Here is a 142,645-nt window from a genome sequence, read left to right as displayed (position 1 = left end):
GATGTTGTAAAGGGGTTGTGTCTGGTGGACAACAATGCTACAGGTGGGACACCTGTTGCTGTGGAAAAAGTGCTTCACGATGCAGCTTTTGCAAACTGGTAAAAGAACAAACACACTGCAATGTTAGAAACAGTCAGGACCGTATGTGTGATGCATAGACAAACTAATATGGACTTTAAGGCTGTAAACAGATTAATATTTCAGAACAAATTACTTATTTTTTCAAACAGTTTGAGTGAGAATCCTTCAATTCAAACATGTTTGGTAAAATATTGTTATAGTATGCTTGAGATATTTAGTGAGTAGTATGTTTTGTCAACTTGGAAAACAATGGAGACATTGTCATTCTCTTGTCACTGCACATCCCGATAAAGACATCAGGGAGAAATAAATATTGGCTGATAAACTGCACGGGTTATCTTTGTGTATGGTGTTATTTATACAATGATGTCTCATGTGTCAGATTAAATGTGTGTATAGGCTTTGCTGCATACTGTAAAACCACTGCGTCCTTTGGAGGGATCTTTTTTTTGCAGGTCAATCCCCTTTATTGTACCCAACAAAGTTTGACTCCCACAGAAGAAACCCAAGCAATCGATATGCACTTGTGGGGAACTCCTTGTTGTCTTCTGATAACTCTGACAGCCAACGATGGGAACTCACATGTGTGCAGGCACTCCGTGATGGTGGTGGCGTCGATGAAGAAGCCACAGCAAAGGGCACAGCGAATATACGGATAGAATTGATTGAGGGGGAGCTTGGGCTGCGGGAAAGAAAAGTAACTTACCGTTAAAAGTATACAGCTTTTAAAAGAAAGGAAATGCAGCCATATTTGCGACCCACGAAGCATCATCGGCTTCAAGGACTCACTAGTTTCTGAAGAAATACAACGTGTGAGTTAGCTTACTGCACGACAGATATAACAAATTGTCAGTTGTCAGAAAGGCAAGGAAATAAAAAACAGTCAAGAGACTTTTTAGTAGAATGAACAGTCAGTGTGAGTAACATTTAAACACAACGGTAAGTAAATTTACCTCTTCCTCTGAATCGCTGTCTGATATGTTCGTTGACCTTTCATGATTCCTGCGACCGTATAACGATAGATATAGAGGAGGCGACATTCCCAACAGCCGCCAACGACACTGCAACAGACGTCCCTTTTTCTCTTTCAGTCTCAGGAGAAAATGAAAAGGTTTATTTTAAATTACAACGTGTCTCCTAAACGTCGACGGTAGTTGCAATCGTCAGTGAGGTTAGCTATGCTTGGCTAGCAGGCTAACAAACGTATACAATATGTGCTTACAGATTGAAGTTACTTAGCTAGCTTAGTTGCTAATGAGACCTCAGTTGATTGGTCAAACGCTACGGTGCGTGCTATTACAGCAGCAACAACAAAATTAACACGAATTTAAGGACTTCCTAACTTTATCTAAGTTACTTTGTTGCCTTTTTCGCACTCACGTTAACAACTCAATTTCCCTCGCGCGTGTTCCGCAAGCGGCAATAACAACACGTTTTCCGGTTTGAATCCTTCAGAATAAATGTGATCTGACCAAAAAAGCAATGTTCCGCCAAATTCCAAACAGAATTAACAAACATTTTCCGTCTAAATGCTACTCCTTGACATGTACTTGATTCTCGCAATGTTATTGAATCTGTAGCTATGCAGAAAAACAACACAAGTCCTCAACGCCTTCAAAAACAAAATTTCACAACATATAAGAATACCCTCATATGTGGACTCCATTAAACAGAAGTGTGTGAATTAAAAAATGGTGGAACTGAACTGGAATTAAACATGCAGAATGAATTACAAGAAAGCCCATTCGATTACTTTCATAATAATTCAAAACACGACTGGCTAATCAAGAACATTTATTTTGAAGATACAATTACGTATTTTCCGGTGATTTCAATACAGGAGGAAGAACTGTCTAAACAAATAAAACAGGAATAACAATAATTTCAATTATACAAATCATTAATTACGAAAAATAAAAAATAAAATAAATATAAAATAAATAAGTGTAAAAATAAAACGATAGTATAAAAATTAAAACGGAAGCAGCGTCTGCTCTGATGTTGCCAGCAGGGGGCGCTCGAAGCACATCATTACGGTCTATGCAAGCTTTACAAAATAGGTTCGTTCGAGTTGAGCCGGTTATGCGCAGAATCAGAGGCGATTATTGTCTTGATGTAGTTGCCCAACATAATGACATTTAAAAAAAAGTAAAAAAGAAAATATATCAAATCATTTCCATTTTTTAGCATTTAACAATTTAACACAATAATAATGTGGAACATGTTTATAAATACAAGATAACAAACATATTCATATGTACACACATATATATATATATATATATATATACACACACACATATATATATATATATATATATATATATATATATATATATATATATATATATATATGTATGTATGTATGTATGTATGTATGTATGTATGTATGTATGTATGTATATATATATATATATATATATAGATATATATATAGATATAGATATAGATATATATAGATATAGATATAGTTTTCAACAAAGTGTTCAACAACTTAAAAAAACATAATCCCACTAAATCTAAGCATTAGAGTTTCAAAACCCTCTTTCTTTCTCTGGTAACAGTACAAGAAGAGTCCCAGTGAATATAGTGTTAATTGTTGCAGTGACATGCCCCACAGAGTAAGAAGATCCCCTAATACAAAACTCCAGCGACATGTCGAAGCAGCACAGACATTCTTTCAGGACACAATTTACATCCTGTTGCTTATGTGAGATGGGAAACCCTCCACCATATCAGGGTTTATTGTGGATTTCATGATTCAGCTTCTGAAACTTATTCTCCTAGATATTGCAGGTGATTGGCTCCAAAAAGTACATTTGCTGCTGCGTTTATTGACCATGAAATCTGCAGTTGAAATCGTCTGTAACCAAATGCATGGGTTGCAATGTAGGTGCTGTAAGTTGATATGGTTGATCTGGTTTATTGTTATGAGAATGACCATATATTTCATGTTTGAGGCTACATTTTGTTAATTTACATCAGATAGATGAATGGAATTTTCATTTTGAACAAACCTCTACCCTAATATTAGTCGGGGGAAACCACCTCCACCAAATGTGTTTGAATGCATTATGATGGACCGACAAGAATAATGAAGACACTCCAAATGACAGCTTTACAAACTACTTTTTATTGTGAAGTCTTCATGTGGCTAATGTGTAATTTGTGATATTTGGCCATGTAAATTAAATTGACTCGACTTGTAATTCTAAGAGGTTTGGTGAGAGATGTTTGCTGTGGTGGATCAGTCATCTTCATTCACGATAATATACTCTGCATGCTCACAACATTCCCTCCACTAGGTTTAATCAGGCAGTTTATGTGCAGAAATGCTCACTCATTATTGGGACTCCTTGTGGGTAAATATTTACTTTTTAAAAGACTTCTTTGTGCGTACTGGTTTTTATCTGCCAACTAATATCTTTGTGAATACAGAACTCACCACATTTACAGTGCATTGTTTTGGGGGGACTGAAACGAGTTTCCGCCTCTTAATCGTCTCGGCAAGTCTTGTGGTTAGTCAATGTCAATAATGGAAGATCAGCACCCTCAAAAAACTTTCATGACTGTGCAAATACCCCTATGTCATGACTGAGGACTGGCAGGGGATTTCCAGACATCTGCTCACCGCATAATAGCTTTATATTGACTGTATGTGTGTGGTGCACATTTTCTGCAGTCATGTGCATCTCCATACCTGCATGTTAACTTTGTGTTTACTCCTTGTGGTGACAACATGAAGAACCCCACCGTAGATTAGGTAAGGGTTCTCCACACTTCATTTTGTTGTTCTTTTGGAAAGCCCCATTGATAATTAGGTTGGATGAATTGGGAATACGGCTCTGCGGCCGAGTGTCTTGTGCAGCATTACGAGTAATTTACAAGAAAGGGAGAATAAATCCGCCTCATGAAACAACTTGATCTCTGGTCTTCGAACGACATGACTTTGTTGCGTCGTCTCAAGTATTCCTCTGCTTCCCCTCAAAACCTCTACTAGATATATCATCAGGAATAATTTATTGTCACATATGGGTCCAAGGATCCAGTCTCTGGTAAAACATAATTTAGGACGGTGGATCATTTAAGCAGTGGCACCTTATTGGTAAAAAAAACAACTTCCATCACATATACACACACGGGAAGTAAGATGGATCAAAACCACCTAAAACAAAGGTAGGGCACCAACAGCACAATATCATGACCTTTCCATATATATTACAACAACAGCTTACAAATAAACATTATTAAGTCTTGACATGTAGCAAAACTAGTAAAAAAGACTTGGATCCAAATGACCATATCAAAACACTGGTTACAATATATATATATTTTTTCTAACTTCAGAAAATGGAAAAGCATTTTACAATTTACACAGTACTCATAATAGTATATTACACAGTACATACAGATTTGGATGGCGTGTATGATGCACCTCACTCCGACAGGAAACCAGCTCAAACATGCTCTCCATATCAGTGCAGTGTATCTACTTATATTATTATAATACAGAGCTCACCTGTCCCACCGGCAACAATGACATTCAGCTATTTGACAAATGAATGTGTTTAGCATCACTGACACACAATACCTTTTTAATGAAAGCCAGTTATGATGGAAAACTGTTCCTCAGAAATAACTTAAAAATCATGTATGTATATGTTGTATAGTTTCTATTTCTATATACCATTTGACGCAACTGTCTTGCCATTTAGGGCTTTGCTACCATATATTGAAATTTACCTTTTTTGTTGGTGTATTTGTTGAAATTCTCATGACATCCCGACAGCGATCAATACATTTAAATGCTCTGACAAAGTATTTTTACTATAAGGAATCGACTATTCAAGTGTTCCCATGGCTAATTTCCACACATGTAAGTCAATGGGATCTAAAGTTAGTCTTTTTGGGCCCCAATGGCATCACTTAAATACTAAGAAGTTGAAATTCCACCGTTTGGCCAATATTTAAAAAAATGGCTTCAAAGCCGCTGTCTTCCTGGAGGCTTGGCTCGACAGCTGTGAGTGCTCACAACGGCCATGTTCATGTGATTGTGATCATTTTGGGGCAGTGGCTTTGACGGGAGGCCTGACTTTCTCTCTAGATTTAGCAACTTCAATGGCTAGCACTATTATGTTATTGGAGAGGAGTTGGCAATACTGGGCTTTGTTTTTTTATTTTTATAGTTGGCTCTTTTTAAAAATCAAATCCAGCTAACTCATGCTCATTCCTCCAATGATACCTACCCAAACTTTAAGTGGAGCCAGACACTCAGGGCTATTGACCACAATTCTTCAGCCATTAGTTCCTGCATAACAGATTTATAATGAGGAGTAAACTGGGATTAAATACACACATGTATCCTCACCGTTGTGTGCCAATGCTGACGGGTGTAGTCTATCATCTATCAGCTGCTCCAAGGCACTTAGCTTTAGTATCCGGCTATGTGCTGAAAATAGCAGCATTTAGGCTGGGTAGTTAGCCATAATATACCAACTCCCTATTTAATTTACCAGGTATAGGCTCTTTGGCTCTGCACTTACGGTTTAACACAACAATCATATTTTCTACTTCCAGAGTAGCCTTGCCTGCATTACTAAAACTACAAACTGTTGGGCGGTGAGACAGGGTCTATAGTGACAGGTATAAGGTAAGATATTGCTGTTCCCATTTCAGACCTCCAGGAGACTCTGGGGCTGCTCAGGTGCTGGAGGCGGGTCAGGCTGAAGGCGGCAAATGGGCTTGTTACACATGGGACAGACACTGCGGATCTCCAACCACTTCATCAGACACCTGGGAAAATAGACGGAGAGACACATTAGCACGTTTTGTCAAAGTACCTAAATAAAATATCAAATTGCGTAAAGTTACATAGGTGAACTCTGGACAAGAAAAAAGAGTTCAAACAGCTTCACTGTGAGGTGTAAAAAAGGACTGGAAAGACAGCCATCCAAGGATATATACACAGTTTTAAGGCACTGGTGATGTAGGTAGAAGTATCAGTCAGAGAGACAAGTTAAGTCAATATCAAGCGCTCTAGCTCAAACATCGTCATTCTCTGCAGGGCATCCTAAAAAAAGTAATTCCTTCGAAACCGGCTAGTCCAGATTTTTTAAGTCTCTTCCACAATGTTAAGAAAACCAAGGCTAGAAAAATGTGTTGTTTTTGTAACGCGAGGCCATGGACATTTGTAGATAGATACAATTGCTGCTCCGAAAGTGCTATTCCACACACATTGTTGAAATAACTGAAACAGAAGTCAAATTGGCATCAGTCAGTACGTTTCGCTGCACCAATTTGTGAAACAGCCAACAACAAATGCTTCAAGTATTGTATCATTTCACTGTAACTTTGCAGAATGACAAATACAGAGACATCGAAGTCTGATTATCACCAAGCAAGGTTGGAGGACTTACTTCTTGTGAAAAGCATGGGAGCACGGGCACACGCCAAGCTCGTCCCTGCTGCGAAACTCCTCTAAGCACACCGCACATGTTTGCTGAACAAGGGAAAAAAAAGTTTCAAAAATAATTTTATAATCGACACGTGACCTGTGTTCAGTTCATACAAAGTATCCAGAATATACAGTATTTAAAAAGTCAGAAAGATAATGCATCTATTCCGCAGCTATACTGTGAAGTTTTTTTGCCAAAATAATCACCAATAACATTTGTCATGACTGCACTGCTATAATATTACTGCCATAACCCCTTATTCATGTTAATATTGTACATTATGTACTACAAAATACTTTTTTTGTCTTTTTGCATGCAAGATATAAACATTAAATATATTTACTATCTCGGTAACGAGAGGAAATGTACACCAAGCTAGCCTTCAACCCTCCAATTTAAAGTGTGCTGCAAGCTGTGACGAGCACTTAATTCTGTTGTGTGAATTTTTCTCTGACGACACCACTGTCTAATATCAGGTTAATATGCTATAGACTCATTTAACATATACTTTTTCAAAACTTGACAAGATAAACATTTTATTTTCATTCTATTTCCTGTTCAAGTGGTTATTAACACAGAATTCCAACAGGAAGTAAACTTATAATGAAGCTGTTACCCTCAGAACAAAATGGTAATTAAATAATAGACAATGTAGCTCAATACAGCTGTAAATGTGTTGCAAAAAAAAGTGTAACCATCGCTTTTCCCCTGCCTACATTACAAACACACTTACAGCATGTTTTCCACATTCATTCCATCCCATTAGATAGTTGCATTGAGCTCAATGACTCCCAAATTATTATTATTATTATTAGTAGGAGTAGTAGTAGTTTGCAATCGGGACAGCCAGAATAATTGTAACGTGACTGCAACAGTGTACTAGGGATTATAGAAACTGGCTAAACAAACATTTTTCAGAAAATTACAAATAATATAGATCATTACAGTAGTAAGTTTGTTGCTGAAAATTGTAGCAGTAGCATAATTTTCCTGCATTTGAAACACACATTCCGTCCCATTAGTCAGTCAGCATTGAGCTCATTGATTCCTATTCACTCTATATTCAACTTACGCCAATTAGACTCAGCTTCTTCCCCGCTCCTTTCAAAACAACCTGTTGAGGAGAATTGAGTTGTGACGTAGTTCAACAGAGAAACACTAGCAAATGAACATAGTCTGAGCTACAATTTGACACTAGTCAAACTGGATACAGTAGTAAGAACACATTACCTCGTTGTAACCGTACTGTTCTCTTGCACCTTGTCGCCTGAGTCTGTGAAGCAGAAAGAACAAGAAATTCTACAAATTGTATCATGTTCCTGGTGCTCCATATCTGTCTTCTTCAGGACATGTCTTGTCATGCCATATGAATCAGCTGAGACACTGCGTCAAGCAGCCCTGGAATTCAGACAATGACCATTTCAAGTCACAGCATGTGCACCTATACGCTGAAAGAACATTTCCCTTTCTGATGAAAATGATCTTTTATTTAAGTAATCATATGTTTTTGACAGAATGAATGTGTCACCATTATCCTAGGCTCAGTGAACAATTTAAAAAATGCATTCAAGATGCAGACTATTTTCACGTAGGAAACCCTCTTGTATGTGACTTCTTTTACAGGCGGCTTCTGGCTTTGTCAATGCTAAATACATTTACATCAACTAACATAATCACAACCGTCTTTTTAATGTGTTTTGTCAGATATCTCTCTGACAGCCTAAATAATCAATAAAGATTAACTTCCTTAGTAAAAGTAAATCTTTGAGCAGATTCTTCTAGAAATCCTGGAAGTCGACACCATCCCATTCCAACCTGTCTGTAATTGTGTTAAGCAGCTTTCGCTTGAACCTTTGTCTTTGCCAAATATTAGACAATACACCATGTAACACAATGAGAGGCTTGTGCGTTCAAGTATTGAAACCCAATCTGTAACAAGTATCAAAATGTGTCAAAAAAGTATAAAGTATGAAAAAGAATGTCACCAACTGAAGTAGTTGAGGGAAACTGCCGAAGATCAGAAAATAATATCTGGTATGCATCGAAGGTTCAAGGTTACTTACTGATCTCCGACAGTCTAAGAAAGGGCTGCCGGATATTGAGAAAAAAAGGCCAAGGGCCCACAAATATTGAATGTGTAGTTTTCAGCCAGTTTTACTGCAAGATAATCTGAGTTTAATATTTTGAAACTCAAACTCAGTGCATGGCCTTTGTAAAATGTTAAAACAGGCAGAATTTGTTTTTACCCCAGCAATTTTAATAGCGAAAATTGTAAAAGGCTTGCATTCAACTAAAAACTGATTATCTCCTCCCCCCCAAGGGCTATTTGAGCTTGAATTTTACAGTCTATAATATACAGAAGACCCGTGTGAACATAGATGATAAGTTCATATGTGTGTTTGTAGTACATTAGTTTTTGATAGTACACAGAAAAATACAAATATATTTATATATACTTTTTTTAAAACTATAATAATGAATGCTGAATGAATTTAATATATAACATAGATGTATATCTATATATTATAATATATATTTATATATATATATATGTTAGGAGTATATGTGCAACGTTTAGCTTTGATTGAGTGAAGTTGAGTATTTTTATTAATTATTAATTCAGTAGGCTGTAAGGATTCCAAAACAGTGGTAACCCTGTGTAGCTTCATGCTTTCTATATGAAAAGTCATATTTTTAAAAATGAGGGTGCTCTCCTAAGTCACTCTCGAGTCCCTTCGAGTCATACTTATGGTTTACGCTAATATTTATTTTGGAACAATGTCATAAACATGGACAATGGACATTGACTTGTAAGGCCAGGATGTGTCTTTTTTTTTTTTTTTTGCTGTATCACACCAGAGGCCCTATTTGGACTGGTAGGGCTTAAGAGATCGATGAAGGGCTGAGCCCCCAAAAAAGGCTCTGGAGTTCAGAAGTTAAGATGGAACAAACACAACAGGCAGACATGGTAAAATATTGGTTTTCAAGGTTCAAACAGAGCTAATCGTACAGAATGTTCTCCCACATTTAAACACGGATATATATGTATGAGAAATATGCTAAACCCACATTCTAGATTTCTGTTCGTTTGACAGACTATTTGGTGTTAATGCAGGATGACGACTGTGACCGTGTGAATTCTGTCCCGGGAGTCATAACCCAGCCGTGTTGGTTGCGTCGTACCTGAACATGTAGCAGCAGAAGATGAGGGTGAGCATGAGGATGAAGAGGCCAATGCCCAGGATGATGATGTAGACATTGAGCGGCAGGTGGAAGAGCTCCTCAGATGTCATCTTGCAGTAGCGGTCGGAGTTCTGCAATCCAAGGTCACACAGACACCCTGGGGGGACAAGAGAGGCAAAGAAATGTATGGAAACAGAATAATAATAACATGAGAACATTTGTTTTATAGCTACACCCGCACCAGCACCGTACATCAAATGCGATGTTCTGAATGACAAAATGCAATATTTTCTCAGATTTGTAGTCTCCTCAGGGTGAAACTCTTCTGAAAATGATTCTGAACTGTCCACTGAACATGCATTCATACCAGTTCAAATATTTATGCATACTTGAAGCAACCTTCCTACACATGGCAAAGTATCATGACAATAAATACAACTACTTATCAAACTGCATCATATCAATATTATTAACATAAACTATTAGGTTGGCATGAATGCAAGTCCAAACCAACTCAACACAAAGAACAAGGCACTCACTCACAAATGTGTTGGTCATAATGCAGACACATGCATGTTTTAGAAAATGTATGAAAATGTCTGTTTTTTTTTGTTTTTTTTACATGAAAACCAACAGTAACAAGCTACAGTCAGATGTCAGGTATGCAGCCTACAGCATGTGGCATTAAAAAACTCAGCTGAAATGACAATGAAAAGAATGTATGACTTTTAACACAAAGTGCTTTACACATGGCATTTAAAGACTCACAATCTATTTGGAAGGAAATCAATGAGAGAATTAGACGCGTTGTTCATCTCTTTGAATGGTTTTATCATAAATGGCTTGGAGTAGTGTGGGTCAGCTATCATTAAAGATACTAAACTGTTTACTGTTTATTTATATTTATATTACTTGTTGTTTTTTTATTTTACTATGTATCTATCGGGTGCACTTTACCTTTTTATCTGCTACTGTAATCCTGCCATTTCCTCACTGCGGGACTAATGAAGAATTATCTTATCACTCATTGGTTTGAGGACTTGTGGCATTTTGATCATTGCCCTATTGGACTTTGGCCGTTGCCATTCTATATTTTCCAAAAAGTGTACGGAAGTGAACAGAATCAGACTGTGGAGCCGTGGCGGCGTGGTAGAGACACTGTACGGCTTAATCACAAGATTACTACGCCCTAAAACAGGGTTGGGCAAACTACAACCAGTGGAATTTTATTTTTGATTATCAATATTAAGCCTAGTGCTACAGGCAGACCTGGCAGATATACCGACATTCCAGTGACACATTGCCATAACTGTCAGCAGGCAGTACCATTACATTTTCACAACTACAACCCAAAACCTACTTAGCGGAGCTACTTAGCTGTCAGGTATAGGAACTTCAGTCAAGGTTTCACATTTATAAAATTATACCACAGAGCTGCATGCTGGGAAGTCCTGTCAAACTCCGTCGCGGAGAGTATATAAATGAGTTCAGGCTATTGGCCCGGCCCTCCACAATATTTTCTGTTCCTCATGTAGCCCCCTGGGAAAAATAATTGCCCACCCCTGCCCTAAAGCACGCCTTGTTTTTTTTTGTCTAATTCACTCTAAATGGACCATAATTTACAAAATAAAAAAGACTTGAAACCTTGCCTGGCGACAATTCTTCTCTGCATTTGACCCATCATGATTAAGAAGCAGTGGGCTGCCCAGTGAGGCGCCCGGGGAGCAGCTGGTGGTTGAGTGTTTTGCTCAGAGACACTTTGACATGTAAACTATGGAGGGACTGGGGATCAAACTGGCTACCTTGTGGTAACAGGACAGCCACTCATCCCCCTGAGCTACAGCCGCCCCAAAATTTGCAATGTATGTAGCCGCCCCAATATTTGCAATGTTTGCTTACATGGTAGGTATTCTTGACTATGCACCCAAGAGCTCAGCGAGAACGAACAGTTTTTTGCCTGTGGGGCATTGAACATGGCACTTTTCATTCTCCAGATTGCACATCAGCCTTTAACTGCAGTAGTTACCTTCTTAAGGTCAAGTGGCACATTTTCTACAGTGGTGGCGGTGACCTCCCGGTCCATATTATCCAATTGAGTTCAAGGCCAGAGGCTGCAGTCTTTGGTTGGGTTGTACATGTACAATGTGGGATTTTAGTGGGACTTTGACGGGAGATCTTGGTGAAGGAGGAATTAGCTGTAATCTTAGCATGACGTTAGTAAATCATTGATGGTGGAGCTCTAAGAGGTAGGCCACTGTGCAAATGTATGCACTGTGGATACCACTGTACCTGTACACTGTTAAACTGAAGCACTAGCTTTTTGTTCGACATGTTTTGATTGGAAAATTATAGAAACTGATTAAATCAAAACTTCCTTTGTAGGCCTTAGTTGTTTTTAGGGAATATATATATTTGAGGTCATGTCAGTGCTGAAACACAATGTGATCATGGTTCGTTATTGGTCACGCCATGACTTTGTAAACTATGTGACATTGGGCTTGGGCCGTGGTAAGCTATACATGAATCTTGTGGTAAATACTTCCAAAGCTCTTAACTTCTAGTGCTTAACTACTAGCACATTTCAAATTAGTCATACTAAATAACACAATTAAGAAATGTCTGAGCTAGTTAAGACTGACTGTGTATATCGTTTTCTAGGAGACATGCGATTTAAAATATCTCAGTTTTTACCTATTTTAAACACCATAAATATCAGCAAGCTACCTTTAGCTCCGTCAGCTAGTTGACAGTTACACCTTGCAGTTACTAGTCTTGGCAACTGTGGCTCAGTGGTAAGCAGGGTCATCCTTCAATTGGAGGATCGGCGGTTCGATCCCGGGCTCTGCTAGCCCATGTTCACGCCTACGGTGTATCAAAGGTTAATAAGACTGATGTAGCACCTTGCATGGAAGCTCCTCTCATCAGGGTGTGACTGGGTGAATAGTGTCATGTAGTGTTAAAGCGCTTTGAGTGGTCGGAAGACTAGAAAAGCGCTATACAAGTACGGGTCCATTTACTAGGTGTACATAAGTAGTAACAACAAATCTCCACGAAAAATAAATAGTAGAAACCTAGATTTAACTCCAGTTACATCTATCTACAGCTGGCCAGCGAGTGGTAGCTAGTGACACAGCCTGAGTGTCACTCACCTAACAGTTAGCAGTAGTTAGGTTTCCAACCTGTTTCAGAAACAATTTAACTAAGCAGGCAGTGGATATCAACCAATGTATAATACATTGACTGTCAATAAGGTAACTCAGTCAAATTAGGAAATGCTGGCAGGTCATAGTAAAGCTAGAGCTGGTCATCTTTCTGGTGTGTCACCAGAGGTTGTAGAAGATAAGCTGGTCATCTTCCTTGTGATACTAGTGATACTAGTACCAGGGGTAATTAGTGGCCAATGACATACTCCCTAGCTTATAACAAGATACTTGAACGTTACGTTTCTTAGAGGGGCATCATAGCCACACAGTAGTGGGAAATTCTCTGTCTCAAGGTGGCTGCGTGAAAAAGAGCATTGCTCCCTGTGTGCTGGTCTTTTATATGACTTATACCACTTGATTGGGCAATGAGTGCAAACATGGCTCCAGAGCCTGTTAGCTTCAATTTTCAATGAACACTTTTCATTATTTCGAGGCTAAGTTTGAGTTTATGGAGGAAAAAAAAACTACAGCACACTTACCGTTACACCATTGGATAGGATGCATCAAATATGCGAATGTTGGTTGACGGACCCAGGAAATATTTGGGGTTGTGACCTCCCCGATATCACACAGTCTGGTCTTCACAAAAGCTCAATCTTTGACCTATGTGTCCGGTACGTTTATAGGTCAAGACTAGCAAATCCTTAATGGTATAGCAGACGTGCAGTGAGTTCAATTCTTTTGGTCTGGAGTAAGCAGATCTGATTAGAGACTCGCAGAATCTCAAGAAGCCATTACCAAGATAACCAGCGGCTCATTCAAACCGCAGTCTGCAGTGATAAATTGGCCACTAAAGAACAACGACTAAAGCCTTGGAAATGAGCCTTTTGAAAAAAAAAAAAAGAAACACATCAATGTCACTGGCAGTATGAAAATACACTCCAAATACCATCCAGCGCTCTGGATATGTACCTTTATCCCAGCGCAGTCCCTGCTTTTCTTGTTTTGAATCCCCTTCAAAACATTGTCACGAGGCTTTTCCTCCCTTCCTTTCTCCCGTCCTTTCCTTTCCTCTTTCTCCTCTGTCCTCTCCTTTTTAGATCTCCACGTCGCGTCCCCGCTTCTCCTGCTGTAAAAACCTGCCGCGGACGATTATGGAGAGACAAAAGGAAAGGACATGGATGGGTTTCCTCGGCAGCACAGCCAGCCAGCCAGGCGCACGGCCTCAGTGTCCCTGTGGAAAGCAGCGTCTCATCTCGTCCCCTGCCTCCGCACTCTGAACAAAGGACACGGGTAGGTATATGACACAAGAAGACAATGCTGCTAATGCAAATGCAGATCTTCTCCTCTCCTGTGTTCGCGTCTTCTCATATTCACTCTCCTTCCTCGTCTCCCTACCCCACTTCTCGTCTACAGTTTGTAAACAGATCCCTGCTCATGTGATTCGCTGTCTGCATCACAGCTCTGTTTTCAACGCCCCCGTCCTTCCTTCCTCCTTCTTCCCTCACTCCTCCCTCCATACCCACCCGCCTGCCCTCCCTCTACCTCGAGCCCCTCTGGGTTTTTTCTTCCAATGGCCTCCCCCCCGCCCCCCCCCCCCATCCCTCTCCCTTCCCAGCCCTCTACTTCCTTTGCAGCTGCAAGCTATTATTGAAGTAGCTGCCGAGCAGATGGCACTCAGGCAGATGTGGAAACAGGCCATGGTGAGAGGCGATGTGATTGTCATAAGGTAGCTCGATTGATTACAGAAACATACTGAGACATTTGTCAAATTGGCTGATGCCAACTCCAGTTTAAAGAAACTCTCTCGTTGTTGATCGAGATCATAGAATGGATATGGATAGAGAACTAAGCACTTCCATCACAGCAGCACCATAACGTGGGAAAAGCGGGCAACCAACTGGGTCTTCAGACCAGGTGACGACTGCTTCCAACTACAGCATCTGTGGTCATGTCCAGATCGTCAAATACCAAGACAGACTCTCAAAGGTTTGATTTCACTGAGTTTTAAAATGCAGCTGTTGAAAACACAAACAGAATCTACGTATCCCCGAAAAAGCCTTTAACTTTAAAAAAATAAAAAAAAAAGAAAGAAAATGACGCCGTTTACAGCATACTCGGCTTTTTGGTCCATTTCACTCTAAATGAACCATCATTTACTGAATTAACATCATGTTGTATTGAAGAGGACTAGAAACAAGAGATTCAGACCATAAACTCATGTTTAGAATGCACTGAGGTAATAAATCAGGTGAGAAGTAGGGTCATTTTCTCATAAACTTCTATCAAGTCAGACTTCTTTTTGCCATTAGAGGAGTCGCCCCCTGCGCCTGGTATAAACGAACAGCCACGACGCATTCCTCTTAAAATCAACAATTAACTCGGTCACTCATTAAACCGAAATATCTGTCGCTGCAAAGCGATCGTGATCCAGTCGCAATACTGTACAACTTCCGCTGTTAGAATATCAATATTGACTACTGGACGTGCAACAATCATCAGACTCATCAGAATTTTGATTCTGGTAACAGTTCAAGACTTTTTCCTGATTCGTAATGTACTGTCACAAAAAGGTATGAGCCAACAAATCAATAAACCGTAGGGGGATTTGTTTGAGATTGAAATTTGACTGCATGTTTATGATGGGCTGATATAACAGGCAGGACACAAACCTTTTGCAGTTTTTCCTAAATTTGTATACAGTATATTGATCTATTGATTGATTTTGAACTATACAATGTCTTTGTTCCAAGAAGTACTCTGCCCAGAATTTAGCCTGATGTTGTGTAACACCTGTACCAATAGCAGTGCACATAGGTAATTAATGAATATGAATACCAACATATTCAAAGTAATTTCACAAAATGTGTCATCAATCGTATTGTCATCTGTGGTCTCCATAACAATGTTTTTGCAATTTGGAGCAGAACAGTTGTCCTATTTACAGGGACATTTTCCCAGTTTTACATATCAAAATCAATGACATTTATTTTGAATAGCCCAAAATCACAAATTTGTCTCATAGCTTTTTTACAATCTCTCTTTTTTACAATCTGTACACATACGATCAGAGAGTGTGCCCATAGTTGTATAATGTCATCTTGTGGCTCAAAAGGGATCTTACTGAGGAATAATGAAAATGCCATAGCGTTGCTTTGTGGGAAATGTAGGCTCCAGGTTTTGGAGTTTGGAATAAAAAATGAAATAAATGGATATTGTATCTTCTACTCCCTTGATTTGGTCCATTCTTTTCTCTTTTTTTATCTGTCTCTCACAAGTCACCCAACCTGGTGAGAGTCATATATTAAATTGATGTAGTGCCCCTCTATAACTGGATGAACAATACTTGGCTATTCAGTAAGTATTGTGAAGATAAATAAGTCAACAACAGATGAAAGGGGAAGGCAGAGAAACACAAAGTAGGTAGACACGAGAAGAACACGAGATAAACATGACAGCACAGGCACAATGTATAGCGGCTGTAAATGAAGGAATCATTAGTCTGGTGAGATATGAAAGGAAAACATGGACAAAACATGATGCCCTGAGTTTGTTCCCATGTAGATTGTTTCGTTTCGTTCCCACCCTTATAATATGCAGTTCTCAGGGAGCAGAATTGAGACTGACATTTTCTGTTGTCTCAATAAGTTTGTTATTTGCTGCCTCCTTATTTCTAATGTTCTCACCTAACAGAATAAGTTGTGCCAACGGCATAAACACTCCAGAGTTTAAATAAGCCATGGCACACACACACATTTCCTTCATCCAGCTGCTTTACTGACCAAATTCAAGATTACAAGAAAGCATGCATTTTGTTTAAGTAATAGCTAAATATTAATAAGTTAATGTTGAACCAACTGGATTCCTTTCTTCTTCTTTCTTTTTAATGGAATATCAGTACACACATAGTGTGTGTTTGTGTGTGAGTGTCCATACCTTGGGCATACCGGACGGGTCAAAGTGGAGAACCCTCTGGTTGCAGCAGGGGTAAATTCCTGCACCATGCCAGCCTTTCTCAGTACCCATCACAGAGTACAGCACACTCTCTGGGTGGGACTTGCAATGGGTCAGCTCTGCACACTGACACAGACACAGACACACACGTGCGCGCACACACACACACACACACACACACACACACACACACACACACACACACACACACACACACACACACACACAGACAAACACATTTTTTGTGGTGAATGTGCCCTGAGGTCATTGCCAAAGTGGCGTTAATGCAACCAGTGAGTTTTTGCTTTGAAATATTTGTAGAACTAAAACTACAACCTGGTACATGATTTACATTTTCTCAAAAGATAATTATGTGTGTTCGCACCTGAGGAGCACAAAGAAACAAAAAAGGAAGGCATTTTAGAAAGCGATGAAAATACTAAGGCATATAAGGAAGTTCTAGCTAAACCACTTTTTGGTTCTCATTACATTCTTAATAACTATTCAAGGAAAAGCTCTTCATGCAGAAAGTGACTTGACTTCCATTCATCTGAAAGTTAGAAAGACCAGAAAGGTAAGACCTCAGAATGAAGTTCGAGCCAACGGTCTGTATGGTTGCAAAGCAATGTAAAAAGTCAATCACATAGCATGTGAAGCTTACTTCAGAGTGACCAAAGGTCCATCTTGTGGCTGGTGTGTAGTTGTGCAGCACATGGCTGACTAAAACACCAGGAAGTGATGTGTTGTATCCCAAAATCCTTTTTATTGGACAAGAAAATAGAAACTCCCTAACTTCATTTCTACAAAATAATTAAATGTGTTTTGCAAAAACAAGATTGTGCATCATGAGAAAGTCCCGTACACAACATTTACGAATCGAGCTTAAATACTATTGAGATTTGGATGTGAAAGTAATGATCCTATAGTATCCCTATATGACTTTAAAGGTTATGTGGTAGGGTCAGTAAATACAAACTTAATCCAACTTTCTTAATCCACTGATCCTAACAACTACTGAACATATAGGATTTTTCCATAAATGGTATATTAGCGTTATAATACATTTTACTTCCTTAAGTGTAATTGCAAATGTGTATTTAAATGTGTACATGTTACATTCAAGTCCTTTATAAAATCGGTCTGAAAGAGGTATCTAACACCATCAGATCTCGTAAAAAACACGTTGCTCTAACAAGTCTTCAGGCTACTCTAATAAGACTCCTAAATCTCTCCAGTTGATCCAGAATGCTGCAACCAGGAAAATACATATTATTACTCCTGTAGTAGCTTCTCTGCAATGGCTTCCCGTAAGATCCAGAGTCTAATTTTAAATCCTTCTCCTCACCGAAAGCCTTGATTGGCAACGCACCGTCATATTTTAAGGAGCTTATAGTCCCATATTACCCCACTAGAGAGCTTATCGTACCATATTACCGCTAGAGAGCTCAGTGAATGTAGGGCTACTTGTGTTTCAGAGTTTTAAAAAGTAGGATAGGAGCCAGAGCCTTCAGTTATCAAGCTCCATTTCTATGGAACCAGCTTCCACTCTCAGTCCAGGAGACACCGTCAACACATTTAAGGGAGACTTAAGACTTTCCTCTTTGACAGCGCTTACAGTTAGAGCTGGCTCAGGTTTGCCCTGCTCCAGCCCCTAGATATGCTGCTAGAGGCTTAGACTGCTGAAGGACATTTTAGGATACACTGAGCTCCTCTCTCCTCTGTTCTCTCTCCTTTGGGATGAATTTATGTGCCATTAATGCACATCACTAACTCTACTTCTTCCCTGGGATCTTTGTGCTGTCTGGCCTCGCATTTTCCCCATGGATTATGGTGTTATTTAGACCCTGGTCCTACCTGACACCTACTGCTATTATTATTTTTATTATTAGTAGTAGTAGTTGCATTGTAATTAGCATTGCCAATACCATTGCTGAATTTATTGTCATTATGATTCTACTATATAAGGGGTGTTAAACTTATTTTATTGAAGGGGCCACATGCTGCCCATTTTGATCTCAAGTGGGCCAGACCAGTAAAATCACAACATAATAATGCATAAATAACGACAATATTTCTCTGTTTAAATCATTGGTGAAGGTTTTTGGACCTTAATAAACCCTATTTTAAGGTCTTTCAACAATTTACTAGAAACATAAAGACCAAAAATTCAGACATCAGCCCCCTGTTTATCTGCCTGCGCTCTCCTCCGCAGATTCCCTTGCTTTGTGCCACTTTCATGACGTAATCCATTTTTAACGACTTCCAACACAATAATACCAATGCTCATATCAATTGCGACTGTGGATCAATGGTTTGCATGTCCGCCTTACAAACAGAGGGCCAGAGATTTGACTCCCAGCACTGCTGATTTTGATCTGAAAAAAAAAAAAAAAAAAAAAATGTCTTCTGTTGGATTGGACACCCTGGCGGGCCGGATTCGGCCCGTGGGCTGTATGTTCGACACCCCTGTACTATATCCACTGTTGCTGTTATTTTTGGTAGTTTGTAACTTTTTGATCATGCCTACTACTCATTATTTGAGGCATGTCATATTCATCAAATGTGTAGTAACTCTGTTACATTGTCCATTCTGTACACATGTCATCTGTTGTACATCTGTCCATCCTGGGAGAGTGGTCTCCTCTGTTGCTCGCCTCGGGGAAGTTTTTCTTGAACTGATGTAAGGTCCTGGGAAAGAGGATGTCGTAGGTGTACAGATTGTAAAGCCATTTAAGGCAAATTGGTAATTTGCTTTAATGTTTACAAAATGTTTTCTTTTAGAAACAGCTATATTCACCATCCGTCTGAAACGCTCCACTTTTATTATCAGAGTTTATTGGTAAATGATATTTTTTTCAAACCGGGAAATAAATCTAGCTCCAGATTCCTATGTGGATAAGAATCAGCAACATATCCCATAGAAGCCCTCAAAATCTCTGCCTAAATTTGGTGAATAAGGCTCACTTAACAATATATCTAATCCCAGTTTATTTTAATGTACAATATGCATAACTGCGATTAGAGCTTAAATTCTAAAATATATTGTCATAGTGCGTGCGTTTCCCCAGCAGAGGGCCCTGCAGGATCACATGTCAAGTGTGGTAACATCAAACACAACAGAAGGTGGCGCTGTTATCTGTTTATATAATGTCCTGATTGCGAACAGACAGGAGTAGCAGCCTCAACGTTTTTCTTATATTCTTCTTCTGTGCTGCACAGTATCCTGCACTCTCCATAGTATCAAGGAGCTAACACGTGGACTCATTCGGCAGATTTGAACTGTCTCGGTGACCTCAAACACAACTGATGTGTTCACTTGTTGCTGTCCCTCTTGTCCTATCCTCTGAACAAGAGTTTTCTGGTAGTGTTTTTTCTTTTTTCATTTCACCTTTTCTACTGTCGAAATGGGCAACGAGCTAGAACGTTGGGGGCACATAATGGTAAACACCAGCATTGGCCGGCACAATATATCACAACGTTTTTAGTTTATATTTTGCAGCCCATAGGAGGTCACCCCACCTAGTGCGGTGCGACGATCATATGTAAATAAGGCCTAGCGTGCTTTGACCAGACAGAACAAGATTTAACCAGCCTTCGCCCGACTCTGCTTCGACCTACCTCCAAACCTCACACGTGTGTGTGTGGAACAATAAATTCCAGCAGCGCGCTAAGGGAGCAGCTCGGGTGTGTTGACGCAGAGGGCGCCAGAGGGGCGGTCGACTCTCGCTGAATCTCTGAATGAAATCATGTTGGATTCTCATAGTTGCTCCATCTATTTTTAATTATAACTGATGTGAACTTCATGGAGCATGGCCTACTTAAAACAAATAATACTATTACTACGATTACTCTAAAAACTGAGCTGAGGGGATTTTTGAGAAGATTTTTTTGTTATAAATTGTGTGACTTTACTGCTGGTGACTTTACCCTACATACTTGTTTTACATCATATCACAGGCGAGATCATAAGAAATGTGAATAATAAACCAGGACAGTTCAAGCAGCAATTTCTAATCTCACGTGTTTCGGAAATTAAAATCCTGACGCTGACTGACTCCGCACTCCCTTAAAAAAAGGTGGGCTGACCTGTTTGTCCCAAATGTTAGTGAGCTTTCTAGGAATGTGACGGCGCAAGGGTATGGAGATTATACACACAGATAATAGGCTTTGAAATCTTGTTTGTTCATAAAAACAAAACAAAAGGGGCCTCTGATTTAAGCCAAGTGTCTGGAGTGCGAGATTGACCCGAGGACCCTCGATAGGGTGCTATAAATGCTAGTGAGATAACGGATCACTTTCGTTTTCAGGTGGCACATTGAACTTGTTTACTTCACTGAAAAAAAAGGATTTTAGATTTAGATTAAAATTAGATTTCTCTCGCGAGGGCACGATGATGCTCATCCACTTGTCATGCAATGTATTATGGGCGTGCACTGAGGGCATGACATGATAATGCACTTGTTATAATAATACATAGGCAACTATGAAACAACGCAACAAAGCCGATAACTTGGACTCACGCCCTTCCACAAACCCGATGCATCCAATGCATTAATATATATATTTTTTAATCAATTATATTTTACTGAACTGATTTTCAACTGATTTTAACATGCAACATAACAACTCAAAACGAGATGACTTCGCACAAACTGCAAATCCGCACCACGGTTACTTTCATCAACGTAAATGGTGTGCGCGTGTCCCCGTCGCTTTGCAGAGCCATAAAGACACAAGAGGTAGACAGTGTTGCTGGGTAAAGACTCAAACGCCCTTCGGAAAAAAAGAAAAGCCTCCTCTGACTGACTTTACGGGTTTGTGTACTGTCTTCACTACACACCAAATCCAGTATTTTTCCATCAAGTAGCGCGCTGGACCACGTGACCATAAAGGAGGAAAAAAACGCTGTCATGTTTGCATCCTACAATTGACAGCGGCGCGTGCCGTATATGGTTCTCAATTAGCGACATTTAGCCGGCACCACAACACTTTTCGTCCTCAGCTACTTTAATGACAAGGTTTATTTATCATGTCCACTCGTCTACTTTCGTATTGTTGCCCAGGAGGGAAGCAAATTTCTCCTCCGGGTCGCTTTTTCTAACCCCGTGCGTTCATGATCGTGTAACCACTCCCACTCGTGGCTGGTGGAAAATTACCAGCTTACAAGCAACAGGCAAATGAATGGTACTTGCGGTTTTCGTCACATCGTTCTACCTAACAGTGTATCTGCACGAGACACTTTCCCTTTTCAGCATGTGTGGCATTTAAAAGTGGTGGAGCCTTGACATAGTCTTAAGTGGATGAAAAAAAGCATTAAATGAAAATAATTTACACGCACGTGTAGTAATGCAGTATGATGTTTTACAGGAATGGATGTGCTATTTAACTTGGCGATAAACAGCGGCCGCTGATTTATTCGCTATTCTCATAAACAGAGTCATGTACAAGTCCATTCTGCATGAGAGTCTGCCCTCTTTTTCTCTTCGGGCGGAGTAGTCGCGTGGGCGCTTAAGCGAATTGAAATAAACTGGCAGGTCCGCCGCGCAATGGGACGCCGACTGAGAAGACTCGGCCAAAGCCGCGGCCAATCACGGCGCGTTGTGGGCGTCACCCCAGTCCAAACTTTACGCGGCGCCATCGGCTGAAAACTAAACCGAGATGGAATCTCCCAGTCTGAACCGGTTTCAACCGGTTGCGAGTTAGTTGCTTGAGAGAGGAGAGGAGGCGCAGGCACACAACCTCTACACCGCCCCACTGGAACATTATTAAGAGTAACGAATTAATTCGTGAATCAAGGTTTACTTTGTTTCGTAAAATGTTTCGGAGTAAGATATTGCTGGGTTCGCCGCGATAGTAGTTTTGGAAGCCACACCAGTGGTCCTTACCAGCCAGACATCACTCACTGCTGGAGCTGGAGATAGTCAACGCTGCAGAAATAGGAAATCTGTTCTAATCAACAGTGATACTGAAGTACTCACTAGACCTTGTAGCTTCTTTGGCAAACGCCACTCTTTTCAGTCAGAGCCTCGGACTTTAGGTAGGTAACTGGGGTGAAGTGGAAAAAACCCTGCCATGCCGTGATTAACGCGTCTTTGCTTTACCTGTACAATGAATAAAATGCATTTTTGGTTTTGGTATTAAGTTGTGCTATATTATAGTTTAACGTAACCCGTCATAATATGATCCCAACGATGCGTGCTAATTCAGAATGCAATGGCATCAGTAGGTATAGCCGAATGGCCACTGACTGTCCTGCTAGCTAGCATTCAACGTTACCACTTCACAAGGATTAGCTAACGTTGGCTGTCACGGAAAGTGCCGTAACTTAACCCAACTAATAGCACAACTGGCCGAGGTTGCCTCGTTATGTTACGCGCGACACCGCAGGTGAACAAGTTACTAAAAGCTGTCAGATTTAAATCTGTGCCTCTCCCACCACGGCAGCATCACTGGTGTGAGCGGATGACAAGTTGATGTTGCTAGGTTTTTGGCACTTAGCGGTAGCTGGCGTTAACTTCGGCTCTGCGTGATGCAAAGCGTCCGAAAAACGGAACTGTCGGGACGAACCGCTGCCAGTCCTCCCGGAGTGTAGCCGTGACACTAAGCGTCAACCTCTCTCGGCCGTGTTGTTGCATGTCGCCGGGTAACATTAATGTATGGACGCCCTCCATCCCGGGCATCCTTGGTGGGAGTGGTTGTAGTTGGCGGCGAAGGGGACCACATGTGATCTGTTTTGTGCGACACACTGCTAGAGGCTAGCTAGGGATATAGCGTAAATGCTAACTCTAGCGCACTGTGTGGAGTGCGCCAGTGTCGCGTGCACGTTGTTTACGTCGCGCCTGTATTATGGGAAAATGCTATGCGTTATGTGAACATAGTTTCGAGCAACATTTGTTGTTTGTTATTTGTGGCCACATGATCTGCTGCTTGTGTTTTGGAGGAGTGAACTCCCGTCACTTACAGATGTAAACAACGTGACGTCGCCCCAGTATATCCGGCACGTGGCCTGGTTAACCTTCTTAATATGGTCTGAGAAAGAAGCGTTTGAGTTGAAGCGCTGCGCATTAACTGCCTGCTTATTTAGACGTTTAATTCCTAAGTTAAGCTGTTCGTTAAACCAACGTGGAAATTTAATTGACTTTAGCTTTTTTTTAGCATGTTGTGATCAATCGTTTTTAAATCAATATAAACTCATTTTTTTTGCAAATCTGTGTCTCCTAAAACCCCTCCAATCACTAATTAAATTAAGTCTACCTGCTTTTTACATGTATATGGTAATAGTTTATCGTTACCAGTCACTGTATGCGATTATTGTGTTGTCTTTGCTGCCCTAGTACTTTGTCCATAAATTCATACTCAATAAATCCATATTCTGCAGGTTAGAGCATGTCCCAAAATATTTGCCAAATTTAAGTTTTTGGAAACTCAGTTGACTGAGTGAGTCACAAAGCTTTTCTTCCCTTTGCATACTATTTGAGCACTGACAGACTTACAACAGCTGAAGCTTACATTCTTAACAGGACCACTGGTGGGTCCAGGGGGATGTTGGTAAATGCACCATTCACATGACTTTGCCTGTTGAATGTTTTCTGTGCACTCATGACCACTCCCTCCGCTGTCCTTGTTTCAGAGCTCTATGCCAGCAATTATGACAATGTTAGCAGACCATGCAGCACAGCAGCTGCTGGACTTCAACCAGAAATTGGATATCAACCTGCTGGATAATGTGGTGAACTGTCTATATCATGGGGTGGGACCACAGGTATGTGTGAAGCATTGACAAGTGCCTTATAATCCATTTTATATAACATCTGCTGTGTTGTCTCAAATATATAATTATGCCTGGAATTAGAAGATCATTCTTTGATTTTAACAGCAGCGGTTATTCTATGTTAATGTTTAAACTTAAAACACACAGCATGTTAAATGTTCCTCTCTTGTTGCATTTACATGACTGCAGCACAGACAAATCAAGAGATTACTGTTATCCATTTGCAAGTGTCTTAGTATTGCATCTCAAGTTTGGTTTAAAATTTGTATTGCAGCAAAGAATGGCACAAGAAGTGTTGACACACTTAAAAGAGCACCCGGATGCCTGGACAAGAGTGGACACCATCCTCGAGTTTTCCCAGAACATGAACACCAAAGTAAGCAATCTCCAGTGTAGAAAGCATTGGTGGACAGACACTTACCTGTGCTTTGAGGAAGTGTATGCTAATGCAAATACAATTTTTAATATAAAAAAGTCAAACAAACATTAAAACACTAGGTCACAGTGGTTTGCTGACAGCATGCTTTGAAATATATAAAATCAGTTTTTTAAAGCAGTTTTATGCGCTGAGAGTGAATATTGTTAGGCGCACATGGCCCTAGCAAAGGTCGAATAAATATTCCTGGCTGTGTTTCCATCGTGCCCTATCACTTAAGTCGTACAGGACCTCTTGTCCCTCTTATAAAAAGAATGCTGTTCTCAACCTACCAGATGATCAATTGACTATCCCATCAACTCCTGGTCATAATGTAATGCAATACAAAATAAGTCTTATAATATTCTGGCCAGTAGAATGGGGACGTGCCTCATCTTTCTCAATCATACCAGCTATTCCAATCAGCTATATTTACTTTGGTACCAGTTAGGTTGGCTTATATGGTGCAGGAGTAATGCCTGGTCAGTATTTCCCTGCAACATCTTGGAATGCGAATTCGGAAATACAATTCTTGATTAATCATTAAGAAACGTTGCAAAAAATAGACATGCATGTATTCAAACATGCTTCTGTATAACTTGCATGCTTTATGGCACATGGATTGGATGAGACTTAAATTCAGAGTAAGTCTGACCCATTTCTGAAAAGGGCTGGCTATAACATTTAGTTTGAGTGAACTCTTACTTCCAGCACGTCACCACACGACACCCTTTACCCCCACAGTACAAAAACACTGGGGTTGTGCCCACACAACATGTGCTCTGTTCAGCTGTGGCGATCCCAATATCAATTATGTCAAATCCAGAAAAAAGTACTAGGATGTCCAACTGTATCTGTCTGATTTACGCGGTATGCAAATCAGCATGCTTTCCTGGCAATTCCAATGTTCTGTATAGTGGATATATGAGCAAGAGGTTCAAAGCTCAAAGGTGCAAAGTAGTATGTCCCTATTGAGTGCACACTGCACGCAACAGTATGTAACGAAAGTAGAAAATATGCGATATGGAACTCAGCCCGTGTGTCTTACTGCTTCGAACATTCAGACAGATATTGACCAGATCCAGTGTTGTCGGTTCGTTTGTTCTCTCTTTTTTTTTTATTACAATTTTTTAATAAAATGAATAACTACATCAAATCGATCAATAACACCCCTGGCTACTCATCTTTATTTTAAAATGGCCGATTCATTTTGTTCCGCGCAATGTGTCCACAAATAAGTGCACAAATACAGCTGATTAAGAAACTGCCTGTGAATAGTGAACCCAGTGATTCACTCAACACATTCAGAGATTCACAATTATACTTACAAAAATGAATTTGACTTTTTTATTTAAAACAATCAAGTCCAACCCATAAATGTAATGTCCGTGATGGGGAAATAAATCCACGCACTAGTATGAAGTGCAATGCATCCGCAGCTTCCTCAAAGTACACATCGTGACATTTGCTCTTTTTTTTTCTTCATTTTTTGCTTGCCTGTAAGAGTGCTTTTAACACTTGACGTTCATTACTAATGTCTAAGTCTTAGGTTTAAATTTGTCATTTACTAAGAAATTGGAGCATTAGAGGAAAAGAGGAAATACAAGATAAACACCTCTGCATTTGTTTTATTAGTAAAAGAAAGTGCATCATTTTGAAGCACATTTGAACATCTTTCTTGGTGCAGTAGCAGTTACAATATTTGCACATTTTTTTAAAATCATTTTCCTGAATTCAAGCTGTGACTATTTGATATTAATCCCAATGTTCCATTATGTTTATGGCTTGTGATAGGAAGAAAAGGGGTGTGTCATCCTGTGCATCATGACACAGCTAGGCTTTGACGGCAGGCCTCCACAAGGTCTACCCTTTTTTGAATTCCCTTTGACTGAATTCTGTTCATCCGTTTCTATTGCATCTGTTTCATTGGACAGAGGGAGTGTGCAGGCTGCAGTCAGTAGGCGCCATTGTAGAGAGAGACACAGATCTGTTGACTGCTAAATTTCACCTGTAGGGATCATGGCTCTGTTGCAGCCCCACCCTTTGCTCCTCTTTACAGTGCATCCTCTTCCTCTTTAAACCCTCTGTTCAGCTGAGACTCTTTAATCTAAACGTGCTTTTGCTCGTCTTAAATTTTTTTTTTTTAAAGTTACAAAGCTTGCAGTGCAGTTCGCTGCAGATAATTTGTCCCTTCTTGCAACTTGTGGTGGTTTTGTGCTAATTGTGGCAGTTAAAGGTGAAACAACTGTCAACACTGTACAGTCACTGCGCCTGTAAGGAGATTTTCCCTTTAATCTTCCAGCATCCATCGTCTTTAGCACGCTGTGTTAATCCTGCTTTAATAACATCCTGTTCTACATGTCATTTTTTCTTTGTTTTTTTATTTTGGAATCATTGTGAATCTTGAAATGATGATCCCTACAGTTGAAACAGTCAGTTGAAGTAACACTAGTTTAAAAACTAACTGATAAATATAATGTTGTTTTCTATTTTTTCTTTTTTTCTTTCATGCTTCACTATTAAGTAGAAATTAATACAGGGCATAATCTGTGGTTGGTCTTGCTGTTCCTTTATGACACACCAGTTAAAGAGATCTTATTTAGGCTTACTTTTAGACTTTAATTAATAATCTATATTTTAATGCTGTGAAAATTGACTTGCTTGCATTGGTTTAGGGTTGGTAATCGACTAGATTTTCTTAGTCGGATTCGTTTGATCGTTTTTGGTATGCTATCTTAATAAATAAAAGTTACCAAATTGTGAATGCAAAAAAATCCACCTTTTTATTTAGGCTTCAATAAAAAGTAATTTGTCATAAACAGGATATTTTCCAAAACGAATAAAATATAGTAAGAACAAATTTGATGAATAATTGGATAATATTATCCCAGTTAGATTTATAAAACACTTGTATTTAGGCTACATATAAAGTTAAATTGGCATAAACAACGATATTTTGTTTAAAAATGTTAATATAATATCTGTTTTATACTTTATTTCATTGTATTTGTCCAGTGTTAGTTGACTCTGGGGCGTTACTACAAAACGGAGATGTTAAAAAAGATGCATTTTAAGTGGGTGTTCAGACCCAAAACCTTGTATGTGAAAAAAACAAACAATTAATCTACAAGGAATGTGTGCTTAAAAGTGCGATGTCAAAAACCAATTAGGGATTTTTTTTCTACTGTCTTTTGCTGTCTGGTGTGGTGCTGGGAGAAACAGCAGGACTTATGCAGTGTTTCAGCTTAATGCTGCTTTTAGACATATAAAAAAAAAAAACTCGGGGGAAAACTTCATCAAAGATGTGGTTCGGCCCAGTTCAATTTAGAGTAAAAGTTATTACAGGCTTGTCCACTGTTACAATGTCTGTCATGATGTAATAATAATGTCTCGTCATAATAACATCGTCCTAATGCTTCTCCTCTCCTTGCATGTTCCAGTACTATGCTCTTCAGATTCTGGAAACGGTTATCAAAACAAGATGGAAGATTCTCCCCAGGAATCAGTGTGAAGGTAAAAAAAAAATCAAGAAAAAAATAATACTTTTGTGGTACAATTCACAAAATGTCTTTAACTCTGTCAGTGCCTTTTGCAATGCTGTGACGTGCGGTTGCCAAGTTGAAGAGTGTTCCCCCGCTAAGCATGCTCGTTTGTTTTCTGCTCTATTAGCCCTGCACTGGCAGCTGTAAGCCCGGTTGGATTCTGCACTGGTTGCTTTAGAGGGGAAACAACAACAATAACAAAAGAAAAACACTTAGTACTGGGTTTTAAAGCTTTGTGAAATGTGATGGGCATCTTTTAAAGAAGAAGGTCAAATTATTACTGTGCTTGCTTACGTTGCTTCTGAGATGTTAAAGATCTTTTATATCTTCGAAATGATTCTGATGTTATATGTCTTTCTAGGAAGATAAGACATTCACATTTGTTTTTATTTAATCAGCACATTGACTTTATTGTCCCGGTAAAAGAAAGGACAGCTTTTAATGGACACAGATTAATCCCGTACACTGTGTCTTTTATTAAAACTACTGCTAGGAGTTACTCATGTGAGGAATTTCCAAATCTTAAGTCTTTGAAAAAAAATTCTAGATTTTCATTAAGAATTATTATAAACAGGAAGTAGTTTACCAGATTATACTTTTAAGAAATGTTTAGACTTTAAAGGCAGTGTTGATAATCTTTAGGTTCTAGCACACTAGATTTTAAAAAAAAGAAGAAGAAAAATCCAACAAAAAAAAACAACAGTCTAGTCTTGCCAACTCCTTTCTAATCAAAGTAGCTAGCAGCACTTGTTTCAAAACAAGGCTAATTGCAGCAAGAAAGTCTGAGAAACACTGGCAGCTCGTCCCTTTAAGGCCTATCTCCAAAGCCACTCCCCCAAAATTATCACCATAAACGACGAACATGGCTATTGCTAGCACTCACAGCGGTCAAGCTAGCAGCTTGTGGAAAACTGATGACGAGTAAGCCAATTTCTTCTCTTTGTCAGAGCATTTGATTCGTTAAATGTTGTCAGGATGAGAATTTCAACGTTAAAATGAAATAAACATGTTTTTTCAAGACATTTAATTGTTGCTTTTAAGTTATTAATTCCCTGTTTTATCACTTTTCTTTTTTAAGAAACAGTCTAATAAGAAATGCGAGGGAGCTTAAAACTTTAAAAAATGTTAAAATCTGCTCACGTTGACAATCTTGACTGTCTATAAGATACTGGCAGAAATTTCAACTTCTGCTGAACTATTTGGGGCAAAAGTTTAGGTCAGTTCAGCGGTTGCAGCCCATATAATTTTTTGTTTACCTATAATGTAAATGGGGAGAGGAGGCACTTTGGTCAGATTCAGTGTGTTGAGTAACATGCTCCAGGCAGCCGGTCATGGAAGGCTGTGTTACACGTTAACCGGTGCGTGCTCACAATGACCTCCTAATATCTCTGTGTGTTTGCCAGGTATAAAAAAGTATGTTGTCGGCCTCATTATCAAGACTTCATCAGATGCATCAAATGTGGAGGTGAGTGAACTTTGAATTTAAATTTTTTTTAAATTGGGGGGTAATTGTACGTGTGAGTAGATGCTAGGTCTAACTTTTCGGGCATCGAGTCACCCAGCCTGATTTTTGAAGTCTCTTTTTTTTTTTTAAACTTGCTGCAGCGACCGTACCGTTTCACTAAACCTTAGTTTACCTCTTAACAAAGTCAGAGTTCAATAACAAACACATCCATGTAACTGTTAGGTTTGTGGGAATCTAACAAAGCAATCCATGTCCTTATAAACCTATTTCTATCTTTAAAGTCACAAAACGACCACAGCTTCTTTCTCTTTTTTTGCCGGTGGCCTCTTTTGAAGGCAGAGGCTTTCCTGAAGCGAGGATGTTTCTTCCGGGTCATAGAGCAACAGCAGAGGCTCCTAAAGATTTAAAGCCGTAGCGCGCAAAAATCCAACAATGTTTTCATTTAGAACAAGTGACGTTTCTATTTTTGAACCGAACGACACGTTTTTCTTTTTTTACTAAACACTTTCCCAATAGGTCAAAGCTTTGTTTTGCAGTGCGGATTCGGATTCCTCAGGTCATTACCTTTTTGTTTGATGTCGTTAACTCATTCGGGTCCGACCTGGTGGTGCCAAGTGGGTTGACAAAAACGACAATAAATAAAACGTATAAAATACAATGAGCCATTATTCTGATTACATTTTGGCAATGGTCATTCTGTTGTGATTTGAGATTGACAGCCATTTCTACAAATCAGAGTGGCTCTCAACCAGAGAGTTTAGTTTTTATGGCCCCATTTCACCTTCACTGACAGCGATTTAGTCTTCCAGATTTCGCAGCATTTGGCTATCTGTCAACTAAACACATTGTCAGAAATTAACTCTCGTAAAAGTCACTTTGGCTGATTCACTGTTTGACCCAACTGTATAATCATGACATGAGTTGCTTAAAGTCCCTTTAGTACCTTCCATTAGCAGTACGGTTACTCAACACTAGCACACTAAAATATTTGTTGTCGGCATAAGAAAAGTGAAACTGAAGGAAAAGGAAACTTAGCTGGAATCAGAAAGGAGCTGGCCAGTGGGGATAAGCATATTTGCTTGTAACGAGTTGAGCTGGGTATCAGTGTCAGGTCTGATGAATCTAATAAATAAAAATGGTCGTGTCTTACTGCTACCACCATTACTGAAACACCCAAGTTTAGCATGCTCTGTCTAAATGATTCGTTATTGCTACATCGTAATAGACAGTATTATAATATATTATTATTACTCCCTAATGACAAAACATAACATTATGGATCTACTTTGGTCCTTCCAAAACATGAAACCTCAAAATGTAACTTTTTCGTTCTTGTCCTTCTGCCACTGTTTGATCTGTGACATTCAACCCTTTGTTTTGTTCAAATACATGACACTTTCAATGCTGGGATAAGATGAAACAAGGTGTGTCTGTATAACTAACATTCACTTCATTATTTATTTGTTCTTTTTTAGAAAGAAAAGGTGTACATCGGGAAGCTGAACATGATCCTTGTTCAGGTAAGCCTTCAAAACTAAAGACAAGTATGAAATAAAAATCAATATTTTCCATACAACCATTATTGTAATCAACCATGGTGGGAGCGCCAGCTGTTAGAACCACTATATTGTGCTCCGTTAAGACTTTAGAATGGTTTCCCTAACCCACAGTGTTGCATGTGAGAGGCACAAGGAAGTGGCAGCAAACAGTACCGATGAAGTTATCTTCACTGACAGCAAGAGAGCACAACGGAGCAAGAAACTCACTGCGCCACTCGTCGCCAAGGACGACAGAAAGCAACTGAGCTGAGGCACTGCAGAATAATATCCGATGTCCGACTCGGGAGTGAAGTGGTCTTAGTTTTGTTTTAGTTTTTTCACAAAATACAGCTCTGTGACTCGCTGGCTGCTGCTGGAAACCCCTAAGTCAAGACGGTTGGTTAGTTTTTAGTCAGAGTGATTAAGTGTAGTAAATTAATTATCGAAAATAGATTTAACCATCAGAGATTGGAGTAATACAAAGGCTCGAAACCAGGGATTTTTTCTCTAATGTTCATTGGTATAGATTATGGATTGATTTCTGTTGCTACACTCAGTCAGCAAGCCGGTGATTTAAAAAAAAAAAAATATATATATATATATATATACATATATATATATTTTTTTTTACCACAAACACTAAATCTTGGACAGTTGAGCACATCTAGAAGTAAAACACAGCGCTGTACAATAGTGTTTTATCATTCAGAGGCCTCATCTTTTGCAGTGATACTTTTTAACCTGAAGATGTCACTCTTAATAAGTCAATCTAACTCTAAAACTGTCCATGCCAGCGAAGTTAGTGACTACTTTTTAAAAATTGCGTAATTCTCCGTGAGTGTCTGAGGTAAGGCCGCTGATGGTTTCTAAATTGTGGCTGGAAAAGAGAGTCAACTTGAAGAGAAAGCGGTGCAGTATTTGTCTGCGTGCAAACATCAGGTTATGCTATCTGTCATCATTGGTGTAGTAGCAGGCTGTTTTAGCAGCAAGGACACATGGTTAAAGTACAGAACAGCATGTAATATGACGAGTAATGTCGGTGTTGATTATATACTTCCTCCATGAAATTGCTGAGTCGTGTAAACACCAAGCTGTAGCTCTTGAAGAACCTGCTAAACAGTTGACTAGTCATTTCTAGTCATTGAGAACCTTGTTCTTATTATGTATCAACCCCTCCTAAACTGATATATCTTGGTTCATGGGCAAAATTTCATTGGCTTTTTTGTCGAGGGAACAAAAAGCAGTGTGAAGCTAACTTCCTGGTTGGCCAACAAAAAAACCTGTTTTCCCTTCAGCGCTCTATTATTTGCCTCTACTCAGTCATTACATCCACATCACTGATAATTATTTATTCGAAATATCTCTGCATAACATGATATTTGGTCAAAAACATAGTGATATTCTCGAAATCGCCCAGCCCTGCGTTGATGAACGTAAAGCCAATCCATGTCTGTTCCCTTGTGTCCGTAGATCCTGAAGCAGGAGTGGCCCAAGCACTGGCCCACCTTCATCAGTGACATCGTCGGGGCAAGTCGCACCAGTGAGAGCCTTTGTCAGAACAACATGATCATTCTGAAGCTGCTCAGCGAGGAGGTCTTCGATTTCTCGAGTGGCCAGATGACCCAGGTCAAGGCCAAGCACCTAAAGGACAGGTCAGCATGCTTCACGGACCCCTGGAAGCACATTCGTGTTCATAGTAGAACGTGTTGAGGGATTAGCTTTGACAGCACTGTGGAAAACAGTGTTTCATTGTACAACCAAAATATGATAATTAATACGTTTTTGTCAGAAGTCCAGTACTTTCACAACATCATGAAATATAATCTCCTGCTCTTGGCATTTGAAAATATCGCGGCAGGCAATTTATCCAACAACGTAATGCTGTGATCTGTAACTAACTTTCAGACAACTGCCTTTGCTGTGCACTCTTTGCCCGTTGTTGACACCTTTATGCCCTCGACATTTGATAGGGCAATCAGCATTGTTTCAAATATTACGCAATGTCATAGCAAGAACTGCAAGTAGTTGTGCTCTCTATTGTGCACAGACGGTATGAATGATGAAAAAGTAAACAACTTAAAAGTTAACACTGTCAGGTCCATTTCTCCATCCTGTGGATTTGTGGGTGACACAGATATGAAAGCTAGTTTGTCTCTTTCCTTTACAAGCTCGAAAAGTATGTATCTCTCTATATTTGAGAAAAGTTCATATATGTGTTTACTATGACCCTGAAATTCTGTCTCTTGTGTTGTCATATACTGATCGAATGCAAGCAAAACTACAGAGCAAAATCACACTCTTTCTGATTGAATAACTCTCTGAACTGTCCGAAACAATGGATATCCGCAGCCCCAAATGGGCCCCCAAAGAATTGCTGTGCACAAACATGCAACTGCCAAAGAGGCAGCAGCTGATGATTATTTTAACTATCTATTTTTCTGACAATACCTTTCTTTCCCAAATAGAATATTCTGTTCTATTCAATTTATGTCTTTACGTGGTCGCAAATGTTTGTTTCTTGTGTGGCACGAGTCTGACAGCTGCAACTGTAATTTTACAAACTTTAATACATTAGTCAAGAAGACATGTTCTCTTGCCTTGATGCAGAGGATTTTCCGTCACCTTAACTGAAATGATTACCACACCCTCCAACAACACAAAACATGAATGCACTTAAGCGATGAAAGACTTAAAATGGGTGAATCACTGTAGAGTAGAAGCCTAATTTCAAACAAATCTTAATTAATCAGATTGTTTTGACCATCAACCACGGGATTGTCAGATTTTGTTAAGCAGATGACAAAATCCAATTACATTGTAGGTACACAAGTGTTTCTAAATAAAACATTAAAGCAAAGTCGACATAGTTTATATGTTCTTCTCTTAATGCAGACATCTTAAGATGTCAGTATAAAAATGTGTCACACTCTGTTTCTTCATGTGACTTATTTTCTTTCAGCATGTGCAATGAATTCTCCCAGATATTCCAGCTCTGCCAGTTCGTCATGGTATGCAAATCCTCATCTGTTTCTTTTTGACATTGTTGTTATACAATCATTGATTGCAGGTCACACAAAACTGTTTGTCCTTCAGCTGTTTTTCATCTCATTTGGTCACACCGTAGGAAAACTCCCAGAACGCCCCCCTGGTTCACGCTACTCTGGAGACCCTCCTACGTTTTCTCAACTGGATTCCTCTGGGGTATATCTTTGAAACCAAACTGATCAGCACATTGGTGTATAAGGTGCGTAAACGCAATGTTGCGCAATAAGTTGCCTTGAAATTGTTGGATTCCAAACTGAGCGGCGATGTGTTTCGTCTGCAAAACAAATCCATTAAGTTGTTAAGCAAGCTTTAAAAACACAACAAATTATTGCTAGTTATGCACACACGTGCACATACTACGCACACACAAATCTAAAGGGATATTTCAGGTGTTTTGAAGTGGAGGTTTAGGAGGTGCTTTTCCAGAGACAGTTTATCACCTACGGTAGATGGAGTTTGGAGCAACATCACAAGAGAAAAGTAATGTGTTGCTGAGGACTGTTGCAGCAAAACCTATTTTAGACACCTAAAATAATTGTAATAATTTAAAGTGTCAATTTGGAATGTTTTCCAACAGGGGACTGAGCGAGAAACTTAAATATACTTGTTTTTGTCAATAGAGTCTTGCAGTTTTTAAAAAAGCATCAAAAGGGTTTTGTTCAGTTCTCCATCAGAAAATGCGTACCCTTAAAAACCTAAGTGGTTCGTAAAGGTGTCTGTTTTGTCCTCAATTAAACATCCGTTTCAACTGTTTACAGTTCTTGAACGTACCCATGTTCCGTAATGTGACACTGAAGTGCCTCACCGAGATCGCCGGTGTGAGCGTCAGCCAGTACGAGGAGCAGTTCGTCACGCTCTTCACCCTGACCATGTGTCAACTCAAGCAGGTGGGTTAGGTTTTGATTTCCCAACTCCCGTTTGTCGTCATCATTGTACAGATACTAACCATGAGCTCCATGTTCTCCACACCTGCGCAGATGCTGCCCCTGAACACCAACATCCGGCTGGCCTACGCCAACGGGAAGGACGATGAACAGAACTTCATCCAGAACCTCAGTCTGTTCCTCTGCACTTTCCTCAAAGAGCACGGGCAGCTCATTGAGAAGCGGCTCAACCTCAGAGAAACATTAATGGAGGTACGAGAGAATGCTGTCAGTCAGCAAGATGGCGGGTGGGAGGAAATAAACGTCCGTCAAACACAAAAAAGGGAGTCCCATATAAACAATTGTCTCATTGCTCCCTCCTTCAGGCCCTCCACTACATGCTGCTCGTGTCTGAGGTGGAGGAGACGGAGATCTTCAAAATTTGTCTGGAGTATTGGAACCACTTGGCTGCTGAGCTCTACAGAGAGAGTCCCTTCTCTACGTCTACGTCCCCGCTGCTCTCCGGCAACCAGCACTTTGACGTTCCACCACGCAGACAGCTCTACCTCCCCGTACTCTCCAAGGTGCGTTCTATTTTACGCTTTATTTAAGAACGAACCGATAGCTTTTCATGTCTTCTTTATTGCCACTGATATGATGTGAGTAATCGATGCATTTTTAGGATGTTTTTTTAAGTAACATTTTTTACTAGAGCTTTGGGGTGCAAAAGGGTTTCAGTGGAGCCTTAGCTCGTTGTTGACATTACTCAAGCAACAGGTGGCCTCCTAACTGCTGTCAAAAGATTTGCGAGTTACAGTATTACTGAAAATCCGCAGCCAGTAGCAAAACATATCAAGCAACTTTTTGCTCTGACAAATAGTGATTGATACAAGACCAAGACTACAAAATGTCCTAATGACGACTAGTCCGCGTTTAACTTAGTGGTTGTGAAAAGTCATGTGACCGCCGTGTAGTTCGATAATAGCAGTTTACTTTTTACATTTGCACTTAAAAAATAACAAAAAAGTTAAAGAAAAAGATTTGTGAAGATTCTCTTTCTAAAGTATCTTAAAAGTGTGTTTGCCACAGGGGTTATTTTCTGCAATAATCCAAATTGCAATAGAGAAATCCCGTCGGCTTGTTGTCTTGGGAACCAGATCGATGCTTACTTCCTTTTTTACAAATAAAAATGTCACATGTGCATCACTCTATCATTTTCCTTTCCCCACTTCGTCACGACATACACATTACTGGTGGTTATTTATCAAAATTCGCATTGTGTAAATGTTTAACCAATGTTTAACCAAACAATATCGATATTAAGGTTATTTGGTCCAAAAATCACTTAGCCCTGGACTATCAAGTCAATAAAAGAAATTTTGTATAGCCCAAAATTCCAAGAGGGCAAAGGGTCAGTCACATGTGACTCGCTGTATATAATCCTTTTCCACCACTCCTGTGCGTGTGTGTAAATGCGAAAGCAGTGAGGCTGTTCTCTGACATGTGCACATGCTGACAGGTGTTTATCTCTTGCAACAGGTGCGTCTGCTCATGGTGAGTCGGATGGCCAAGCCGGAGGAGGTGCTGGTAGTGGAAAATGACCAGGGAGAGGTTGTCAGAGAGTTCATGAAGGACACCGATTCCATCAATCTTTACAAGAACATGCGGGAAACCCTCGGTAGGACTCCCTTTACATGTGGAGTTTAACTCAACAATAGCAAGAACCCCCCTCCCCAACTTTTGTCCTCGTTCTCAACCGAATCAAGATTTGCTTTTGGCTTTAAGTCTGACTATCGTACCTGGCACACACACTTATAGTACAAATCTCCTTTGTCCTCCGCCACCCTGCAGTGTACCTGACTCACTTGGACTACGCAGACACGGAACGAATAATGACGGAAAAGCTTCACAACCAGGTGAACGGCACCGAGTGGTCCTGGAAAAACCTCAACACGTTGTGCTGGGCCATTGGCTCCATCAGCGGGGCCATGCACGAGGAGGACGAGAAGAGGTTCCTGGTCACTGTCATCAAGGTATTATATTTGTTTTTACTTACTCTATAAAGAGAAATTGGATATTGCGAAAAAGTGATAATTAGAATTTTAACTCCACATTGAAAGCTGCTCTGTTTTACAAATGGATTACACTTCATCATTCCTTTCCTGGTCATGTCCTTTTATTTTTTATGCCACTATTCACAGCATTTTATAAAACACTAAACATTGTGTGTGTGTGTCTCAGGATCTGCTGGGTCTGTGCGAGCAGAAGAGAGGGAAGGATAACAAGGCCATCATAGCTTCCAACATCATGTACATTGTCGGCCAGTATCCACGCTTTCTCAGAGCCCACTGGAAGTTCCTCAAAACAGTCGTCAACAAACTCTTTGAGTTCATGCATGGTGAGAGGCATGTAATGCATTTGGTTTAAACATGTTGGATCTATAAATATCATATTTTGTACATTTAGATGCCTCTTGACTTAATATCGTCCTTCATCAGAAACCCACGACGGTGTTCAGGACATGGCCTGTGACACGTTCATCAAGATTGCCCAGAAGTGCCGCCGCCACTTCATCCAGGTGCAGGTGGGAGAGGTGATGCCCTTCATCGACGAGATCCTCAACAACATCAACACCATCATCTGTGACCTTCAACCTCAGCAGGTCAGCAAATGCATTTCCATCGTCTCTCGAGATGTGTCACACTTGTGCAGAGACAAAGAGATATTGGCACAATTCTGTTTTTAAAATGATTTTTCTTATTTTCCTGTTTGTGTCTAGGTGCACACGTTCTATGAGGCAGTGGGTTACATGATTGGCGCCCAGACAGATCAGGCTGTTCAAGAGCACCTGATAGAAAAATACATGCTGCTGCCTAACCAAGTGTGGGACAGCATCATTCAGCAGGCTACCAAAGTAAGAGGCCCATATACTGCCACATAACAATTTACCAGTCTGTACGTCTGTGTGTGTTAATCCGTTACCGCTGCGGCCCACCTCTCCCCCAGAACGTGGACATCTTGAAGGACCCGGAGACGGTGAAACAGCTGGGCAGCATCCTGAAGACCAACGTCCGAGCCTGCAAGGCTGTGGGACACCCCTTTGTCATCCAGCTGGGGCGGATTTATCTTGACATGCTCAACGTCTACAAGTGCCTCAGCGAGAACATCTCTGCTGCCATTCAGACAAATGGTAAGGGAGGTGTGTGTTTGTCACCTATGCCGATAACAAGTCTGTAGGTTCTTCTTGTTGTTTTTCACGCCATCATGTCGCATTATATCCATAAAGGCTAGTCGTGGCACTTTTCCATCTGGACCCTTTTTATTATTGGTCCGGTACTGAAGGAGAGCTCTGCAGCTACAAAACGTGCTGCAGTTTAATCGTTACAGGCAGTTATGTCCTCTAAAAGTCCTTGTTTGTTTTGTTGTAACCAACAGTCTTGTGTAAGTAAGTGTCCAACATTATGCAAAGACAGATGAGGCCTAACTGTCTTGCAAGATTTTGGAACGAGACTTTTTGTCCTTGAGCGAGACTTGATTAGGTGCTTAATACTGGACCAATTTCTAAAGTTGTTGATGACACACTGAACTGCAGGCTGAAGAGTGTGTTTACCCTTTAGACCAGCAGCAGCAGTCCTATGCGGTCTCTTTAGACCTCCATGGAAACGCAGACAACAAGAACCTTTCAGTTTCTCAAAAAAGTACTCCAGGGACTACAATTACCAGGAACTTAATATTTTGATGTCTTAATACATACAAAATATGGGAACATGGCAGTCACATTATGTTCTTTAATGTGAATTAAGGTGTGAATTGTACCCACCAGGGAGGAGACAAAAGTGAGTTTCTGCAGTTTGGCCCCTATAACATCTTATGTGAATGTGTGTGAACATACATGACAAAAACTGACGTTAATAGTTCAACCGAACCTGAATGGGTTCGCTCTTCTATGTCGTGCCTTGTGTTTCTTCATTGTCATGTCGACATGCTCTTTGTGTAAATCCAGCACCATCTCAAGTGTGTTGCCCGATTTGAAACCCAAACGCTTTCCTTATTGTGTCTTAATCATTTTTAGTATTCAAGCCTTTAATAGTATTCTAGCGTTTACTTATGTTCCAGACCCATTGTAGCATTTTAGTATTCGGCATTTTGGTTTGTAGGTCGCCAATGCTGCATCCTCTTTCTCTTTTATTTTTTTCTCTTTTTGCACGCGCCTGTTTTTGGTGAGTCATCTCTGAGTCTTCCTGTGCTCAAATGGGAGTAGAGTGGCCTTAAGAGGTCTGTTGATGATGAGCAAGCATCAAGGATCTCTGCTTGCATCGGCCGCCGATTCAGAGCGGAAATGGCGATCCGCAAATGAGGAACAAATCATGTTCAAGAACTTCACCAAACCTCGTTGAGGATGGTGTCTGTGGGGGTCAGCCTGACTTTGATCTGTCTTTATCGGACAGTGATGAAGTGCAGAACAGATGGTGGATTCTGTTATGGAAATGCCTTTTGAGAAACGAGTTGTAGAGTTATGTAAAAAGATGGGAGTGTAAAAGGGAGACAAATCTAAAATTCTTCACGTTGATGCAAAGATTCTTCAAAAGTTCTTTAAACCTTTTATTTTTATTGAGAAATTAATTTGCATCTCAACATATTTCAGCTGTTTTGTCATGAGAACTTTCATACAACACAAATATTATGCAACAAAAAAGCAGCATTATTTCTAACTTTTCTTAGTAATGATGTACATTTTCAGAGCTCTGTGACACAAACTGTGACACACAAATCTGCTCCTTCACCGCTCTACCAGTCAGCGATCTGAGCAGCACAAAGCATTTGCTTTGTAAAACCCTTCCTCATGTAAAACCTTTCAATGCCTGCCTCCTTTTTACGTTGCAGGTGAGATGGTGACGAAGCAGCCCCTGATCCGGAGTATGCGAACGGTGAAACGTGAGACACTAAAACTGATCTCAGGCTGGGTCAGCCGATCAAACGACCCACAGATGGTGAGAACTCAGTCTGAAAGCCTCCGTGGAGAGGAGGTTGTTTTGATGAGCATTCCAGTCCCAAGTCACGAAAAACAAATTTAAATGTTATAAATGTATTTTAATGGAAAAGAAGAAAGTCTTCTTGAGCAAACGGTAGCGCTATATTTTTACTGATGCTATACACGTGTGGCCATCAAGGAAGTGGTTGACAGTGAAACTAATCCAGTTGGTATTTCTGGATCAAACACAAATATTTGCTTTTCTTGTGGAAGTCTTGGACGTTTGTGCCCTGGACTGTGTTTTAATCTGCATCACAATTAGCATCTGCGTCATCTGTTTTTTGTATTAAGAAGAAGAAGAAAAAACCTGTCAAAAGTGAGCATTTTTTTGTAGGCCAACCTAAAAGTTAGCACCATACTGGTTTTGGAACATCACAAAGTTGCCTTTGTGGCAAAAAATGTTACCTTTTTATGATACAGTACTTGTTCAGCAAGATGATCTTCACGAATGAGGGATGCTCCAGCTTTGGGTGTCAGCTGTACCGAGTACCAATCCGACACCAGTGTTTAATTAATAAACTCTAAGCCTCGCTGTGTGGAAGTGACTGGGATCATACTTTCATGTGGACGGCAACATCAAGTCTCAACTAACATTGCTTACCTAACTATGCAAGACAAAATGTAACGCGTTGTTATTGATCATTAAAATAATTAATTGTACACCAGCAACTTGGTAGGAAATTGTAAATGATTAAAAGTCGCAAACAAGCCGCTCAAAATAGATATTGTTTGTGTGTGTATATATAATGTGTATATACATATAGAATTTAATTGAATACGTATCAATCATATTTTAAACTTACATTCTCTACTGGGCATCAGGGGATGACTGCTTTGGTTGCAGTCTGAGATCATAAACTCGTGTTGACTATGTTTACCTTGAAGTATGCTAATTTTATGAGAATTGTGAATTTCTGAAATTCCTGCAGCACTCCGTAGCTCCGTTGTTGCCCTGCTGATCCGTCCTGTTGTTTCTCAGGTCGGGGAGAACTTTGTTCCGCCGCTGCTGGACGCCGTCCTCATTGACTATCAACGCAACGTCCCCGCTGCCCGCGAGCCAGAGGTCCTCAGCACCATGGCGACCATCGTCAATAAGCTGGGGGGACACATCACCAGCGAGATACCCCAGATCTTTGATGCCGTCTTCGAGTGCACCCTAAACATGATCAACAAGGTGAGGCACAGGGATCAACTGGATGTTTGATTCGTGGGTTTTGCAAGTTTTTTTTCTAAACAAGCTTCAAAGTATTTTTGTTTCTGATAATCTGCTTGAGTGAAAATCTCGACGCGTCCGATATAGCAGGCGACTAAGAACCTTAAGCTTTGTTCATACTGCAGCAAGAGCAGGTGTTCATGCTCACCTCGGCGTTCATTGCGTCATTCTTCCCAAACTCCAGAGGGCGCGCGAACAATGCATGCTGTGGAGAAGCCAGAGGGCAACAAGTGTAACTGGCACAATGCCATAAACCCTTTGTAGAAGCCCTGTGAAGAAACAAACCATGTGTTTTAATGCATTAGAATGATAAAACATTTTGAAAATCTTTGCAAACAATTTGGCAAACTATTAACTATAATAGAGATTTTGTTTTCAAACATGTAAAAACAAGTTGAGAAATCCTCAATCATATTTATAGTAATTTTATCAGTCAACTATTTGAGACAATCATGTCTGAAAAGCTCCAATCTTGTGTGCGTACAGCTATACAAATTGGTGGAAGGCAAATGTTTTGTGAGAAAGAGGGCTAAACACCTTGTTTTTGTTTTTATTTCTGCTAGAACTTTGAGGAGTTCCCAGAGCACAGGACACACTTCTTCTACTTACTGCAGGCGGTGAACTCTCACTGCTTCCCCGCATTCCTCGCCATCCCCCCTGCCCAGTTCAAGCTGGTGCTGGACTCCATCATCTGGGCCTTCAAACACACTATGAGGAACGTGGCTGATACTGGTAGGGACACACACACACATTCACAGTGTATAAGAAAGAAATATTTTTTCTCATAATAATTTTTAACTTTTACCTCCATTATGGCATATGGTGGGGATATTTATATTATCATTACTAGGTTTTCATCATATTTTATTCTTTTACGGGTGGGAATGGACTTCCATAGAATAATCTGACACAGGAAGTGCACTGTGACTGATTCCCCTCACACTTTACAATAATCTACATGTATAGTGCTCGTTTTGTGAGGAGGAAATGTGGGGAAGTTTGAGCCAAAGCTGAAATTGTACCTGTGTTTCTGCCTCGTCCAGGTCTGCAGATTCTGTACACGCTGCTGCAGAATGTGGCCCAGGAGGAAGCAGCCGCGCAGAGTTTCTACCAGACATACTTCTGCGATATCTTACAACACATCTTCTCTGTGGTCACCGACACGTCGCATACTGCTGGTGAGTTTTTACACACACATACACACAAGCTGTCGGGCCACCTGAATACTCCGATATCTACCTCTTTTAAGGAATAACCTTTATTTAGCCAGGAGAATCCCAAGTGCAGATAACCGACAAAGACAAAAGCTAGAAAACAAGAAAGAAACTTTACATGAAAGAGACGACAGACTTGAAACCACCGACCCAATTGCAACGATTAGAACATTCAGTGCTCACATGATCCTTAATCATGTTAAAAAAATTCATTGCATGCTCATAAACTAATCCAGCTTTAGGTTTGTCTGTAGCTCACACCAACACGAGAGTGCAGAAACTTTAAAAGCGCTTTGACCTGAAACAGGTTCCAGGAATAATAATAATTAGTAGAAAACATCCACAGAACTATGGATGCAGTTCATGTCGTAGGGCCTTATACAGAAAAGTGGACCAGTGTTCCATTGTACGGTTGTATGATGAGGACAAACTAAACTGCGGTGACTTCCCGAATCTGAGATAGATCGTAACTCTTCATGAAAAACTTTAATCTTGCATGCATCAATAACATATCACCATAATCGATCGCTGACAGAGATGTGACTTGAATATGTTATTTCCATGCAGCAAAAGAAATATGCTTAGCTGAGAAACTATTGTTTCTATAGTAGAAACATAACTTCATGTATTTTATAAATTTAAATGACAGATTGTCTTTTTGGGGAAAAATATGTTTTTTTAGGTTAAAGAGACTCATTCACTCGATAAAGCTTATTTAGTAAGTGTGTGTGTGTGTATCCCCTGCAGGCCTGACGATGCACGCGTCCATCCTGGCCTACATGTTCAACCTGGTGGAGGAGGGGAAGATCACCACGGTGCTGAACCCTTCTAGCGCCACCAACAACCAGGGCTTCATCCAGGAGTACGTGGCCAACCTGCTCAAGACCGCTTTCCCTCACCTACAAGAGTGAGTACACCGACTCACACACACAATCTCTGCTGTCGTAAAACATTTGTCTATTTATTTACACTGTGTGTGTCTGTGTCTGTGTGTCAGTGCCCAGGTGAAGGTGTTTGTGACCGGGCTGTTCAGCTTAAACCAGGATATTCCTGCCTTCAAGGAGCACCTTAGGGATTTCCTCGTCCAAATAAAGGTGAGTATGTCAACGTGTGCGAGGCATACAGTGCTCGGCTCATTTACAAGTCTCTTTGGAACAATTCCGCTACTCTCGGTGGGATATAATGAATAAATCTTCTCTCAAGACGAACACAAAAACAGTAGTTATACTTGGTGCTGATGTAATGTGAGTTATGCTCATGTGTATTTTGTCTGCTGATGAGCTAAACGGAACATGGCCCGCATGCCTCCAGCTGTACCGTTTTTGGTACTTTCCTCTCCTTTCACAGAGGTTATCAGGCACCACATGGTCAGCTGCTCGGCTACCGTTTCCACAAATAACATGTTTCCCGCAGTCAGGTTGTTCTGCTAAGTAGACGGAAAGGGTTTTGCGTCCGTGCCAACTTGTGGCTGGAATAAAACAGATGCACCGATATATAGATATCGGTCCAATGCTGACTCAATAGCAAGATCAGGTTTTAGTGTTATCGGATACCATTATTTTAATTAATGACATGTCAGTACATTTATATCTATTTGTATTAATTTGCTACATTTTGTTTGAGTGAAATTTAAAGAATAATCCCCGTTTCTTCCACACTGTGAGACATATACAGCTTATTAATAAATGCTGGCATCCTAATTCTAGTCTGAAATGTTGGTCAATGTTAATCTTTTAATTTATCATGTAAACATGCTAAACATAATAATCAGTTATTTGTAAAGTGAGTTCATGATGAAAGGAATCATTCGTTGCTTCAGGATCAGTGGATATAGAGGCTGAATGGATGGAAGTGTAGTCTGGCTTTCTAAGAGCTTGTTCTCTGCTGCTGCCGTTCCAGGAGTTTGCCGGCGAGGACACCTCAGACCTGTTCCTGGAGGAGAGGGAGGCGTCGCTTCGTCAGGCCCAGGAAGAGAAACACAAGATCCAGATGTCCGTCCCAGGCATCCTCAACCCGCACGAGATCCCCGAGGAGATGTGTGACTGAGCACCAGCTCTGCCAGACTGTACAGAAGTCCAAACAAACAAATCAACCCTAACCACAGAAAACACAACGAAATCCAAGAGAGGCACTTGAGTGTGGCGGGAGGCTGCGCCCCCTCCTGCAGCGCGGGCCGTCCCACCGGATATTTGTTGACCAAAACAATGCCAACAATATGTAAATGATTACCGCGTCACCCTGTGGCCCTTTTTACATAACCTGCGTTTTCTATGGAGACTTTTTTTTGTGTATTAACTTTCCAGAACTGTTAATCGAAGCTTACGTTTTGTCGGTCTCTGGCCCATCCCAAGACCTGCATGATGAGGTTGTAACGATTAGACGACTTAACCATCTTGTTTTTGTTCTGTTCCCTCCACCCACGTTATCAATATCCTTTTTTTCTTCTTTACTTTCTCAACCCCAGCTCTTCCCTTTTCCCTTATATCTGTTTATATATAAATATATTATATATACAGTATGAGCAGGTTTCTAGCCCCTGTGGTGTGACGGACAGGAAGTGCTCTTTCAGCGGCGGACGCACCGCTTGTCCGGTGCCCCACGGCATCGTGGGAGAATGTGAATCTAACAGATTAATGAATGAAGGCGGAGAGATGCCGCTCCGTGCGTCGGCATCGGTCGCTCAAGAGTTGCGCTTCACTAAAAAAACAAGTGTGTGGCTGCTGCCGGCAGGTTTTTTTCTGTTTAGGGAAAGCAAAACCGAATATGTGCATATCATCCCAATTGTATAGCATCTTTAATACCATGGGAACTTTTTTTTTAATTCTATTGTTTCTTTTTTGTTGTGGGTGTGTGCGCGTGTGTGCTGTCGCCTAGTCGACATCAGCGTTTTGTTTTCCTCTAAGAGGATTGTTGCTCATTTGTGAGCCTTCATCAACAGGATGTTTTAAGGAAGCGGCGGAGGTATTTATGGGTTCTGAGTTGGTTGCATCTTTCTAACAACTCCTGTTTAACTCAGATGGCTTTTGAGATTTTTCAAATTGTACTAATTTAGATTGTTTACCACACAGTAGTGCTCCAAGACGCTACTTTTAGAGCAAAATGAAAAACAATAAAACTGGGTTTACATTTAATTTAGTATTTTTGCTTTTTTTTTTCAGTTGTACCTTGTTTGAGTTCAGTCCGAATAAAACAAAAAGGCTTTTTTTTTTGTGTCAGGAGAGGAATATAATTGCCAATGAGTTTAATTAGGAAAAGAATGTATAAATCCAAATAAGCACCCAATCTCTCCAATGGCAAATTCCCCTTCTCAAGGTGTTACATTTGTTGTGAACTTTTTGAACTGATTAAAGCTGAGAATTTTATAACCCTGCCTTCGCTCAGATTTTGTTTCTTTTTTATAGAATGTTGTTCTGTAGCCTACCTCTATTCAAAAATGTGTTTTGGATTTTTAACTAGGTAAGTGAACTCAAAGTGTGTGTGACTAGTTTGTTCTTTTTTTGTGAGAAATGAAAGGCTGAAAAGAACAGTTTGGACCAGGTGAACTGACTTGTTGGCAGGGGACTTAACAATGCGGCATTCTTGTCCAGAGACTCTTAATATTTCCAGCATTCATCCACATTGAGAGTGAACCATTCGTATTGTTTGGTGCATTCAACAGAAATCTGTAAAATTCCTGGTTCAGGAGTTCACACCTTAAATCCAGACCTCTGACCTGAGCTCACTCCTCTTCCACACAAATGTATAAATCCTAAAAGGGAAGTCAGAGCAGGATGATAATGATGATATGGATGGATGTCGCATCCAACGCAGTTGATCCTGGGCCATTTCCGCTCGGGAGCATCTTTGGCCGAGGTCAGTGCTGTGTGAACTGACCCCGGCACTAATCCCCCGTTAACATGCCGGTGTTACATTAAAGGTTGTGATGACGCCCCGTCACTGAGACGTCAAAGCTGATGCAACTGGAGATGGGAACTGCTGCATTCCCACTGAGGCATTGAATGTATATAAGTACTTGGTTTTGTTTGCTGTGGGTTGGTCTTCTGGAGGTTTTTAGGGTCAAATACTTCAAAAAGCTGTTACGGCTGCAGATCCTTGCAGAGGACACAAGCTGTTGTTCATGGAGTCAGTGTCTCTTTCTCCTGGTCATTCCTCGCTCACTTGATGCTTCCATATCTGAACCCCCTGGGACCATAATTCAGTCCGGCTGTAACTGGACACACATACACTTCCTGACCCAGATCCTCAACCATTCTCGGCATCTGCTGTCGAGGAGAAGAGGGGACAGCTGGGGTAGCGCAGCCCCCCGCCAACACCCAATAAAAAAATTAAAAAAATAAAAAATCTCACTCCACGCAGCCTGCGGCCCTGTTTGCTGTGGACGGGCTGGGTTATTAATACTCCTGTGTGTAAATCGGACAGGAAGAGCCAGGTTAGCACAGCCGCTGGTCAGCAGCTGACCCTGCTACCTAGTGGCAGATAACAGCTTTCTCTGCACAGGACCTTCACAGCAGACAAACAGGCTTTTAGTCATTCAGGGAAGTTGTAAAAGGCCCGCTAAGCTCTTGGAAAAAAACAACAGTGACAGGAGTATGATCAGCGTTTGACTTTTTTTTTTATTCCACCCGGGTTTAATTCTTCGACATCTAAGTTAGAGCAGGGGTCAGCTTACAGGTTGCAGTCAAACTGGAGCAAAGTTGATAGTTGGGAGTACAGTCCCCCACCCCTACCTCCACCCCACAGGCGATGCACTGCCACCCAGTGGAACGTAGGCCGAACCACTTCATGTTTTATTGGTCCCTGTGTATGTACAGTGCAGTCACACTCTAATACGGGAACAACTAGACCTATAGCTCTACCAGAATGAGGCAAAGCGCAGCATCCACAGAAGACCATGAATGCAAACAGAGTTAATGTGGATAAGTTGGCATTGGCGGATTAACCGAAGCGATCTGTGTCAAGCAGTGAACGTGTCATAAACTGTCTGGCCTTTTGGCATCACTTGGGAGTTTACGGGATCCACACCATTCTGATCGTCCAGGAAGACGAAGGAAAAGAACAAACTGGCATTTCTCACGTTGTCCTTTTGTAGAAACTCCTCGTCTAGCTCCAAGACTGAACCATAAACGCACACGTAGAGCTTAATCAGTGCATTGGCCTACAAGCTGAGCTGTATCCAAACGTCTTGCTGCACAAATAAGTAGCTAGCTAAGTGACTGGTGATGTGATCAGTGAAGCACAGAGGGAGAGAGCGGGGGTGAGGGGAGAGAGTCCGCAACTGGGTTATAGGAGTAGTGGAGGCCGTGCTTTGTGGATGGGGGGGGCTATTCTGTTGTACTGGGCACTGGCGAAAGGATCTCGCCTCTTCCTCATCTTCGCGAGCTCTCAGTCAGTTTTCATGCCCGTCTCTTAGACAGCTCAGCAGCCTTTTCCCCATCGGGTCCTTTAAGTTGTCCGGACCTGAGCGTAGCGTATTTTAGATCTACAGAGAAAGAATAGTTATTGAATGGGACATGATGATGATGATGATGATTGTGTATGTGTGCGCAAAGAGTACCTGGGTGTCTTCTCTGAACTCTGTCTGGCTTGAGCGGCACTCTTAAATTGCGCTTCGAGTCTGGAGTAGACACCCCCTGTAGGCTGCAGCAACAGCACACACACACACACACACACACACACACACACACACACACACACACACACACACACACACACATGCACACACACACGCACGCACATTGCCCAGAACAAAAACAATCCGACATCAGGCAGCTGCAAAAACTAGGACAGCAGGGCTAACTGCTCAGTCATGACCACATGATGTGAGAGCAGACCAAACAGCGTGTCCATGAACAGATGCTTGCCTCTTTTGTGTCCTTTGATTTGCTCTGCTCCTGGTCTCCAAACCTCATCTTCGTCAGGTAACCGATGATCTCCACCATACGACGCTGGTCTGGTTCAGAGAGACACACAGAGGGAATAAAAACACAGCAGAAAACAACTTGAAAGGAAGCTTATAGGGGACTTTATTAAAATGAGGATGTAATTCCACAATAGAGGAATATTTTTACAGAAAAGTGTTTTTCAATAAAAGTGAAAATAACTCTTACGGGCGTACTTTGACCATATTCAATTTAATGTTTGAAATTAGAGTCATATCCTTCTGTCTAGCGGACAATATTCAAACGTGAATTCAGATTTGAATATTTAAACGCAATAAAGAACAATTTAACCTGGTTTTATTTTTTTGCAAGCATTTTTTGAGTCACAATTCAAAATGGAAAGTTTCCAACAATTTCTAAATGAAAACTCCAAGTAGCAATGTTTGTTTCAATTCCAAGTTGGCATCAACATTCAAATAAAGTCCCCTCTTAGCTTCCCTAAAGATGCGTTCAAAAGACTCGGCCCGATTAGAATAGGTGCTTGATACGCCTAAAAATATGAAAGCATTACTCATTCAGTCTTTACCTTCCTCTCTCTGAGCATCCTGGTTGTATCGCATGGACCGAGAACTGTCCCACTTATTTTTCTGGACACTCACTCTACAAAACACAGCGATCGGCATTATGATGCAATAAAAAGACGTTGGGATTAAAACATTTAAGTCAAAGTATAAGAATCAACATCCTCATCCTGTGGATACGGAAGTGTGAACCAGGAGTATGGAGCTATTCTCAATGACCTCGTGTGACTCACGTGAAAGGTGTGTTGTCCCTGGACAATGTCTGAGGGAAAGCAGATAAATGATGCAGGTTTTAAGTTAGTCGACCACTCGGGTGTAAATATGTGCTGCACGGTGTTATTCGAGTATACAGTTATGAGCAAATATACGATTAGCATGATTACTTTAAAGCTAATGCGACTGTTACAAAATTATTAGAATGATAAAGTAGAGTTTAATAAACAGCCTAAAATGCTTATGGATGAATTCACATGAATAAACAATAATAATACGTAACAAATAAATAAATAAGCCGTGTGTTTAATCAATGTTTTTTTTAGTAGTAATACATAATTCAGAGTCAACTGTACGTACAAATTCCTCAAAGCTGAGATAAAATAATAATTATAATAATAATATTGTTTGTACAGCGCTTTAAAGGGTACTCAGAGCATTTTACATGTAATAAAAAATGCATGGATAAACAAATTAATAACTTGTATACAATTCTCTATATGCATCAAAATTACATTAAATGAAATGAAAATTATGATATTGTGAAAAGAAAAATGCCCATATCGATGGATTATATATTTCCAGCTGTAAATAATACCCCCTGCTACAGTATAACATTCACTAGGCTGCAGCTTTACAAAGCATTGCACCAGAAGACCAAAACAAAAGGATGTTCAACATGATGATGCATTCTGCAGTATTTTACTCCACTGAGGAAAGGAATGAAGTCACTGACTCACTTTCTCTGCTTTGTCTTTGCGCTGGAAGTTAGGGGAGGACATTTGTTTTTTCAGAGGTCTGTGGGCCTTCTTGGCCTTCTTAGCAGCTGGAAAGAGAAAAAAAACACCAAAAGAAAACATGATGGATACACTATGATGGCACAAGACGCCACCTGCTGGCCAAAGAAAGCAACTGTTTTATTTCCCATCATCGTGAGAAAGAGCTGAACGTAACAACAGCGAAGTGATGAAAATAAACGTGATGGAAACGAGTGCAATGAGGCGCTAAATATAGAGAAAGGTTTCATTGTGTCCTCGTTTCACTTTTATCATTTAAAGCGTGACTCAGCGTTGGAGGGAAGCTGCTACCAGAACACTCAACACCTAACCCAAACCCACATGACAAGGTAGTACAGAATGTAAAGCGTAATACTTTGGTTTCAGTTTGACCTCTTTACTTAAGATTTCGTTCAACTTGTTTTTTTATTGGTCTTTTTACAAAAACGTACCGCACTGGCAACAAGGAAGCTCTTGGGTCGATAATAAAGAGAATATATATATATGAAACAAAATGGAAATCATACTCTCTAAAGTGAAAAGAAAAATGGTTTGAATTGACATCAAACACAAACACTAAGCTTGATGTGAGGGATAAAATGTATCTTCATAAACCGTTGATTGAACTGAAAACAAAATAATCATACTAAATCAATATTAAATATAATCAAAAGCCACACGCACACACACACACACACACCCCAACGAGAGCAACAAAGCTCCCCCACCTTGTTTCTTGGACAGCTCCTCTTCGTCCCCCACCTCATCCTCGGTGACCTCTGACCCCGTGGTGTACTCCTCATCCTCTGACAGGAGAGTCTGCTGCCTCTGAAGGGTAAAGGTCACACATTCTAGATGTTAGCGCTCAGCTGCTCGATGACACCGACTTTAAATGCCATACATATTATTTATGTCCATATTTAATATGCTTGTTTACATAGTATAATTAATATTATTACTTGTTTTATGACGAGCTCCTAAAGAAGACACGTGTAACGGTAGAAGTTTCTGTACTCCGCTCAAAGATTTAAGTTTAAAGTGACAACGAAGTGTTCGTTTTTGGAGATTATTGTTTTCCAAGTGGACTCATTTCCCACTCGGCTGTGTGCAGCCAGCGAGGTATGGCATTTATGTTAATGTTTCGTTGTGCATATTTACAAGCAAACTCTTTTTGTGGAATGTGAACGGCAAGCTTATTTTGTGTATGGTAAGTTGAAATGTATTTGAACAGTTAAACGGTAGATCGATGAAGGTTGTGTTGACTGAGGCGCATGTAAGACAAATAGTAACAGAAAAACTGAGGCGTTGTGTATTTCCTGGAGGGAGTGATACCGACTGTATCGTCTTCACACGTGACACCTTACTAAGCAGAAGATCTCGGTATAAGCAACGTGGTGCGTTTTGTGAGCATGGAGGCGGCTGGCTGAACAAAATGTGATGAAGGGAATGAGGGGGGAAGCTCCTACCAGTTGCAGACTCCAGTTTTTCAAAAGGGAAAACTGTTTGAAAAGAAAAAGAAAGAAGTCAGAATCCGAAAAAATGTACATGCTGGTGGACGATAAGTACGAGCCGGGGAGAAAGGCTGAGCATCGGAGAGAGAGGACTCACAGTGCTGCCGTCTCCTCTCACAGGTCCCAGCAGTGTTGGCTCCAAGAGGACCTCGCAGTCCTGAACCTTTTCTGCACTGGATGGACTCTTCTCAGCACTAACACACAGAAGAAAAACAATTTCTCATCAGAACTTTTTATAATGAGTAGCCCTGCAAACACACACACACACACACACACACACTCGATGGTGCTCACCCCTCTGCAGGCGGTGTGTGTGACAAACACACTGCATCTCTGTGCAGCAGCAGGTCATTGAGGACTCTGGTCTGGGCTGAGGTCCCCTCGTCGCAGGCCTCGTCATTGGGGACGTTCACTATGTGGTCGCGCATCTTACAGCCCTCAACACACAAACAAATGTATACACTTTTTTTTGGGTTGAATTGAGGCACTTCAGACAAATTTCTGCTCACTAGTTGCAAAACCAAACAAGATAGCGCTGGCCAAAGTTCAAGATGGCGAGAGTCTCAAGACTTCAAACCACAGCCCACAAACCAATGGGTGACGACGACCTCCACTTTTTACATACGGATTATTTCAAGTATTTGTACCTTTACCTCGTCGTCGGACAGCTTTTTCTGATGGGGATCGGTTCGTTTGTTTGTGGTATTGTGTGACTTTCGGATTTTTACCGGTGAGATCTGATTCACCAAAGTTACACAATATAGCTGATATTGATTTTTTTAGGAGTCTAAAATATGTTTGGCTGCTGCCCCCTCATCCAAAGCAGTACAATCACCGTAACCGTGCCAGTACTCTTGTCTGTTTCTCCAAACTGGCGGCATGTCGGCCGCCATCTACTGTAGGTATTACACTGATTAAAGATAAGTACCTCTTACAACCCCACTTCAAAACATTTGAACTTTCCCTTTAACTGCATCAGGATGTCCTGAAGCTTTGACACGTAACTTGATGTGTGGGGACATTAAAGACATTTGGATTTATTTTACTTTGTATTGTTTTCTTGAGTGTCGATGTTTTTTGAATAACTGAATAAACTCACTCCGAGTACCCTTACCCTGTCCTCTCTTTGTTTTTACACTCTCTTTGTCTTAGGAGAACCGTAGTAAAAAAAGCTAACAAATATTTATATTCTGTGGTAAATATAAAACATACCCCATTGCTTAGAAATCATTATGAAAGAGCATGTGATCCCATGATGCACTATTATAATAACGGTTACACCCGTCCACCTCTTTGTGGAGCCGTTTCTCGCTCGCTGACCTCTGCGTCGTCTGTGAGCTGCATTTATTCACAACAGGGGTCGGTCCCAGCATGCAGTGGGACGACACTTTGAGCAGATTACTTTCCAAGCCAAGTAGAGGAATTAGAAAAGTACAAATAATGGTCACATTAAGCATTGACATGGGCAGCATTTCCTTCATCTAGCTTCTTCAATGACCAAAGTCCAGATTACACGAAAGCATGCATTTCGTTTATGCAATAGTTGTATTAATAAGTTAGACCAACTGGATTTATTTCTTCTTCTTTTATTTTATGGAATATCAGTACACACATGGTGTGTGTTTGTGTGTGAGTGTCCATACCTTGGGCATACCGGACGGGTCAAAGCGGAGAACCCTCTGGTTGCAGCAGGGGTAAATTCCTGCACCATGCCAGCCTTTCTCAGTACCCATGCCAGAGTACAGCACACTCTGTGGGTGGTACTTGCAATGGGTCAGCTCTGCACACACAAACACCTACACACATACACACACACTTAGTCAATGAGTGTTTGTGTTAACTATACACAAAACCTTGCATGTGATAGACAAACACACACCTGCTGGCATCGGGAGCAGGTCAGGTAGTTGATGGTACCCCAGATTCTCCAGTAGACTGAGACCCAGGACTTGAGCTCCTCATACAGGGCGGGGATGTATTCGTGCACATCCCAGCTCTTCTGTCTGCAAACGTGCACGCACACGGTTTACACACAAATTGTGATCAGGACCGCTTTTTAAAAGGGAAAACGGGACACATTTCTGTTGTCCACGCATTATTGCTGACAGCTGAACAAACACATGAACTATGAGCACATGCATCTGATCCATGCTTAGGACACTGCTGTTATACTTAGTGTGCGAATAGACGATCTCTCCGCGAGCATCGATGTTGATTTTCCCTGGGACGCAAGAAATCTTCCTCTCTGTGTCTTTAGTCAGCAGCTTGAGGCACAGACCACACCTGTGATTAAACACACAAATAGTGAGGCAGACACCAAGTCGGGCATCCAGAGCAGAGTAAAAAATTAAGCGCAGCTGATGATGGGGAAAAAATAGCTAGTAATAGCTGTTGCTGAGCAGTGAATCTCTGAGACTTGCCGCTCACCTGTAGAGAGTCGAGGCGTTTCCCGTGGAATCTTTGCCCTGGTAGTTGGGATCGAAGAGACGCTCAATTTTCTTCTGAAACAATTTGCTTTGAGAAAGGAAATACAATTTCCAGCATGATTGTATGTTTAAAAAAATAGCAGTGTCTTTCATGAAAATTAACCCGGCGACTGAATGTGTGAGGATGACCTATTATAATAGTCTTCTCTCCTCACATCGCATTGATAACTTGTAATACAAATCCAACAGGGCTCAACAATCAGGATTGCCTGTTTGCCCCGGAGCAAGAACAAAAGAAGATCGAGCAACTCCTTTTTTCCAACCGACAAATGGTAAAAAAAAATTTTTTAAAGAATGACCCCGAAATCAATATATTTTACTCTTACATGTAGTATTTATCAATCGAGATTGTTTTTATGAAAGTTGTCTAGTTTCAGAGCAATCGTCTGTCGAGATGTCTGCCTTCTCTGCAATAAAATTCAACTGTATGGATATGGGTTTACATAAACCATGACCCGGTTACTCAAGATAATCCACAGACCTTGTCTTGAGCAGTTTCATGAAGGAACTATTTTCCTAGAACCATAGATCCATATTGGTCATAATTTCTGGACTGAGTTTTTTTGGTGCTTCAAACACCACAAGCCGACTGCCATCTATTCCCATTATATTGGAAAGAAAGTGGACCCCTTAACGGCTGATATTGCCAGCACTCGGCAACTTACACTCAAACAATCCACATTGATAAATTTCACTACATGTAAGAAGAAAGTTATGTTTGATTTGGGGATAATTTTGGGGGTAAACTGTCCTTTTAAAAAATCTTTTTTCCAGAGATGATGATGGATGGAGCTGAGCAAATTTTTTATCTGTGATTTTGGGCTGTGTAAAATAAACTGAATTGAAGTTAACTTTCTCGAAATTCCCCATTCCCATCCTGTTACCTCTTGAACTTGTCTTTTTTGTCCCTGATGTCGTCAGCCTCGTTGTGGCTGAAGAGCTCGGCGATGCGTGTTGCCAAGTTGCTGTTGATGCAGTTCATGTTGCAGGGTGTGGCCACGATGGCGCTCATGTGTTTGTGGCAGTACTGGATGCACTCCTCCACCTGAACGTGGACAAACACAAACTGCTCTTATACAACCTTTCACGGCAACGATAAACGGATTTTCAAGAATCCTACAATAATGCTACTGAAACAGGACTGTGGAATTGCTACTGTACTGTTAGCTCTCCTTACAGAGCAGTGGGCTAAATAACTCTTTCGGGCAAAAGAGCGTCTACACTCTTCACGTCCATGCAACATCAACTTAACAAAGCTTTATGTTTAGGGCCTCTGGTTTTTCCTGGACTGGGATACATAACCAATTATCAGTTGTAAAATATAAAGACATTTATACAGACAAAGCTGCAGGTGAATATTCTTTAGAATATGTTGTTGCCAGGAAATACATACATTTCATTTTTATTCTTTTTAATGTGAAAAACAAAAGGCCCGAAGTACATCACCACACCCAGCGTCACAACACTTACTAACGTATCCATCTTCAAGAACTCGGAGGAGATCAGGATTGAGATCACATTGCTGGGCTCTGTAACCGACAAACACCACGTGACCAACCAAGCGAAACCCCACAACAGACACACAACACAGAACACACAGCCGGTGGCCCACCAAACACACCAGTAAGTCAAGCGCCATCCAAGGTTAAACAAACAGGTAGGTGACAGCTCAGGCACTCCAATGTGTAAGAACGTGATATTTGCTATTGCGTTATTGTTTGTCTGAGGATTTACCAAGGCGGGGTTTGTCCCTGTTCCCCTCCCCCGCGGAGTTCCTCCGGACATAGTTCATGAGCCAGTCGAAGATCTGCACGTCACAGTGGACGGAGATGTCCACCTCCTCCCACCTCTGGGGGTCTACAGACAAGTACTCAGCGAAATAACGCATCTCTTTGACCAGGAGGTCTCTGGGACAAGTGAAGTCCTGCTTCAGGTTCTTAGTCTCGTCGCACACATGGATGACCATGTTGGGACTGTGAGGAGAGAGTTAAAATCCACCATTTAAAAAGATTTACCTATACTTGTAAATAACAAAAAAACACAGAACTTCAAACTTTTTACAGGGTGTAAGTGATTCCTACTGAATATGTTTTTATATACAAGAGTAGGAGCTTTTTTTTTATTGTTCTCTAAAGTCTCTCAACAAGAACAATGAAAACAGCACTAACGGTGCACACAACGTAAAAACTGCAAACAGCTCTAACAAACAGCACTAACAAACAACGTTAGCAGTGCAAACAGCGCTAAAAGTGCTAACAGTGCAACGAGCGCTAAGGGACCAATCACACCGAGATGCGTTGCTTGAATCGTGTGTCTTCTGACGGTTGGCAGCCTCCATAAAAGTTCAAATATTTTCAACTAACACTCAGAGCGGGGGTGACTTCATACTCTGCTATATCTGAACATAGTTAATAGTTGTCTGCTGCTTTATTACTGCTCTTAATCCTGTATTTTGCGCCTTTAAAAATAGAGCATTTTTTGTTAATGTGGGTTTACAGACGTCTTTGTAAAGACTGAGGGTGAGCTCGCATTACGTACTCTCGTGGCTTCTGAGGTTTGTCATCCTCCTCTGCTGCTGAGACTCGTCTCTCTTTCTTCTCCACAGCACCAACCCTTCCTGTAGGCGTTGATTTGGTACCTGCAGAAAAACAACATAAATATACTCTAAATACAGCTTTGGAAGTATGTGTCTTCTACTGGTCTGAGAACATTTCTCTTGACATGGTTAGCTGTGACTGAACTGGTTTTTCTAGTAAACCAAAAGGCATAGTCAAAATGTTCAATTTTGAACTAACTGCATTTTAGACTGGGGAGGACTTAAATGTTTCAAGCGAGAGAAAAAAGCTGTAACACCAGCAAATGAGGTGAGATGACACACTTATAACAGTTATGTTCAATTTCAGCTTTTATTTTACAACACACAGAATGCAATTAAATACCTGTTTTACAATCGTCTCGGCCAAAGTATGATGAAGAACGTTATCTGACCTGTAACCTTGCCGCTGCTCTGGCCGACTCCTGTCTCCACTAGCTCCCCAGCATCCAGCAGAGTGGTCAGGCCGTCTGAAGGTGAGGTGCTCCCTTCTGTCAGGGCGTTACATTGGTTGTCCACAGGAGGAAAACCACCGGCGCTCTTCAGCTCCTCAAATCGACGGGCACACTGTGAGATCACATCAGCGCCACAGTATTATTTATCATCAACAAGTCAGGCCTCATGTCTATTAACCACTGAAATGATTGATGGATGGGATCGTTGGACAGACGGAGGGGCGGGTGGATGGAAGGATGGAAGCACTCATAGTTACCCAGCTCCAGTTACCTCCTTGGGAGTGAATCCTGGAACTAGCTTGGCTACGTTTTCCCAGTTTATGGGCTGGGGAACTCCCCACAGAGAGCCCAGCACCATGTCCAGAACCAGGATGTTGTTGTCATAGGGAAAATTGTTGTTGTCTGAGCAGAAGCGGCTCATTTTCTACAGAAGACGTGAAACCAAAGTTAGTAAGTCAGGAATGAACCCCTACATCAGCATGGTCATTATATCCAAATCTGAGCTATTTTATAGCTGGTCGATGAACAGAAAATGAATTGCCAACTGTTTAAACAATTGCTTAAGTCTCATTTATGTTGTTTATGACTTTTTAATGGTATACATTTTTTTATTGTATTACTAATTTATAGTCCAAGCAATGAGATAATAATTACCAGATAAACAATGAAAATAATAGTTAGCGCCCGTCCTAATCCAAATCATGAAAGATTTGGTTCTCTTAAGTAAAATGGGGTACGACAGGAACAAGCAGCCACACACAACATTTACATTATCATATGTGAGGTATTGCATCAATACTGAATAACGTATACGCCTAGTCACAACTGAGAATATAAATAGTAAATGATAATCATCATTCTCAGTAGCTATGTGTGTGTGTGTATATATATATATGTGTATATATATATGTATGTATATATATATGTATATATAAACATATATATATATATATATATATATATATATATATATATATATATATATATATATATATGAACTAGCATGGTTAGCCATATTTCTATACTAACATTAGCCCTTTTGTTTGGTGACTGGTGGCTGTGTAATGCGTCATTTACTCAAGATTTAAATGAATGTTATCATTATTCTTTTTTTCATTGAATACATCGCAGGTCATAACTTCCTGATTTTGTTTATGAAACCAACAGCCAAATGTCGAGCATTTAAGCATTCTACATGCATTTCTTGATACGATATGAATCCATGGTTATACAACAGAGAAACTTAAAAGTGACGCCAGCGCAGGCCCCTCTGTCGTCCTCCTCCTTCTCCTACTGCATCAACATCAGATGCGTTCATGGTCAAATTAAATCTACAGTTTCCACATAGGTTTATTCAAATCACAAGCAGGATAAGATGTTGTTGACATACTTATCTGGTATCGTAGATGTTCCTCCCCGTCTTCTCGTAAAGTAAACTAAACTGGTGCCCGTTTATGTCATGGTGTACGGGTGGTGCTGATGCTGCGGGTTGACTCCTACCGGCTACTGTAGCTAATGCTGGCCAGCTAACTTTGAGGGACAGGATGTGGTGCCTTCATGTATTCCTCGTAAAATCCTAACTGTAACCCTAATACTACACGTCGCGACCAATAAGATCACCAAGGCCCTCGCGATGCAGTAAGCGGCATTGTACTGCAGTTGCTAATGGATGCTGATGTTTTTCTTCCAAATAATTGTACAATATAAACCTCCAGAAACAATTTTGCTCACGTTTTGTCGTCGAAGTGTGAACGTCCTTCTAAGTCTTCGAAGTTAAGTAACAAACAATTATCAGAGATATTTTAGAACAAAAGTGCACCATGAGTTTTGAAGCGTGAGTTAAAGTAACGTTGCTATATCCAAGGTCAAATATCCTCCCATTAGTACAGCCGTACTCATAACTACAGTTTTTGGTAATAGTCCACGAAGGCAGCATTAGCTTCAATCAGCTAGGTTAGCTAGCCTATGAGGGAGCTAGCAAAGAACCGATAACTAAGTGGCTACTTATCACACGTTTAGTCCAGGTAACTCGGGGTAATATGCACGTCCTGTCGGAGTGCAAATTCAGCGGTTAAGCCCTCAACTAATATAGAGAAATAAACGCTGTTCGCTTAGTTCCGTCAGTATCTACTGACCCGTTGTCGCACTGCAGCAAGTTGCGTCCTGTTGCTTAGAGACAGCTGCCGTAAAATCAGCGCTTCTGCCATCAGTCCCTGTACTTAATATGACAACAACAAAAAATACTATTATATTGATAGCATGAAACCTAATCAACTTAACTGAATTTAATTAAACAAAAGGGAAGAAGAATGATTTTTAAAAATATTTATTTTCAAAATATTTATATTAAATATTTACAAAATTACAATCTGTGACTAACAGCGGAAAATGTGCAAAGTGAGTAATTGAGAATCTAATCCCATTTGCCACACAAAGAGAACACAAAAGACATGTGAGGGCAAGAAATAATTACATGAAACCTTGTCCTCACATCTGTCAGTATACAGATGATGTAGCAGTGCGATGATAAATATTGAGTTAATTATTGTTATTGAACAATATCAAGACTTTACAGCTTAAACCAGACATGATGTCAAGAACAGCAGTGTGCCGTATTTAGAGAACAAACTAAACTTTCTTTCTTGTACAAGAAGTGGAAGGATAACCTCCTAATTTAAGACACATTGATTCTAAACAAAACAGCAAAACAGGGAACCTGTGTATGGAAACCCTTTTTGTCCATTAACCTTATCACAAGGTCCTACTTTGAGAAATTCTCAAAGGAGGTCTATGATTTTTCCCCGAATATCCACAGTCAACTGATAATAAATCAAGTTTTGGAAGTTAAACGCCGCAAACGAATACTGGCTGAGCCAACCAATGTTGTGAACATGTCCATTATTTGCATACAGAGAAAGGGACGCACACGCAAACATCACAGGTCAGTCTTCTCTGGGATGATCAGCACCGTGCTGGAGGGCACACTGGAGCCGGGTGTTTCCGGACTGAAAGGGGCTGGAGTTTCTCTGTACGCCGACTCCAGCAGCACCTCAGTAGAGACCAAGGTGGAGGCTGGAACAAGGCTCGGAGTGAAGCCTTGGTCAGGGTTGGACTGTGGGTGAGCTGCAGTGTTTCCTTGTTGCCCCTCACCGAGCCTCTCCATCTCCGCATGCTTTAGGCCCCGCCTCTTGCCTAGAACCTTGACATAGTTGGCGGGGACCAGTCCCGCAGCCTGGCCGTCCAGACTGGCCAGCAGCCAGCCACGAACCTTGGGCTGGTGCTCTGAACACGGGGAGAAACTCAAAAAGGTCACAATCTGAGCTCATCGAGATGGTGTAAACACCAGCTATCTCAGTTATTTTTTTCCATTATTGACAACTTTGTTTTTCTTGCTCAAAAGATAAACTTTTACAGGCTATTTGACTCATGTCTTTTCACTTATAATAAATACCATAGACAGAAAATCAAGAGCTGAAACCCCCAATTCTTCCTGATGAGGATAATATCCTCTATGACCGTATACATTTAATTTAAATGTCATAAACATTGATATGAATATTGAATACTTCAACTCAAGGTGGCTGTGAGTGAGAAACAAAATCAAGCAACTTCATGACATTAAAATCCAGTTTTTCCACTGTACACTGCAACATTATCCATTACGTTTGAGTACAACCTGGAGTGTTAAACCAACATCAAGCAGTCGTTAAAAGAGCCCTCACCTTTGGGGGCGAGGTTGAGCATGTCTCCGGCCCGCACAGAGATCTCTCCCTCGGACGCAGCTAAAAAGTCATACTCGGCTCGGGCCACCACGTGGTCATCCTCTCCGCTGGCCCAGTTAGTGGCTGGATAAAGAAATGCAAAGCACATCGTCACTTGTATGAAGAAGAAAATAGTAGTGACCTTCAGAGAGATTAGTGAAGTCTTTCTTACCAATACCATCTAGAGCAGTGGTACGCAGCTGCTTGTCACTGAGACACAAGGTGTTGCAAGTTTTCATTCCAGTTCATTTATAAAGACAACAGTCGGAAGTTCAACCCCACTCACCCCCATCTGTCAGTGACCTTTGCAACAAGCCAATCAAATGTTGTCTGCCAGATCTGAAATATATGTAGAACACTGAGCCAATGGTTCAGGCAGTAGAGATATGGGATTTAAAACTTAACCTGCTTGCCTTAAAAAAAAGAAGCTATTTTTTTATTACTGTTAGTACGAGTGTTATTGTTATAGTTTGCTTGTTTTTGTTAAATCTTTCACTTTTTGAAATTATTGAAATATGTAGTGTTATTGTTGATTAACTGTTTCTTGTAGTTTGCTTGTTTTTGCTTTTTAATCTTTGACTTGTTAATCATTGTTGTTGTTATTTCATTAACAATTAATTAATAATGTTATTGTTGCTGATTTACTGTTCCTTGTAGGTTGCAGGTTTTTGTTCCCTTTTTGTCTTTGGATTTTCATTACATATTTGTTTTTTCATTGTGATGAAGTGTTTTAGTCTGGACCCCGGGAAGAGGAGTTTCTACCTTGCTATTACCAATGGGAATTCTGGATAAATAAAATAAATACATACACATTTACTCCAGCAGGCTAATTTCCTCTCCTGCCAGCAGTAATTGGGATTTGCTGTAAAAACTATTTCAATAGCGTTGGCCTTGTTGGCACAAGTGAAAGCTGCTGATCTAAAGTGCAGAGAGCCCCAAGAAAAAAGAGAGACGACTCCTGAACTTAAAAAGTTGTGTGCAAAAATGTAAAAGTTCAAAATCTTGAACGTTGGTCTCACCGTTCTCTTCAGAGACAGGGCCTGAGCTCAGCAGTTTCCAGATGAGGTAGGGTCCACCCAAGACTACGGCGAAAAACAGAAAGATTGGCCAGGACTTCACAGTCTGATCCTCCATCCCTGCCCTATCCCCGCTGGACACGCGTGTCGCCAGGGCATCACTGGCACTGTCGGCCCACAAGTCGTCGATCTCGGTGTCTGACCTTCGCCCCAGGAGCCTCTGTAACCGTCGGTAGAAGTAGCGCAAGGTGCGTACCAGAGCGAAGGCTGACAAAACCCTGGTGAGGTGTGAACGCAGCCGTGTGAGGTGGTTGGCCACATCGAGCACAGCACGGAAACTGTTATACACCGCTGAAAAGGTTGCGTCCAGCATCATGCTGACTGAGGCAAAGGCCTGCACGATGCTCTCAATGGACTGAAAGGCACCGCGACTGCTCTCTTCTGCCTGCTGTACGAACCGGCTGGGGGCAACTTCTTCCGCTTGGGAGAGGCGGCCATACCCTCCCAGGCCGTGGCCGTAGCCCCCTCCACCGTAGCCGCCGCTGTAGGGGCTGTAGCCCCCATACATGGAGCTCCCATAGGGACTGTAGGAGGAGGTGAAAGAGCTGTAAGACGGACGGTAAGCCTGCTGGACGGGACGGGGCGGAACCGGGGGCACCATCCGGGTCAGGACAGGAACGCCTGCAGAGTGGGAGGGGCCTGCAGTTGGTCCAAAGTTTGCCGATCTGTTTGTGGTAAGGTTAAGACAAGAATACATGGGGATCAAAACAGGTGTACTTAATTGTTATGACTTTTTTGTATACAGAAGAGCATGGGAAATATGTAAATTATCCAAGGACCTGAAGCTGATTAAGATTAATGATTCTGTGTACTTGAACCATCTTTTAAAAAAAAAAGACTAACGTGAGATGAACAGTCAAGACTCCTTGTCTATGCTGTTCATCTCACGTTAGTCTTTCTTTCGGCATACATGTAAGAAATACTACCCTAAGTTGTGAGGGGTCACTCAAAACAATTGCAAAGTTTTAAGTTATTGTTTTGTGGGACGTTTACGTGCATCGTGACGTTAATCTTCATGGGTTAAATGCAGAGAGCAAATGTAATGCGTGTAAAAATGTATCTAATATGACGACGTAATAAAAAATTAGATTAGTGTAACCTGAGCATGTTTCGTGCTCCAGACGAAGGCACATGACAAGGCCTCGTTGCAGCTAGTTAGCTGACTTTAGACGGTCAGGTAGTAATGCAGCCGTTGCTTTGTTTAAATGGCAAATTCTAGGTAAAATAACTGTTTAGTTGATTCCACATGGCTTGTGCAATCACCTCAGCGTAAGATAGCTAACGCAGAAACAACAGCGAACCAGCTAGCTTACGGCCAGTAGATACACAAACGGATCTCACGATAGCGAGCTAGCTGACACGGCTATTATAGCTCGTATACCTGTAATTTATAGGCGCACTCATTGCCCCTGGAATCCGCCTTTCCCATGGCTTCTGTGGAGGCTGTGGATCCATCGCCACACGTAGCGTTATATCCACAAAGTTTGATCAGAAGGACCAACTCTCTACCGGATGCGTAATATCGCTTTCCGGACCCTGTCCCCCAGCTTCTCCAGTTGCGTTCCCGTGTCCTCGTAATTTCCTAGCTTTTTCTTGGGAGATATTTTTTGAACACTACTACTACTACTACTATTACTATTACTACTACTACTACTACTACTACTACTACTACTACTACTACTGCTAATAATAATAATAATAATAATAATAATAATAATAATAATAATAATACTAACACTGATACTACTACTATTAACAATAACATAGGCATATGGATTTATAAATGATCCAATATAACACAAATCGGAGTAGTAAGATGATCAAAAGGCAGGCTATTCTTGTCCTCGATATTAAGTTTTTCTCCATGGAGCGTTTCAATACTTTTACACTAGCATACTTAGCCCTGCTTTGTAAAAAAAAACAAAAAAACATTATAATCTCACGTTTGTGGGACCTTTAATAAAAATCAAACACAACTTGAGTATGAGTCTTGTGTTGTAAAGACCCTTTAAAACAAGTTTCATCAAAATTACGACAGTAGTTTATTTCTGCCATGAAATTCCATTGCATTCTCTACAATGCTATTTCCAATCCAGTCCACTAGAGGGCGCATTACGCGTGGGTGGTATTGACTGAATAGTATTGCAGGCGCTCACCAAGGAAGAGTAAATCCAAATCCCAATCTCCACCCTAAACCTTCAAGGCCTGAACCCTCAGGGACTCACTGACGTCAGCTGCTGAGTGGTTGAGTGTGTGAGTCTATGAGGGCTGCTGCAACATCACGTGACTTACATACAAAAAGATGGTTTACAATTGTGTATTTATTTTATTCTTTTTATACACTGATTTGAACGTCTTCCTCACAAGATGAGAAGTCATTTGAAATTATTTTTTATCGGGGTGAATGCCCACGTGCTTCTTTGTTTACCTTTTTTTTTATGTCTCCATTCTTCCACTGCATGTTTAACTTCACGTTGCAATGCATTGTGGGCAATTCCCCTCGGCAAAGTCAGCCTCCAATGTTGACTTACGGAAAGGGTTCATAAAGGGCTCAAAATGCCACAGAGCCCTCACGCACTCTACAATTTGACAATTGGACATCCCTAAACCCTCAAGGACTTCACGGAGCGCGCCTCAAATCTTGTGAGTCCGTAAGGGTGGAGATTGGGATTGGGCCTAAATCTTCCTACCGCGCATTGTATCGCAAATGACGTCATAGAAGGGATGTGTTTGTGAGAACTTTCTGTAAAAGGGCAGAAGGCTACAGGTTAACTCTCTTATGCTAGCGGACTGGTCTATAGAGCGGAGTAGCAGGTGGAGGAAAGTTAACTGTGCGCTGCAATGTATGAATCAGTTTAAGTCACAATAATTTATTTCCTGGTTATTATCTACAACCAAGTGGACATTTTTGTGATTTGTGGCCTAAACAAAACAACGCTCTTGTAACTTAATTTCGCACATTAAAAATGGCAAGTGCACATCATGGGTAAAGCATTACAGGACAGCGTCATTAAAGGAGTCCAACAGTATTGGTTGCACTTGACTCAATGGGTGAATATTAGTTTTTTATTGAAAAGGTGAAACGTATGTTTTATGTTCAGAGAATAAAACAATATATGTCATATTGGCTGTAAGACAACAGCCATGTTTTTGGTTTTGTTTAGAATATTACTGTAATGACAGTTCAAACCAAACACAGCAGGAGTAAATGAGATACAAAGTAAATGTGTGAATGTCTGCCAGAGCATACAGCGGTTTGGGAATGGAGGGCGAGAGGGAAATGAGTATACCACTGAAGCGGCAGAGATGGCCGTAACTCAAAAAGAGGACAGCCATGGAGTCAAGAGGGAGCCATCTGGACACAAGACATAGGGTCTGATCAGCCCGGACTGGGTCCCCTGGAGGAGGGTTGATGACGTTATCAGACCCAAAACCCCTTAGGAGTCCAGGAAACATCCTTGAATAAGTGTCCAGGAGGCATCGTGTGTGTTCGCTGTACACTCTACCGTTCAGCATATGACCCTCAGTCATATGCCGGTTCGCTAAATTGGCAAACTGACCTGATGACCCCTAAACAGTCATCAGGTCATTTAAACCACTGACCTTCTCTCTGAGCTCTGTCCGGCTGTGTTTCTGGAGCTCCGTTTCAAGGGTTTTGTGTGAAGGATTTGTTGGGAGAGAAAATCAGGACAATAAAATGTTTTGAAGAATAATTAAAATATATAAATATTTGGTACAATTGTTAAGTAAATTAACTTTAAGTGTGTTTCTTGCTAGTTTTGAAGATGTAAGACGTTTGCTCAAGCAATTTTTTGGTGGACTTTTTGACTATAACCTTTTTATGTTTTTTTTCAACCTCTCGACATTGCTATACCAAATGTTTTTTATAAAAATACTTTAAATGCTAAACTATTAGTTTTTACGACTTTTCTTGACATGCTGTAGAAATACTTTTTTTGACATACGATACTGTGACTCTTTTTTTCTTTGTTTTTTCATACTATATTATCTTTTCATATAACCTTTACTTGATTTTTTTCACACTATACAATGACATATTTATTGCAATGACATTTTTGGGTGGATATACTACGACATTTTTATGGTCGACGATATTGTATATCGATATTATATATCGATATACAATATTTGAATGGCAATCATATAGTACGACATATTTATGATACGTCTTATGGCACACTATACACAGACATTTGTATGGAATATTATACTAATGACAACGACAGACAATTCCTGGAATGTAAACAACCATAATGATTCAGAATAGAAGTTTACATGACTCTCATTAATTAAACGTTCTTCCACACGTTTAACAAAACCAATGTTTGTTAAATGTAGTAACATGAATAAAACAATGTAAAAGCCGAAGTGCTAGTATATGCATATTAATTTTATTAAACAAAATGTCCGCGAACATGAAAACAGAACTTTTAAACAAACGATGGAGATAATCTTTACCACTGATTCATGTTGCTCAAGTCTCTCAATTACTTTGGTTGGCCATCTTGCTGTGCCCAAGACTCCTTAGACTCATTCAGCTTTGTCAGCGCTGCACACATCCCTGTATGTTTGTTTTTTCTTGCCACAATGGCACCAACTGCATGTCCTGTCAGCAGTTTTGTGATCAGATGAAATGGAGATTGAATCACTACAACTAGATCCATCCAAATCTATCTAAAAACCTATATATATTTTTGGCAGTAGCTACATATCTTTATGTTTGTCACATAAATAACCTCAAAGCCATTATCAATTATGTTAAACAGAACTTAAACAAGTACATGCACCTTTCACTTTTGTCCAGCAGAGGACGCTGTAAGTTATCACATATGAAACCCCATAAACTTATACAGCTTTCAACATTGTGGCTAAAAGGGAATATCCCTCCTCTGTAATACACTGTATTTAAAATAAGGACACACATATTTTCATGACTATGTTTCAAACTAATGTCCAGTCACAATGATCGCAGTAATTTTAAATTCCTTGTGGTTTAGTAGAGGGGAACATTCACACTGCCCGATGGTTTGCCCTTCATTATGTCGGCCTACATTATGTACAAGGGAGTTCAGATATAATGTGAGCCGAATAAACAGACTAGTTTTTTAAAACTTTTTTTAAAATTATAACCTCTAAAAATGAATTTTATGAAAGAAAAAAAAACACGTCATTCACATTATTTCACACGGTGACAGAAAATGTAATGCTAATAAATCCAACAAACTGTATAGAGGCTTTTTTTTTGTGTGTCAGATTTGGGTACTCACGCTATTTCATATGCGTCACTCTCCATTGATTGCCGACATAGAAGCGCTCAAGATTTGACTTGCCTGACATGTGAATTTGGTGTGAGGGTGGATCCCCTTTGGGCTCCCACTTGCTCATCAAGCCAAGAGTTGTTCACCTAACCCCTTACTACGGTTTGGGGAGGGGGCGGAGAGAGCTGCAGTTAATGTGAGGAGAGCTGCTCATGAGCGCAAGCAGTGGGTGCAGGGGTGTATGGTGTGGTTTGAGGAGGGAGCCCTGTGATGTCATGCACTGTGCGTAAAGCTGTCACTTTCGAGTCACTGTTGGGTAGGACGAATAGAGGGTGCCTGTGTGTCGTCTCTATGTAGGTGTGTGTTGGTGACATGACGGTGTCAGGATCCCAGGCGGGAGGCGGGACTCCAAAGTATTGGCCCTGATGTCGCTGCGGGTTGGAAGACGCTTTAACTAAAGATGGTCCTGGTTTGACCTTTCTTGTATCGTGGTGATGATAGCCTATGCATGGGAAAGTCAATGACTTTAAAGGAGCCATAGATTTTTTTATTTGGCTCTAGAAAAGAGAGATCTTACAACAACAACAAAAAAACATAATAACATTTTTGAATTTTTTTCATGCAGCATAATGACATTGAAAGCTATTGGCCAACAATAAACAAATCTAATTGTTATGAAAGCTGTGCTTGATATTATTTATTTCCAAACTTATATTTTGTACCAGTTTTCTCTCAAAGGGCTGTCTCGGCATTTTGAAGAGGAAATGTGGCCAATTATACTTATTAGACACATTTTACAGAGATTTAAAAAAACATTTGCCGGGGCAGCCTCAAACTTACCCTGTATATTCCTGTGTTTATACAACCACAAGAGGTGCTAAACATGGTAGAATCCCTAATCTTTCTCTCACCCATATTTGCCTTTCTGTTTGTGCGTACAGATATTTAATCGACTGGCCCAACCAGACCGATGACTTCACTCACCCTAAAGCAGCATTCCTTTACTCACACTGAAATTCCAATGTTCCTGATTGGTTGATTGGTTGAATGGTGTATTTTTGCTGGATTGGCCTGAAAGGGATGTGGGTACTTTTCACAAAACGCTGGTTCCTCCTTGCTCCTTATGTGTAATGTGTGCATGTTCTCATTGTGTTGCAAACGTGTGTATTGCACAAAGTATGCTTGACAAAATGGAAATTGGCGGCCTGTATAAAAGTGGAACTTTCAAGTGAAAATGTTGGCAGAACAAACAGAACTCAGTTTATAGCTTGTGCCATCCGCACAGTGTGTTGACATGATTGTGACAAGGTGTGGCTGCTTATGAAAAAGGGAAATACAGTAACTGAAGGGACAATTCTGTGATTTCTATTATATAAAAAAGCAAACCTAGACAGGGAACACTGTCAAGTTCTGTTGCCCAACGTTTAGACGTAGCTCCAGAAACTGTTGATAAAGTTGAGAAGAAAGGGTCTAGAGTTGGAAGCCAACCCTTAATCGTATTAAGGATGATAATCTTAGTATGATATTAGCTACTGTAAGCTACTACAAAGCATATGTCTGGTAAATCTGGGGGCATTTAAGCTAGTTAGAGCTATCTTAGCTAAGGTAGCTTACAACACAGCTTATTTATCTGATACTTTGATCACATCTTACATATTTGTATAGATTATTGACTTACTACGATATCGGAGCATCATTCATTTTTCAATTACAGGAAACTTCATTAGAAAAAGTCATTAAATTAGCTTAAGCTCAGGCTAGCTGTGATTTCACTTCCACTCCAGCTAGCTTTACTTGGCTGGTTAAAGCTAAATGGAGGGCTGTCACTGTCATTGCTTTTGTCTCTCTTTTGTATTTTGTGCAAATTGGACATGCAGTTTTTTTCTATCAGACCTCTAAAACAATGACATACATCTCTAAAACAATGAATACAACACACAGGTATTCACTGCTCTGCATGGTCAACATTCACAGTCAAAGCTTTGTGGGATTTCCCCCCATGCTCAAAAACATGGGTTAGGTCTTGCATAACAAGCCTCTCTAGCTACACATAAGGTACAACACCTATAATTAAAATGTGCTGCAGGAAGTTTGCAAATTGTAGGATCAGGGGAATTGCTCTCAGAGAATGGAAGTAATAACTGCTCTCCATATTTCACAGAGAGGTCTCGGCTCAGTGATCTTATAGGTGGAAAAGATGACTATATGTGTTTATGACATCGTTTGGGCATCATTCCATGAGTTGATGCAGAGGAAGGTCTTTTTCTAACCTGTTTTGCTCCAAAACAGGTTAATGGCTTTATGCAGTCTGTTTTCTGACAAAGTTAAAACATTTTATATTTCTTTACTGAATAATGTATTTATTTCCATGAGGCAGATATTTTGTATAAAAAAATATATAAAAAAAATCATGTTTACCTGTACATTTAAGTAATATGCATTTGAAAACCCCAGGTAATTATTGATAGTTGTTTTTAACTTAACAAACATACAATGAGCATCAAACTCAATATATGAGTAATATATTGAGTTAGAGGAGGTGGATAAATACCAATAAAGGTCTTCTATTATCAGTGCACCTCTCCGAGTGCACTGTTGTTGTTTGATTGCATCTGTGATAACCCTGATTTGGTGAGATAATGGCGCGTTCATTCAAGTGAAGTGTGACCGGATGCCTGGGTCGACAGCAACCATTTGCAGTGAGCAAGGGTTTGTGAGCTTCACAGGAAGGAAATGGGGGGGGAGGAGACAGAGCAGCAGAGGAGGGGCATTACTGGAACTAGGTGGCTAAACAGGTCTAGCTTGCCTTTTCCAGGACATGGTTAGAAAATACTCAAAGAACCACACTGCACTAGGACAAACTCTGGCTATGTGTGCATAGAAAGACGCACATGGCTGTACACACAGATGTGACACACAGTGTCACATCTGTGTGAGTGCACACGGGCATGTGGCCCGTGTGCACTCATGCAGGACTAACTGTTTAACCCCCAAGTCCTAAAACTAATGCAGCTTTTTGCTTGAGTGAAGTATCGTGACTGGATTACTTCACCGTGGTCTATGTGTCAGTGAGGACATTCGGTTCTCTTATTATTTACCTGTGTACTGGATTTGATGTTGCAATACCTTGTTACATTACACAGCCCTGTACCAGCTGCGTATATCAGCTCTGGATGAGTAAGCGCTGGGTTAAGAACTCAATGTAAACATTAGAGCCCAGGGTAAACATCTAGATTAATCACAAAACAGACTAAGTCTGCAACAGGCTTCTGTTAGCCCTGAACTAAATACGGGCATGCAACATTCCATGTTGCAAATTTCAAAAGGAATTATAAGCCCTGACCAAAAGATGTAACGTTGTGGTTGAGTTTTTGGACTGCTGCTCCCTGAGAAAGAAAAGTCTATGTGCAATAAATAAGTTTTTCTCTGGACTAAACAACCCTGTGCAGTGAAGTTTACGGTGAACTCGAGCCATCATCAAGAGAGAAATTATGCCAGCTCAGATGTCAAAACATCAACGTTTTTTCAAGAGCTCAATGTACCCACATTGCAGGAACACACTATCATCATTATGTCATGTAACCTATAATTAAACATTTTACTGACCGGCATGTGTTATTTTCAAGTTCAACCATGGTTATCCACCTTTTACAAGCCACTTAGATTACTTAGAAAAAAAATAAGCTATTTCCTCACATCCATCTCCCTTTAAGAAGAAAAAACTGAGCTAAAAAGAACAGTAAATAAGACTTAACAGGTGGCCAAAAACACAACTTCAAATGGTGGCCAAGGTTGCTCCATATGTCAAAATAAAATCAGTGAATCAAAACAAAAAGCCTGCGAGCGGATTGTTGACAGTACCTTGCGTGCTGAGGTTAAATCAGGGTTCACTGTGGTTCCTTACAACAACGAACAGGAAGGATGCTGCAAGCAGCATTTCACCTCAGTCTCCTTTAATACGAGAGAAAACAAAACATCCAACGGCGTACATCCTGGATTCCTTGGTAGTGACGCCTCAGGACGCACTGCTTAAAAAGTACCGTTGCGTTATTGAATGCAGCATTTTACAAGAAATAAGATTAGAATCAACATTTATCGATTGAAAGTATGAATGACGCTGATGCAAAAATGAAACTGTGCAAGAAATTCACCAAGTATCAGTATTGTCAATATGAGTGGAAGCAAAGTATGCCAAGGCCGTGACCATTGATTTACTTATCTTTGGACACATGCCTTGCTAGCTGTTTCCATCTGCTCCTAGCCTTCATGCTAATATAAGCTATCAATTAACCTAGTTTATCTATCAGCAAAGAAGTGATAAAGCATTTTTCCCAAAATTTTGAGACCATCCTATAGTTGTAAACGACTCGCACGTTGTGCAACACATTGCAGTTTGAGGTGGGGTTGTGAGGCACACTATTTCTTAGGTGGGAGCAGTTATATCAGTTGTTTCCCCGTTTTTACACTTCACTGGGCTAACCAACCGCTGGCTATAGGTTTGGGGTACCGTTACAGAAATGAAAATGGCTCAAGGACTTCTCAAAACTGAAGGAATAAACACTTCTAAATTTGTGCATTGGCATAAAAGCAAAAGGTTTCAACCACGAAAAGGCCAGGTTTCACAGCCATCAGTGCTCAGACTTTCACTTCAAGTTCAGACTAGCTTAGTTTGGGTTTTTCACACATTGTTTGTCTGGTTTGAAAGAAAAGAAAGACAATGAGCAAAATCCTGATGACAACTTAGGTGAGAACAAGTCCAGTAAAGCTTAAACTGAAAGTGCAGTGTCATGTGGCTCATCGCTCACCACGTTGTTGTTGGGACACATTGTAGTCAGAGACACGTAAAACTGAAGCCCAGTGCATCACACTGTAGCTTCTTTCTCAACGGAGAAAGAAGCTACAGTGTCGTAGGTTAATTGCACTTCAGAACATAACATACAAGGACATCTGTTGTTCGTAAGATTTTGGTAGCCTTAAAATGACACTTTAAATTCTGTCACCTCTGGTTGCAAAAAAATCCAATATGGATCATGTGGAATGAGACAGACTCTGTTTATTAAGAACTGATCTTATCAATAAATCGAAAAATAGCAAATCATACAAAGTAGTCATCAAAAATATTTATTTCCTTTTACAACAAAAAAAAAAAGCTTCTGGAAGGCATACAAGTACAAAAGCCACAGGCTGAGATAAACTACAGATGACATTTTGTTTATCATCAGCCGTGTGTCCAATCACAATATTCTTGAGCCAGGCACTCTTCAAAGCTATCAATAAGCTTGGCTGAAAGAGAGAAATACAAAATTGACATCTTTATATAAAAAAATCTGGTAGAAATGCTCTAAGAACTCTGGATAACACACGTGATCACTGTTATGACATAGTCATTACAAAGGAAAGACAACACTGAATGTGTTTCCTCCCACTTCCCCAATGGAAATTTCAGTACCTTGCCAGCTCTCGAGTGTTTCAGCATGGGTATTGCGTTCACTCAACTATGGCTTATATCTATGTACAGAGCACATCTAACAGCAAATTCTCTGCTAAGAAATCAATAAAACAGTTTATATGTAAGAATTCATTACAAAGCAATAAAAAGTGTAAAACCATGTTAATATTATCTGCTGTCGATTTAAATCCCAAACATACATTGGCCTCCGTTTCTTTTTCGAGTTCAAACACCCTACTATACAATATGTTCACAGTGAATCCAAGTTCACCTGAGAAAGAAAAAGAAATAAAGTAGTACATTCACATCTGTGGAATTCTATCTTTGCCTTGAAAATCATCAGCATGTTGTTGGTCATCTTTACAACCAAACAGCATGTTTTATCCCCACACTTTGCCATGTAGAAACCAGTTTGATTGACTAGTCTGGAGAATATTTCCTAAGATCCTCACACTAGCAGCTGGAAACCAATCAATGAATTAGTGGGTAGTAATTTGAACGACCCCAACAGGTCAGAGATCAAAGGTTAGGGTGGAACCTGAACAGGCGTCCTTAATGTAAATCCAAAAAGGTTCTGAAACTGCATGGTTCTTGTCTAAAATGTACCAAATAAATAAAGTGTAATCATGTTTAGGAGACTGGTGCATCTGTCCATATTATTTGAAAGCAGATGACTAAACGCCATGGTTGGCCAATAAAGTGTAGGAACAATCTCTTGGTGATGTCTTAAATAAAGAAGAAACTAATCAATCAATTGTACCTCCAAGAAACAATGTTTTTGTCTGGTTGTAGATTCCAAAAGGCTTTGGTGATTTTATGTAATTTGCCTACTGAGCAAACCCAAGCAAATGCCCACTGAGCCTTACTGGGCCGGAATGGATGAAGCAACATTTCTGGCTTTGCAAGGTCTTTACAAGACTAATGTATACCTCTGAGCTGCTTTTGTTTATTTATTGATACCAAAAATGTCACTCTTTTTAGTCGCTTTGCCGAGTTGCTTTGATCCAGTCAGCCAAACTTAGAAAATGGCCTTGTGATGCCATGCCGTTGCTTGAATACGTATTTTCCAGATTTTTATGAGGCTGGATGTTGCCACAGGCATCTTGCGTCATTGGATTCAGGTTAGTGCCATTGCTCATAGAACGAGGAAGTAAGTTGGTATACGTATTTTCTTGGCTTTCCCTCGGTGATTGCGTGACGGAAGCATGAGTCTCTTGTCTGATCTGGGGCTCCTGCTTCAGCTGGAAGCCAGTCTGAGGCCCTCCTCCCACCAGGTCTTTCAGAAAATCATCCCCTTCCATTCCCCCTAGGAAGGGGAAAGAGCCCAACACCTGTGACCCACCGCCACCTCCACCTCCAGGTACTGACCCGTTAAAGGTGTTCTGGACTGGATTGAGGGTTGTGTAATTGGACCAATCATTCTGGAGACCCTGGTTCTGGTTGCCCAGGTGGTTCTGGGCCTGGGTCTCAGACGCAAGCTCCTCCCTTTGGTGCTGCAGCTGGAAGAGTGCCCGAGACTCTAACTGGGTCATCACAGGAGCTTGGGAGGCAGTATCCAAGCACTGCAAGTCCCTCATAGAGAGCTGAGGAAGGGTGTTATTCTCAAAGCCACTGTGCTGCACTCTGTGGGAGTAACCGGGGCCACTGTTTGGCTGCTGTTGCCTGCTGCTATTAGGACGTGGAAGATTGCTCATGGCACTGGACTGGTTTATGGTGACCGTATCCATTGAAAGTGCTGGGTTGGGATTTACCCATGAATGGCTGACTGACACATTGGGAGCCTGTGACGTCATCATAACGTTCTGAGCACCTGGTTGGAAGGTCTGGTGGAATACAGAAGCTTGTTGCTGCATCGAAGATGTGGGCTGTGGCCTCAGGTACATGTTGCTGAGGTCTGGAAAACATGCATTGACATTTAGTGTGATAGCAGGACAGTATTATCCTGATCTTGATGGAAGTGCAATATATTTTCTGGCTTAACATCCAACTATTGCAATATGAGGGAAACAAAGTTAAACCAGTTACCTTTTCGCATGTGACTCATGGTACTCTGTGGCACCGCTTTGGGTCGGTTAATAGACAGACCAGCGAAAGGAATCCCTAAAGAAAGGCCAGAAATCTTTGTTACAATGCATACATGAATACTGAATCTCGTATATGCACATGTGGGCATATAAGATTGGTTGGATTGTATAAACAGAACCTTAACTCGTACCTGACAATCCTGATATCCTCATCAAGTGCTCTCTTTTACGCTTTTTCTCATTGTAGCCGTAAGGATCTACAACAAACGCAAAATATTCACATGTATCACTTGAATCAACCTGAGAAGCCCCAGTTCCTGAAAACAACCAGCGTACACCAACGAATGGCGAGAGTTTGAGTTAATACCAGAAAGAAGGAGATCTCTGCTTACCTTTGTCGTCGGGCAGGTATCTAAAATCCATTGGTTCACTGACTTCCTGATCAGAAGGCCGGCGCAACTGCATGTGCACAGTCACAGACTCCGATATGTTGGTGTTATAATAGGAAGGAGTCTTAAAAACGATGGCCACTTGGCGATGAACGTCAGCCTGAGAGAAGGAGCCTTTGGCCTCCCAACCGTCGTCGGAGAAGTATCGCACCTCAATGTCGTCTGGAGGTAAGGGAATGATGGGAAGACAGCAATGGAAAACTGAATGAGCATGCAAAATGATGGCTATGAGAAGCAAAATGGATGGAAAACAATGTCGAGAAAATTGATAAAAGATATGAAAAATCTGTAAAACAATGCAGTGCCGATTAGTTGATCGCAAAGGCCAACAGAATATTGATAGTTTGTACCTTTTTGTACTTTGTCACACAGTAAGAAGATCTCATCCCCTCCCTTGACACTGCCACTGTTCCTGTTGACCCGACAAATCCTCAGCTCCGCTGTGTTTGGGGCCCCTGATGATGCAGAACAAGGGTTGGGATAATGTCAGAATCTGCCATGACTTTATCTAGTCAATGTCTTGTTGTGAATAAACGAAACAGCTTTTGTGGCTCAGTCCAACTTGTTAAATATTTGCCTCAGTTTCGAAAAAGACCACAGTCATTTTACAGTCGAGGCCTCAGCGGGTTGAGTCACATGTCTATAGTCAGAAGAGGAAGTGCTCTATGGCAACAGGGTTGTTTGAGGCTTAGTGTTTAAAAAAAGAGCTTCCCCTTTCTCGATGTGTGTGAGGAACACTGAACTAGTTCACTAAGTGCAACACTCAAAACAGCGTTGAGCAAATAAATACTGGATACACAGGTCTTACAACAACACTTGGATGCAATGCTTTAAGTGGAAATGCCAGTGCCCAAAAGAGATTTAAGGTTATCGTAAAACCATGTAATTTCACATTATTTAGATCATTATTATTTGGCAAGTATAGGTTAACGTCCAGAAAAACCAAAACATACCATAATTAAATAACTATTTAATAATTTACATCTACTGTAGAGTAGCGATCATCTGAACATTTAATCTCGCAAACATTGGGAAAAGAATGAAGAGGTTTATGACCAACAGTCAACTAATTATTTAACAAGCATTGTTTTGATATACAAGCATTTGTTTGTATATATTTATACGACTCATGAGGCTCGGCTAAAAAAGACAAAGGCGCTGTGTCGTATAATAACTACACACACGCCATCCTCACGGCAAATGATCAAGTTGAGACTTGACATTGGATAACACCAAAAAAACATTTTATCATTGCATATCACTAAATGACAAATACAAAGTGAAAAAAATAACAATTCAATAGTTTATAATAGTTTGAATAGTTATGTAGAATAATTGTAATCATTTGGTTACCACTGCTGACCAAAACAAAAACAACATTATTAAATAAATGAAAACCATGACAGAGATGGGTTTTCCTTTTCCAGGGAATTTGTGGCAATTGATTGGCACAAACACTTATGCAAGGTAGAAAATTAGCGCCAAATGTTTGCAGCTCTACATTCATGTTATGTCATCAGCAGCTCTTCATGTGAACCCGGGGATGGACACGCCTAACCTCGGCAGCCTGCATTCCCGCGCAGACGCTCCCCCTGCATGCAGTTGCCTGACGTGACTTCAGCATGAACACACACTGTGACGCAGATCATACAACTCACTGTTGTCGTAGATGGGGTTGGTGACGATGGGGCTGAGCGGTCGGGTGTAGTGGCCGTTCTCGTCCTGCAGGAAGACCTGGATGCACAGGCGGACCACGTTCAGGTCGTACTCCTCTGTCTGCAGCAGCTGCTCACGTGGCACTGAGGTGACACACACACACACACACACACACACACACACACACACGTCATTTTCACAGCTACTTCATATGCCTTTACTGAGCACATGATGCTCTAAAGGCATGAGACCTGCACTGTAAGCAATGGTCATTTTGATAAAAAAAAGTATCAATGCATTATTAGGAAAATGCACTTGGAGTGAAATTATTAAACAATGAAATACTATATTAACGGACTATTATTTATGCATTCATCCGCACTTGCAAATTTGTTTTTTTATTCTTTGAGCACCACAAACAAATGAAGGCAGACTATAATAATTAACTATATAATTAATTATCCTATTAACTGCATTGCCGGCCACTAAACGTTTCTAGAAGCTGCAACGTGGGTGCTGCTGCATCAAAATCACTTCAGTCACATAAGGAACCAAATGTGCAAAAGAATCATGTGGTGAATAATTAATGAGAGACGTGTTAGGCCATCAGAGTGTAGATGGATAGATAGATCTCGTCACATCTGTAGGCTGTCCCCGAAACATGTCACAGATAATCTGTATTTTGTTTTTCAAGTATCCACAGCCCACACTTTCATCTACACACACAAACACACAAACACACGCACACACGCGTCACACATCGCCCTCAGAGGCGACACGCACCTCCTAGGGGAGAGCTTTATAACTGAGAGACGCCCACCCACGCACACACACACGCACACGCACACACACACACTATGCTTTTCACATCTGCCTACTTTTTCTTCCTCCATCTCTCTCAATATCTATTGTGCTCATGCCGAGGCCACCTGACGCCTTCAACTTGTCACTGCGGCGACGCTCCACGACGTCACCCTCGTGGTGGAAAGTGCCTATGCGTGTGTGTGTGTGTGTGTGTGTGTGTGTGTGTGTGTGTGTGTTTGAGAGAAAATCAGCACGAGCAAGAGATGAGACTCCCTGTACAAGTGGCCATGAGGGCTCCTGACGTGTGTGAAAGTGGTGGGACTGAAGTCAAAAGCTCAACTCTGTTTGAATTCATGATAACGTAAAACACCAACAACTACTACTTCAATAAGAGCAGCAGCAGCAACATGTGAGATGGAGGGAAACTCCTCGACCCAACTTACTATCACTGGACATGCTTAGTGCAAACAGCCAGCTTTAAGTATTGTTGTCCCTCCGGTCTCTTATTATAGCCATGTCACAAGTCCAAGTGGAGTCACCAGGTCATTGGTGCAGGTTTGGATTTTGCTCAATCAGAAGTCATCTCATATTGACTCCACAGCTGTGCAATTACGCATTTTAAAATGCGTTTAAAAGCCTCTTAGATTATATCCCAGATCAAATGTTGCACCTATTTAACGATATATGCAAAAAAACAATACCTTCTTTTCTATCTTTGTGTCAAACCCCAATGATCTTTTCCTCTTGTGAAATAAAATATGAAGCCTGCAATTTTAACCAATATTATCTTGACATTCATCCATTGATTAATCTGCAACTTTATGCGACGGGGGGTTTGTGTGGATCTAGCATGTCCTCTGTTGTTGCGTACGGGGCTACGTTCTAAGCCTGCCCACCTTTTAGCTGTCCAATCAAATGCAAAGGATTTGATTTAAATCCCTATTCTAACACTGAAATATACAGTTTTACTTGTTTATACGCCATTACAGAAGGTAAATGAGAACGCTCATTTGCGATCTGTCTCAGAGTTACACAAGAAGATCAACAATGATATGACAATCAGAAAATGGGTAGCTTATCTTAGCATAAATACTTAAAAAGGGGGAACTGATAGCGCTTACACTTCTAGATACAGATTTAAAAATATTACAATTGGCATTTGCGTTAAGCAAATAAAGCTTAATAAATCACAAAGTGAGAAACTGTCATTAATATGTGAAATTGTTATGTTAGGACACAGGTGCTCAGTTTCCATGCATCCATCTTTTTTTTTTAAGACCGGAGTAATTTCGAGGAACCTTTGACAACATTGCCTCGTACTTGAGAGGTGTGTGTGCTTACTGAGCTGACAGCAACACTGTAAAAATCAACATCTGGGGACTGAATGGTCTGGTCCCTCTGAAACAATGAAGGCACGCAAATCCCCTCCACCTCAGCTTTGTGTGTTCCCCTCAAAGCTGAGGGCGAAATGAAGACCGCTACAGGCTGGAGGTAAGTCGCAGCCACTGGGCCCCAGCTACAAAGAGGGACGAGGCCATTTGCTCCGGCGCTGACAGGGGACAGTGATGAAGGTCAGCGGAGGTGGGGCGCGAGGGAGCGGTGGTGGGAGGGAGCGGTTATGTACGAATGTGGGAGTGGAATGTGAGAGTGAGAAAGAAGGGGAGGCAGGTGCCAAGACCTCACCACAAACAGCGTCTCCACTGCATGACTCACAATTTCACCGAGCTTCACACACATCGCCACGATTTGTGTGTGTCTTTTCTGAGGCTGAGGCAACTAAAAAATACAACTGAATACGACTGAAGGAACATGATGCAAACATAATGTAATGGTTTTGGCAATGGCAAATCAAATCAAATGCACATGGCCAAGCCGATGGAAAACCTTTTCTCTTCAGCTGAGCAAAGACAAACAGAGGACGGACACGTTCTCTTTGGGACTCTCATTCACGCTTATGGAATGTGGAAATCACCAAACCTATGCCAATATTACGCAACATCGCTCTCTACCAGGATCCCATTTGTCCACACAGATTATATCCAGAAATCAATTCATCCCTACTACTGCTTAAGCACAGAGTTTTGGCTTGTGTGTTTGTACATCTTTTCACTTTTTGTGTGCCTGGGAAAAAATAACTGGAATTCGTAACTCCGTAGGAAATTGAAGAACGTCGAACCGAAACATCACAAGTATCATTTCAAGGGAGCTTCTCTCGTAGAAAGGCAATCTAATCCGCCCTTTTTTGAGCCTCTGTCTGACGCCAAAGAACACAATAATGAATAAAGAAAACACCATCACCCGTGTGAAAAACATTAACAGATGTGCCACTCAAATGCAAACAAAGAACAAACATAATACGATATCACAGACGCAGGATTCAGTTTTGTGTCAACCCGAGCACAGGTGAGGCGAGCTTTCTACTAAAGCATTAGTTCTCACACATTATCCCCTCGACTACCCCGATGTGGCCCCCGCCTACAACATTTAGCTTGAGTGCGCAAGGTGGTTGTTCGTGCGTGTGTGTGTGCATTGGGGGGGGGGGGGCTCCCTCCCTCGACACAGGAAGCAGCTGAGTTTCACAGCAGAAGTGAATTAAAGAGAGAGGAAGGTTAGCGGGTAAAAGAAAGAAGAAGAAAAAAAGACACCCAGCTGCCCATCTGGTCTGTCGCGATAAACACATTCAACCTGAGACTGGGGTGTCTGACAGTAACACCAATTTAATTGTTAAATTAATGTTAAGAGAATAGTGTGGGCATGTATGGGAAAGCTCAGTAGATGGAGCATGTCAAAAAAATGTCAGCTGGGGTTACTTTCCTACTTTAACTGTGTGTAACTGTCGAGATTTTTTTGTTCAAAGGGGCAGTTCAACCCCAAAATCTAAAACGTGTAGCGCTATTTATCCATCTAGATGGTTAGGTTACTTAAAATAATCTGCAGTCCTTTTGCAAGCAGTTTTTGTTCTACCATAGTTCTGTTCCTATTTGAGAGCAGGCAGATATCTCTGGTTGGTCTCTCTAAAACTAGGCTACCCAAACCTAAAGATTGATAATAAGCCCTGAGAGTAATTGATTTTTGGGGGTGAACTTAAGTCACTTGCTTCATAAGCCTTTGAGGCTGTATGCACACCGTGGGCTCTACAGGATCTGAAGTCAAAGCGAAGCATCGGCTACAAACTTTTTTGCAAACACGGAAAGTAGTAAATCAGAGCATCGGAGCAGAATAAGCAATATGTCAAATGTGTGTGGTTAGCAGATATCTGCTGAAGTCAAGCTGTTTCAGTCGCCACTTGTTGCCACTCGCAAAAAAAAAACACGCAAACAACAAAGCTCCCAAAAAACTAAAAGCATCAATGTCTCAATCAAACTTGCTTGTAAACCCTCCATGCTTTTACAGACCTGTAAAGCGCCATAAACCTACTGTTATCGTCATCTCTGAGAGCTGGGGGAACCCCCCTTGGGACCGCCCTCCACCCCCCCACCCGTTTAATAAATCCTGCATTCCCAGCCCTCACGTGGCACCCTGCGCCGCACTGAATTGAGCAACTGTGACTAAGAATGGGGAAGTAGGCCCCAACGCCTGTTTGTACATGAGAAACGCTGTCTGTCTGCGCCAGAGGACCGCAGAATGAAAGCGCATTAAGGAAATGGCACGGCCGCATACGGTGCGGTGGGGAGAGGGCCCATTTCTAAATCTAGTCAAGGAAAAATACTCTCCGGCCCCTGAGAATTGGGTCAATCGGCATGCGCAAAAAGCAATTATTTTGAACAGTTGTGAACCTGTTTACTCCTCGGTTATTATTAATAATAATGTATAAAAAAACAACAGAAGAAAATATGGTAATGTACGAATGAATCGCATGAAAAAAAACAGCCCTTTCTTTACTTGTAAGGACCAAAAACAACTTTTAGAACTTGTTGGTCCTTACAAGTAAAGATGTAGATTTAAAAAAAAAAAAGCAACACAGACATTGAGTTGCATTTTTATAAGGGCTTCTACAATAGGTGGGCACTGTAGCTTGATGAAATATGAATATATGGCAAATAGACTATTTAAAGCTGTGGATCATGTTGGGTAAAAAAAAACAACTACAGAAGTTATGTTGACAATAATAAAGGAACGTGCACACTGATGTGCATTCAACAGTATCAGTCAGGTTGTAAAGCAAACATATTACAACACAAGTGGGTTGAAAAGAACAGACAGGAGAGCAGGAGGACTCACCATTAAAGGGGTTGATCCCTCGGGTCATCCTTTGCACGATCGCCTCTTTCACTTCTCTCCTTCTCACACACTGAATGCCAAGATTCTGGAAACTGCGTGAATGACAGTATAACAACAACACAAGGGCATGAAAAAAAAAGAGACGCGACTCTTACAGTGCTGCAATAAGCTGATAGGAATGAATAAACAAAAAGCGCTGGCCCACACCTGAGCAAAGTATGATGTCAACAAAAAAACAAAAAAACTATACGGGCACGGGAAGCTGAGGATAAAGGTCAAAGCGATTGTGCACTCTGCCCAACCCGTCGGACTTTACCACGAACCAATGATTCAATGCTAAATGATTGACCCCAAATCTGCGAGAGCAATTTAATTTATCTGCATCATCTGAACTTACTACAGCGTCCAGGAGTTGCAGTTTTAGAAGCAACAGGAGTTAATGACTCCTTCGAAATCTCAAACATGAATGAATCCCCCTGAACCTGACCTTTCTAATACACACACACACACACACACACACACACACATAGCGCAACAGATAGGGGATTTAAATGGGGATTAAGGCCGAGACTATAGCGATGCCGATGACGTCACAGAGTGACACAGACTGCTGTTGTGAGTGGGGAACTCACGCGATCACCCTGCGGTCCGGTCCGAACTCGGCCTCGTAGAATCCGTCCTTGCAGTCCTTCCCCACCAGGTCGTGCGGGTGCGGTCGGTACGGTTCGTTTTTCGTCACCAAGTAGACACGCACCTTGCCTTTGCCGCAGTAATTCAGGATCTGTGTGGGAGGGCGAGCACCGTTTATTGAGGGGCACTGGTGCAAATGAGAGAGAGCGAAACATGTGCAGTTCATGTCTGAAACACTGCTCCAGCAACCGACCTGCAGACTCGGGTAGGACCTGTTGTTGTCGGAGCTCTTGTCACCGGGGATGCTCCCGGCCGAGCGACCCTCGCACTTGTACCTGAAGCGCATCCCCCTCTGCTTGGGCTGCTCGTAGATCTGGATGGCTGGCTCGGCCACTACAGAGAGCGCAGATCATGGGGTTGAAAAAAAAAGAAGTAAATGACAAGGTGTGGAGAGGAGCGGACGAAGATGGATTGAGTTCAACCAAAAAGCTAACATTTTCACAAATGTCTTGACCTATAAAATGTCAGAAAATTTTGCAAATGAACAGCACAACACGTGCGTCCATATTTCTGTGCATTGTGGAGGTATGCCTAAAGGTGTGTATAAAAGTGATTTTAAAGGAGCAAGGAAATAACATTTATTTTTTTTACAAATTAACACTTGAAATGACAAGGCGGTACGGAATGTAAATCACACTTTGATTTTCAGGTCAACCTTTTTTGGGGGGGGGGTCTTTTTACAAAAATGTAACAAAACACTGGCAACAAAAAGCTCTTGGGTCAATACTAAAGATAATAAATATGAAACTTTGAATCATACCCTTTTTTTAAAAAAAAAGTGGTTTGAATTGACATCAAACAGAAACATTGAGCGTGTTTACATTAAATGTATACCTGAGCCTGATCTATAGAGGAAACCATAAACTAGATCTTTGGATAGGTGGGAAAAACAACACTGAATGGAAATGCTATGGACTCTTTCTGCACATCACAAATTCACAAAATGTTGATAGGTTGACATATCACCTAAATCCAATCCACTTGGATTGTTGAATCAAGCCAAAAACATTGATCCAAAGGATTTTGCACTTCTTCGGTTCAAATTGGGGAAGCATTTCAGACAAGTTACAGAAATACAGTTGACACAGCGTCCTGTTAAAAATCAAATTTAGCCTAAGGCATCATTTAAACCGCTAAGCATTCAATAAGATTTGCTAAAAGAAAATTTAGGAAATGTCTGTCCCGCTTTGACCCTTTTGCATGAAAAAAAAAACCTGCAACCACATGATGAGAGGGGAACTAAGACGGGTAGGGGAAGTGTCAATCTTACAATAATCTAACAACACTGAAATGGGTTTTCGAAGACAGCCGAGCGACAGAACCTGCATACGATTGTTGCGTAGGGCAATGTGAAACAAGTCCTGTGACATTTTGGACCTATTGGGAAATATGCTTTTGCCAAAGTGGAGCGTCCGGGGCCACTGGCCTGCCTTACTCATTTCTTTGCACCCGCTTTGGGCGAGGACACGCCGAATGTCAGAACCAAGACGCAATGGAGCTCATGCGCACAGCAATGTTAGGACATTTGACCTTTTCTACAGACATGGATTACAGGAACCTCACATAAACTCACACTGCCAAGCTTAGAAAAAAATGAAGCAAAGCTTCCCAATACAACTAAATGAGGAAGTGAAAGAGGCCATCCTGTGCATTCAGAGATTGTTTGCCTCTTTTAAGCTTTACTTTGACACAAAGGGTATTGAAATACACTTACTCAGGTGTGGATCGTCCCCTAGCACGGAGGACATAAGAACTGTGGATAGGGGGCATGGAGGAAGATAATTAGAAAGGTTGGTTAATATAATAAATAATGACAGATTAATAACATGTCCCAACAAAACTGGTTTGTTGTGTTTTTAAAAGCTCATTCAGTCCTGCTAGAGCTGCACTGACACTTATTCTAAATCGATCATTGCAACATTGTTGCAACGTTGTTGAACAAACTCATGGTAGGGTAAAATAGTATTTCATTCAAAAATAAAATCAAGCACATCAATGTGTTTGATTTTAATATCATACATTCAGACTTAAGATATTAGTATACATCAAACTTAAATCACATTATTAGTAGTATTATGATTGATCCCATTCTGTCGTAACCTCTCCTACAGCTTATTGTTGTTACAATACAGTACATAAAGTTGTTGCTACTCACCATCCATGATGTACAACGTCGTATCACGGGTTATGGTCTCTCGGAGAACACCGAGCTGAATGAGTGACAGTGGACAGGAAAAGTTACATTTGTTACAGGACACCAGCAGGGGGGGAATTCCCCCTTCGTCACCGCCCCCTCCATGTGAACCGACCAATGAGAGGGCCGCATGAGTCACGGCAGAAGGAGGGCGATGGGAGGAGTCACTTCTCTTCACACACTGGCCCGTATGTGCCTCGAAAGTGCCGCGCGGAGAGATCACACAACAAGTGTGTTACACTCACATATAAGAGACCGGATGTGGGGGTAATATAGACGGGGGGGGGGGGGGATAACTCACGTGATAAGCAGCCATCAGTTTTTGGGATGAAGCAGCGAAGACAAATATATAATATAAGCAATGTAAAAACAGTAATGAGTTCTGAAACTTTGTGAAACTATGTGCCACTGCTGTCTGTTTTAATCTCAATGAGGCATTGCTGGTAAAATAAACTTCAAATAAAAAAGAAAAAATGAAGGAATAGACGTTGGCCTACGTTATGGCATTGTTTTACGTATTAGTTAGATGAGAAGGTAGTTACTGTTCTTGTTGTTTGTAAATGTGTTGCTGGAGTCAATCAGCAGCTAGTTAGCTTACCTTAACTTAGAAGAGTGCAATTAGCTTGCCAAGGTATGTCAAAAGGTTTTTACAAGTGGCACCCTATTTGATTTTGTACCCAACTTAAATACCTATTATGGGTGCTGGTGAAACATATTTTGACTGGAGTCAACCCTCCTAACATTCTTTTTTTTAAACTTTTTTTTTTTGCCCTTTCATTGCACACAGAAAAACACATATACAGAAATGAAAAACAATAACTTCAACAAAAAGGGTCTGGTTTGCTCTGTCCTCTCAAAAACACTACAAATCCTGAGAAACATTCAAGTGTTTATCTTCTATTGTTGACGCGTAAACATTGTTCATTTCTCACTTGGCATGACATTGCTCCTCTTGAGCTCGTATTACAGTTCCATCTCATATATTTCTGTCAGTTTTCAACTATCCATCGTGTGATGGTGGTTCTATTGTGCGCTCTCTTTGTAATAGCCTTTAGTATAGTTTCTATTAGTGCCACCATGGCTATACAGTGATACGGAAAGTATTCAGCGTTCACCATCCAACCTGACGGATTTGGCGAGGATCTGCAAGGAAGAATGGCAGAGATCCCCAAATCCAGGTGTGAAAAACTTCTTGGGAACATCATTCCCAAGAATACTCATGGCTGTACTAGCTCAACAAGGGTGCTTCTACTCAATACTGAGCAAAGGGTCTGAATACTTATGACCATGTGATATTTTATTTTTTAATAAATTTGCAAAGATTTCTACATTTGTTTTTGTTCTGTCCAGATGGGGTGCTGAGTGTACATTAATGAGAAATAAAATGAACTTTTTGATTTTAGTAAATGGCTGCAATGAAACAAAAGTGAACAATTTAAAAGGAGTCTGAATACTTTCCGTACCCACTGTTTGTAAATAGAGCTGTTCTTCATGCGACTGGAACCAGCTGCCAGATCTCAGTTAACCAAAGGTAGCAAATTTTGATATTCAAGTTAAAACTTTTCATCTGCCCGTTTGCTATGTTTTTAAGAGCTCTTTATCCTATTTTATGTACTTATATTTTCTTTTATATTGCTTATCTTCCATACATTATCACCCTTTGATTACTTTTGATGTATTTTGAACTAACTTAAAAATAATACTGTATTTTTCCAGTGGAAATTGTTTTCTTGATTTGGGCTGCAGTTTGATTTTTGCTCGTCACAGTTTTCTGCACATCTGGACGATACCGACAAACCTCAAGTGATCTTTCGATATTTCCGCCCCTCCATGAGGCAACAACAGTTGTAACATGAGCAACAAAGAAAAGACACCAACGTAGTTTTTAGGGGTTTAATGGGTGTACGGACTCATTTAAAGGAAGTGATAAACACATACAAAAATACCCTTTCAATACATTTTTAGAAACAAACATCTAAATGACCTGCTTTGTTAAATGTTTCCAAACAGCAAAACACAAGTCGTTCTGAAACAGAGTGGTGCAGATTTCATTAAAAAGAGACCTACCTGCTATGAATGCTATTAAAAAAAAGAAAAAAGAAAAGAAACACATGGTACAAATATGCAAATATAAATAAAGTGATAAGAAACCCCCCAATAATGAAGAATATGCCTTTTGGGGGAGAAAACAAAAACAGCTGTTCTCTGTACATTTATTTGGGGCAACTGACGCTGAAAAAAAAAGCTTGTGTCCCTGCGCCTCTCTGCCTGCTCCGAAAGAGACTCTGCCTCCTCAGCATCACTTTACACTTTGTTGTATACATATTTTCTTCTGCGCTGAAAATCAAAACAATCGCCGAGTTTCAGACCATAAAGATGGAAGGTTGGGGGCCTGAGGCGGGATAAAGCGTCGTCTCTTGACTACCCCCACCACCACCGGGAGATGCTTTTAAGAACCTCCACAGGAGGCGCGAAGGGTTAACACCCCAAAACGAAGGGAATTCCGTCTCTATCTCACATGAACACAACCAATCTATGCGTGCACGCTCTCGCTCTCTCTTTCTTACTCTCTCACACACTCACACACACACACACACGAACCAGCACAACTCTTCAAAAAGCTTCAAACCATTTTGCGTTTTTACACAAAGCACCGCAAACTCAACCTGGACTTCGCTTCAACAGACCATTGTGGAGTGAGGGGTGAGGGTCAAACGGTATTCAGAACAAATGCTTTTTTGTTGTTTGTTTAGCCCTCCACATGACGAAAATCCACTTTAGGCATCGCAAAATCACAGGTACGTACATAAAACTGATATTCAAACTTGTTGCTGCCTAAACTGTCCAGCGCTCGCTCGTTCGCCTTCTTGACATCTAGGGCCTCAAACACAGCAGGAAAAGCAAGCACAAAAACTCAACCTTTTCTTTTAATCCAGGACATACAGTAGGGGTGACACTTTGGACCCCGTAGCCACAATAAACAGAGGGGATTACCGTGGGCGTTACTGATATGGTCCTCTGTGCTCCATGCCAACCCCAGCAGTGACTGTAAAAGTGTCAGCGTTACCGTAAAGGATTACTTTTTCGTTTCTTGCGCTTACCGGCACCTGAGAAGCACGGATGTCACCGGGCGTCTGCGATCACCTGGGCACTGCAAGGTCCGATACCAACCTGGAGCTCTTGGGTGGTTGTGGTGGTGGTCCAAAGAGTCATAGTTGTGGTTTCCGTCGTATCCGAGTGAACCCCTCAATAAAGCCTCCCTGCAAACTGTATCCAAACCTATACAGTGTTTTACAAAAAAAATATCCAGGGCTGGAGAGTTTTTTTTTTTTTTTTTTTGGACAAGCAATAGAGAGAAGAAAAAAAAAATACAATGTTTTTTTTTCCCACTTTTTTTCTTTTTCCTTTTTAGATAAAACTACAATAGAATGGTCAAAAGACTTAGTGATCTTTTGCTTCTTTTTTTAAGACAAAAAAGTTATGTACATCAACATTTACTGTACAGGCTTCTGTTTGGGAGAAAAGAAAAGAAAAAAAAACAAACAGAAATCAACATACAACAGAAGTATGTGTAACAAGCGGGTCGATAAATGTTTCGGGCTGTTTTAAAACATGTTAACTGGGGCGGGCCGGGGGGAACGAACAGCACCGTTTCCATCTGCACTGTGTACATATTTAAACAGAGAAGAAGAGTAAAAAAAACCCAAAAAAAACAAAACAAAAAAAAACCCAGATTAGTTCTGGTGTCGGATATATCCGTGACGGTTGTCTTCAAGACAGAGAGTGCCTCACAACATCCGGTTTGACCAAATCACCTTTTCACTGGCAAATCTGTACTCTAAAGATTTGAAGGCGAGGTATCCATCCTGCTGCTTCAAACTTGAGACAGACCTGAAACACACTCTTCTTCTCTCTCTCCCTCTTCCCCCCGCTCCAAAGTCGTCTTCTCGGGTGTTTCGACTTAACCGTGAAGCCCCACAACTCTACGTATGTATAAATCCGAGTCTGTATTTGTGTGTTCAAGCTATGTGGATTCTGGCCTTTTCTGTTTCTTTCAGCCTCTTGGCCTGCTCCTCCAGAGAGGGGGAGTGGGATCTCTTGGTGGTTGCTCCATTCAGAGGGTCGGCTCCTCGGCTCACCAACGTAGGGATGGAGCTGCCGACAGGGGGCGCCACGTGTTTGGATGCCACGTGTTCTGCAGAAAGAAAGAAAAGGAACACACATTTTTTATTATTAATTTAGCTATTTCATTGAGGTCTTTTGATGGGGATGCACTGATACCGATAGTTAGCAGCGACGATAACGGGGACACAGGCAGTATCAAATTTAATTTGTTTTAGGAACATCTGATGAAAACACATTGTCAAAGTCATTCCTAGAACTGTATTTGTACTAATACATCCTTGGTACCAGCAAGTACTCCAAGGTGTCGGTGCAGCCCTATGTTTGGACCTAAAATGCATATTAATTTTTTACGTCACATTTTAGTCATTTCAATTTCTGTTGTGCTTTTCCAATTTTGTGTGGCTGTTTGAGACACTTTATTCACTCAAATAAGCATATTTTCTTGTCTTAACGATAACATTAAATGCTTTAAGAGCAAGAAACATGTTCATGGCCCACTACACAAACAAAAAGCCCATCTCCGTGATATAGGCTTTTTTGCTGCTAAAGAATCGTTAAGTTGCCAAGTATCTTGGCCGTCCCGCATGTGCAAGCGTAACCGGTTAATACCGTAACATGAACATTTCCACAAAAGTATAGGCATTTCGCCATGTATTTGACTTTTTGAAGTTCATGGAGAGTGGTCGTCCTGAAGCTACAAGGTTCACGGTTTGATCCCTGGTCTTTCCATAGTTTGCATGTGTAGGTGTCCTTGAGCAAGACACTGAAGCCCTGGTTGCTCCCAGGCACTTTCACAGCAGCCCACTGCTTCTTAATTACTAAGGATGGGTAAAATGCAGAGAATAATTTCCCCACTGTGGGATTAATAAAAGGCATCGCTCCCACCCGGGCTCCACCTGTAATACCTCCACACCGCACAGTTTGAGAACCACTGAATTAGCAGAACCGTTTGACAAAAATAAATAGAAAAATGAAATTCTCCACGTACTTGAGCCGATGACGGGAATGGACATGCCCATTTCTTCGCTAGCAGGAAGAACATCGGTGGCTAGGGTACCCTCAAACACTGGAGGCTTGGGAGGTGTGATGCTACATAATAAACAAACACAAAAAATAAAAAAGGACAGCCCGAGAATCAACGAAAGTTAGAAAGTAAAATAAAAACCAATAGTTTCAATTTCTGTGAAAATACTTGAAGCTTACTTGTGGCGGTTGAGTGCCAGTTTAATGGAATTTTTCACGACACGGCAGCTTGTACTGGCTGGGAGAGGCGAGGAGGCGTCTGGCAGCTCCATGCTGGGAAGTCTCTGAGGTAGGAAAAAGCAGCATTATGAATTTATAAATCAATTTGGGATATCCATGGATTGAAAATACTTAAAAGACACAAAGTGTTGAGATGGTGAGCATATGACCCATATAATATACTTAATAGATTAGATGCAAGGTTTAAGGAACAACATGATTTTTCTAATTTGTGGGGGGAAAAGAGGCTCTACAAAAAAACAAATGCAACTCACTGTATAAAAAACAAAAATGGGACAGAGAAAACAAAAATACAATAGAAAACCTCAAGTTCAGCTAAGAATCATGAAGACACACCCCAATATTTGTGTTTTCTTTATGGAGTTTTAGTTTTATAATCTAGCAATTTTCTATTTGTAATATTTCATTTTTTCAAGCTTGTATTTTTATTGGTTTCTTATTTGGTTCTGTATGATGAATATTACCCTCTACAATTGTGAAACAAATCTAAACTTTAAATGTTCTAAATTAGTTTTTCCCCCTGCTACAACAGAACTAAAGTCTAGCACGCAGAGAAAGGATGTTACCTGTGTTCTTGAGGTATCGATGGTTGGAATGGGCTTAGCCTTTGATCCAGTAAGGAGGGTCTAATAGTGAAGAGGCAAAATGTGCAAAGGTTATTTTTGCTTTGTCTGCCTGTATGCAATCCCTAACAGCAGCCAGTAAAATACACCTACAATATTGGGTCCTTCTGCATGTGTGCAGGACTCAGATGATGGTGGATATGGCTCTTTAAAAGCAGAGTCATCATTTGACACCACCTGCAGCAAAAAGAAAATGTCAATAATTGAAACGCACATGTTAGCGTGTATAATTATTGGAAGCACAGGCACCTGTCCTGTCCCCCTCACCTCTGTCTCTTTGTGCCTCTTTGCCAGGTCCTCTTGTGTGCCGGGCGAGTGTGGTCTCTGGGCAGGAGCGCCGTTGACCGGGTCCTCCAGGCCGTTGGGCTCCTCCTTGGGGCTGCTGGTAGCGTTGGGTTGCACATCGGTGATGGAGCTGCTGGCCGGTGGGGAGGCGGGTTTTGCTTTGACCGCAGAATCTTCGAAATCAGAGGGAGACAAAGGAGAAATTGGCCATAAATAAATTGGGATATTTTTGTATTTTGACATCTATTTAAGGGACATGCTTTCATCTCAACATATTTTGTTTCTTAATATTCTCTAAGTTTTATGAGCTTGTATTGTAATGTCTCATACAGCAAAAAGGACATTCTGTCATATGACTCTTTATGTAAATATTCCAATATTTAACAGTCTATCCCATAGTGTGTAATAGATTGTGGAAAAGTTCAACTCACTGGATCCAATGACCGGGATGGACATGCCCTGGTCTGTAGCAACTGTTGCAGCAGCTGTTGTTGTTGCTGCAGCACTGGGTGCTGGGGAGCCCTCCATAAAAAGCTGCTTGGGAGGACTGACGCTGCAAAATACACAACAAAAGAAATATTCGCTCAGCATCATATTGTGGGTTTGAGTAAATTGTAATATTATTCGGCAAAAAAGAAAAAAAACCTGCATTAGAACATCTGCAATTGACAGTAACACAATTTAAATGCAGTAAGAAATAGAGTGTAGAGGCGCATCACACCTGTCCTCGGTGTCAGACGCGGGCTTAGAGGGTTTGCTGGCTGGGGAGGTAAAGGGAGTCCCAGAATCGGTGTCTCTGGAGCTGTCCAGGTGACTGCTATCCAGAGAGATCCGCTTAGAGCTCCCCCCGTTGGAGCTACGGTTCAACTCTGCTATGCTCTGCGGGGAAAAAGAAGCACAGTAAGATACAACAAGCGAAGAGAGAAAACACATTCAGTCAGCAACCATAACATTTAAAAAAAAGAAAGTATTTTGACATGCATGAGAAGACGTCTCACCCTCTTCTTCTTCTGCACCAGTTCAGGAGGAAGATACTGATGGAGTTGTTTCTTCTTCACGTGAGTCGCTTCAATCTTCATCCCATCCTTCAGCATGTTGATGTTGTTGGCTTGTCTGTACACTGCAGGGAAACGACATGTCGCGTTCAGGTTCATTGACAACAAGCAGGAATGTAGAACAACGGGGTTGACTTTTTTCTTCTTGGCAGAGGCTTTTTTTCATCTTCTTCTTCTTTTTTTTTATACACACACACTTGAGTTTCCTGATTTAACATTTTCAAGTGAGTCTTGCAGCAACCTCTAAAGGTTGGGCAATGTTTTGTGAATACGGTATACTAATAATACCGTTTCTGAAGAAAAGTGAATTCTGCTGTGACTCCAGGGAGTTTAACCCCTCCCCACACACCTATGTAAATAGATATACAAAATTAAATGAAACAAATTTTGCAACAGTGTAGTATAATTTTATTCATTTAGTGATGGTCATGAAATCAAAACAGCACAATCAATATTTATACTAAGCTGTTCCACCAGCAGAGAGTGACGCGATAGGACCTACCAGTGTCTGTGAAGGACTGGATGTCGTACGTCAGGTCAATGTTTACACTCTCCGCATTCTCTACTTTCTTGAAGATGATCCCAATGAACCACATTGACACAAAGTCGTTCCTGTTACAGAAAAACAAGAAGCAATGTAAAAACAGACAGCTGGATTATTAAAATGAGGGAATATTTTAATGCAAGTAAACCATATGGACAAATCTGCACTCTACTGAGTGCACCTTTCTAGATTTATTCAGATTTTCTAGACCATCACATTGAACATGTTTGTAGAGCCACAGCATATCTGCTAATAATGTATACCTGCATTCAACTACTGCCATGTGCCTGCCTTATACTCAATGACGAGACACACACCAATGATGACTTCATGACTCACTGACCTGCACTAGCAGTATTCACACATGTCAACATGTTCCCATTACTCGAGGACAAAGAACAAGACAGACCTAGATAAGGTTTGATTAATGATTAGCAGGAGTTGCCTCGTCTTTCTGAGCTGTTTGTATGGATACAAATTTTACTCACTCGTTACGGTTCTCTTTGGACCCGGGAAAGGACTGGGGGTTGACGTGAGCCAGGGTGATGTACTCATTCCTCTCCAGGTTTCCCACCAGAACGCGGATTTTTGACTCCACTAGGCCGATCCTGAGGGGAAAAAAAACAAAAACATCAGGAGGTGTTTCACAGAAACAAGTTGTCCATTCAAGTAGAGTTTACAGACACTTACCATTCTAAGTGGTTTTCTTCTGTGGAAGCGCTGGCGGTCAGAACAATGTAATGCCTGCATCAGGAAAAAATTCAAAATAAAATCAGATGAAGATAGAAGATTCAATGTGCTACACAGAGGAAGATCATCTTCAATAATTTACACTGGTGCTTGTAGTGTATCTCCAATGAAGAAGCAGCAGCACAAACAGAACAGAATAAGTCAGTTGGGGCGCTTGTGTGGTAGGAACTTTCATCAAACAAAATAAGTCGACAAATGAGTCATCAAATGAGCCAATCACCCCCCTACCCCGAATGCAATCTATGGGGAAAACAGTTGTCACACAAACAAACTCATATCCATAGAACTTAACATGATACAGAGAGACTTTCAAAGACAAGGGACAAAATTAACAAACAAAAAGAATTGTGATCGACGGGCAAGACCTACTTGTATTTTTGGAAAAAGTTGGGTGGCTCAAAGAGTTTGGACCATTCTGCCTTTCCCTGAAGAATCTCATCTGTGACGCTGAGGCCTGTTCATGCCAGGGGTACAAAGATGTTATGACTGAGGAATTAGACTCGCATTTTAAGTCGTAAAAAAACACAAAAAACTACGGTTTTGTTACTATTCATTGCCTTTTCAAAAACAAAACAAAAAAACTACGTATGGTTCGGAATCAGATGAAAAAAATCTATAATTGAACGCTGCTTTGTTATTTACCGTATTTGAACTCCTCGCTCATGATAGTGCGCGTTGATGTGGAGACATTGTACGTGGAGTTCTGCTGGGGGTAAGCGGGGGTGATGATGGGCATCAGGTGGTATCTGTCGGATGGGTTTACCTAAAAAAATAAAAACACGGCACAGGGTCCACGACAAAAAATGAGAGCCTTGAACCAACAAACTCAATCTGCCAAACTGTGTTGGGCAACTTCTCGCCAACGTATTGAAACCCACACACGGTACATCCCAACCCACTTTCCTCTCATCTGCATTTTTTCCCCTCAAGTGAAGTGAAGGAGAAGTGAAGGAAACATTGTGAAGGGGTTCGGCAGTTACTGATTGAGGCTGCACAGTGGGATCACCTTTCTGCGCGCTGTACTGGAGCGCTAGCGTCTTCTGTAAGCGCTAATCATTTTTAGCCTTTTCAGTTTGACATGTTCCAAAAATGACGTGTGCATATTGGTGGTAGATATCAGCTACTGTACAACACGTGCAAAAGTTTAAACGCTCTCTAGATCAGTCAAAATACAATTTATTTCCAAGTATATTGCACAGATTTTGTTAATACTCTGTTTTAAATTGGATGCCAGCTATTCTACGGCCATGTTTACTGAGATTTAAAAAAAGGGTGGGGGGTTATGTGAGTGTCTCATTACTACAACAAAGGGTTTCTTTGGGGTTAAAATAAAAACTGTACTCCGAACACCAACTTCCGTTGACTTTATTCGTTTCAGTTCGACATTTGAGTTATGATGAGCATGTCTCATAGAAAACAGAAATACGCTAAAAGTAGCCTAAACATTATCTTAAGATATAATCTAAACCCAATGCACGGTGAATATTGGCCGTGCTGTGACTGAACGAAAACAACACCAGAAGATAATTTAAATGTGTTTATTGCTGAAGGGACACAACACACATGACACAGCAGATACAGCAGCTAGAAGGTTTTTTCCCCCGTCCGGCTATAGATCAATTAGGTTGGGATAAATATAATCATGGTATTATTTTTATATTTTTAAACAATCAAAGCAAGTCAAAGCCCCTGGCCGAGGAAAGAATATTCATAGTAAGACCTGCAAGAAGAGTGTCAAAGTTGACCTCAAATACCTTTTGGACCGCAGTGTTGTAAATATGGGATTTAAACACAAATTTCATATATGTTTTGCTTTTCAATTGCATTCTTACGAAAAGGTTATGTCTCTGTCATAATAAAGAAAGGAAAAGAAAAAGACGTTCACAGGGGAAGTCTTCCTTGCTCCAAGCTGCTTTGGTGAAGCCTCCTCCGAGCAGAGGTAAGAGCATTGGAACTCAAGATAGAGGACAAATTTTCCAGGTCACACGAGTACAAGAGGAAACAACAAAACAAATGTACCTATACGGTTATACGTTTAGCTTAGTTTCAAACACCAAAACCCACAAAAAGAATTAACTGTCCAGATGGTGCTACTTGCGTCTACATATAACAAAATAAACATATGGAAATGAAACACTCGTATCATACTCACTCTGGGATCCCACACAGGTAAATTCAGATTACTGTCCTCGGGCTGTTTCAATAGCACAGGATTCGGCCACTCCCTGTAGGATGGAAGTGACAAAAAGAAAAAGAAAAAGAATATTCATATATTTTATTTATTAATAAATAAAAACACACAAAAATATGCGAACTGGCTTTCCAAAAGGTTGTGAAATGCTGCCATCATGTGGAACAGGATAAATATTATGTTGCTGGAATGGCAGGAGCTGAACTAAATGCTGACCATTTTGAAAACACCAGGAAGAACTTGTGGACTAGTGTGGCGGCCACAGCGTTTGGGTAGAGCTGGCAGGTCCTGGCCACCAGCATGGCCCAAGACACGCCGCCTAGAAAGCCCAGCATGTTGGAGTAGATCCCACGGCCTGCAAGAGAACAGCACGTTGCAATGAGAGGTAAACACATGTCAAAGATATGAGCAGTGCTGCATTAAAAGCACGAACCTGAGAGGGCACCAGCAGGAGGTGAATAATCACTTGATATAATTTGTTACATTTTAAAGATTGTGGAACTTTTTGTTTTGCTGCTCAAGAAATACTTTGTTTGATACAAGAATGACGTTGAAGCAATGTTGATTGTGTACTTAATTGTCCGTTTTTCCCAAAAAGAAAATACTATACTTTCGGTAAAAGTATCGACAAAAGTATTAGTATCGCTAAAAACCTAACGATAGCCATACCTAGTTTTGATGAAGTCTGTGATACATTAAGCGCAGAATAGACAGACGCGGACAAAACAAACGTCTCTTCTATTTTCTACAGTGATGTCGAGTGCTTTTCTGGATGGTAAAAAAATTAATAAAGAGATAATTTGCAGCGTTTTCCCCTCTCTTTTCATTGGAAACCAGGGCTATGTGCACACGGGCCCTTACAGTGCACCTAAAATTACAAAAACATTTCAATCCACTTACGTTTCGCCCACAGTTTGATGGCTCTCAATGTCAGTCTGAAGTTCTCTTTGTTTGGCACCAGGTACAGAATTTCGTCAGTCACTCGACAACCTGCGAGACAAAACACCAAGAACTTAAAATGCGAGAAAAGCATTTCACACTTACAGTTAAAGCAATAATCCCCCACTAACAAATGGTTTAAGATTAAACTTGTTCTCATCGTACCGTTAAGACTGCGGATACACCGAATGTCCAAGTTTCTCAGGATGGAGTCTCCCCTCAGGTCCAAGTTGTCTGGAATGGACTGTAAGGCCAGTCTGGCAAAAAGCAGGTCAATCTGCTCAGGCGGAGACAGAAAAACAAGGCACAGACTCATGAAACGGAGGACAAATGACCCGCCACAGAATGGCAAGAAAGTGCAAAGCAATATGGCGCAGAATGAGCTTTTTAATTTTCAAAATTGTAATCAAGGCACGCTAACTGCAAGTACAGAAGTTTCTCATTTAGGCAGACATTTAAACAGTAGTCCCAACAGTGATCTTGTACACCTTCCCTGCGCTTTAGTAGACCTTTTCATTGACATGAAATACAAACCGGACATGCGTCATGAAGTTCAGACCTCAGGCTGAGAAAACCTTTTTTTAACTAATGTCTATACTACAAACACCTACCGGTACTTAATTTAAGATAATTTAGGAGTAGTGTGCCTGTCGTAATGAAATACCCCTATATGTAGACAAGAAGCATCACTTTTATCTCAAGGTTACTTACCTCTATTCCGTCAAATTTGAATTTTATCACTGGTACAAAGGCATCCTCCACAGCCTTAAGAAAGCACAAAAAGAGAGAATATTAGCAACACATCGAAGACAAGGCAAAGTCCAATAGCTGACTGACATTATGATAAATAAGAGGTAAAAGTCTAGGACCTTTACCTCTTATTTGCAATGAAGCTTCAAAATGCAATAAAGCGTCAAAATGTTTTTAAGCTTCATTCATAAACGTTGAAAAAATACACATGTTATATTGAACGCCTATTAATTCTGTTTAAACCTGGTATTTCAGCAGTTGCAGAAAATCTGGCGAAACTATTATTATTAGTAGTTTGCCATTTGTAGAATTCAATTCCAGTTGTAGCATGGGATTGTTTGACACATGTAATCTAAAGTCACAATGTATTGCTTTTAAAAGATGGATGTAAATCGTTTTCAAATTTCACATGTTTTATCTAAAGATATATTCTGCTTCAGTCCGTATTGGTTGGCGTTTAGCCTTAAAAAGACTAGTTACCTCACGCTTGCCACACACAAAAGGGAGACTAGCAGCAATCTAACAGCAACATTAAAAATGTTTTCTATCACAATATTTACAATAAGAGTGATGCAGCATAAAATATGACAAAAGATTTATGTACCAATAAAAGTGCATAAAAAGGGATAAGATTTGCAAAAATATATTTAATCAACAAATAGCCGCTTGATCTTTTTATATAAATTAAATTCAGTTTCACACCAAACTAACTAAAAGAGGTGTATGCACGTTTTCATCATGTATAATGATGTTAATAAATATTAGTGCTGTCAAGCGATTAAAACACAACTGCTAAACAGGGTGGTTCAAAATAAAATTATAAAGTGCACATTTCAGGTAAACAAAGGCGAGAGAGAGGTAGAGAGAGAGATTATTTTAATTACTTATTGTTTTGTTATTATTTTTGTTATCTGTATAAGTTGTATATTTCTATGTTATTCTGACGTGTTTTGATGCTTTGGCAATATTGTTGTTGCAACATTCATGCCAATAAAGCTGAGTGAGTGAGTGATGAACATAGCAGTCAGGCTTCGTAGGTCCTGTCGTTGGATGTGATGTGTATTATATCTGCTAGACCCTCGACCTCCACAACATTAACAGGTTACATGCAGTAGCATCCATTTAGCTATGGCTGCAGTAAGTTTGTTCTTCGTTGTGGTGTCCATGTGTTTCTGTCTGAAGTCATCCATTCGTGTCTAGCTATAACGAGGGTGCGCAGACTTAGCATCAGCTGTGTGCTCGGCCATCGAGTGGTATTTCAGACTGGATAGCTATGATGATAGCTCAGTTCACAATGACAAATGGCTCATACCACTTCGGTCTTATCAAGGTAACCCTGCGACAACCTTTTAAAAGTAAACTTTCCATTCATTAGCGTTGTACCATTGAAGTTGCCGTACTGCGCTCACCATTCATTCATTCATTTCAACCGGTAACGTCAGCCAAGCTTCCAAGCACAAACAGCGTGCCTATTGTTTTGCTTCCGGTCGAGCTACATCCGGTTGAGCTACAGCCGGCATTGAAAAATAAAAATGCCATAATGGCGTCAATAAAATTGACGACGTTAAAATTGGTTTGCGTTAACGCCGTTAATAACGCGCTAATATGACAGTACTAATAAATATAGATATCTTGGGAAATGAACATTACCAGCAGACCTAACAATAACACATGCAAGGCTCCCGGGTATTGTTACTTTATTATAACTAACTGTTGAGCAAAAAAAATACTTCAGGCAATCCATGTTATGCTATTTCTCTGCTTCCCAAAACAGTAAACTCAGCTCTTCCAAGCAACAGAGTTCTCAGAACACTGACGTAAATTATCTGTTGGTCTTGCATCTTCTTTTACTGAAAAACCTTTGGTTGGAAAGACAGATTTATTTAACCGGGCCTTCCACTTACCCTGAGGTCTTTGATTTCTTCGTGCTGTTTGAATTTCTCGAAGAAAGACTGGAAAAAGTCACTTCTCTCTACGTGGCGTGGGGCCACACATAAGGCATCAATATCAGCTCCTGGAAAAAAACAGTTTGACTTTTAGCAGTGTGTCCTGTGTTGTCAAGTCTGTTAAATGGTCAACAACTTTAAGAACAATCTGATAAGATGCTGCATTCAAGGCCAAAGAGAGTTAATGACATGAAATCTCATGGATAATTAACAAGGAGATATGGTACTTTTGATAATGTTTTTTTGGTAACTGTCCAACTTATAATACCTTCTTCTAGACATTGATAAAAAAAGCCAAAAGGGATTTTTCTATTATATTTTTGATTAATGCAGTAAATAGGCTCTGTGACACACTGTGCTATAGAGTAAAGTAAAAACGAACACACACACACACACGAACACACACACGAACACACACACGAACACACACACACACACACACACACACACACACACACACACACACACACACACACACACACACACCCACACACGTCATAAATGTAATAAAAGTCACTCAGTTCCTCACACTCGTTGCACTGAAAGTCCCTGTCACAATGGGGGAGCATTTATGCTATTGCTCGTTAACAGTTTATTTCTGGACTTCACAATAGTTGTGCAGAAAAAAAAGCATTAATAAGAAAAGTCCACCGTTTTGTGTTGAATGCCCTCCTCAAAGCCATAAACTGTGACTTCAATTATCGCTCTGTAGAGCTGCAAATAGTGTGCTCATCTAATCGCGGGTTGAAACTGCAAAGTAGTCTGAACGCCAGACGTAAACACAGCAAAAGATACGAGTTAAAAAAAAAAAAAAACTAGCATTGTAGACATCCTTACTATTTCAGATTCATGTAGAAACTGTATGCCGTTTGTGTTTTTCAATTAGTTGTGCAACAACATTATTGTAAATTTAAGTATATAGGAAAAAAAACTATTTTTCTGCAATGCATATATTGTAATTTTTTAACTATTCTTTTTATCTTCCCACTTGTTGCGTTCTTTGACTGCATTCACACCTTATACCTCCAGTCCATAGCAGGCCAATGTTTACACAGCTTTCAGACTTTTCAAAAACACTCAAAAGCAGGGGAGTGTGACAATGCCAGCCTTGTGCTTAAGTGTGGTCAGATTGAACTGTGTTTTTCAAAAACAACGAGATAGGGCCGCTTAACAGGGTCGAGTGCTGTGTTACTTGCAGTAACGTTCAGCTACCCCTCTCTTTCCCTGGTCCTTTTGAGTGACAATATCAGCAAAGCACACAGTACATGAGGTGTCGTCTACATTTAAAGTGATTTGATGTTCCTGCAATTATTAGACCTACCTTTTGTGTGTACTCCAAGTCTGTATGAACCAAATGTAAATATCTTGCCGCCGACGCAGCTTATAGCTGATGGTGGGAGGTTCTGTAGGGGAGACAAGTATATACAGTGAAAATCAGTAGGTTTCTGTGTTAGATAACCACCATTAATGGACGTTACGTAAAATGCATTGAACACAACCCACCTTTAATTCACTAATTTCTGAGATCCATTCTTTCACAAAGTTATTTAACTTCCCGAGAACTGCAAGTCTGAAATGGAGAAATAACTTTTAGTGGGCCAATCACAAATCACATAGTGAGGATGTAAAGGCTAAACGTACTGCATTCACAAACTCAGTTGATATAGTTGCATGAGGGCACATATATACTTTACAAATAAAATGCAGTACAAAAGAAATATAATAAATGCTACCTTCTGTTATGTTCTATATAACAGTTTCTATTTTGTTGAGAGTACCAGAGAAGAGCTGGTGCATTGTGTCACAAAAGTTTAAGCGTTTGTGAGCACCCCAATCACACTCTAAGTGCGATCGCTGCACTAACAGTAAAAGACGCCCCACCGTAGTGTTATGGTTAGTAGAAAATGACCCTTTCTGTTCCTCACCTATGGTTCAATTCCTCTTCGTCTTCAAACACCCCAAAAGGCTTCATTGCGTCACAGAGCTTCTTGGTGTACTGGTTGTCTACTTCTCGTGGGGGTGCCAGGCTAATGGCAGAGGTGATGCCATAGTGTTTCTGAGGCTGCTGCCCGCCAGGCATGGTGCTACGAGGGAACAATACAAACAATGGCAGCTAACGTTACTACGTTATCTTTTAAAATAGTTTTCTCCATGTCATGGTTTCTCAAACCTCGTCTTCATTAAAAGCAAGAACGCTGAGTTGAAACGAATACATTCACCTGCCACAGCTGCATTTCGTGGAAGTGTTGTGCTTTGCTAGTTTCTGTTCACCTTCCCATTAATGCCGCGAGCCCATGTGTAAACACGCTACACGCCGCTCTGACAGCAATGTGCTTCGTGTACATGGCTCGAACAGCGAGCGTGTTGGTGACTTAATAGTTGTGTGCAAATCCAAACCCAAAAAATGACTTTATTAAAATAGCAAAAACGGGTTCGAAAACGAGCTAGGTTACCGACGGACGTTAGCCGAGAGGCTACAAACAGGTTGGAAGCGCTAATAAATTGGCTAATTTAGCAAGTTAGCAACACGTTAGCGGGCTGCTACGGAAAAATAGGTTCCGCCAACAAGCCGCTTGCCAGTCAGACCCGTTTAGCGGTTGATATTTTCTAGAACAGAAACAAGTGGTATCCGTTCATTTTGTTGGGCGTATTCACGCCATAGTTACCGAACATCAAACTAGCTGGCTAACCAGCAAACGGTGGCTGCAGGCCTTGTTTGGTTGTTGTGACAGTTGGCTAACGTTAGCTTTTAGCCTATTCTTCAGGACTCTCTTAAACGCGAACAAAAACGGCCATCAACGGATAATGCACCACATGCACGACTTACCTCGACATTTCTTTCATGACACTCTGAAAAGATTGCGCTGTTTTTCTTGCTGTGAACCCGTAAAAAAAACTAAGAAAGTCAGCAAGTAGAAATGAAAACAGCCTCGACCTGATTACAACAATGGTCACTTTCCAGAGAGCAGTTCAAACCTTCCCACTGAACCGGAATCACTTCTTATAAGATAACGTAGCAGCGCGTAATGCTGAGAGAATGTTCATATCTAATTAATTCACAAAACCTGCAGAGTTTATTTGAGTGCTGGCACCTAGCACGCGTTTTAGGAACTGTGTAACTGTGTTTTTTAATCCAAAACTACAAATGTAACGGCATTTTGTCGGAACAATGTCTGCGTGCAACACGCTGGGCGACCATCGTCAGAAGGCAGGCACCTCCCCCTCTGAAGTCACAAATCACGTGACCACCGAGGCCCGATTCCGCTGCTGAACCGCTGAACTCACAACTGGCTGCGACATGTTCCACACACACAAAGTGGAGTTTCAGTCGTAAAATACGAGATATGTAAGAACAGATCTATTCAATATTATATTTTATTATGGAAAATATTTAGTTTCCATTTGCTATATAAATTTACACCAACAGGTTTATATATTTTTGAATACTACTTTAAACCACTAACACATTGCTATTCTAAAGCCATTTCAAACCTTCTTTCTGTGTTTGTTCTATTGCCTTGATGTTGAAGTTAAAATTCCAATTTGTCTGCATGGTCACTTTATGACAACACTTTGTTACATGTGACCTTTCATCTGTTCTGGGAAGTTGAAGTCCTCCCCTTTTCCACCAAACATTCACTTTTGCATTTTGGACTTTGTGTTACTCACCTTGTTTAAACTGCTCAGACCAGCAGACTCAGAGAGATTTGACACTGCGGCACAAAGCACAGTGAGTTTGTAAAAATGAGCAACGAAACTCTTGTGAATGTAGGGAACTGGATTGCAGCAAACGAGAATGCTTTCTTGCCACCAGTATGCAACAAGCTCATGTGAGTAGTTTCACTTTGAATACAATCAATGTTGTTGCTTACTTCTTGGATTGCGTCATGACCAATAAGTGTTTCACTAGTTAAAACTCAGATTTGATAATCTCTTCAAATCACAATAAGTGTCTGAGTACCCAATTGTCTTTTTAATCACTGTCTCGCAGGCACTTTTCCCAGTTGATCATTATGTTTGTTGGAGGTCCCAATATCAGGAAGGATTACCATATAGAGGAAGGGGAGGAGGTAAGCGATAGGTACTCATTTCTTTTGTCGTGAGATTTTGTCGACGGGGTGGGGGGGCATCTGCAGGCCAAACCTGCCTCTTGTGATGTCACTTGAGAGAGGCTGGGCCTTAAGTTAAGCTATCAGATTTCACACAGACCCCTCTGGAACCTCCGGTTCTGAAAAAGTGAAGCCAATATGTAAGTGCTTTGAACTTGCATTCTTTCTAATGGCCAACAGGGCGAGACTCCTCTAGTTGCAAAACAAAGTCAGATTGTATAAAAGTCTATGAGAAAATAATCCTACTTCTCACTTGATTTCTTCAGTAAACATTGTAAACACAAGTGTTATGGGCATGGTATTCATTTTGTATACTGGTCCATTTAGAGTCAAATAGGCCCTAAAGCAGAGTGGGCATACCTTGTGATTGACAGGTCGCTACCATCGTTGTTGTCCAGAAAGTTTCCCGTTTTTTATCCTTCGATCTTTGACCCTTTCACGGTGTGTTTCCAGTTCTTGAAAGTTAATTGTAACATTTTGGTAACCTAATAATGTCTTATTCAGTATTTGGTAGTACCATCCTCTTGCCTAGTTGCCAAGATCGTTCTCATGATATTTCTTCTTCTTTTTTAGCTGTTCTACCAGGTGAAGGGGGATATGTGTTTGAAGGTGATAGAAAATGGAAAACACAAGGATGTGCACATCAAGGAGGGACAGGTAAGCTCCTAATATTTCAGGATTTTGTATTTAAAATGTTGCACTTTGTCTTATCCATACTATTTTGCTCTGACAATCTGCTTTCCATCCTTTTCTTCCTCCTTCAGATGTTCCTTCTGCCGGCTCGGATCCCCCACTCCCCCCAGAGACAGGCCAACACTGTCGGTCTGGTGGTGGAGAGGAGACGGCTGCTGACTGAGACCGACTGCCTGAGGTTATATAAAAAATCCTCAGTATTTACAGAAAAAATAACCATCTTTTACAAAACAGTGCATTAAATCAGAAATTCAAACCAGAGGTCATTTAGTGGTGACACACAAAAAGTAAAAAATTATCTGCTTTTCAAATATCCTGTCTGTAGTTTAGAGCACATACTTTCAACCAGAGAATTTAAAGTTAATTCTCCCTGCTCGGGCACATTAGATTAAAAGGACTGCAGTAATGTTATAACGGAGCAATTCCATGACCTGGGAACTGTTACCTGCTACCTTCTTGGGCACTCAGTTCTCTTCATTGGGAAGAAGATGATCTGATCTGAAATCATTGGAGTCATGTATTTACAAGAAAAAAACCACAGATATTCTTTGATATTAAGGTCGTAAATTATGCGAAATAAAATGCATCCTGTACATCCTTTTTTCTCATAAATTTACCACTTTAATGTCAAATAATATCTGCATAATCTCAAAAAATATCAAAGTTGTATTTATAGTAAACATATTACTTTATAATATCAGAGAATAAAGCTAGATTTTTTTTCTCATGAATCTACAATTTTATTCTGTAATTTGTTTTTTATTAATATTACGTCGTTAACACACAGCTGACAAAAATGCATAAAATCATTTTTTTGAGTGGCATCTTTGTATTGCACATGTAAAGATGAGGGACAATGTGTCCAAATAAACCTGAGCATTCAGTGAGAAAGTAACAAAACAGACATGTATGTGAGAGCAGCATTCAGATGAGCGTGTGCTGGTGCCTTCAGGTACTATGTGGACAACACCACCAACCCCCTGTATGAGAAGTGGTTTTACTGTCAGAACCTCGGGACCCAGCTGGTGCCAATAATCAAAGAGTAAGACAGCTTTCCTTTGACACACTTACAAACAGTCTCCATGAGATCAGGTTGTTTGTTTTGACGCAGTTTGTTGTTGCAGGTTCATGGCATCAAAGCAGGCCAAAACAGGAAGGCCTGATCCAAGTGAGACATTGCTTATGATTCCTGTAAAAAATAATAATAAGTTAAGTTCTGATTCCTGTCAGTTTTTAACTGGTGTTACCGTGCTTATGTTTGGATGAGCAGACACAGTTTTTGGAGAACCTCCGTTCCAGCTGAACACCATGAACGTGATGTCCCCTTTCTCCTTCAAAGACTGGCTGGACCAGCATAGGCCTTCCATGGCCGGCGGCATTCCCATCAACATGTTTGGAGCTCAGTTTGAGACCGAGGTACTACGAATTACATCCACATATGGGTTTTTGTGAAGGTTTACAGTTTCAACTTCTTGTTTTATCAAGTAAAATGTGTCTTAAAATTGTTAAGTACTGAGCATCCTGCTCAAAATTGTAATTCTTCTTGACATATTATTCGATCAGATAATTGCTTCTTTAAATAATACTTTTGCCTATTTTAGACTACTGTCGTCCATCCTTATATCCTTGATTCAGAAGGGAAATACTCTATTTTTTTACCAAACAAGGTGTGAAGAGCAGATGCGTTATATAATTGGGGTGCAAATCTGGTCTCAAAGACTGTGTATAAGAACTGGACGTAGTCGTTAAAACATTACCTGTTGGTTTGTGGTTTGTGTTTTGAAGCCTTAATGTTCGGCATTTTGGCCATACCATCCTGCTTTTTTGCAACCAGTGCAAGGAAGCATCCATATTTAGACTGCGGTGGAGTTACGTGGTGGTATGGACGCTGTCTACAGCTCTTCTAGCGACCTGAGCGGACACCATCCCTATTAGTTCTCGCACCGTCTGGTCTTATATTGGAAGTAGTATTGGAAACTTGTTCAGCATAGTGTACTTTTTTAAACCATGACCTGTTGATTTGGAAACTAAAAAACAAAAAAGTGATTTGGTGTTCAGTATTGCATTATAGGTACAGTGGATTTGATTGAAAATGTACAACCTGTGACTATGACAGGTGATGGTTTTTGGACCCGGACTGACGGAGACGGCAGTGCGGCAAAGCGACGTGTGGATCTGGCAAATGGTATGTTGGATTAAATGTGCTTATCCTTTCCGTAGCCTCATATGCCCGACCAGTCCTGATTGTGTGCCTGTGTGTCTTCATCTCACTCGTCTCTCAGGAAGGATCCTCGAGAGTTACTGTGAAGGATCAGGAGTTCAGTCTTTCTGCAGGAGACAGTTTACTTGTTCCTGAACAGAGCCAGTGAGTAAATTCTGAAACTTGGATATTCAGGATGTAGTTTTATAAGAGCTGATTTGTCAATAACCTCACATATGGTTTCTTCTTCTGTAGGTACCAGTGGCAGAGAGATGAGGGGACTGTTGCCCTGTTTGTGGTCCAAAACCCTGAGCGGAAGAGACCCTGAACATCACATGCCAATTTTCTCTGGAAGTAATTAAGTCAGGCTGTTCTCAAACAACGTTTGTAGCTATGCCTATGAAAGTCAATGCACTGTAATTCCAAGATATCCAATTTGTATGAAGTCCATGTAATCATTAACCATGATGTTCAAAGGCCGCAAACAACCCACAATGAGCGTCATGGTGGGTCAAACAAAAACTGGTCTGTCCAGGAGACCCTTGTTCGTGCTTCCAAACAAGACGTCATCTTTGATTTAGTTGTCACGTAGCTTCGGTCCCTAAGTAGAATATTACAATCCAAACCACAATCTTTTTCTTAACCTAACAAAGTACTTCATAAGCTTTCACTAAACCATTAGTATTTCACAATCTTTTACAAAACCTGAATGAAGTAGTTTTGTTGCCTAAACGTTTACTATGATAAGACTATATGAAACTAGACTATGCAGAAATTGACACGTGTCAATAAATACGGAATAACTTTTTCCATAAAATATCAAATGAGCTGTTGCAGGAGGATGTGCTGAAGTAGAAAAGAGAATCCTTTTCATTACTATCCTCCTTAAAAATGTTCTAGTGTAAAAACCTGAAAGGACAGGTTAAGGGTTTAATTAGTTACCAACAATCACCACGTCATGGATGATTTACAGGTTCAGTCAACACCATGTGTTTCTGATGGGCAATAACTGGACTTGATTTTAGTCTGTACGACGCGCTTTACTTGACTTCTAGCCAACAAACGAATAGGCTTGTTGGAGTTACAAATCATACATATACATCATATATCAAGGCCTGTTATTCCTGTGATCATGGACAGTATTATCATATTGTGAATTTTAAAAGTGCATGTATTAGTGCTTCGAACTGATTACAAATGTAAGCAAGTTATTCACCTTGGTCAGAGGTTTGCTTTCTGAAAAGTCACTTTTGAATGATCTCTAAATGGCTAAAAAAAAAAGTGGGAATAATAAATGTAAAATTAAATGAATAAATATACATTGTTTGTTTGAGTGTATTTATGATTTAATCATAAGCAAAAATAGCAATCTCAGACCATTTACAGGTGGCACATTTTCAGCCACCCCGCAGACTCCATGAAGAAGACCCGCTCCCTATGTAGGTGATGAAAATATTTTCAGTTGATTATACACTAATTAAAACAAAGTTATGAATATAATATTTAATTTCTGCCAGTAGATCCCCTAAATCCTGTACACTTTAACTTTAACTTAAGAAACCAAAGTTTGATTGAACTTTTATAGTTATAGGAGTTATAGGAGACAGTTATAGGAGACTGATTCTAAGTATTTAGTTTTGCATTCAGTGGCTAGATAATCCAAATATGATTCAAACCAGCTGGTGCAAATGAATAGTTGGAATTTAAAAAAAACACACTTGTTTACTTTTTTGCTGGGATTTAGATGAGAAAGTCCGTTTTGTGTCTGTTTTTTCTTCATAAAGTTGGACTCAGGAGGTGATTATCTCAGCTTAGCCCAGTATCTCTCAAAATGTGGTTGTTCCAGGTTTTATTTTAAGAAATGTATTGAGAACTTTACATATAACAAAAGTACAAAGTACACGGACAGAAAAATAAGTCATTTATAAATAGATGGTGAAATGCCTGTGATCGTGTAAATGTTGACATTATGTCGTTCACAGCTTCGCTCATGAATTGAGAGCGGCCGTATCAAGCATGCAACCCCCTTTTGAAAAGATTTGTAGTCGAAAACAAGCTCATTGCAGCCCCTGTTACTGACAAAACTTGATGGCTCACACGTGCACAATTTAATTTTGTTTTTCATAGGTTGCAGTTCATTATTATCTTGAAAATATGTTCAGTGCAAAACAGGTTAATTGCAGCCATAATCTGCTATTATTTTGCTAAATAGTTGTTATTTTTTGCATGGATAGAACTTTATTCGCACTGTTCTAACAATAGATTGTACTTGTTTTTGCCTGATGCAGCGATCTGGTTTATTTGAAAGTGATTGCAATTTTCTTTCTTATTTGAAAAAGCACGAATGGAGGAGTAACAAAATTTGCAATACAAATTCAGCATGGACCATTTTGTGACAATTTTGTTGGAGGGGGCATGAACCTTTTTCCTCCTTCAAAGTGGGGCATGACAGAAAAAGTTTGAGAACCACTGGCTTACCCCTAAAGACGGCTCCGTCCAAATAAAAAAACATGTCAAACTGATTAACTAACTCACGTATGCCTGTCTCATTAATTCCAAAACATAAGTGTTAAAACAACAATTTCTGGTTCGACAAAGAGTTTTCCTATTTGATTGTTCTGTCTTATGTTAAGGAAAAAAAACGCTCACACATTGATTGAATTAAAAAAGTTTAAAGATTTACTAGCACAACTTGGGACATGTGCACCAACTCAACAAAACAACAATTTGCATGAACACTTTGTAGATACTATTGGAAGCACAGTTTTTTTAGACTAATATCAGTTCAGTTGTGCAGTCTTATCCTCAGAGTGTTTCTGATCACATGTTGCTCAGCTATGAATGCAGCCAAAGTCCAGGGCAGTGCGTACTCCAGAGTTACCAGTCCTCCCAGGTTGTAGCGGTAACCTGAGTAGTCCCAGGGACAGGCCCCCAGCAATCTCAGCGCCATCCCACAGCTGAATTCCCACAGATAAATTAACATGATGTAGGCCGCCAGACGTGCAAGTAGCGGGAGACGGCGAGTCAGCAACTGAGCTCTCAGGACCTCTATGAGGAAGATGGCGATGGCGTACATGGGCAGCGCCCACAGGCTGCTGTGGCCCGCCAGTCTCCTGTCCCGGGTGCTGCACCAGTCCAACACAGCAGTGAAGGCAACTTCACAGAGGCAGCCATGCAGTGCGTACACATAGAGACGAGCAACAGTAGTGAGAGGACGACTTCGTGCTGCTGGGGCTCCATCATCAACACCAGTCCCTGTCTCAAAGAAGCTGTTATTTACACAACGTTCTTGGCTGTTTTGGAATTTTTTTCTAAATACAATTTAAAAAATGTGGCAAAAGGGACACGATCACAAAAACAAATGTAAGGTAAAAAAAGAAGGGGCTTTTTTGCCACGCCATAGAACCTTTAATTGTCTGGCAACATCACAAAAACTACAACGACGTTTGACACACGTTAAGAATTTTTCTCCATTTTTGTTTCCTCAGTTGCCCAAAGAAGTCCCTCCAGACAAACATTTTCTTCTTTCTAATTTTGTCCAGTTACAAATTTATTGCACAAAAGTGAGAGTGGATTCCCATCTTCGTTTACTTTTTAAACTTAAGTTAGTTAAGTTCAACATTCTTGAATCATAACACTTAAATAAAAGGTAAAATGACAACAAAGAACGTGCTAAATTGTCTCAGTGACAGGTCAGTACAGTCGTGGAAAATATTGATCTCATAAAATATAAAAAAAATAATAAGGATGCATGTTTCTCAGCTGATCATAATTCAAACTATGATCCTACTTCACTGTTGTGCTACCTATTAGTTTTGACATTAACATTAATAACATATTTACAGTAGTTCTCGTCTGTTCCTTGTCCCTGTACTTAAAAAAGTGTCAGTTATTTTTGGGAGTGATAGCAGCTTGACCTCCTGTGTTTTGAATTTTATTGACTTGTTTGCTTTGGGATTGTGAGTTGTTCCTCCCACTTTTATTTTTCAACAATGGCAGCATGGTCCTGATCATAAAAATTATGGTAATACCAAAACCAACGACAATAATGGGACATCTTTTCTTATAGAAATGTTACTCCTATTGTTACCCTTCCTCATTAAGGGTAATATCATGTCACTGTTAATTGCAGAATTTCCCAGTCTTAACAATTCATCTTTAATATTTACTTTCATTACTTTTAAATGGATGCACAATAATTCTTTTTAAAGGATTCAATAAAATTGTATTAAATTTTATTATTATATTATTGATATTATTAGAATTTTATTTAGAGGAAGTCAAATTTACTTCTCTTTTTTTCAAGATTTTCTTCCCCGCAATATAACAACGGCCCTCCAACGCACATATGCAGTCATGTTCCGTCCCACATGCTCCACTTTGGATTAACAGGCTTAAAGACCATTTAAGCCCAGTGAAAGGCTTGGAGAATCTTCAACAGGTTTTCCCTCTGCGCTACAACAAAAGTGCCATAAACAAAATAACTGAGTGGCCGTCCATGTCATTCAATAATTTCTCCTTAAAATGGCCAACAGTGGTCTCTTAATAGCATTGAATCAAACTCCACTTCAGACTTCAACAAATGGCATATTATGCCTCAAAGTGTCGCCTTCCAAAATTGCTTGACATGATAAATCAAACACGGTAAAATTTCTCACCTTGGTCATTACTGCCTTGCGTTCCCCTCGCATTCAACTTTCTCGCCTCCATCCCCAGGCAGCATATGGGTGCCTGTGCCTTTGTAATCCCTCTGCTTTCCTGTGTGTGTGTGTGTGTGTGTGTGTGTGTGTGTGGGTGTATGTGTGTGTGTGTATGTGTGTGTGCGTGCGGATCTTGGGCTAAACATTAAGCGGGTCCTCGTTATCACAGCGATTCCATGTGTCACAGGCAGAGGTCGTGAACCAAAGGACGGACTCTGGAAGCTAAAACCTGGACCCATCTGAGGAACAAAAAACGCCTGTGTGCAGTATTGATCTTACATCGGGAGGCTGTGGTTACGTAAATTGTTTCTTTAGAGCAATACAATAGGTGCACAAAATATGTGAGGGTGAACGTAAAGGGTTATCAGTGAACCGCAGCAGCTGGGTGTGTCAGGGACACTGCAAAGAAGACGTAGTGATCTATGATAAAACTGTCTGTGAAAGTTACATTTCTCAATTCCATAACAGTAGTATTTGTTTTTCATTCTTCATAATACATATGTGTTTATAATATTTCAGATTAAACTGGATTGTTTGCCATGCGTGAAATGTGAAGTGTTCTGTCTCTCAAATTTCTTTTGATAATTAAAAGTAATTCTAGACTAAGCAAATTCAAAGGTTTCTTAAGTTTATTTCTGAATTTACAAAATGCATCTAACTATAAGTGAGTGATATGTTGAAGTTATAAAGTAATGCAGGTCTGTTTTTTGAGATACTCTCTGCCTTTGCACAGATAGAGCCTTCAATTCAATAGATTCGTCCTGTTAAATGTCAGGTAGTCTGTGTGATTTATTGGGTATAAAAGATCAATTTAATATTTAATTAATATGAATTAATTATTATTATAATTATATAATAATACTATATATTTTCTTCACATTGGTTATTAGTTATTGTAAATATTGTCTATATATGTTGATTATTTACTTTAAGCAGTTCAACAGTTGAACTCGCTCCAAAGAGATTTATAGTATCTTATAAAGATTGTTATTTGTCATTCATCTGCAATTTAAGAAATCAGTAACTACAATTGACTCACAACGCATCAACATGCAAAGCTGCCAGCAACCATTTAAACACGCACTCTATAAATATGGACAGATAGCCCGGTACAGTTTCAGACATGCACAGTGTAAAGTGTAACCATAAAGTGACTCTGGGAGCAGATGTCAGTCCTGACGTGGTGCCACTGCTGCGTCCCGTGTGTTTGTTCTGTGTGTACTCTAATAAAACAGTTAGATAAATGGCGGACCTTTAGATCAGAGTCCAGTGATTCTAACAACCACACCTTCGGGTTTGGGAAGTGGGACTGCACTGCTGTACGTGTGTCAATGACCATAAAGTTATCAAGCAGACAAATGTTGGACACTTCACACAGAGGTGAGCCAGGCTGACTCTGTGTGTTGCATTGTTGAATGCTGAATTGTCACCGAAGAATATTTGGTTGGGGTAATTAACATTCTCTTTCTCAGAAAGCAGAGAGCCTTCCCTTGTTACTCTTTTTAAGTCACTCGTCATCAATCTTGAGGCGGTCTGGTGTAGTAAATTGAACGCGCGTAAATTAGATTGAAATAATTGGAAAGTAACAAAGAGGAGATGGGTTGAGAGAAGATGAGAAGAAACAGGGTATGACAACATACAATGAGAGGCTCAAGGATGAGATGAGTTGTGAGAAGTTGAGACGATGTATTGAAATGTGAAGCGGGGAGATGATTGGATGTGAGAAGATAAGATGACAAAATGAGATGTGGGAAGATGAGATGACCTAATGAGATGTGAGAAGATGAGGTCAGAATCAACTTTAATGGCCATGTAACACATACATGGAATTGACTCTGTAGCGCCTACCAAAGGGGAGGAGTTGTAACAGCTTGTGTCCAGGGTGTGAAGGGGTCTGCAGTGATCTTTCCAGCCCGCTTCCTGACACTGGAGGTGTACAAGTCCAGGATGGAGAGCAGACTGAAACCAATAGTTCTCTCTGCAGATTTGACTATTTGTTGTAGTCTGACTCTGTCTTCTTTGGTGGCCGATCCAAACCACGCAGTGACGGAAGAACAGAGAACAGACTGGATGATGATGGAGTAAAACAGGATCAGCAGTTCCTGAAGCAGGTTGAACTTCCTGAGCTAGAGCAGGAAGTGAGAGGACCAGCTGTCATAATTTGACTTTTCTGTTTTACTGTTTTATTTTGTAGTCTTGTGTCCTCTGTGTCTCTGCACTTCCTGCCGTGGTGATTGTCTGTCTAACTGGTTCCTGCTTGTGTATTCCCCTCACCTGTGCTGCCCTCATTGTGTCCACCGGTTTCTCGTTACCTCCCTCTTGTATTTAAACCCTGTTTGTCTCCTGTCCCCTTGTTGGTTCGTACTGTGTGTTTACTGCGTGTTACCTTGTGTGCCTCTGTTCCCTGTGAGTTGTAGGTCTCTGTTAAATTATAGTGTTTTTTTTCTCAAATAAATTACTTTGAACTATTGCATGGGCATTTGGGTCCTCACTCTCCAAGCTTCCCGTACCGTGACACCTGTCTGATGATGAGATGATAAGATGTGAGGAAATGAGATGACATAATGAGATGTGAGAAGATTCAATTCAGTTTTATTTAAAATCACAAATACAAAGTGTGCTTAGGAGAGCTTTGCAATCTGTGCATATAACATCCCCGTTCCGGGACGTCACATTGAATGTTGAAAAACTCCAAATTAAGATAGAAAAAAATCAGCAGGTCCATGTTAGGGGGCAGGACCGTTTCCAGACACAGATATGATCCCTGGAAACCAGAGGTGAGGAAGCACAGAGGCTCGCGGAGAGAAGTACAGTTAGTAATGTGCAAGATGAGGAGATGTGAGAACATGTGACGACATAATAGGATATGAAAAGATGAGATGCGAGAAGAGGAGATGACATGAGATGGGAGAAGATGAGTTAATGAGACGTGAGAAGATGAGGCGACATAATGAGATTTATGCACATTGAGTTGCAGCTGCACATCATAACACCATGTAGGCTAGACATGGACAATATTAAATACAACAAATGTTTGAAATGAACGAGATAGATTCATTCATGAATTTAACGAGTTAACTCATCAAGATTACAAAATATAATTTACGCTGTAGCCCTGGCTCCACAACAGCAGCAATTAGTATTTAAAACATTTGTCATTGTTTTAACTTTGGTGCAGTTTGATTGTGAAAACTTTAAGCTGATGTCTGGTGTGTCTTTGAGATTCACTTTTTTTCTGCAAGACTTGTTTTACTTTGAAAATATTGAGGACTGTGAGTGTTTCCTTTGGTCTCGCAGTGGCTGCGACCAAGATACCATTGAACCGCCCGTTTCTCTGAAGACTTACTTTACATTTAACGCGCGACCATAGGCATGTAGGTTAAGGTTATATGTGTAAGAGCAGGACCACCACAATGCGGAAGACGTTGAAAGGAAACCCTGCCGTGTCTGCTGCCGTATTATTTCGCCATAAATTGAAATACTGTACACTTCTCGAAACGTTTTTTTTTCTCGGAAATAGAGCGGACATGTATCCGTACGACACATCAATCATTCCCAGTAACGTTAGCGAAGACGTTTGTGGGAAACTGGCGCAACAACGTATTAAAAATAAAAAACAAACAGTATGTAGTCTGTCTGCTGTTAAAAGACCAACTGCCGTGTGGACACAGTGAGCTCCAGTGGCGCAATCGGTTAGCGCGCGGTACTTATATGTCAGTACACTGTAGAGCAATGCCGAGGTTGTGAGTTCGAGCCTCACCTGGAGCAGCTTTTTGATGAAACGTAAAACAGCGAATCTTTTCCCAAAAAAAGAACCGTTAACCAAAATAAGTACACTTATCTTGCTTGAAATATTATATACAAAGGCACTCTTCCAAATAATCGGCAAATCAATGGAGGTAGACATTAAGAAAGAAAAAAAATGTATAAGCACATTGGGAAAATATATGAATCGTCATTACTGTTGGATTAAAACCCTCATTTTTGTTTTACCAAATATTACATACTATTTCTGTTCCTATTATGTGACAATATTGAAAACAAACATAGGTAGTCTTTACAGAACAAACTCTGAAGAGGTAATTCAGCTCAACCGAAAACAGGGGGCAGTATCTCTCCATCTCTGCGAAGATCCGGTCTCGTAAAGTTGGGGGAAAGGACACGCCACTCAAGTACTTACAGTATAGGATGTATGCTGACTTCATATTTACATCTTATACTAATCATTTACAAATGGTCTCAATTCTCAAATCCTACATTTTGTTATGTGATGTAATGTCCATTAACAAAAAATCAAAGATGGATGTCAAAACTTATTGCATGCCCAACACTAATCTTTGAGGAGAATATTTCCTCAAGTCATAGATATTCTAATTCTACTTCTAATATTTTGTAAATATGACATGCCTACTTTTTTTCCTGCTTCAACCTGTATCCAGTAGACTCTCTTTTGCACAGAGATCAATTTATTAAGTGAAGGAAATAAGGCATATGCTTAAATTAATTTCATATGACATAGGTTAAACTTCAAGCGTGAATAAAAAACATAATGATCATGATAGTGATTAGACCATGAGTCTGTGTGAGAGAAAAGAGAATAAATAAATAACTCGACAAGACACTTTGCTTCCAACCACTAGGGGTCATTGTTGTCTACTGTTTAAACATGCTGGTCCTTTTTTTTCTTCCTGACGCAGACGTGACTGCTTGAATGTGACTGGCTGTGTCTGCTGTTTGAATGAAAACAGTTGGTCTGCCTTTGCTCTTCCCACTCCCACACTCTATGTATTCTGTGTGTACTAATCGTTAAATTTGACATTATTAACAAGTAAGAACTGCCATGAGACTTGCACATATAGGTCTAAAATGCATGTTGATGAAAATTGGGCATATTGTTGCATGTATAAAAGTTTAACATGACAAAGTAATTTTTCATCTTGCCATGCTGGCCATTTAAAATACTTAGGAAGTAGTCCGAGGAGAACCTTGAGGTGATGTAAATGGCATTATGCATTCATGAATAGGAAGATGGATAGATATGATTTGATGCAAACCTCACAAACACACGCACCTCCCCCTCTCCCCCTCCCACACACACACACACGCAAGTTTCAACAGGCTTAACCCAAAGGTGGATGCATAAGTTGCATGTCATTGACTCTCGTAAGCTCAACACCAGAGCTAATGTAGAAAACATGGTCTGCTTGGAGACTTCAACTTGCTCCATAATAATCACTTGAGGCTACCTGCATTATGCAGGAGATCACTTTTAGACAAAAAGATGGCCTCTGTGTGTGTGTGTGTGTGTGTGTGTGTGTGTGTGTGTGTGTGTGTGTGTGTGTGTGTGTGTGTGTGTGTGTGTAAGAATGTTGGTTTGGGTGCAAAGAGTATTTTGCATGTTAAAGAAGTCTTTATAGTTTACGTAAATGGGATATGGGGATAGCTCACATTCAAGACACAACTTTGCCTCATCTGATCTAACGAACACATGTTGGTGTTGGTATTGCAGCCCAAGAAAGGCAAGAATTCATCCAAATCATGTTTTCTCTCAAAGCCACATTGGTGACATTGTTGGTGACATTGTTTGCGCATGTAAAATCTGTCAGTCTACTGGCATAAATACACAAATACTTTTTGACCATTGTGTCAGAACAATACAGGCAGAATTAGAGGTTAGTATTGGTTATACAGTAAGGTTCATATCAACCAACGCATTCCACACATTTTGTCTGTCTTTGAAGTATGTGGGTCATCGCGTCTTTAGCTGCACAATAGCGTTTAGTTTGTTTGAATATATGACCCGCTGACCCATTTCAGATGAGTAATCGGTGGGTGTGTGTATGCATGAGAATCAGTGATAAGGTAACCGAAAGAGATACACTATGATAGGACAGTGGGAGAGTGGATAACGATGAAAAAGAACCGAAGGTTACGCCTGAGAATAAACAGAACCTGACCAGCACCACAACTGCTATTCTGTAGGTGTTGCCCTCATCTGGCTTGCGATATTAATCACTTCCTCTGATTAACCCGCCATGTTCGCACTTCCCTGCAAAAGACAGTCAATGCACTCTTTCACGATTGAAATAACACACTCACCACCAAATGCGTTCATTTCATAAGATGAATAGCCGTGGTTATAACGAAGCCTTGATCATGAAGACTCCTGACTTTATGCTATTTGCTTCCCACAAGAGCACTACGTACATTAAGACTCCCTTTTAAATTGTGCAAAAACTCAGATATTGCAATGATGGTTGGCCTTAACTCCAATTCAGTATTTTTTTTAAAAGGCATCCTGCAATGGTATATTAAGATCTTCAGATCCAAGCTCATCCCCGTTACTAACCGTGCAGCTATGTGTCAAAGCTGTAATTCACATCTGCTTTTGGTTAGCGCCGAAAGTTCACTCACTATCTAGCTTTCTGACAGCTCCCAGGCCCAGCTGTTATGTATTGCGAGCCCGTAGGCTCTGCTCATTACGTGTGAAGGTATAATTATTATCATTATTGTTTTTTTTCTCCCCCCTTTTCCACTGCTTGCTCGAGCCCGGAGCGACACCACTGATGAAACGCCTGTCAAGTTGCCAAAACGGAAGTGATGTCATTTTGCCTGTGTGTGTGTGTGTGTGTGTGTGTGTGTGTGTGTGTGTGTGTGTGTGTGTATGTGTGTGTGTGTTAAATATAGATAAGGAGGGTGAGCTTTGCTAAAAACTTGCGATAATGTTTTGTTCCTGTTTGTGAATTTCTGCGGGTCGTCTGATGAAGAAGTCCCAGATGTGCCATTTACTTAATCTCAACTCTCTAACCTGTAAACTTTTCTCACATGTCATCGTCATCATGGGTGCATGTGGCCAGGATTGCTTTGTGTGCGTAAAGGGATTAATTGCAAATGGGACATAATGTTGCGGCCAAATTCAGAGACGAAGGAAGAGTCCTGACTGGTTGATCTATCACCTACACATCTAGTTAACTTCCCCACCTCAGATAAACAGCAGCACACAGCTTCTCCTTGGGACAGACTCAAGGCTGGATCTACCTCTGCCCAGATGACAGTGGTTGATACAAGATGTTTCATTTTATGCCGCCTATTTGTAGCGTGTAGCTTTGTGGAAACAGCAATAGGCGAGCGTTCAGAGCAAAAAACCCACCCACATCAAACTAGAAGGGCAATTGGAGAGCGCAAAACTCTGCCAAGGCCTCGCCCTCTCTCCGAAGCGAAATTTGGATCTGAAATTTGGATCCGCTCCAAAATGTAACAGGTTCTTCCTTTGTCCCATGACACACCCCTCCACCAGTTTCTCTAAAATAATTCCATAACTCTGCTGAAAAAACAACCAACAAACAACCGAGAACATAACCTCAATTGTGGTAATACCAGGAATGGTCTTTTTGTTTTGTTTTTACAGCGATTGATATGGGTTCCCGTGCTGGGACGATGTGAGATACAACATTGCTGTTGCCAACTAAATAATCCACCAACAATGTGCAAAAAACACTAAGTAAGGCTTTTACAGCCTACAGAAGAGAAGTTTTCAGGTTTTTGTGTGTTTACCTTTGTTATGACGCAGAACCATATTTTGAGATCAAGCTGACAATACACAGTGAAACATTTAGTTTAATGAAGTTCAAAGGATAAATATATATATCAGACACAAGTATTTTCTATATTGGTTTTTATTTGTCAAGTTCCACAGACACTAAAAATAAATGAAAGGTTGCTAGTTACAGTAATGTGTGCTGTGCTTTTCCTCTCGGGAGAAATGAAAAGTGAACCAAGCAAGCGGCAGGTGGGAGTTTTTTGTGTCCCAAAAACTGTGCTGAGCCAGATGCACTTAAGAAGTGGAGGGTTTCTACAAGTGTGTGTGTGTGTGTGTGTGTCAAGGACAAGGGTGTGTAGAGCCATTTGGCTGTCTTCCCCGCTCCACCTCCTTAACCTAATTAAACATCCCTCCAACAGCCTGGTTCCTTTTGCCAACTCCAATCACACACACTCAGACACACACAAAGACACACACACACACACACACACACACACACACACACACACACTCGCCATTTTTATGGACTTTTGGGTCTGTGTGGGTCAGATGTATGAATCAGTGTTTGTGTGACTTTTCAGGTTCACACAAATGTACTCATTCCCTTTTTTTTTACATCCAGGAAACTTGTACATAAAACTTTACAACAAACCATTACACCGCCCCATAACTTCCAGGAAAGTCGGACATCTTTATTTTAACAACTTCCTATATCTTCGCAGGCTAAGGCTCTTTTTTGTCAAAGAAAAAAAAGAAGAAAAAAAAACCAGGGAGATTATATTATCGTCCAAGTCAGAGATTTAGTTTGCATCCCAGCCTCCGCTCTTCTCCTCTGGCCCAGGGATTCTGGCCTGGCGGGGCCTGGTGAACAACCACATCCTCTACGAACGTGCCTGCCCATCCAGATAGATGTCACAAATAATGGGGGGAGCGCTGGGAGCGTTTGATTTATGTATGCGCAGAGCCCATCTGGAAGAGGAAGAGTGTGTGACCTGATGGAGGGCTAGGATCTCTAAAAGGGGTCCTTCCTGAGAGTCTAAGCCAAGCAGCATTCTTGGCTGCACTGACCTGAACTCATCACAGAAAAAAAATGGGCGACTTTTTTATATATATATATGTGTGTGTGTGTGTGTGTGTGTGTGTGTGTGTGTGTGTGTGTGTGTGTGTGTGTGTGTGTGTGTTAACAGCTAACAGCGAGCTAAGCAGACCAGCTTCCATTGCGCATGTCTCACAAGCACGGTGAGATTGCACCGCCAGAGTCCACAGGGATTAGTCTCCAGCTACAGCTTCTTCTTCTTCTTCTTCTTCTTCTTCTTCTTCTTCTTCTTCTTCTTCTTCTTCTTCTTCTTCTTCTTCTTCTTCTTCCGATTAGCAGTGTTCTGCTAATTGGGAAAAATTATTATAATACATGTAGTGTATTTTTAAAAAACAATTACATTATAAAATGTAATGCATCTGCTGTTTGCAGACGATGTGGTCCTGTTTGCTTCCTCGGACCGTGACCTCCAGCATTCGCTGGGGCGTTTTGCAGCCGAGTGTGAAGCGGCAGGGATGAGGGTTAGCGCCTCCAAATCCGAGGCCATGGTTCTCTGCCGGAAACCGGTGGATTGCTCCCTTCAGGTGGGGACAACATGCCTGCCCCAAGCGAAGGAGTTCAAGTACCTCGGAGTCTTGTTCACGAGTGAGGGTAAGGTGGAGCGAGAGATCGACAGGCGGATCGGTGCGGCTGCAGCAGTAAAACAGGCGCTGTACCGGTCCGTCTTGGTGAAGAGGGAGCTGAGTCGGAAGGCGAAGCTCTCAATTTACTGGTCGGTCTACGTTCCAACCCTCACCTATGGTCACGAACTCTGGGTCGTGACCGAAAGAACGAGGTCGCGGATACAAGCGGCCGAAATGAGCTTCCTCCGTAGGGTGGCCGGGCTCAGCCTTAGAGATAGGGTAAGGAGCTCGGACATCAGGAGGGAGCTTGGAGTCGAGCCGCTGCTCCTTCGTATCGAAAGGAGTCAGCTGAGGTGGTTCGGGCATCTAATCCGGATGCCTCCTGGACGCCTCCCATTAGATGTTCCAGGCACGTCCAACTGGGAAGAGGCCCCGGGGAAGACCCAGGACACGCTGGAGGGATTACATCTCCCGGCTGGCCTGGGAACGTCTCGGGGACCCCCAGAACGAGCTGGAAAATGTTGCGGGTGAGAGGGAAGCCTGGGTCGGTCTGCTGGGTGTGCTGCCACCGCGACCCGACCCCGGATAAGCGGCGGAAAATGGATGGATGGATGGATTATAAAATATATGTAACTTTTAATTATTAAAAAAAAGTTATATTTATAGATATATAATTATATTTTTAAATTATACAATAGCTATAACTTTGTGATTCTGTTTAGGCCAGCAGAGAAGACATAGCTGGGCCTAACGGCCCGCCACTGGTTGCTAGCACCAATCTGAGTCAAGCCTTCCTCACTCCCTGTTGCTCTGAATCTTCCCATGAACAGTTTGCATGTACAGATAAACACAAGCTCTAAATTTGATAGTTCTTTAAAACATCTGCTTCTGCAACAACAGACACTGACATAAACACACACATGCTCTCCCCTCCGGTCAGCATGACTTGTATGTTTGCAGCTTTGTTGCTACGACAAACATCATCATTTTCAGTTTGGTGCAAGCCAGGTGGGTTTCGTTAGTCCTTCACATATTTAATATGGATCCAATGATTTTATAATGCAGCCATTGTGTCCGTTTTGCCCCCTGCACAATAATGGCAGAATGAGTCAAATGTGGATGGACGATGACCCTTTGATGGAGGAGATGGTCTGTCTGAACCTGTGCCAGTGTGATTGGGTATTCTCGCTGCCCAGCCGTATTTTAGGGGCCTTGTTCGTTCCTATAAGAGTAATTAGTGTTGCATGAAGCAAAAAAAAAAGATTAAGTATAACATTGAGCTTAAAATTACACGGATCTTTCAGCAATATCACGTACACCAGCGTATCCTTCAACCCCGCCTCCCTGCCTTTGCTCCAGCCTTGGTCTTGAACTCATTCGCATGAGAAGAAAAACCTCTGGATTAAGTGGAAAGAATAGAAGAAGAATCTTTTATTTTGGAACTAGTTTAGCTAGTTTTCGTGGTATGTATTATAGTTTCTCTGCGTCACAATATAGCTTCAAGTAGCTGACAGAAAGACAAAATTATCCTTAATAAACCCCTAGGGGAAATTATTCTCTGCATCCAAACCATCCTAAGTAAGAAGCAGTGTGCTGCAATGAGGCGCCGGAGGAGCTGGGGGTTCAGTGTCTTGCTCAAGGACACTTCAACATTTTAACTCAGGAGAGACTGGGCATAGAACCGGCTACCTTTATTTTTTCTGGCTAGCGATAATTAATTTAGTCTTAAAAACATGTCAGCAAAGAACATATATACAAAGGAACGTTAGCCTTATTCTTTTTTGGTTATGGATAATTCATTATGTAAACCTAAAACCAACATTACAGTCCCCCCCCCCCCCCCCCCAGTCTCATTAACCTTACTTAGCACAGGAATAAGGCAGAAGCAAACATGGCAGACTGATTGACCAAACTTAATCCTCTTAATCTTAAATACAACCTAACATGTCCACCAATGTAACGTGACTTACATGGCAATGTGACCTTTGAAAAGAGCGATCATATCTAAGTATAGCAGGAAAGGGGAAAAGTAACCAAAGTTCTGATGGAGTCCAAAAAGGAGCGGTACTTAGGAACGGGCAGCTGGGCGCAGGGGAGTTGTATAGATGAAATAATTAATGTTTTAAGGGGGGGGCATTGCTGCCAAGTTGCTTTTCTTAATAGTTTTACTCTTTGGCTCAACCCCTGTGTATAACTGAATGCATGATAAATGCAGAAATACTGCAAATGGCCCGTAGTTCTCCGCGTCTTCCCTGTCTTATGTGTTCTGCACATGCCTGTATCAGCGTCTCATGTAGACAGACAGGGCACAACCAAGTGTGCTGGTGCGTGAGTGCATTAGTCCTGGGTGTTGGGTGGATCTGTCGGCGCCCAGCCTATCGCTCCCCGTTGGCACATGAAGGGCAGTATGGTGGCTGGGGGCTGGGAGCTGCTGACATGGCCGCCCAGTTCAAAGAGATGGAGCAGGAGATGCAGGCAGAGAGCGAACAGAGCGGCCTTTATATTCACCTTGGCTAAGCCTGGGAAAACTCTGCAGTCCCCCCTCATACACACACACAACCTCGTGTTCAGGCAGGGAGGCAAGTGGACTTACAGGTGCTGTATAGTGCTGCTCTGTAATCGGTCAAAGAAAACTCCACAACATCCCCTGTATTTCAATGAGGCTGATGGATGTCACCGCTTGTAGGTTAGAACATGTGAAAATATCACAAGCCGGTGTGTCTAAAAAAAATTAAAAATAGATTTTCCATCCACCAGAGTCAGTGCGGATGCTGAGGCTGAAAAATGCCTTCTAACCTCCATCCATGCCAATATCTTTGGTGGTAGTTATTTTCCTCTTGCACCTACTGTAATTGTAAATTAAAAACTACTGTAATTTACTTTCACAATCTAATACACAGCGAATCAGTTTTAACACTGCCACAACCAGGATGGTTTCTCCATGTCCTTGTTTTTGCCTTTGACAATTGGCTACATGCATTAATGCAACCTGAAGGGAGCTACAGTTTATTAAATTACAAATATAAAAGGTAACAAAAAAGAATGTAATGATTCATTATTTAGAAGCCTAAGTCTATAGCAAGTAATCATTGTGGTTTGATAATACTGTAAATTCTCAAATAGAAAATTTCTGCTAATGTACGCAAAGCCAATAGATTACATTCAAGATTCAAGATGTTTTTACTGTCAGATGAACATAGATAACAGACGGTTATTCGCTACAATGAAAAGCTTATTTTGCTCGGTCCTCAGAATTACAATAAACTTAAGTTAAAAAAAATAAAATAAAATTAAATCAGGCACAAAATATAAAAGTCTTATTGAGACTAAAAATCACAGGCAGCAACATAAAAAAAACACATAGTTACAAACAGAAAACATAGAACAAGAGGTAGTTAGTCAATTTAAGAAGCATTTACATTTTAGGGAACCTGCCTCTGTTTCTCTCATTCCAGATTTAAAAGCAGTCGGTGATATCAGTTCTATGAGCTTTAAAACATTTTGCAACATATTCCATATTGAGTGGCCAGAGTACACAAAAGTCCTTTTTCCTATTTCCGTTGTGGCATACGGGACAGTGAGCATAAAAAAGTCCTGAGAACCCAAATAGTGTTTTCCGACACTTCTCTGCATGATAAAAACACACAGGAACTTTGGGAGCAAGCCAAGGATTGCCTTATGAATAAAGGTGTACTAATGACAGAGCCGACAGGTGGCCAAAGCAGGCCATCCCACCCGAGAGTATAACTGACAGTGGTGAGTCAGAGCTTTACAGTTTAAAATCAAACGCAATGAAGCATGGTAAGCTGCGTCCACCCAACAAAGACAGTCCAACACAGGCAAACAAGTAGCAGCAACTACTTACTTTTTGACATTTGAAAAGCACAGCTTATTTCGAAAATAAAAACCCTGTTTTAACCTCAACTTTTTTACTAGATACTGAACATGTGGCTGGTATTTTGAACAACATTAAAAGCATTTTGCAAGCGATCAATTGCCTGCACAAGAGTTGACGAACAGCAATATGTCACTGGGTCATCAGCATAGAAGTGTCAGTTAGCATCCACCACATTTTGGCCCATATTATTTCTATGAATAGTAAATAAAGGTGGACCCAATACAGATCCTTGTGGCACACCTTTACAGACAGTAGCAATATCAGAAGATAGACCCTCATATCTAATGCACTGAGACCTATTCTGAAGGTAGCTCGTGAACCAAGCGACCGCTTGTTCCGAGAGCCCTGAGTTGAGGAGCCTCAGCCTTAAAACCTCACGGTCAACTGTGTCAAATGCTTTGGACAGATAAATATACAGTGACGCACAATGTTGCTTTTTGTCAAGAGCAACACAAATGTCATTAACCACTTTCATTGCAGCTGTAATAGTGGTAACTGTAATAGCTATAACATCAGTGCAAGAATTCACAGACCCTGGACCATAAGAATCAAACAGTGCGCCAGAAGATATGAAATGAGTGTTAAAACAATTTAGCATCTCCATTTTTTTATGGACAGCACCAGAGTCCTTCATAGTAAAAACAGGTAAAACTATTGCTATAAGTATGATAAAATATGATAATAGTATATTAGGAGAAATATGATAATAGTATTGCTATGATAAATATGATACAATATGATAATAGTATTGCTCCTTGTATCTCTATACACTATGCATTGCTACAGCATTGCAATTTGTCGGAAAGTTCACATGTTGATGGTATTTCGGAAGAACAACGTCCTGATGTCCAGTCTCTTGTTTACTGATGATGTCATGCAGAAGCCTCAATGCCGTTGGGGAGTCTGCTCGTGGCGGGATGTAAACTGACAGTGACATGTCATGACTGTCTCACAATCTTCCATGATACTGAGGTCAATATGATATAAATGGAACCATTTTATGTACAATCAGCGGGAGCTAAAATTATCGCAGAGCATTTTTCTGAACGGAAACCTTTAATATCACTTAACAACGGTACGTTTACCCATTTTTCGTTTCGAAATATATGTATATGTATATATATATATACTTTTGGGGGAACTTTGGGAACAACTGCTATTGAGCTGTATAATGCTAACACATGCTCCTCACTGCTGTGGCCTTTCTCTTACCTTTCACTATGCTCTCTCACTGGTTTGTTCCATTGGCTCTCTATATTGCACCATTCATCTCTGCCCTATATACAGGCCTTCGACACTTGGTGTTTATAACCTGCAATACTATGCACTCACACCTGGCAGAAGATACTGTTATACTTATTGCGCTGCCATCATGCGATGGCCCTCAGCAGCAGTGCAACCCAACCTCTGCCCCCCCTCCCTCCCGGCTCCACCGCAAAAACCCTCCAGGATCTTTATTTTTCAATGTTTTTTTTCTTTAAACTACTAACGTACTTTTATGACACCTTCCATTGGACTGACTATGATAACACTTGCTGGAGCAGGCTTACGTGGACATTGGCAGGGCCAGGCAGGCATCACTCAGCAGGCCGGTGCTGTTTTATTAATAGTGTTTTATGCTTCGCCGCGGATGGCAATGAATGTGGCCTTTCAGTTGAGGACCAGAGAGCAAAGCGAAGGAACCTGCGTGTGTGTTTTGTAAGAACGGGCTTAGGGAAGGCTGGTTTATATGCTGCGCCAGTGTCTGATTTGTGTGATTGAGGTTGTGTTTGTTTGTGTGTGTGTGTGTTAGAATGGAGGCGAGAGGCTGACATCACTTCTTCCAGTGCCGAGGGGGTTGTTATTGTTGCCGTTCTCGGCCTCGAGGAGCTTGAGCGCCGGCATATATTTCTATGGAACTACACATCACAAGAGCTCTGTCATTTCCTAATGTAGACACAGCATGCACGCACGTACGCTCACACACACACGCACACACACACCTGCGTGCTCGCACACACACACACACACACACACACACACACACACACACACACACACACACACACACACACACACACACACACACACACAAAGAAACACGTACATGCTAATATACCGTCATGCTGACTGGAATACACATTCTCACACATAAGGTTGAAAAAAGAACAACGCACTTCACACACAAACACGCACACAGCAACAGATCATTTCCAGTTTAATTACAGAGCATTGGTCTGACACTGCTGCATTATCACCCCCACTGAAACCCTTCAATTATGGCTCAACATCAGCTGTAAATCTGCCCATATTAATAAATTAAAGGCGGGCTTGTGGGGGTTTAGGGCTCAGTGTGTGTGTGTGTGTGTGTGTGTGTGTGTGTGTGTGTGTGTGTGTGTGTGTGTGTGTGTGTGTGTGTGTGTGTGCAGGGGTACAGCACAAGTAGACACTTGCTTGCACATGTTGTCCAGACTTGGGGCTTAAACACACCAGGCTGCATGCAAAGAACATGCTTTCAGGAGCAATTTATGAATCCTGACAGCACTGTGCGGGCGAAGCAGTCATTTTCACTGAATAAAGTTTAAAGGTGCAATCTGGAATTTATTTGACCATCCACACAAGTTTGACTTTGGGAAATAGCTGATGGGAAATAAGCCTTCTTTAAAACTCCACAATACGCCACAGTAACTCGATACAAATGTTAGACAAATGAATAAACCTTTGATGCACTTTATCACTCCACAAGAAGCACATTTAAAGTTGACAAAGAAGCTTGAGTAAAAAAACAAAACACTCTAACCAAAGTAGTATAAAGAAACATGGCTTCTGCTTATTTTAGCTTTAGCTGTTGGTATGGGACGGTGGGCCCCTGGTCCCAGACGTGGAAAAGGAGCCACTATCTTACATACATAGAAGCAAGACAGACTTTGTGAAGCCTTTGCCTCTTTTTTGTGTTTGGTGGTAATTGGTAATTTGTTTCTTGATTTGGTTGTTTTGGGTCTCTTTGTGATTGTGTTGTGGCCCTTTAGTATCTTTTTGTAATTTTGTCTCTTTGTGATGTTGTTTGTGTTTGTTTGTGGTTGTCGTGTGTCTCTTTGTGTTCAATTTGGGTCTTTTTGTGTTTGTTTTGTATCTCATTGTGGTCATTCTATTTAAAAGTAATTGTATGCCTTTGTGGTCATGTTGAGTCTCTTCCTGGTTGAAACTTGTCTCCTTTAGTGAAATTTAGTCGTTGAGGGCCAAGAGGATATTCCATTTAAGCCTGTTCAACACAATATGAGGACACCACTTAATGAGGATGACAATAAGAATTGGAGGGCAGTTTGAATAATGCAGAGAGACAATACTTACATAAAGTAAAAAGTTATGTTGAAGTCTTTCCTTTCCTTTCTGACTGTGTGGTATTGGTTATATCAACTGGAATGAAAACATTTCCTCTTCATTTCCATTTCAGTTTGGAATGAAAACATGGACTTCACCCCCCTTCCTTCAGTCTGGGTCTCTGTCAGTCACTCATGTGTGTGTGTGTGTGTGTGTGTGTGTGTGTGTGTGTGTGTACTGAGTGCCCAGGGTGGAGATTAGGTCTGGTATTAATGGGATGTCCCTTGCTGCATGTCCCCCCTCAGCTCCCTCACATTCCACTGTCCCTAACATACACACTCACATACGCGGCCTTATGTGACCCCGCTCCACCCAGCCCTACTTGAACATACACATGTACACAAAACCAGACACATATTCCCCCTTTGGCAACGCTTCACTCCCTCCCTCCCTCACCCTCCCGGGCCTTTAGACATCAGAGCAGGCCTTCCCAATCCCCCTTTAGCAAGCACCCAGGCCTGTTAGACCAACAGACGGCCAGGTCTATTGTCCCACAGCTTGATCTGGAGTGTGTGTGTTGGTTTGGCCTGGACGGTAGGTTAGGATAAGGTTTGGACAGCATTGGATCCCTTCTAATCCCAGAAAAGCAAACGTAAAGCCGGGTCCAAGACCTCCGGCGCTTTCAGTGATACACCCTCCCTCACCTGGAAACACACGCACACACACACACACACACACACACACACACACACACACACACACACACACACACACACACAGACATAGTGTTCATATATATACAATGATATGACGACTTCCACAGTGAAACCCACAAGATTGGCAAAGTTGTCTTCCGAAGCCTAAAAGGCGAAATTACAGCAAGAAGTTGCACAGCAATATTTATCTTTAACTTCTCAGTATTTTGCCTCTTTCATTTAATCACCTCTGACATTTTGTCTTTAGGATTGATACTTCATACTAATTCCAATAATGTTGAAAAGGAAGACCAAAATCAGTTGGAGCTGGCTGGCTTAGAACCATAGAAATAATCACCAGTTCTGCTTCATACTTGTTATGTAAATTACTCAAATCGGAACATCAAACTCCATCGTATCTTGGTTCATAATATTATCCGTAGTCCCACAACAGCGTCTGAATGACGGCTGCTATCAGCGATACTTAAGATGGACCGGCAAAAGTTTGATTCAACAACAACAGGACGGCTGTAATGATGGGCGGAGCTTCTCAATGCTTATTGGCTGACGCAACTCAGCGTCACACAATTTTTTTGTCAGAGTTGGAAAATTTCAACTTGCGCGAATTTGCGCCGCCTCAAACGTTCACGCCGTGTTCTCTGTTCACGCCGTGTCAAACAGGCTATTCCCTTCACCATCAATGCGTCATTTGCGTCGCTCGATTGAAAATGTGCTTTTTTTGCAACTTCTGGCGTCTGTCTTTGCATGTAATCTACTCGCGCGAATAATTCACGCCGCGTTTGGTGTGAACAAGACATTAGTTGTTTTATGTATCCCACGGTTTGCAGGAACGCACAATGCAAACATTTTTATTATTGTAGAATTGGATGGTAAAAACTCACACAAACCCACTTTACACTAATTAACCTGTATTTGTATTATTAACCATAAAGCCAGGCCCAATTCTAAGATATTTTACTCAGTATTACTTAAACATTTATAAAGTTAACTATTCTCAGAGAAAGTAAGATTTTATAACATCAAGAAATGTAACTATTTTTCATACTTGGCTAAGTGACAGCCATTTCCAATATATACCATTCCTTCTGTAATCATCATACCTTACGTTTCCCACACTTTCAAAACTGAAAGGCTTTCAGGCTTCCTGTTGGCATACATAATACGTGGTGTGCATTTCAAATGCGTGTACATTCAAAACAAGCAAAAAAGGAACAAGCCCCCCCTGCAGCCTCTTTTTAACCTTCAGTTCCCGAACACTCCTCAGTGACTGTCAGAGGAAAGAGTTAAGCCTTGGGGTGTAAGTGTAATGCACACTGCCCCTGCGAATTGACTTTAAACGGGGGGAAAGAAAGTCAGAACACAGCAAACGGTTTTGATTTATGGGAGCAGAACCACATTTGATATTCATTTCCGCAGCTGTGGCCAGCTAAAAAAACAGCCCGCAAATAGACCCACACTGACAATGGTGCAGTGTAGCCCTCCAGTGTGTGTGCGTGTGTGTGTCTCAGAGCCTGCGTGCGTCAGTCCTATTTTAGAATTGTTTTGGGGCTCCTTCAGTCAAATTTGCCGCAGATGTTTCTGATCTGCCAAACACATATAATGAGTAATTATTGAAAACACCTTTTGATTGCCCCGGTTGTGTGGCTCTTCATTTTGTGCAATCGAAGCTGCGGTTTATTTTAGAGAGGCGCGGGATCCAATAATTTACTGAAAGCCAGCAAAACAGGCCTGCAGTCAGAGTCTCCTGAGAAGAGAAGAGAGTAAAGGGAGTTTTAGGAAATATTTCCCAACCCGTCTCAGTGAAATGAAAAAGAGCTGGAGAGATGAAGAGGGAAAGATTAGCAGCAATCACAACCAGTTAGGTGGAGAGAGAAATGAGGAGATTTGGTCGCTCATTGCCCACTATAGGCCTAAAACTGGGCATGTAGACTGATCATTTCTTCTGGAATTAAAAAAGATATATCTACAATGGTGTGGAAATTATATGCACAAACACATGTAACTCTCGGCTGTTTTGCAGCCGAGTGTGAAGCGGCAGGGATGAGAGTTAGCGCCTCCACATGCTAACGAGGGTAAAATGAAAGTATCCTTCATTGTATCTTAAAGTACCCGCCATTGACTGATAACAAGCCTCCTTGAGAGAGCTGACCTTTGACAAGCCGTAGTGAAATGGAGGTTATCGTAGGTGTTTAGCGTCATTGCCAGTTTTATTTAACCTCTTCTGTCATATGTTAGTCCACAAATTAGGTTAGCAGACGAAGGGGTGACAAAGGTCTGGTTTTACAAATATATCTTTTTAAGAAACTGCATGAATGAATTTTCCAGTTAGCAACTAAGCTAATGTGCTTGCTAACTGAAAAGCTAGCTACCTGACACTTCGCGAGCTTGCTTGCTTGTAAAGCTTCTTTTCCCACGTCAATAGCTCTTTACCTCATGAAATAATGACCAGTACTAAGAACAAAATGCCAGACAGGGTGAGTCAGGGAGTAATGGCACATTACAGAGAAAACAGGAAATCTTACAAGCCAATAAAGTTTTTTAACTTGCAGGATTCCAATTAAAATGTGAATATGATGACATTTTGGCATCAGTTTACCCTCATAGTCATCTCTCTGTACAATCACTGTAGAGCCCCAGCTGCTACTGTCACTGTGTAAAGTCTCTGCGACTTCACAACTGTGTTTGGACAAGAATACATGTCTACAAATTGGTGTCCACGATTCTGTGCGGGTGTCTGAGTGCTTGTTCTGTATGCGGGTGTTTGTGTTCTGCATGTGTGCATGTCATTTAGAGAGACAAAGGGCTTGAGGAGAGAGAGAAAGAGATTGTAGACAGGATGGGGGATGACAGGCTGGATCTGATTACGGGGTTGGAATGACTGGGAGGGTTTTTGCGGTGCAGAGCTTTCTCAATAGTACATTCCTGTGTGCAAGCCGGGGCAGGATCCACGGCTACAGGCTGGCCCCTGTCAGAGGGATTGCATAAAAAAAGGACCTTGTCAGAACAAGCAGTAGGGTCAGGACTCACACTTGGTAGGCCTTTGCTAGAAAAAAAGGGGAAGGGGTATTGTTTCTGGACGCTGGGTGACTTGCCCTCTGAAACTGTCAGCACTGAGCGGCGTGACCTTTCCAGAAGGAAGCCAACTTTTCTTTTTTCTTTTTTCGGGCCCAGAGGTTTCTCGGGGGCCAAGGTTTTGTGTGTGCCAGCAGGAAAACGTTTGACAACTGTACAAATCAGCGCTTTTCAAAAGTCAACACCTGCATGCCAGCGTGAGCCCTCGGTGCTGGAAAAGTCAAAGACTCACCTCCTCTGTCTGGTGAAATGCTACAACTCGCTTGAGGTCCTTCGACACAAACTTGCACAGAAAAAACACAATGAATCAAAGCTATCAGCTTGTCGAGTGGCGATATGCCAAAATGTCTTTTCTCTTAGGTGTCTGTCACTCTGGGTAACTGTCTGACTGGCTGTTAGTACATGTCAGTTAACAGACAGACTGTTCCTCTTCCTGTCTCTCTATATTATGTGCTGGCGCTCTCCTCCTTACTTGCACACAAGACAAACACTCTACCTGCATACACACATGCACTCCCTCTGCGTCAAGTTCAGGCCAAGGTTTTGACACGAGTTGGTGAACAACACAGAGGTTCCCATGCTGAAAGCTGATAAGGAGGTCTTCCTCCCACTACCCGTTCCTTTTCCCTCCCATGCAGTGCGAGGCAGTATATGGATTTAAAAAACAAAAAAAAATCATTGGATGTGTACACAGGCAGCTAGTGAAGGTAAGTAGGAGGATGAGGAGGGTGATGTTAGCCTTCACCCAGGCCTTTGTTCCCTCTCTTACTCCTGCCGTCATCGCTGCTGACGGTAAACACCTCCACCAACTCACAAAAGAAACCCTCTTCGCCCTTTAGTTTGATTTACTACACAAAGGAAATAACATTAACTTGTTCGTACGCCGCTGCCCCCTCAGATTCCCTCTTTGTTCGCAGGTTTGTTTACTTTGTATGGAAAATCCTTCAGGAATGTGGAGGAAGTGGGTGTTTCCTGCAGTAGCTTGCATTTTTAATGGGGGAGGATGGGGGGCTGTTCCAATATCCCACAATACTTCAAGCGGTCATGCAAGCAGGGTGTGTGTGTCTGTGTTTGTGGGGAGTTGGCTTCAGGTTGCTACCCAAGGCAACAGAGCCTACTTTTCCTCAGTCCTTGGGTTGCACTAATTAAATGGGATAGTTCACATCTATGGACAAGTACACAAGACGGATCTTCCTCTTAAAGTTTCATCCGACAATTATCCGTGCCCAGTTATTCATTGGATGATAATTATGATTCTGTACCTGGAGAATTTCCTTGATCCGAATATTGTCTCATAGGTTTATAACAGTATTTGACAAAACAGTGCCACTCACACAAGGTATATTTATTAACTGTTTCCAAAATCAAGAATTCACTTTTAATCTCAAGCCACCGGGGGGAAAAAAAGATTCAATAAGCGATCAATACAAAATTCACAGCGTATCTATTGCCTCCACATGACTCTCAAGATGGCTCACAGTGTTTAAGAAAGGTAGGGTAAACATTACTTCACCATATCTTTACATAGCCTTTAGTTGGTTTCTGCTACATTAATGCTTTGATTATTTAGTAGAAACAACTTCCTGTTCTGAGTAAAGTTGTGGTACACGACTTCCCCCTTAGTTTACACATTCTTTTGAAATATTTGACAAATCCAGAAAAACATATATTAGAGATTCTCAAAAAGCCAAGACCAAACCTAAAAGCTGCTCCAATCAGTACTTTTATATAAACAACTATGTGTAATGTGAAAGGACCTAAAAGAGAGCATCTATTGATGTTAAATTCATCAGGTGGTCTGAGGCAGGGCATAAAATGAATGTTAATGTTGCTCTGTGTCTGCTGCATGTGTATAAAGGACGCATTTGCCAGAATATCTTCATGAGGACATACAGGTCTAAATGTTGTGTTCACCACTTGTTTACGCAGCCCTGCTAGTCGAGCCGAATTTGATTTAAAAATCCCTCAATGAGAAAATCAAGTAGACTTTAATGGCTACATCACGTTCCCCTTAATCGTCAATTTCAGACATTAAGTCATCTGTAATAACGCTTTAATTTACTCAACATTAGCTGTTTAAGGTTAGGTTTGAACTGACCTTAAAGGTATAAATTAAGGATTGACTTTTGTTTCACACATTTGAATGGATTTGTTTTTAAACTGTGCCCAGTGAATATCTAAAAATCATATAACCTATTAATTTATCAATACATACATTACATTTCCACCTGAAACTCCTTAAAAATGATTAACATGGCAACCCTGGTTTAGTTACTTTTCATGGGCGTCAGATTTGAAAGCAGCTTGATTCCTCTTTAGTGGTTATTCTTCACGTCACTGTTATGTCTGTCATTGACAGAAGTTTACTGTTGGTGTTACGTGGCTGTTTCTGTGGTGACCTCTGACCCTCAACCCCTGCTACCACTAAAAACACACCTCTGTGATTACACACAGACATCTGCGGTCACCTGCAACCCTCCTCAAAACCTCTGACCTCGAGGCCTTCGGTAGCTGTCTTACAACTCTGGACCGTTTTTCTCAAGCTGCCACTTTCAAGTGATTATATGAGGAAAACATGACGACGGTACCACCGAGGGTAATAACACTATTAGCTCCTGGCACAAATACGCTGGAATGAAATGAACTGTTTGCCAGTACTAGAGGTCACAACCTTTCCGTTATAAGCAATACTTAAGCAGATGAAGCTCTCATGCCCACTCGCCCCCTCCCCGCACACACACAGACTTGTGAAAAGGGGCTGAATCATCTGCGCTAAAGAGGGCCTTCGATTTCCATGCTGCTCCAATTCTGACTGTGTCGGTGTCTGCCTCGACCACTAAAGAGCCCCAGCTGCCCACAAAAATTCCTACAAGGGGATGCCTGCCTCCATGTGCTCTCATGTGTGTTTTTGACCAGCATGAAAAAGTACATTGTGCAACTGTGTTTTGTTTTTGCGTGTGTCTCCCAGCTAGTTTAACATCTGAAATGAATGTCTTAAAAGTAGTTGCTGGGAAAGGTTGACTATGAAAGTTTGGATGATTCCCAAAATACAGGTATATCAACAGTTGAGCACTTCTGTGCGATGTCGGCGCTCACTCGCCGTGACCTGTGTCATCCCACAAAATTAAACGGACCCAACAATTGAGTTGCAAACCCTGCAGGTCTGCTTTGAATCATGGTACCTGATGTTGCAGCACATCCAGTTTTATCCTTGAGGTTTCTGCGTTCCTTGGACTTTGTGTGTGTGTAACTATACAAAAGTGGAGGCTTAATCTGCGTGCGTGCATGTCTATCTTTGCAGGTGATGATCTGATCTCAGGTGGCAGCTTGTGTGTGATTGTATTCGAGGAATCCGGCCCCCCATCTTCCAATCTGTTCATCTCTCAGCGCTCTTGTAGAGGCGGATGAGAGTCCCGCCTCTCTGCAGCAGGTGATCACAGGACTCTTTTTTATGGAAACAGGCCTGTCACCCTGGTATGTGGCTGGCCTGTTAACACTCTGCACATGAGCCCTGTTTCATCTGTTTATAAAGCTCAACCTTTTCTTGATATTTAGCAACATAACTTAATAGCTAACATAACCTAGTAACTATTCAATTGTATAAGTATACCAAGCATCAACTTACAGGTCTAAAAAGAAAAGCCAACGCAGAAGGGTTTTAAACTTGCATTGTTTCTAATGGCCAGTAGGGGGAAACTTCTCTTGTTGCAGAAAGAAAGATGTTGTATAGAAGTCTACAAGACAATTGTACTACATCTCACTTGATTTATTGCCCTCAGTACACATTATAAACGCGAGTGTATGGTTTAAATTGCTAGTTTCAGTGTTTTAGTACAGGAAAGTTAATTGGAACCTTTTTGGCATCGAAGTCATCAAAATGAAGATAGAACAAAACTCTTCACGGGCTATGATTGACGTTCTCTTCTCAGCTCGGCTTCAATTTGATGGAAGATGTCATCTTTAATAAATATCAAGTGCTGCTCGGACACAACAACTAGCTGTGCGGTTGTATGGAGCGAGAGGCTGCCCACTTAATGGAAGGGTTAGACGTGTGCTTTGGATCAATACGATTACTGTGATTGGCAGTCTGGATTGCAGGGGCAGATCGGCTTGAATATCACGACTGAACAGACCGTGACCTAATGGATGATGGGAGTCAAACACATAGCACAAACCGCGTGCATGGTTGCAAATTTAATTTGGGAGGAGAGGAAAACAAAACAGCCTATAATCTATTTTGAAACGCAAACAGGAGCGTGTGCTGCAGTGCTCGAAGCAGGATGGCACCTAGATAAAAAGGCAAACCAAGAACATTGATAGACCATGTTGTAAACCAACAACCACTGCCATCTCATCTCCCTACCCCTAGCACAGACTGACGCACTCACAGGCCCGGCCCCAACATTTAACCATAGGGTTTACCGTTATCAGATGAGCGTGTAATCTGATCTCTCTGAGAGGGGAGCTGTAGAGGGGAGGCTGAGGAGATGCAGGAGATGGACAGTGGGGTCATGGTGAGGAGACAGAGGGATAGGAATTGCATGTGGGTGCGTGGTTCAGGTGGGTGGTGGCTGTAATTGATACCTTTAGAGCCCCCTGGGGTGAGCACATGATCTGTGCTGCAAATGGGTGTTGCTGGAGTGCCTAGGGAAAACACATCGCCAACTTAATCTTTTTGACTCCAAGGCTCAGGGTGTAAAAGGACCAGCGAGGGGAAAAGCTTTGACTGTCCTGCTCATCTTCGAAAGAAACAAAAAAGTCTGTCTTCTTGGTTTCTACTTTCTATTTTTTTTTTTACTCATTTAGCCTCACTTGAGCTCCAGCCATTTTTCTCAAAAATTCCAAATGGTTACCATTCCCATATTAAATACAGAATATCTCCTGAACAACAAGGCCTATTTTAATAATTTCAAAAGGTATAATATACAGAGTCACTTTCAAGGCCTTCAAGTCATGTGAAATGGTTGGTAATAAAGTGAAGTGTAGTTTGGGTTCATGCTTGGTTCATTATGTTTCCACAATGGCATGAAATGTCTTGCTCGGGTAGGTGAGTGATGGAGGAAACTGGAGCAGCTGAAACGCACTGGGACTGGCCCTTTTCCATTGCAAGGAGATTTTTTTTTTTTTACTTTTGTCTTGCTATATTGTAACAATAACAACAAGAATGCTACTTTTGTCACAATGCTTCCTCTCGATCCCGGCGCTGCTGCCGCCGTTGCCTTCTCGCATTCACAGAGATGTTGTTGCTGGTTTTCATTGAGCCAGTTGGGGTGTGTCCTTGCTTTCTGTCTACGTCACAAGACACTTCCTGCTATTTGGAGAAATAAGGATGTGATAGTATCAATGTGAAGCAGACAGCGGGGGGGGGGGGGGGGGGGGACTGGGGGAGGTACAAAAACACAGACTGAGCTGATATTCACTCAGATGACGTTGTTGTTACACAGCTATAAATACACAATACAATATGGCTGACCAACAAAATGGCCGCCCAGTTTCCTCAGTAAATTAACTTGTTAAATGCATATAATTGAAAAGAAAAGATGTTAAATGCTGCAGGATCAGGTGGCAAAGTGATGCCCTTAAGCTTAAAAGCATTCTTTTAAGCTTAAGGGGCAACTTGTATGGTTGCAAAAAAAAGTCTGAGGTTATAGAAGTCTATGATAAAATTACCATTGGTTTATTTCCTCAGTAAACATTGTACACATGAGTTTATGGTCTCAATCTCTAATTTGAAGTTTTCTTTAATAAAGTATGATGTACATTTAAATATTATAGTCCATTTTGAGTAAATAGACGATAAAGCAGAGTATATTTTAGGGCCGGTTTCAGTTCATGAGGTTCAATTGTAAAATGTTTAACACTTAGAAAATGTAACATTCGGTTGTACTGAGCTCCACCCGCTAATTTCACTTCTCAAGATGGCGACAGACAAAAACCAAGATGGCAAGTGACATCACGGCAATTACGTCCACTACTTATATACAGTCAGTGCAAGATAAAATAGTGAAGGACACATCTTTTTAAGAACCTTGTTTCTTATATTATTCTGATTTTTAGATACTATATACAAAATGCACCAAAAATGACATCTTCCTGTTATTAACTTATAGTCTTAAGTCTTCATGCAAGCAGGTAGCAACAAACACAGCACTAAAAAACCACTGCCAGTTGTTGTTGAGCATTGATTGATTTGGGCAAATCACAGCAGAGGGTGAGTGAGTCATCCTCATTGCTCCAGCGACAGGCCTGTTCATGTCTCAGAACATCAGTTGGAAACCAGTAAAGTCAGTTCTGAGGAGTGCATGTGACGTGACAGTTACGCACACATAATATGTGTGTGTGAACAAGAGGTGAGTGTATGCTATGTTGCAGTTTTTACTCTTGTCGGAGTGAAGATCTTAAAGGGGAAGTACGCTCATTTTCTATACCAGTTATTGCCATGATGACAGTCCAAAATTCTTAGTAAAACTAAAGTGAAACTGCTTCATAGACAGGGAGTTTGGAAAGCTGTTAAAGAAGACTGAGAGCACTAGCACTAAGGGAATATTCTGAGTTGATGATACATTTTCTGTTTCACGACAGAGCAGTCCAATAGAATAAAAAAGAAAACAAACTTTCTGCGAGCCCATAATAATAATATTTCAATACATCAAAAGACCCTTACCGGAGATGTTTAAATTTGTGTAGGAGGGAATATATTGGGAGAAATTCAAATATAATTGTGGTTTTTGCACATATTAACAACGGACAAACAACACTGGCTCTAAAGAGAGGCTTTCACATGTTTATATTTTAATGCAACCTCACCACTATATGTCAGTAAATCCTACACACTGCTACGAACTTCGCCGATTGCTTGATCAATTTTTTTTTAAAAACAAAACAAAAATCAGTAAATGTTTTTAAATTTTCTTCTAGGTTAAAAAAAAAACATTCTATGTAGGGAAACCTGCTTTAAAAACTACAATTTTTAGGAACCACAAAGAAGTGGAAACGAGTTATACAAAAGCATTGTATAGTGAGTAGGATTTTATTTGAAAATTTAAATAATGTCATTGAGTTCATCATCTTAAATTAAGGTGCCTGTCACTTTGATTTGACACCTGCTACTATCTAACTGTACTTGTGCTTCTCTTGTGGCTCCTGGGGACACACACAAAATGCCAATGTTTACCTTCAGAATCCACCTATTGCTGATCTTTTAAAGGTCAAAGGTAACTCCTTCTGGCTCTACCTATATGTGTTCTTAAGTGGGAATTGATTGACGAGCAGGCAGAGGCAAGCTCCCCAGCAGCATCAAGTATGTCTCGAGGCAATACGCTGACTCAGAGACAGAAAAACATATCGTATCTATACCCACACACACACACACACAGACCAACAGATTTATAGCTCTGGTTCTGGAGGCATGAATTACTCACTGTCTCCTTTAAATGTAGCCAATCACCTAGAAAATAATGCCCCTGAGAGCGGCAGTCAATCAATGCTGCCCAAAGAACATTCAGTTCCCCCGAAAAGCTGCAAATTTACGAGAGAAAACATATTATCTGGGCTTTTTGCACAATCAAGGCAGCTGGATAACACTTACATATCTGTCAGAGCACTTTGGTTACCGGTACAAACAAACGCTAAAGAGTTTGACTGAGGTTGCGTGGATAAGGCTGCCGAATCAGTCATCCAAATAAACATATAAATACAAACCAGGTATAATTATTTATTTGCTTCTTCATCTTATAATCTATCCAAAAAATAAGTTTGACCTTGTTCTTTCATCTTGTGGTGCCCTCCTGACTTTTAATAAATATCAATATATGTTAGGGAAAAATATGTCATGGCCCAATGTGCCATGAAGGGATGTGTTTGCGCTGGAGTGGTAAGGATATTATTGCACCTATGACCTCCATTCACAGTTCGGCATTCCTTAACTCCAGGCCAATCGGCCAATTCACTGGCTGCTAGTCCCCAGATATGTTATTGTGCGTATGATCCTCCTCATTTGACTGCTTCCCTCTGGCTACTGCCGTATATGAAGAGTAGTGAGCTACCTTCAGTAATTCATCGCACACGTTCCAACTCTCTGAAGTACAATAGCTTGATGGTCCTTGTCCAGGACGCCTATGACAACTTCAACGACTTAATGGAACAAAAGGAAACGTCAAAATTGCACAATCCATACGTGTAATCATCCTGAGATCCTGACTCATCCGTCAAGACTCGACTCGGAGCCAGAGCAGTGACACATCAGCCAAAGTAAACCTGTTCCGATTGTTTGCAGATTGACCAGCCTAATTAAAGGAGAACAAATCCAGGCATGTGTTATTGATCCAATGTGGCGAGCAGGTCGAGTCTTGTTTAACTTTACCTGCAGCGCACTTCAGTAGTTGTTTGCTCTGGCTGGTGCTGTCCTGGCAAATGGGAATTACTTTTTTGCTTTACCATTAAACAACAACCACACTATCCATATTAACAGATAAGATGTTAACACATATATGGATGAACAAATCCATAGTTGGAGGGGGAGAAAGAAGACATCATAGTCATCCCTGTGTCTTTGAGTAAATCATTAGGCTCCGAGCTAACACTTCAGAATCTGCTGTACTATGTTCAGCACATTAATACGGCTAGTGTGGTTGTTTTGACAGCTAAACACTGACATATGACATTAAAAAAATACAAACGGAAGCCAGTATGTCAAAGGCGCCACATTCCCTTTTAGTGCATGTCAGCTCCTGCCATGAATTGACTTTCTATCTAGTTTTCAATCACATTTTAGATATAATTTTTAGACCTTGATGGATGAAATATTTTAGTCATGGGGCATCTGGAAGTTATAAGAGAAAAAAGCTCACATTACCGAGATGTCTTCTGTTTACCAAACAGCACACATTTTTTAAAGCAAAACTGCTTTACTCTGTGTTTTACCGGTTTTAATCACGGGGCAAGAAGAGACGAGACCTCTGCTGACATTCGGCTCCTCGTATAAAAAAAACCTGCTGAATGCTGAACACTGAAGGAATCCTAACCGCGAGAATCTGACTGCAATGACGTCAAAGACAGCCAATACCATGATCCCGAGCTAATAGACAACGTCACAGAACTTGTCACTTGGTATTGTCTTGATTGAGTGACCCCTTGTGACTGAAAATGAAATGTTGTGCGTTAAAGAGGAAACCATGATTTGCAGGCCTTTTCTTTCTCATCTTTAATGGTATCAGTTGACTTAAAACATTGGTTTTCCTGTAATGTCAAATAACAATATGTTGCATTTGATAACCAGGTTGTCTTGCTGCCCAAAAGGCAGTAAACTGTGAGTGCGTAAGCTGCAGGATGGAGCCCGGTGACTGTGCAAGCGGAGACCCGCTTTGCTAATGGCGACAGAATCCGTCAGCATTTGCTAAACCCAGAAGGAGATAGAATAAGTCAACGTGTCTGAAGCAGGACAGACCCTAAAGTCTCCGTTTAGAAGTGGGGGAGGGAGTTCTCGTCCCTTTTCCAGCATCTCCGTAAACAGAGCTTCTTGTATCAACATCATCACCATCATCATCATCACTTTGTTATTGCAAGCTAAAATGGTGGGTGTTCCATGTAGTGAGTGACACAAAGGTGTTCTGTTCTTTTTTATGTGCATCAGTCTTAGTTGCGCATAAAAAAAAAGCTTGTGAAATGCAACTATTTGGTTTTTTATTTAAATATTTTACTCTTTCTTAACATGGTGTGTGTTTCTGTGTGTGTGTGTGTGTGTGTGTGTGTGTGTGTGTGTGTGTGTGTGTGTGTGTGTTACCAGCAGACTGGTAAGGCTGAAGGCCCGGCCATGAGGAGCAGCAGTATGACATCGAAGAACAAACTGTACTCATAACGATCGCTGGTTTCCACGCAAACAGACGGCATCATTGTCTCCGCTGCACCTCCAATCAGTGTCCGGCATCATCATAACCGTCGACATCAGGAGAAAGGAGAGTGAGGAAGGTGGCGTCAGATTATGTTGTCCCTCTCACCTCGACCTCCATGCTGACTGTAAACAATCCATTTCACACTGGCTTCACTATTCTCTGTTTGTCCTTCTGCTTTTGCTTCCTCCCTGTGTGCCGTTGTCCCCTTTTCTTTCCTTCCTCTCCCTTCTGTTTCTCTCTCTTTCTTTCTTTTCCTCTTTCTGTGTTGTCGGGGATGGCAGGTGACAAGGCTCGACGGTAGTTTGGTCCCAGTGACAGTGCACATTTCCCCTTCTCTCCCCTTCCCTCCCCCGACGGTCTATTCTTGGCCGCGCGTCCTCAGAAGTTTACAGGCCGATACTCTCCCGAGGCATCACAGCTAATCGTTGTTCCATTTCCTCACCGCTACATCACTGTATCTGTATGTGTGACCGATCAAGTGCGTGCATTTTGTCTTTTTTTTCGGCCCGTGTGAGCATTCATTCAGCCTTGTGTATTTGTGCACCAGAGTGTGTTTTTTGTACATACTTTCATCCATTTAAGTGTGTTTGTGTACATTTGTGTGTGTGGGTGTCAGTTATCGTCCTTGCATATCTTGGTTTAGGAAAGCCTGGCTTTGTTGCTGGTGTTCCGCGGGGAGCAGGGCAAGTGTTACGTAATTAGACCTAGTCATATGGACGTTGCAGATGTCTAAGTGTGTGTATGTGTGTGTGTGTGGGTGAGTGTATGTGTCTCAGTGTGAGTACGTGCGTGTAGGTGGGTGTTATGGTTAGCTATCCATCTCCAGGGCATCTGCTCTTCATTAGGGCTTAATGGATGACAGATAAGAACATAACAATTGGATGCAGAATAAAATGAGGGACGAAGTGCCGCCCCACTGGGGGAGCTAGAGATTCATGATAGTTTTTCCTCCTCCACCAGCCCTTTTTCCACCGAGGACCCAAAAAAACTAAGCCAAATCAATTTTTGACGATAATTTTTTATGATTTCTGTTGGCTCTGCCTCAGTGCCAGATGGGTGGGATATGCCACATAGAACAATACAATGAGTGCCAGAACTATTAGACAATTATTTTTGAAAGTATTTGAAAGTCAGTTTGTTGAACTTTTCTCTGGCTGGCAACTTCACTTGACACAGTTTGAACTTTAACAAGGGTGTAAACCCCACGTAACCTGCTGGTACTCTGAGCAGGTCAAATTAAATGTTCAAGATTATTTGACCCACGTTTGTTACGCTTTCTGTCTGTTCCTATTTAAATCATCGTTGCCTTCTTTTTTGAGCACTTTTCTCTTCCTCAATTCTTCAGCCACATCTTACAGCCAACTAATAAAATCTGACACTTTTTGC

General features: G+C 41.0%; 9 protein-coding genes and 1 non-coding gene across 21 annotated transcripts in view; 3 read left to right on the top strand and 7 right to left on the bottom strand.

Annotated features, from left to right (window-relative positions):
• pcgf6 (polycomb group ring finger 6) overlaps positions 1-1,529 on the bottom strand; it is an 8,204-nt gene extending 6,675 nt beyond the window's left edge. The window contains exons 1-4 of one of the 4 annotated variants that reach the window (XM_068568057.1): positions 1,462-1,529; positions 1,035-1,142; positions 664-763; positions 1-95 (exon numbers count right to left, since the gene is read on the bottom strand). The exon at positions 1-95 is cut by the window's left edge and continues 2 nt beyond it. In XM_068568057.1, the coding sequence (XP_068424158.1) occupies positions 1-95; positions 664-763; positions 1,035-1,121 (282 nt within the window). In that variant the 5' untranslated portion in view covers positions 1,122-1,142; positions 1,462-1,529. The other 3 variants (XM_068568056.1, XM_068568059.1, XM_068568058.1) reach the window with 3 other exon arrangements.
• Positions 1,530-3,191: 1,662 nt separating this feature from the next.
• On the bottom strand, positions 3,192-14,360 carry LOC137780046 (RING finger protein 122-like). 2 transcript variants are annotated; one of them, XM_068568369.1, is made up of 6 exons: positions 13,402-14,360; positions 9,720-9,876; positions 7,767-7,809; positions 7,609-7,650; positions 6,498-6,580; positions 3,192-5,874 (listed from the first exon to the last, which is right to left on the bottom strand). In XM_068568369.1, exons 1-6 carry the CDS (start codon positions 13,424-13,426, stop codon positions 5,754-5,756), a joined length of 471 nt encoding a protein of 156 aa, XP_068424470.1. In that variant the 5' UTR covers positions 13,427-14,360; the 3' UTR covers positions 3,192-5,753. The 2 variants fall into 2 exon arrangements, with proteins under 2 accessions (XP_068424470.1, XP_068424471.1); XM_068568370.1 differs by having other exon boundaries at positions 13,835-14,360.
• Positions 14,361-22,476: 8,116 nt separating this feature from the next.
• On the top strand, positions 22,477-46,279 carry xpo1b (exportin 1 (CRM1 homolog, yeast) b). 4 transcript variants are annotated; one of them, XM_068568107.1, is made up of 25 exons: positions 22,477-22,587; positions 24,447-24,578; positions 24,862-24,963; positions 28,443-28,515; positions 29,948-30,009; positions 31,485-31,529; positions 33,018-33,199; positions 34,507-34,555; positions 34,672-34,791; positions 35,351-35,479; positions 35,570-35,728; positions 35,842-36,039; positions 36,995-37,133; positions 37,307-37,488; positions 37,697-37,853; positions 37,954-38,117; positions 38,235-38,369; positions 38,462-38,645; positions 40,340-40,446; positions 41,467-41,661; positions 42,264-42,432; positions 42,744-42,878; positions 43,662-43,821; positions 43,912-44,008; positions 44,814-46,279. In XM_068568107.1, exons 2-25 carry the CDS (start codon positions 24,453-24,455, stop codon positions 44,958-44,960), a joined length of 3,216 nt encoding a protein of 1,071 aa, XP_068424208.1. In that variant the 5' UTR covers positions 22,477-22,587; positions 24,447-24,452; the 3' UTR covers positions 44,961-46,279. The 4 variants fall into 4 exon arrangements, with proteins under 4 accessions (XP_068424208.1, XP_068424207.1, XP_068424209.1 ...); XM_068568106.1 differs by having other exon boundaries at positions 22,514-22,853; XM_068568108.1 differs by having other exon boundaries at positions 22,530-22,612.
• A 1,239-nt stretch (positions 46,280-47,518) lies between these two features.
• sanbr (SANT and BTB domain regulator of CSR) lies at positions 47,519-59,620 on the bottom strand. Of its 3 annotated transcripts, none has more exons than XM_068568484.1 (21): positions 59,544-59,620; positions 57,680-57,832; positions 57,349-57,520; positions 56,899-56,998; positions 56,095-56,333; positions 55,831-55,889; positions 55,245-55,405; positions 54,302-54,388; positions 54,047-54,157; positions 53,754-53,877; positions 53,518-53,670; positions 52,169-52,311; positions 51,972-52,068; positions 51,830-51,862; positions 51,092-51,191; positions 50,328-50,413; positions 49,608-49,636; positions 49,380-49,453; positions 48,776-48,864; positions 48,469-48,551; positions 47,519-48,393 (listed from the first exon to the last, which is right to left on the bottom strand). In XM_068568484.1, the coding sequence occupies exons 1-21, from the start codon at positions 59,613-59,615 to the stop codon at positions 48,357-48,359; spliced, it is 2,202 nt and encodes a 733-aa protein (XP_068424585.1). In that variant the 5' UTR covers positions 59,616-59,620; the 3' UTR covers positions 47,519-48,356. The 3 variants fall into 3 exon arrangements, with proteins under 3 accessions (XP_068424585.1, XP_068424584.1, XP_068424586.1); XM_068568483.1 differs by having other exon boundaries at positions 48,469-48,544; XM_068568485.1 differs by lacking the exon at positions 59,544-59,620 and adding an exon at positions 58,799-59,534 and having other exon boundaries at positions 48,469-48,544.
• Positions 59,621-59,783: 163 nt separating this feature from the next.
• Positions 59,784-63,806, bottom strand: pex13 (peroxisomal biogenesis factor 13). Its single transcript, XM_068568195.1, has 4 exons — positions 63,627-63,806; positions 62,189-62,910; positions 61,131-61,253; positions 59,784-60,690 (listed from the first exon to the last, which is right to left on the bottom strand). Exons 1-4 carry the CDS (start codon positions 63,698-63,700, stop codon positions 60,344-60,346), a joined length of 1,266 nt encoding a protein of 421 aa, XP_068424296.1. The 5' UTR covers positions 63,701-63,806; the 3' UTR covers positions 59,784-60,343.
• An 8,852-nt stretch (positions 63,807-72,658) lies between these two features.
• On the bottom strand, positions 72,659-85,019 carry rel (v-rel avian reticuloendotheliosis viral oncogene homolog). The gene is made up of 11 exons (XM_068567949.1): positions 84,973-85,019; positions 84,532-84,570; positions 83,011-83,150; positions 82,760-82,908; positions 82,128-82,219; positions 77,105-77,245; positions 75,797-75,901; positions 75,390-75,608; positions 75,189-75,254; positions 74,999-75,073; positions 72,659-74,867 (listed from the first exon to the last, which is right to left on the bottom strand). Exons 1-11 carry the CDS (start codon positions 84,977-84,979, stop codon positions 73,951-73,953), a joined length of 1,950 nt encoding a protein of 649 aa, XP_068424050.1. The 5' UTR covers positions 84,980-85,019; the 3' UTR covers positions 72,659-73,950.
• Positions 85,020-86,890: 1,871 nt separating this feature from the next.
• papolg (poly(A) polymerase gamma) lies at positions 86,891-102,623 on the bottom strand. Of its 3 annotated transcripts, none has more exons than XM_068567673.1 (24): positions 102,310-102,623; positions 101,408-101,566; positions 100,986-101,052; positions 100,804-100,885; positions 99,441-99,550; positions 97,498-97,551; positions 96,952-97,063; positions 96,748-96,837; positions 96,064-96,202; positions 95,809-95,881; positions 94,299-94,419; positions 94,026-94,110; positions 93,597-93,650; positions 93,395-93,514; positions 92,865-92,974; positions 92,306-92,427; positions 92,029-92,186; positions 91,739-91,860; positions 91,290-91,489; positions 91,116-91,199; positions 90,966-91,025; positions 90,340-90,443; positions 90,125-90,225; positions 86,891-89,206 (listed from the first exon to the last, which is right to left on the bottom strand). In XM_068567673.1, exons 1-24 carry the CDS (start codon positions 102,324-102,326, stop codon positions 89,031-89,033), a joined length of 2,520 nt encoding a protein of 839 aa, XP_068423774.1. In that variant the 5' UTR covers positions 102,327-102,623; the 3' UTR covers positions 86,891-89,030. The 3 variants fall into 3 exon arrangements, with proteins under 3 accessions (XP_068423774.1, XP_068423775.1, XP_068423776.1); XM_068567674.1 differs by having other exon boundaries at positions 91,290-91,480; XM_068567675.1 differs by lacking the exon at positions 102,310-102,623 and adding an exon at positions 101,702-102,151.
• A 407-nt stretch (positions 102,624-103,030) lies between these two features.
• Positions 103,031-107,805, top strand: haao (3-hydroxyanthranilate 3,4-dioxygenase). The gene is made up of 10 exons (XM_068567677.1): positions 103,031-103,312; positions 103,474-103,552; positions 104,165-104,248; positions 104,356-104,462; positions 105,237-105,326; positions 105,409-105,452; positions 105,555-105,700; positions 106,401-106,469; positions 106,567-106,649; positions 106,740-107,805. The coding sequence occupies exons 1-10, from the start codon at positions 103,227-103,229 to the stop codon at positions 106,810-106,812; spliced, it is 861 nt and encodes a 286-aa protein (XP_068423778.1). The 5' UTR covers positions 103,031-103,226; the 3' UTR covers positions 106,813-107,805.
• Positions 107,806-109,269: 1,464 nt separating this feature from the next.
• Positions 109,270-111,327, bottom strand: LOC137779498 (transmembrane protein 229B-like). The gene is made up of 3 exons (XM_068567290.1): positions 111,299-111,327; positions 111,143-111,258; positions 109,270-109,739 (listed from the first exon to the last, which is right to left on the bottom strand). Exons 2-3 carry the CDS (start codon positions 111,192-111,194, stop codon positions 109,270-109,272), a joined length of 522 nt encoding a protein of 173 aa, XP_068423391.1. The 5' UTR covers positions 111,195-111,258; positions 111,299-111,327.
• Positions 111,328-114,858: 3,531 nt separating this feature from the next.
• trnai-uau (transfer RNA isoleucine (anticodon UAU)) lies at positions 114,859-114,952 on the top strand. Its single transcript has 2 exons — positions 114,859-114,896; positions 114,917-114,952. It is a non-coding gene; the product is annotated as a tRNA-Ile (tRNA).
• Positions 114,953-142,645: the final 27,693 nt, after the last annotated feature.

This window comes from Clinocottus analis, unplaced genomic scaffold, assembly GCF_023055335.1.
Source record: "Clinocottus analis isolate CAN_PGR_092001 unplaced genomic scaffold, fCliAna1.0.p SCAF_8, whole genome shotgun sequence".
Lineage (NCBI taxonomy): Eukaryota > Metazoa > Chordata > Actinopteri > Perciformes > Cottidae > Clinocottus > Clinocottus analis.
This window is presented reverse-complemented; position numbering and strand designations above follow the sequence as displayed.

Bases quoted from the DNA above. Each gene is read 5' to 3' on its own strand.
- LOC137780046 (XM_068568369.1), bottom strand. From the start codon at position 13,426: ATGCATCCTATCCAATGGTGTAACG. The intron at 6,581-7,608 runs GTAAGTTGAATA...TCCCTTGTTCAG, and splicing joins AGAAGCTGAGTCTAATTGGC to CAAACATGTGCGGTGTGCTT. The intron at 5,875-6,497 runs GTAAGTCCTCCA...CTATTTTCCCAG, and splicing joins TCCCATGCTTTTCACAAGAA to GTGTCTGATGAAGTGGTTGG.
- xpo1b (XM_068568107.1), top strand. From the start codon at position 24,453: ATGCCAGCAATTATGACAATGTTAGCAGACCATGCAGCACAGCAGCTG. The intron at 37,854-37,953 runs GTGAGAGGCATG...GTCCTTCATCAG, and splicing joins ACTCTTTGAGTTCATGCATG to AAACCCACGACGGTGTTCAG. The intron at 41,662-42,263 runs GTGAGGCACAGG...TATTTCTGCTAG, and splicing joins CCCTAAACATGATCAACAAG to AACTTTGAGGAGTTCCCAGA.
- sanbr (XM_068568483.1), bottom strand. From the start codon at position 59,615: ATGGCAGAAGCGCTGATTTTACGGCAGCTGTCTCTAAGCAACAGGACG. The intron at 55,406-55,830 runs GTAAGTGTTGTG...GTCCACGTTCAG, and splicing joins TCTTGAAGATGGATACGTTA to GTGGAGGAGTGCATCCAGTA. The intron at 49,454-49,607 runs GTGAGTCACACG...TGTGTTTTGTAG, and splicing joins AGGGACAACACACCTTTCAC to AGTGAGTGTCCAGAAAAATA.
- pex13 (XM_068568195.1), bottom strand. From the start codon at position 63,700: ATGGATCCACAGCCTCCACAGAAGCCATGGGAAAGGCGGATTCCAGGG. The intron at 62,911-63,626 runs GTATACGAGCTA...TACCACAAACAG, and splicing joins AGTGCGCCTATAAATTACAG to ATCGGCAAACTTTGGACCAA. The intron at 61,254-62,188 runs GTGAGACCAACG...TTCTTTATCCAG, and splicing joins CCCTGTCTCTGAAGAGAACG to CCACTAACTGGGCCAGCGGA.
- rel (XM_068567949.1), bottom strand. The intron at 83,151-84,531 runs GTAAGTGTATTT...CGCTCTCTGTAG, and splicing joins AGGGGACGATCCACACCTGA to TGGCCGAGCCAGCCATCCAG. The intron at 75,902-77,104 runs GTGAGTTGTATG...CTGCATCATCAG, and splicing joins CAACCCCATCTACGACAACA to GGGCCCCAAACACAGCGGAG.
- papolg (XM_068567673.1), bottom strand. The intron at 91,861-92,028 runs GTGTGATGCGCC...TGTATTTTGCAG, and splicing joins GCGTCTGACACCGAGGACAG to CGTCAGTCCTCCCAAGCAGC. The intron at 91,490-91,738 runs GTGAGTTGAACT...TGTCTCCCTCTG, and splicing joins CATCCCGGTCATTGGATCCA to ATTTCGAAGATTCTGCGGTC.
- haao (XM_068567677.1), top strand. From the start codon at position 103,227: ATGAGCAACGAAACTCTTGTGAATGTAGGGAACTGGATTGCAGCAAAC. The intron at 104,249-104,355 runs GTAAGCTCCTAA...TTCCTCCTTCAG, and splicing joins TGCACATCAAGGAGGGACAG to ATGTTCCTTCTGCCGGCTCG. The intron at 105,701-106,400 runs GTACTACGAATT...TGACTATGACAG, and splicing joins GAGCTCAGTTTGAGACCGAG to GTGATGGTTTTTGGACCCGG.
- LOC137779498 (XM_068567290.1), bottom strand. From the start codon at position 111,194: ATGGAGGCGAGAAAGTTGAATGCGAGGGGAACGCAAGGCAGTAATGAC. The intron at 109,740-111,142 runs GTGAGAAATTTT...TCTTTGAGACAG, and splicing joins GCAAGGCAGTAATGACCAAG to GGACTGGTGTTGATGATGGA.